At 38.0% G+C, this 138,496-nt stretch overlaps 1 protein-coding gene and 1 long non-coding RNA gene across 5 annotated transcripts; both read left to right on the forward strand.

Annotated features, from left to right (window-relative positions):
* The first annotated feature begins 55,198 nt into the window (after nucleotides 1–55,198).
* LOC149794135 (uncharacterized) lies at nucleotides 55,199–68,961 on the forward strand. The gene is made up of 2 exons (XR_016422962.1): nucleotides 55,199–55,466; nucleotides 68,610–68,961. It is a non-coding gene; the product is annotated as an uncharacterized LOC149794135 (long non-coding RNA).
* A 9,002-nt stretch (nucleotides 68,962–77,963) lies between these two features.
* LOC149794136 (acidic leucine-rich nuclear phosphoprotein 32 family member A-like) lies at nucleotides 77,964–121,637 on the forward strand. 4 transcript variants are annotated; one of them, XM_089968192.1, is made up of 9 exons: nucleotides 77,964–78,232; nucleotides 92,616–92,914; nucleotides 98,778–98,921; nucleotides 103,351–103,470; nucleotides 106,436–106,589; nucleotides 107,238–107,297; nucleotides 107,957–108,060; nucleotides 111,173–111,275; nucleotides 119,832–121,637. In XM_089968192.1, exons 2-9 carry the CDS (start codon nucleotides 92,861–92,863, stop codon nucleotides 119,900–119,902), a joined length of 810 nt encoding a protein of 269 aa, XP_089824318.1. In that variant the 5' UTR covers nucleotides 77,964–78,232; nucleotides 92,616–92,860; the 3' UTR covers nucleotides 119,903–121,637. The 4 variants fall into 4 exon arrangements, with proteins under 4 accessions (XP_089824318.1, XP_089824316.1, XP_089824317.1 ...); XM_089968190.1 differs by having other exon boundaries at nucleotides 77,971–78,232; nucleotides 107,957–108,099; XM_089968191.1 differs by having other exon boundaries at nucleotides 77,972–78,232; nucleotides 119,829–121,637.
* Nucleotides 121,638–138,496: the final 16,859 nt, after the last annotated feature.

The raw sequence follows: 138,496 nt of genomic DNA on the forward strand, positions 1-138,496 counted from the left end.
AATTCCTGATGTTGCTGACAACTTATGGTGTTGTAGAAATGGAAATTTGACCCTCGTCGTGGTCTTCGTATTGTGACTTAGGTTTTCATATGATGGACAAGTAAACAGATTGACTCATTCCTATTTTAAAATCAGTCTTTTGAGTCAATTTTAGTCCCGTTTCAGTTAATATTTGAGAGGATTTATTTATTTGAAGTATTCACTGGAATTACAATGTACTCATTAATACTTCTTGGACAAAATCACTATTTGTAGATTATTATGAATTCATTTATGGACATTTTGGATTATATTATTGTGATGCATCAAGACTGTTGACACATTAGCACATTCGAGGTTGTTGGCACATCAGACGTTCAGTATTGGAATTTATTCGGAACACCACTTGCATTTATTTTGGAACTCTGAACATTTGGAGATGTGATAGACCATTTAGGACTATTTGGGAATTAAGGAAATAAATAAGTTTTGAATTTTTCAAATATTGTTGGTTTTCGCTCTTTTCTGTTACTTATTTTCAGACCGTGGATTCATAACATTATCAACAAAGCTTGTCTTTGGCAAGTTACATTGTGGTTATTCATATGTATTAATATTTTATTTCACTGTAAATTTCATTATTTAACCTTGCATGTAAATATATTGAAGCCTGTTTGGAAGACAGGCTTATTGTCAAAGAAATCGGCTCGTTAAATATGGTGGAATGTATAAATAAATAAAACAATGAGTAGCAAAACAGATGGTCAAAATCATTTTTCCAACTGTGAACTACAATCAGAGACATCCAGATAACATTTACTCTGCCCGTACCGGCCATTGCAAGTCAACCAAGGCAACTTGATCCATTTTTATTTAACTTTAAATTGGCTCAGCATGCAACTCTTCAATCATTGACGACTTCTCTTTGTCAGAAAGGACTGTAATATCGACTTTCAGTTATTGTTTTTGGATACCAGCTAGACTGAAAACGTAAACCTTGAAAGTCATTGCCGAGTTCTAAATGGATTTAAGGTCTAATTAAATTATCGATTGCATACACAAAACACAGACAAACAATACACAGGCAAGGCGAAGAAGAAAATAAGCTAAAGCAAACGGAAAAGCCATCAACTTGTTCCTTGATTTGTAATATAAATGAGCACTGTAAAATATGTCTACTTATTACACAGGAGTGAAATGGTTCGTATTTCGTGAGAAGTACACAACGATGAGGAGGGTACTTTGCAGAATGGAAAATTGTTGATTTAATGTAGGCTTGACCAGATTTAGGGTTTCTGAGTCTGATTGTATTCCATATTTGAAAGCGAATGAGCTAATCAAACAGAGTACTTTTGAATGAACTAATGAAATAGATCAGTTTTCAAGGTATCACGTCTTTCAAGCGTCAACGAAAAATCAAACAAAATCAACGCATACCTAGAGTACAATTTAGTTGGCACGTCCGAAGCCAATGCTATAAAAACGACGAGGATTAAAGTCAAAATTCTTCTCCAGTTCGGTATACCACCAAACCACGACCTTGCATGCATTTGGTAGACTCACCCACTTAACTTTAAGTTTCGATACAGTTTTGTTGGAGGTTAGGCTATATACACACAATGACAGCATGTTAACGAAATGACAACAAGGTAACATATACGTTTCTGCGCAAACTGAGACTGGGGATTAGTGCTGCAACGTTAGAATTCAACATACAAACTGTATTTATTGCTAATAATACCTAAAGGAAAACTGAAGAACATAGAACCAGCCTGTAATTAAAAAGTTTTTTACGATATGTTGTTGTTGTTCTAGGGTTTAACGCCATTTTTCAGCACAAGATAGGCTATACATGGCGGCCAGTATAACATGTGGAGGAAGAACCCTGGAAAACCCAGGGAAGAACCACCGACCCACGAGAAGCTACTGGCAGGCTTTCCCACGTACCCACGCTAGCCGAGCCTTGGACTCGAACCCACGCAGACAGAGGTGAGATGGCAGTGATCCGGAACGGTGAGCGCTTTAGACCACTCGGCCACTCGATATGAAAGCAGTGTATATCGCTCGCAGAACAAGATTTATGTACGATACCGTAAATGTCAGTACAAATATTGTATTAGCCTGATATGACACTAGCGAAGTACAAGTCAACGTGTGCATAAAAAGTAGTACGATTAAGAGATATGTTTACCTTCAAATAATGCCTTCTAACGATGGTTCTGTATCTTGATAAACTTACTGTACTTTAATATTCATCTATGGCATTTTGTTATTTCGTCCCGTAACAAAGTCTTCTGTTACTCCAAGGGGTACCCATCTATGAAGTATTTATGTTTCTTTACAAAATTTCTGCACGCCGATATATAATCTACGTTATTTCGCGCTCGTGTACTGGGAAACTCAGGAATCACTCCGATAGCATCACGTGACCAGGCGGTCAAGAGACTATTCAGTAGTACTGCTATCGCGAGCCTTTAACAGGCAAATAAGAACAATTAGGAACGGAATGATGTTTTAGGTACACAAACTGTGTTCGGAAGGATTTCCGGGTAAAACAATGAAATTTAAATTAGGTACATCTAATACAATATTTTACTTTATATTTGAATTCAATCTCATCAAATGAAGAATATGTATGTGTTGTTCTTATAAATAGTTTTTATAAATATAATTTTAAGAACAAAGCAAATGAAGATATTGCCTGCACAACGTTCCCACACCCTCAGTGGTTTTTTTTTACTACTCCTTACAATGTCCTTGCTTGAGAAAGCTTCCCAAAATTGAAACGTGACCCATACAACCATGACGAACATTGAAGTGTGACCCATACAGCCACGACGAAAATTGAAACGTGACCCACACAGCCACAACGAAAATTGAAACGTGACCCATATAACCACGACGAAAACTGAAACGTCACCCATACAACCACGACGAAAACTAAAACGTGACCGAAAAATTCGCAGTATGTTATGTTAAATAACTCAAAACATCTTTAGGTACAATGTTAAAAAATGTTGACCTCAATCTAGAAAGAGACTCAGGAACAATGCATTTCATATTGCTCATAGAAATAAGCAGTCAAACGGTCCTATGTGCCATCGAAAACTATCCAGTCACTCAAACTGTCCCATATGTAATCGGAAACTATAATAAGCAATCGAATGGTCCTGTGTGCCATCGAAAACTACAAGAAGCAGTCAAACGGTCCCATGTGCCATCGAAACCTATGATAAGCAATCAAACGGTACCATGTGACATAGAAAACTATGATAAGCGGTCAAACTGCCCCATGTGCCATCGAAAAGCTATCGAGACCCAAATACGGAATACGTCCTAGATAAAACAACTCGAACAATTTTTGCCATTCATTGCTCCAGACTTATCGATCTTCGTTTGGAAAGACATACAACAACAGTACACTGGTCATAGAAACATGTTGTAAAACGATCACACATGTTGATGTGTGGTCATACGCAGGGGTTGTAAACGGTAGTCTACACTTGAAAGACTTATTTAACATTTCTTTACTCTGCTAAGCAATATTCTTAAATAATTATATTAAATATTGCAGAGTACATTTTGGATTTCAATTGTCACTTAATTTAATTGTTATACAAGTGTGATATATAGGCCCTACCTTGTGTTTCAACATATATTGCATTTGAGGATTAGTACATGACTTATATTACTGAGTTATTCTATGTGTTTAAAGAACACTCTAGGGAAATCACCTTGATGACTACATGTCGTTTATTAGCTGCTGGTTTTTTGTGACAACATGGAACGGCATTTCCTCTGCAAAGTATTGAAAGTGCCATTTAAAACCAGATAATAAATAAACACTGTTAAATGGTTTTGTATCAGCTTTACAATAATACTAGAACATTAACTTACTGAATTTAGGCTGAATGTGACTACAATGTACTTGAACATTAGACCGAGTAACTAGACACTAAGATTTTTATATGTTCACTGTTTAAACATTTCTCTTTGACTAAAACATTTTGGATTATAAAACATTTCTAAATCAAAAGATGTTTCTCTTTCAAGACTCTCCAAAATATATATGTCAGAAAAGATGATCATGTAGAAAACCACAAAATGAGTCAAATGAAACAAACCTGACTATATTCCTATACAATGGCATTTAAAGCCATTTCAATGTACAGAATACAAATTCTAACTTTACTTTGCTCACCTGCTTTGCTCCGTGGAAACAATAAAATGAGCATAAATTATTTTGTTTCCTTTCAAACCTTTATTTCTAAAGAATTCTAGAGCAATATATGTGAATGTTATACAAAGTAAACATATCCTATCACAGTATGAAAAACCCCAATAAATGCAAAGTATTAGAATCTTATTTTGTAACGAAAAAGTTTAACCATCAATTTGTGTGTTCCAATAAAATATCAAGGTAAGGGTAAGTATCCATGCTGCTGCTGACCAGTTTGTTATTCAAGTACAAATCCATTTTGCTGAACAAGGAATGCATGAAATTGTTGACGGGAGCTACCGTATCGTCTTCCTCTGGATTAGTATTGTCTGTCGTATCGATCATGCTGACTTTCAGGTACAAGTAACTGCTTTAATTTCAAACTCGATGGCAGCTGAGGCCGTCAAAGAGGAAACGGGATGAAATTCGACCCACTGATATTCTTTCATCATCATCATAGTGGGTGGCATGGCAAACAGATCTAGTTCCGACTTGGAACAGGCAAAAGACTCTCGGTGCATCATTTTGTCTCTGTATTTTGTTAATAATCAGACACGTCTAAGACTCGGACTGTTCTTCTTTTCTTAGTCTTCCTAGCTTTATGAGTATGAAGGCTTCTGAATGGGTGTTTTCTTCTTCGTCTCTTTCTGCCTTGTCCTTGCTGTGTCGTCAGGCAAGCAGGAATGCCTGATTCGGCAGCGTTCAGGGCATTTATAGGAGTTTCTCGTTGGCCCCAAATGTCTATGCCTGTTTGCAAAAAGAACTTTTTGCCTGCTCTCAAAAATGTTTCTTTAGGGTTTTGTTTATCGATGATGACATTTTGGAGAAATTCTTTGCCTTGCGTCAACGCGGCATCTTTCAAAGCGTGCAATCCTCGTGTCACCATCGGTTACAAAACTGGGGCCACCGAAAGAAAGGTTGATTTCAACATATCTCCTAAATCGAGATCTAATTGGATGGCCTGAGGTAATCTGGCCGTGTAACTGCATAAAGTGTTGTGGGGAAACACCTCCATGGAACTGTCAATGGGTAACGTCTAGTAAAATTGGTTATTATTGTTCATAATTCCAGAGTTTTACTGTCCAAGGGGTTTCTGGAAGTCAGAGGAGTGTCTCCGTCCAAAATGTGGTTGGTGTTGTTGTTGGAGTGGTGACTGACACTAGACGCAAGATTTCCATTGTTCCCGTTTGAGGAGTATTTCAGGGACGGATTGGGAAGAAGGTAACCGATGCAACTGCTCAATAAAATGGTCCACAATTGTTTGTCTTCTTGTTGCAAACTCAGATTGGCAATGGCCGCACCGCTGACACAATACACCACAACGATTTGGCAGAAAAAGACGATTTGCGTTTTAAGCACACGTTCTCCACACCACACCAACAATGGTTGCTTTTGTAGATCCTGCAGAGAAGAACTGGGTGAAGGAGTCTTCGCTGCAGTGGTAGCGGTAGCTGAGGTTGTGTGGAAGGGCATGATGGTCACTTCTTTTTATAGTCGATGACTTGCGAAGCGTCGATCCAAGAATCAAAACTGGATAGATATCCTTTCCAACGTACTTTGACTTCTTTGACACGTCGTGTTCCCACTTTACGGTTCTTCGTTCGAGAATGCTTTCGATATCGTATACGTCGTCTTCTTTTTTGGTGACATGTTGTAACTCGTCAAGTAAAACGTTCCTTTGACCACTTCCCCGTTCATTTTTTCCAATTTATAGACGACAAGATGACGCCCATGCACTCGTCCAGTGACACGAAACAATTCGTAGGTCCAGTTGGGTAAGTAAACAGGCGTTCAGAAACGGTCACTTCGTTGTCGAGTGTCACTTCTTGGGGAGGGCACGTCCGATGTTTCGATGGTAAGTTTGGTTGTACGCTTGAACCAGGTGCGGTAAGACGTCGATGTACTTGAGAGTGTGGTGATGCGTAAAATATTTTCACATTCGTTCTTTGAAGGTGCGTTGAAAACGTTCCACGATGCTGGCTTTGGTTTCGGGATTCTCGGTGGTGAAAAAATGAATGTCACATTTCTTTAATTCTTTTTGGAAAGCTTGGTTCAGAAATTCGGTACCTTTGTCAGTTTGTCATCGAAGTGAGTGACGACCGCTTTGTTTCAACGCCAGTTGGAGGGCTCGCACTAATTCACTGCTCGATTTGGAAGTCAATGGTACGACCCAGGCAAATTTGGAAATGACACAAAACAAATATTTGTAGCCACGATTGTAGGTGGCCAAATGAGAGACAGACATCGGCTAAGTCTGCTTGCCATTGATGATCTATGCCTCCACTCGAGTGCGACGTATGGAAAATTTCGTCGAATGGGTTTGTGTAAAGAGTAGGTGGAGTATTCTTGTAACCACAGTTGCACTTGAGGTAAACGAAAACTTTTCAGACTAGTTTTGGCAGCACGATACAATTTCTGAACTCCTCCGTAACCTGCAGGATGGGATGGATCGTAGTACATGCTGGCTAACACCTTCTCCATTTTTAATAAGTCACCCACTCTTCGCTGATGCTACTATGGATGGGGCGAAAGGGTGATTTGGAAACTGATTTACGTGTCCGATGGGCCAAGGGAGAAGAAGTCGAAGGTAATGGTGGAGGTAGGAATGGAATGACTTTGGTCTTCTTTTCTTTTTTCACTTCTGGTTTCCCTTCTTTCTTTTTCTGTCGAAGGAGGAGTGGACATCATCTTTTTAACCCAAGCTTTCATTTCTTCTCGTTGGGGTGTAGGGGAAGGGGTCAACAAGGACGCTGCAATCTTACTTGGCATGGGAGCTGCTGACGGTGTTTGAAAGACTTCTCATACATCTTCTTCCTCGGGCTTTCGTGGGGTTGCGTCTGTATTGACCGCTGGGGATAGTGGTGACAGTAATGGTGGTGGACTTTTCATCATGGTTTTGAATCTTTTAGAGTGGGTAGAGCTGTTTCGTCTAAAACTTTCTGGTGAACGAGTTGCAGTCGTTGCAAGAGTTGGCCATACTTTTGCAATTTTTCTGTTTCGGACAAATCGTGGCGATCCATCAACGACTGCAATTCGTGTTGTAACTGGGACATCTCGGTCAAATTTGGATTGGGGGGCAAATGTGGAGTGCGTTGTTCTTTCCAATGATGGTGTTCCATCTATCGTTTGAAAGGCACTAAAGCCAGTTTTCGTCCTTCCATTCGATTTCAAGGGCCACGTCTGAGATGTTTGGACTCCAGAGGTCCCTCTTATCTTGCTCCCACGAGTCCTCCCAGCATGGTTTCCAATACTCCTTTCAGCAAGGGTCCTAACAACAGAGGTAACATTCCTTCGCGTTGTACCAACATCTTCTTTTGACGAATGGGGATTTTCTTGTGAACCATTTGGCGAAGAACGTGACGATGTTTGGCTAAGCATTGTTTCTGGTGTTGAGACAAAGATATCGTGCTTTTCAAGACGTTCAAACAACATTCGCACACGGTATCAATGACATCTTTGGAGGCGGTTTGAATGAGTTATTTTCGCATGGGTGCAGAAGCTTTGGACAGGACAGACAACATGTCCCCATGTTTGATTAAACGAGGAGACAGTCTTGGACAAATCCAGTAAACTCTGTAACACGCCCGATCTCTTATGGACTTTGATTTTGAAAGCAGGTACTTTGTGAGCAGCTGACACTGTAGCTAAAGAGGAGGGTGTCACCGCTGGAGGTGAAGTTTTTTGGAGACTAGGGTTTCCATCGTTTCTGAGAAAGAATGGGTGTCAAATTGGGTTGGGCAGGCATCATCAGCAACCGTGAAGAGGAAGAACCTGAGTCTACTGGAGACGCGGTCACCGTCGTTGCAGGTCGTGGTTTGCGAATGTAAGGTTGCATTGTGGTTGAAGTGTCTCTCTTGCGGGTAAGAACTGTTTTCTGAGGGATGTTCTTTTTCTGATAACTTTTCTTTTTCTTTTTCTGTGGGCTTTTCTTTTTCTGGGGTTGTGACCTGGTCTTGACACCTTTGATCTTTTTCTTCTTTGGGCATCGATTTATTTTTTTGGGAATGGTTTGTTTTCTTTTTGGGGTAAACTTTGGGGGCATTAGGATCCCATTTTAAGAGGGAGCGAATGATAAAACCTCCTAGAGAACAGCTCCTTCCAGGTTTCTAAATGACTTGCTTTTTGGTTTGAGTGTCGATGCGGAGATTAGCCAGTTGTGACAAGGCTACTTTGTTTCTGTCAAAAAAAGCGTTTGGTTTCATGAGGAATCTGAATGATGCTTTGCTGTCACCGTAAACCATCGTAAGACTTCTTTGAGACTGGCTTCTAAGACACGAGCACGTATTTGTGGACTTTTTTCGCGACTGATACGTACAAGGCACGAATCAATTTGACGGGAATATGAGACTGAAGTGACGTCATGTTGACGATGTGTGAGACAGATCCAATGTGTCCGAGGTTTTTATAGAATGTTTGGTTAAGTCGACGACGGAGGCATCTACAGGACAGCCCCTCCGTCTTGACACCAGTGGTATAACAAATGGGTACGAAATAGCAAATAATCGGGAATGGTGGGTTTCAAATCGACGAGTAGATAGGCGTGTGGGGTTTGAGTGGCATCGTCGTAAGCATGAGTTAGGCAAGGCATTCCTAACTGTTTGGCTAAGACTTGCACTTGCGATTTATCTCTAGGGCTTTTAAACAAGACCAAGAGCATTGAGACTGATGGTACGATGGGCTTAACTTTGTTGAAACAAATTTTGAGTAATGCAAATGACACTGGCATTACGATGATGCCCTTTGCGCGTAAGCCACAGTTTAATTTTTTCTTAGTCTTCTCCTAACATGTTATTGAAAATGACCAAATGGGCTTGACTGGAGTCAGGCAAGATTCCTTCGTCTTCGCTAGGAATGCCTTCCACAAACACGATGGAATCGCCTTGACTTTCTCGCAAGAGGGAGTACGCCGATTGCCATTCTTTGTAACACACACGACTCGTTGAGGTGGACGATAGATCAAATGATGTTTATGTTCGATCAAATGTTTGACAAATTCGGGTTTGCCTGAACCACTAGCCCAGCAATTAACATGTTAAGGTGTGTAATGTTCGTACAGGGTCCACATGGGGTAATGTCACACAAGTGTCCTCCCGGAATGGTCTTTCGGGAATGTCCATAACAGTCCTGTCCTGAAGGAAGTGGTTGTCCTCGTTGACGGGTTCTTCTAGTATTGTCACTAATACAGGTTTAAAAGTGACTTTGTTGCCTGGACGTTTGAATGGAGGATCACAACTCTTGAGCAAAATGGGTCTCTTCATGTGTCCAATAAGGGTGTAAGTCACAAGCTACACACACATGATCATACACATCTTCGGTACCTAAAAGCTGACGAATCTTTTTTCCCCGTAGAGGTCGAGAAGTATCCAGATGAAAACGCAACGCTTTGAACAAAATGAGTCTCTCGTGGACATTTCAAGGGACCACTTTCAAGTTTTATTTGGTGGTAAGTACTGTTCGTAAAGAGTCCACAAGAAATCGGCTGGTAAATGAAATCCCAGAAAGCAAGTCACCAAGACACACACCACACGTCGACCCCAACTGAATGGACACAGTTCTTGTAATAAATGTTGGTAACCGTCCACTGTTTGAATACTCTCATTGACTTCCTTCCACGGAATCTGTTGAATCACTTCTGATAAAGGTTGTGGCATGGTAGCCTGTTTTTACCCTCTTTTGTCGGAGGTAATAAGTGTACTTTCTGCACAAAACTGATCGTACTCCAGTAGCCAAATCAAATTATTTACTCACTAATTCACACACTACACATCGCATAAAATTTTCCTCTAAAGACAAAATTTGATAACGTAAAGGATTTTGGTAATCCTTTGACTCTTCCTCTGAAACTTGTTGTAGTATGGCCAACATGTAACCAGTAGCATGAGTAGACACCAAAGTCTTCTGGTCCTCGTCCAATTGAACAACGTCTGACCACTGGAACAGTTTCATATGAATCAGTCCTCTTATAGCATTCAGGTACCAGTGGTTTAGACATCGATGACGTAACGGATGCAATTGTTCTTTGCGTTTCACTTTTATTTTGACTAGTTCTCGGTAAATGCGTTATCTCAACTCAATAGGCAAACCACGAATGTTCTCTTGCAAAGTATCCATGATCATGTCACTCAGTATTATTTTATTTAAAATCTTCTCCTAGAGCGAAAGTAATCAATATAGTGAGTAATTCTGACTACTGCCATTCAGGGTAACGGTCAAGAATATCAATAAAATCTTCTGATGTAAACGGTCTAAAGCGGAATAATAGGGTGAACGCACACTTGATCCAGAAATCTCTGATCCGTTTGTTGACTTCTTTTACTTTCCTCTTGTGAATTTCTCGACACAAAAGTTCTACAGTCACCCATTGAGATTTTGCTATGGCAAGTCCCTGCCAACTTCCTTGTAGATCTTCTCTTGCAGTTCGTTTGGTAATGATTGAATATTATTTTTTAAATGGGGTTTAAATACTGGTCTCAGTGGTGTCCAACGCTTGATTCTTAGCCAGTCTGGTTTCTTAAACGACATGGTATGTCACTTCAATGACTCGGTCCCACTAAAGGTAGGTAGTGACAATTAGGAGACCATCGGGCATGTTCCAGGTATGCTGAATCTTGTTGTTCCCACTTGTGTAGTGACACACCACAACAGAAGCACTTGACTTTATCCCTTTCACCCCACTAGAAAAATCCGGCACTGGCTAATTCTTCGGGGGTATGTCCTCTCAGATATTTAGGCCATTTTCCTTGGAAGGTTTAAAGACGATTTTTAAATTCGCAGTATTCAGGCAAACGGACAGGGGACGAATATTCATCTTTCGCAGGTTTGTTTCGATGAGGGCAGGGTGACATCGACAGGAGTTTACTCAGTTTTAGATGACATCCGTAGGGTGGTAGACGCATGGTCTCGCGTGAACGTTGACATTGACATTGAACACCAGTAAAGAGTCCACGATAACGAGTGGTATCACTTTTGCATCCGTCAGGTTTGACACGCACAGCATCACTTTTTATGGTAGGTGTAGTTGTAGTAGTAGTAGTGATAACAAAGTTCCCATGATGCTTTACTGCATCGCTCTCGTAGCAAGGCACAACATCGCACTCCACTTGAGTATCACCGAACTTAAATACGGGTACCCTGCAGGAAAGCGACAATATTTGCACACGTAAGGATACAGCGAACACACGTCCAAGTATTTGATTTCTTCTCCTTTCTCTTCGTCGGCTTGGTACAGCAAACAGGTGGCATTTCTCCTTCCTCCGTAAAAACTATCCCTTCGGTTCAGGGGGTCCATCAACCTGTAACTTTCTACGATGCGTTTAAATTCGGGATCGGTTTTCAAACGGTGATCGTACTCGTGTTCCCACATTTCCACCACTTGGTGTCCTTGCTGTTCTAACTTCAAGCGGCTCTGTTCTAACTTCAAGCGGCTATCGTACAAGTCTTCCATGGTCCGTTGTAAAAACTGATTTCTAGTGTTATATTCAAGGGTAGCAGATGGGACATCCGTGACATAAGCAACCGTTAAACTCGTACATGATCTTGGGTTCTTTTAAGTCCCAACCATCCACCGAATACTTTCCGATGATCTTTTCGCCTCTTCCGTTGCGGGCGTGCTGGATCCATTTGTCTTCCTTGTCGCACAAGTAATGTAGCCAGCGTAGAGCTTTGACCGAGTATTGACGTTTGACAAAGTTAGTTGTTTGAGAGCTGATAACAACCAGGGTGGTTTCGGGCATGAATCTTTGGCGGTACACTAATTAACATGCTTTGGCAATGGTGCATGCTTCTTTCAAAGCATTGACCCCTCCGTGTTCCATGAAAAGTTCTCAAAATTTTCCACAGCAACGTCATAAAATGTCTACGTCGGAATGAAAATACTTTAACATTTCTTCCTGAAAGTTGAAGGCGTCCGAGGCGTGAGCCTGGTACCAAGCGTAGAAAGCTTCTCATTGTTCGGTACGCATGTTGTCGGGCTCGTAGTCGTGAGCCTCTGGCAAATGGGGTAGAACGACGTGTTGATTGGCTTCGGTATTGAAAAAGTGTGGAAGTAGCCTTTGGCCATTTCTGTCATTCCAAACGTTTTAGGTATTCGACTCAAAGGCATGGCCAAGTAGCTCATCGAATCTGTAAACTGTACTTGTCCCACTTGCATGGAAATGATTTGGCTCCGTTCAAAGTAACTTTCGGACGTTTGGTGCCTTGTTCCGTATAGTATCTCAAAAGAAACTTTCCATAGTATCCCGAGAAATTGTGAGCCATTACCGCGGCATGGCAATGACAATCTCCGTAACGTTCGATGTACTCTTGGCGACACGTTTCGTCAATGGGGTCTAAGATCCATTGGGGGAAATCGGCTAGAGTGTTCGGTCCTCGAAATATTTTTTCACGTCCTCCAGAAATCTTTCTGCAGGCTCTTCGATAGACTTGTCGCGCGCTCGATGAGCCACACATAAATTAGGAATGTGAATGCCAGTCTCTTGCATGCATTCGAAATCGAAAAAGATGAAATTGCCTTTCTTCTGGTCATGATCCTCTTGTTGTGGTTGGTATTTTTGAATGTAGCATTTGTGTTCCAAGTCCACGATTTGGTGACAAATGTGACATCGTTTCTTTCCTGAACATACGTGTGCCTTGGCATTATTGGTGCGTACGCCTTGTTCAGAAGTAGCGCACAATCTCAGCAGGTGACAAGCAGTTTTCTGCTGTGAACCTTGCGTCTTCAAATGTTGTTGGTAACATGCACAGCTGACAAAAGTGCGCTGACAAGCAGGGCATTGCATTCGTTTTTGTCCTTCGTCCAGACAGGGTTGAGAGGCCAAACATCCTGAGGATTTCGATCCACAATGCTTGTGTTGCTCTCGATTGTTATAGCCACAGTCACATTTCTCACGGTAACCCAAGAATGGGGCGATACTGGTAATGGCATCGAAATGTTCATCGTGATAATAGACGTGAATATATTTTCCGTCTTTGAAATATTTGCCTCGAAACAATAGAGGTCCGCGCACTTCTTGAGGGTGTACTTTCAAGGTGTAGCGTGGAGCCAAGACGTCTTGCAATTTTTGCATTTCAGGAATGCTACAATGTGTGTCTTTTGATATCCTTAACAGAAGTTCTGCTTCACTTCGTTGTTTGGCTCGGTCCGATCGTTGAATAGTTTTCCAGGCTCTTTTTCATTCTACCGTATCGTTCTTGTTGGCATACGTTCGTCCCACCACGATGGCACGGGCTAAACACATCTGGTCTTGAGTGTTGTTAATTTGGACGAGGCTCTTTTTGGTGCTGTGAAGTTCGTCCACCAATAACACTTTTCTGCATTGTCCGGTCCCCTTGGGGAGAGGGACGTGGGTCAGGGACAGTGTGGCTTTTCCATCGGTGATGTGAAACTTGTCGTTGGATTGTTGTACGTGTTGAATCTTGTCGACGCCTTTGGAAGGTGTCAATTCTGTTGGTAGACTAAACTCGATCCAAACGGGGGATTGCAGACTGTCGTAATGAATGGAAAGCCTCAAGCGATCGTCTTCTTTGGCTTGAGAATGGCATTTCAGAGTGCTTAACAAAGAATCCCACACCTCGGTGATGAAGCCCCATGCTTTTTCCAGTGGTATGTTAGACTTGAAATCTTTAAATTTCACCGTGTAGGTGTAAGCTGTAGTTCTAAATTTTCTAGAGGAACGCTTTACCGTCTCTCGAATGTGATAGTAATTTTCAGGGTTTATTAATGGTGGTGAATTTTGGCTAGGTGTAGACTCTTTGGGTCTGGATTCTGACTCACTCATGTCATCTTCAAAATCACTGGCATGAATTTGTGCCAAGACTTGAGCTAGTGTACGAGAAGACAAATCACGTTTCTGCCTCTTACTTTCTTCTCCTTTCTCCACGAATTTATACGATCGTTTCCTCTTGACCGGGAAAAAGTCAAATGACTACATTTTAAATGTCATGGGTCATTTTATATCCATGGCAGACCAGCGTATATATAAATGGTGTGTGAATTCCCTTCCAATATTCATTTCACTCTCAAACTGAGAAGAACGATGGAAGAGCCTACACAGATCAAAGTTTTGATCGGAGCTTTGCGAGGTGTCATAATAATAATTTCTTAGACAAGCCGACGGACTACGCCCCCTCCTTTCGAGATAAAAGTCGAGATACTTGCTATATCTGTGAGAAGAAAGGGCATTGGTCTTCAGAGTGTTCAGAGTGCCCATACCGTCAAAAAAGCAAAACAGGTGCTAGAAGAGACAAAACTCAAGATACCTGTTATCATTTTCAAGAAAAAGGACATTGGTCTTCAGATTGCCTAAGAAACAACAGGAGGAAGAAGAAGAGAGGGGTTCCGAATAGGAAGAAGAAAAGGTACCCTCCCCAAAGGATGAGCCGAGACACGGTCAGAAAGAGACAAATGAGAAAAAAAGAAGACGAGAAGAGAGTGAGGACAAAGTGGAGGAAAACCCTGTGAAAGTGAAGAAATTTTTTAAAAAAAACAGAGAGTGAAAACAAACACAAAAGAAGGCTATGAACTTTTTAAAGTGCGGTGCTGTGAATTGTACTGCAACATTTGTACCAGAATAGACCAGGCATAAAACGTAACTGTCTCTTGGTTTTGATTTTTATAATAAGAACCTACACTCACGCATTCACACACGTACATTACGGGTAATTTGTGAGTTTTAATTGATTTTGGCAATTGCAATACTATCTCTTTTCGAGAGAAGTCGGTGACACTGAAAAGGACAGTTGGTTTTTTGTTTGTTTTAAAAAAATCTCAGGACTAGGACGTAATCATCTTTAACTGCCTTAAGTCTTTGCTACTTCTGGACTGGCTGTTGTCGATGATGATTTGGTAAAAATCACTAGGGGTGGTATCGCAGGCATAGTAATAGGGCTGGGTTGTTTGGCTCGGGAAGGTTTTTTTCTCTTGGGTCATAATAAAGAAGTCTGATACATTTGTTTCAGACTCCTTGACTCTGCTAAAATGTCTAAGAATACCGTTACCGTTTGACTTTCGCTATTCTCCTTCTCTCTTACACCTTATTTCTTCGCTGCTTCTTCTTCCTGCCGTTTCCTTCTTGCTTCTTCTTCTTCTCGTTGTTGTTGCAGGAGAAAAGCTTGTTCTGCTTCCTTCTGCTGCTGTAAAAATTTCTTCAATTTTTCGTTCTGTCTCTGTTTAAAATTCTCCACGTGTGGTAAAGAAGGAGAAGGTGGCGAAGGTACTGGTACCGGAACAAATTCTTGCGAAAAAGAAAGTAAATCGACTAAATCCCAATTAAAATCAGCCTCTTCTGGCAGCAGGCCTATGTTGACTTTGGTAGCCGCTGCTATACAAACGCTTGTCGTCTCCACAGCGGGTGCACCCCAATTCATTGTCTTCTTAGGTTCTTTCATGTTTGAAAACTGTGTCGCATGGATTGACTGCGCACAGACGTTAGCGCATCTATATAGGGAATGTGACGTCACACACCACTCTCTTCGGATTGGAAGCCAGACTCCGTGTTGTGACTGAATTTTGTAACGCGTGTTTGGATTGGTGAATAAACTCAATCCGTTTCGATCCGCCCTTCCCCTATAAATATAAGCAGTCCGCTGCATTCCCTTCACCTCTTCTCGTCACAAGATGTGGACCAACGTAGAATCATCTACCCTCGTTTCGTCAATGCTGTTCCGTACGGACTTACCCATGTATGTGAAGTCATCATGGACAATTATCAGGATCACGGATACAAGCGTTTGAGAAAGAAAAATTTATGTGGAGAGACAAGATTGTTTGAAAAGGGTCCTTATCATCAGAAGTCAGAAGAAGTTAGAGGAAGAGAAGCAGACCTATGCGATGCCCTCTATGTTAACGGAATGATGTTAACATAAACACAAAGGCCCTTTTCAGGGCCACACAAATGCCTCTAAAAGATTTGCTTTTGTGCCTATAATTTTTTAGTCAGTTGTATAAGTGTTTGTGACTGTATGTTGTATGTTGTATGCGTTATATAAATCTAAGTCCCACTCTTTATTCCTGACTGAGGTCAGCCCGGTGCACACCTGCACATTGTTATCAATCTTCAGTACTGTGACGTCACCTCACATGGTTGCAACATTGTTACCAATCTCCCATACCGTGACGTCAGACGCTATATAGACCCAACTTTCCCTTGTCCGTAAACAGGTCCAATATTCTCCATGTTAAATTCCCATTGTCCGTAAACAGCCCCAGGGGGTGTTGTAATGTATTCTCCCATTGTCCCTATCAATCTTGTCGCTATATCATCCCAGGGGGTCTTGTAATGTTAATTCCCATTGTCGCTATAAATCTTGTCGCTATATCGTCCCAGTGGGGTCTTGTAATGCTAATTCCCATTGTCGCTGATTCGTCCCACTATACTACTGACCTAGATTTTTTTGACGAGAACTAATACGAGAAGCTGTAATATAAGTATAAGCTTTTATAGTATTTTTTCATCATCTCGATGTGTCCGGCATCATCTATTAAGATTATCCCGTATTCTGAAAAATATATATATATCATGTTTTGTTTTGTGATCTTAAAAAATGATAGCAATTTTATTCATTGCTTTCATATAGCCCAAATAATAGGGAATTCATATTTTGCTTTAAAGAGCTATCCTTAGATTTCATAATAAAAATCTCAAATTTAAATTTGCTTCATTATTTTCATTGGTGAAAGTTGCCAACCAAAATCAACTTTTTCAAAATCAGAGTTCTGGATGCAGTGACTAATTGTGTGTCCGAACTTTATTGGTCCTTCTAAAATAAACATTACAAAGCGTATGCTGCTGTTTGTCTGCCCTGGAGTTAAAATGTACTACATTTATACTCTCTTTTCAGCGTGATCCTGAGAATAATTCCAATTATTTTCCCGGTGGTGATGCTGGAAATTATATCATGTATGCAAGAGCGACATCTGGTGATAAGCCAAGTAATACTAGGATGTCTAACTGCAGCATTTCTTCAATGGCGCCGGCTTGCAGAGCCAAAGGCAGCGGGGGATGTTTTATAGGTATGTTTCCTTGCTTATCAGTATTTCATCAATCCCTAGAGTTTCATAATTACTGCTGCTTACGCACCAATGACGAATACTGCTCATCAAGACAATTTAATATAAATGCATGAAATTATTTATTCAGGTGACGAGGATTTACTTGAGAAGAGTGATAATATGTGATTCAGGTTTTTGGTATTGATATAGGTTAATGTCTTCTATATCCCATAATTTTCTTATTTTTACCACGATCATCACACGCGAGTGCACGCGCTATGGACAATAAACAATGAAATATTTATGCCAACAACAAACCAATATCAACCATATCAACAACCTGCCAATTGCCTTGTAGCGAATTACGGATTGTTCTGTATTTGATATTGGTTTGTCGCGGGCTGAAGGTGAACTACAGTTATTTACATTAGTAATTTTTACCACTTTTATATTTCACAGCTTTCCAGTGAGACCAAGATGATGTAGATGACATCCTTAGTAATTTTACCTTGGCAACGATTTCACAGCTTACCAGTGGTTTATATTTTGGTATTTGAGATAAATCATTTCCTTCTAACTCATGACTTTACCCTAGAATTAAATGCAAGTGTATGATTCGAGCAAGTAGTGAGCCTATGCACAGTGCGTGTAACCACGTGAAGTCAGTGTACTATACTACAGGTGCCGTAATTAAGCTTATATTATTGATTGTAACTATACTGTTTCGGGAACAGGATAATTGATCTCCACAACACTGTGCACAATAATCTCCTGATATGATTTTTTGTGGCAAAGTTAATCAGAAAATAGTTTATACTGGCAGAGAACATTTTATATTAAATAATTACTACGGTATATATAAATAGCGATAATTCACAGACTGATTAGTATAGTATATGGTTTATAGATATATCCAATTCTGATATCATTATATCAGATCAGTGGAGTGTGCGCAACATTAGATCAAAGATTAAATCACTGTTTCGATTCCATGCATCAAACAGATTTGTTAACGAAGTACAAAAATGTTATATAACTTTTCAAGCACATACCGGAGCTTTTCATAAACTGAGATAGGAATTATCTTGGAGCACCAACAATTGAAATTTGACAAATATCATGAGAAAACATCCTTCGAAAGCCATTATTTTATACTGTGTAGGAAAAAAAGTCGCTGACATTGACTGGTCTACTTAGTACAGATAAGAAAACGAACGAATGCTACAATAATGCTCTTGAAAAAACAAGCGAATATAGCAGCAGCAGTGAAGATCACCAACGATAAATCAGTTAAAGACCTGTCTTAGTATAATATATATTAAAAAAACACTAATGTCACTCGAACACATGCAAAACAAAGTATTTTTCATGATAACGAATATGTAAAAGTGATAGAAGACATTAGGAAATGGTAGTATTTCTTTGAAAGAGTTATTTAAATGCATGTTTGAAGCTATTTCATGTGACAATACAATAGATGTAAATGTGCAGTGATTTCACAAAATACTCGCTTGAAGACAATTTTATTTGCGCAGGGGTAGATTTGATACAGTTTTGGAGACTGTCGCGTGATAAAATATCTTGCTTGTGAGACACTAAACTACTTTGTACCATTACTATTTATAATTAATGAATATTATCAACTATCACTCAATATAGTATAATGTGAAAAATTACCGGTTTTGTTAGCAACTTCCACGAATTCATAAATAGTTCCTATTAAAGAATATAAATCTGATATAACAGTTTCAATGACATCTGAACGTAATCAAAGCAGAGATACATGTTGTGAAAAACGTGAACAATGCGGCTGAACTTGCTAACACAAATACTGTAACTCACATTTGCACGCGCTACTTTTTGGTATAAGTGCCCAACCATGCCTCAGATACGGCATTGGAGTCAAATCACGTAATCAGCTTCCCCGACCATGCGGATCTATTGGAAGTTATTATCATGCGCGGGTAAAATGTTTTTATGCAGATGTTGCATTTGTTTAGCACCCAACAGTTACTTGACGAATGTTGTGCATATTTAATTTGCATTGTTTGCTAGGATTTGTATACAATATATGATATGGATAATTGTATTTTGGACTTGACCTTATCCAAAATCAAGTTAATTTCCTACCTGACATGCATCATTGAATTTGGTTTTGTAAACAACATGTTTATCTTAATCTGAGTCCAAAACGTTGGAAATTGCCCATGAAATGCATGAACTATTAGTTGTTTAACCCCATTTTATATTATAATTTTAGTAACAGACTTCTAATTATAACTACGAATTTATCTTGCTAACATTTGGAACCTTACAGAGCGAAATTTTTCTTTAGGTAATATTTTTGTTTATCTAGAAATTATTCATTCGTGTTTTAAAACTTTAGCAGATGAGTATTATTATATCCAGTATTCCAGCACGAGGCTGGGTATCAAATCGACTTCACAATCAGCAACACCTTGTGAACTTTGCTTGGATTTAACTCTCATATTCTACATCAGCAGAGAGTACATGATGGTGATTTTCCTGTTGACGTCAGCGAAGTAAACAACGTTCTGCATCTGAATGATCCTGTGACGCACGTAGAAGCCATACACATGTCATTTATAATGTGAGCACAAATGCGCCGCCAGGGTTATTGTTGACAGACAAACCTTCGCCGCTAATTTGCCATCAAGTAAATACTGTATTAAGCACGCCAGATTCTGCAATGTGGATCACAGACCAATCAGGAAACAGTGTGAACTTCAATAATGGGCGCGCAACAATTTACTTGCATCTGCAAGCACAACAAGAAACAATGTAATATACTTGAATAATGAAAACAATACGAATTAAGCGCACAAATGTTCCTGGACATTTTTATATACTTAGCAGAATAGCCACCGTGATGCCAGGCATAGCAAGAAAAATTGGCACTGCTCTTTCAAGTCATGCAAAGGGCGCCACATCAGCGGAGGAAAAAATATGTAGAGGAAATTTTAGACTACTTTAGTAAAAATCAAACGGGTTATCAGAAAATTTGAATTTATGAAAAACGTCGAGCGCGTAATGACTAGAACAGCCCAACAATATTGTCTAAGCGTGGCCAAGGAATTATGAATCAGCTCAATAACCCAATCTATGAAATATTGTGATGAATTCTTGTGTAAAGAGAATTTTTATGTAACATAGTCATGTAATTATCTTGTCAAAAAATAACCCCGAGTCTTTAAAGGTTTTTCACGAGGCTCTTATTGTGTGTGAAATATATTATAAGAGTACGTGGAGTACTTTGATAAGAGCTCGCATCCAATACATAGCGCTGGTACAATAGTTTTTGATAGGTTAGATAAGTACGTGTACTTGCTTCCTGAGATAGCTTTTCTTGAGGTCAGAGGATGTTTGCAAACGATTGCTGCTTAACCTGCTGATTTTCCAGTAAATGCAAAGATATCTTCTTAATAATCACAGCGTAGAGGGCATTAGCAACTATCGTCCTGCAGACAACTGTCAGGAATTTGATTTCTTTGACCGATGACCATATAAGCTCAGCAACAAAAATGTTTTAACAAGGATACTAGTAATGCAGCAGTTAAGTAAGTAACTGAAAAGAGCGCAAGCCAACAAGTTTAGTAAAATTCAAGATATAATTTATTTCCATATAAAAAATAGTGAATATTTAAAACATTAAAATGAACATACAATATTGTGAATTAAATTCCAAATAGTCCTAACAGGTCTATCAAAAGTCTAATTTTATAGAATAATCCGAATGAATTCCAATGGTGTTCTAACAACAACACACAGACTCGTCAGGGAGATGAAACAACGAGGAGTCAATTCTTGTACTTATCACGGATTTTTCAAATACAGCGGTGGCACATGGACTCCCGATCGAATGGGAGAGAAATATATTCCAAAGATCATCATTTGGGATGAAGTGTGCACAGTGTCGTTGGAAATATTAAAAACATTTCTCGATTGGTTGTTATTAAAAGATACAGCTGTGATAATGTACGGCGATCACGGTCAACCACCGCCGTTTGTTGGACCATCTCCACACGATTGGTTGAAGAATTTTGTAGACTACGTTGAAGAAATAACTGATGATCATAGATCTCTTGATGCAGAATTAAGAAAATTTAAAAACTTAATCAGATTACAACCGAATAAAATTCAGTGTGAAATAGCGCGTAAAATAATTTCAGAAACTTCAATGAACGACTTTTGGGATACGTGGAGACCAAACGATTTGATAGTGGCAAGTAGAAAAATAGAGACACACTTCAACAGCGGTTGTTTCAGTTACATAAAGAAAAATTTCCAACATTGCCAGTGCCGCTGTGTTATCGACCAGCTGATACGCGACGGCAGAATGTTGACCTTGATATACCAGGACAGACCGAGAAATAGAATCTCGTATTAAATGATATTGTCGCAGTTGATGTCAGTGTTGTTGAGGATGCTCTACACGCTGACCAATTTCCGTGGACGCTAGGATACGCAATGACGATTCACTCATCTCAGGGATTAACTATCACTGATACAATTGTTTGGATCGTTGATGATCGTATCGAATGGTCGAATTTAATTTATTTGGTAGTGCCTCGAGTCAGAAGAATAGCTCAGCTACGAAGGATTGTCTTGGAGAGTCCGTAATCAATGATGATATTGACAAGGATATAATAGAAAAAATTGGCTGGTTATAAACAAAGTGACAAAAAAAACCAAACGCGATTTTGATCTCGACGTTGAATTTATCAACGCGCTAAAGCATCAGCAGAATAATCACTGTGCGAGCTGTAATTGTATAATGTTATGGCAGTACTCGAGTAGTAATCCAAAACAATTTACCGTAGATAGAGAAGATAACAGCCGCGGTCATACACGAGAAAATACGATGTTGACCTGTCTTGAGTGTAATCGACGTCGGGGCGCTAGTTAAGTGATCGCAGTGGTAATTGTGTGTCTTCGGGAATTTCTTGTAATTGTTCACGTGTAAATCCACGTTGAGGAGCAGTTGAATCCAGTCTGTAGATTGCGGGTCTACCCGTGGATCTTGTTACATTAGATATCTTGTGTGTCGTGATGCTCCAAATAGATCAGTGGCTCATTTTTTACCACCTTCAAGTTCACCGGGTTCATATAAATATCTCACAGTGTCGTTACCCAGCACTGGCTGTGTTGAAAAATCACGTCGTTGTATTGTTATACGCGCGCGCTTGGTTGCATTAATTGATTTCAACGCAGTTGTTCGAGTAATTTCATTATTTAGCGCCGTTATCACACTTGGTAATCTTGCAACCCATTCACGAGATCTCTTGTCTTGAATGAATTCTTTCGCGTATTGATATCCAAATAACCGCTCAGCAAGTGTTCGATTAAATCGTTCAACAATTGCCTGATCACGATGAATTTCAGTATGCCCTTGTCTGATGGTGACGTTATGTTGCTTCATCAGCGATGATACTGCACCTTGAAATTCTTTGCCATGATCAACTTGTAACAGCTGTGGCCTTTGAAAGGGTCCTCGTTGATAAATTCGTTTAAACGCAGAAGCTACCCCAGTTGCTGTCTTTGTTGACAACGGTTCTGCTTCTTTGTATCTACTTGCAACATCAACTACAGTTAGTGCATACTTGTATGTTATTTGACATCTTTGGATTTTAACGGTATCATGTGGCAGAAATAATATATCAGCTTGATGAACTTCATTAGGAACACTAACATCAAAATGTGCAAAGTGAATTTGTTTAGGTGGCGGTAGATAAATTTGTCATATTGCCTGTCGGGATAACCATTTTTTAGCAGTAACACGTGTAACCTTTGCTGCTTCGGCGAGTTTACTAATCGCTGCGTTACCTTTCCAGTATCGTCTTGGGGAATAATAAATCGATTCCATTTATAATTAATTACCAGCACCTAGCGCTAATTTACCTTTCAACGCGGATCTTACTAAACATTTAGCCAATGATTCCTTGAAAGATTTATTCGTAATGGAATTTAGCGCGTGAATTAATTTCACATCTGCTATGTTTCTGTGCTGCAGATCTTTACTTTTATAAGCTACATCATGAGCATGACACGCTTTATCAATAGCGTTTATTGGATATTCACCTGGTTTTGGTTGGTCTTGGTTGTCAAGTCTGATATCAACCGCGTCAGACTGAGATTTTCGTGAAACTGCAGCACGATTAAATACCCAAATTCCACCAAGAGCAAGACCAGCTGAAATTGAATGCGTAGTCGAGGATGAATAAAACCGTTGTCGTGTTGCAGCCACTACTGTTGATCATGCTACTGAGTAATTTCGTGAACAAAATCACCGTAGCAGTATTACACACAACATTGCTATTGAGGTTGCCGCAAAAGCACAACAGTTACAAATACCCGAGTTTAAGTTTCACTAGGGTACTGATAAATTAACAAATTACGTGACAATCATCACATGCACATACAAACCAGTCGGAGACCCTAAAGTTTACAACGGTGCAATGGGTTTGGCTATAATGCTTAATAATGTAAACGTGCTAATTTTTCTTGCACCTCTTGGTATTTGTATATTACGCTCACTCGGAAAATTTGTTTCATTTGTTGTACTGTTGTTCTTACATTTGGTTAATCCGGGGAAACCAACGTAGTTGTTCTGGAGGAAGTTGTTGCACAATCAGGCTTGGTCCTAGTAGCACATGTATATCAGCTTTTAGCATACGGCATGGCATTTGTATAACACGTTCTCGCGTGAGTTGCCTAAGTTGAATTACAGCCGGCAGACTGGTATCTAAGGGGAAAAAAATATGTAATTTCAAATTTCATAAATAATGTTTTTATGCTTTTGTTTTTTGTTACTCTACGGGACCAGAAATTGTAATCCTGGCGAATTTTTCATTGCAATTATCAGGTGTTTCCTCAACGGTTTTTGTATAACAATTGCGTTAGCGAATCTCTGCCGGAGCTCACGATAATACTCGCAAACAGTTCCTAATGATGGCAAAGCTGATTACACAGTTTGACATTGATGCCACATTTAAAGTGCGGTAGAGCACCTAAACCAGCATGTAACGCCTGCATATGTGATTTACAGTATTTATAATGGCATGTTTTGACACAAAATGCAGGTTTTCCAAGCCATACACTTTTACGTTAATTACGCCCTAATGCCTTTGAATTTTATGTGTTTCCAGCTGATATTCTCTAAATAAGCATAGATGCATTCATACAAATCATCATTTAAGTTTTTGACAGTAAGTATACTTAACTTCAGGCGTATTTGATCCTCATCAGATATAAAGGTTGTAAGGAACTTGCGGGGGGGGGGGCAGTATTTCATTGTACGGCTATTTGCTGTAAAATAAAAAATGAAAATGTGACAGTCAACAAACTTTTTCACCAGTCACCCCAACCGAGGAATCAACATCAAATATATTTCCCGCTGAAAAAACCCATATATTATCAGCCTACTAGGTCACTGGAAAAATAGAAAAAGTATCCTACCTTTTATTATTATGTAGTCTGGCCCCTAGAACATTACAAAGGAAAAATGTGTCGTCTGCATCCAATATTTGCAATATTAATATTTCTAAAAATATTTGAACTTCATAAAAGGGACAAGCTGTGTAACTCTTATGTACGGGGGGTCATGGGGGATGTTATGCCCAAAATTACGGAAATAGTCGGCACTTATCGCAAGCAAGGAACAAAATCACTTGTTATTTGAATAAAATTGACTCGTCTACGCAAATATAGTGGTTATGTTAGTTAGAAGAATCCCGTTTGTTCTGAAGCACGCAAATGTAAAGTATCTTCAATGAAATTATTTCTTTAATTAGTCCCTTCCACAACATCCATAACTTGAGATAATACAATGTCTTCGCCATTCTCGGGCTATCCTTCAAAAAGATCTAAAGCTTGAGACAACATGAGGTTTTCGTTTTCCTAGAAAACGTCTGCATTGTCAACTTTATATGAACAAAAAAAAAATGTGCTTGAGTTCGGTGACCAACGATTATGATCATGTGAGTAATTTAAATTGAGTTGATTCTCTTCCCTTTTGTCATTTGAATGATGCACCTATTTTCACACCAGAAAACCCGCCAAACAACAAAAAACAAGGAAGCAACAGAAGGTACCAGAGGGGCAGCACGGACATACGTGTGACAATTGGAGAAACGAAATCTAATTATTATATATAAAAAACTGGAAATCAACCTGTTGTTATATAATAGTAATGTAGATTATGTAATACTTTGAAGACTGCTTACTGTAAAAAAAATATGGGCTAATAATCAGGTATAATATATAATGTATTACAGATTCAGTACAGTACGAAATATGAACTAATAGTCAGATATAATATATAATGTAGTACAGATTCAATACCGTACGAAATATGGGCTAATAATCAGGTATAATATATAATGTAGTACAGATTCAATACCGTACGAAATATGGACTAATAGTCAAGTATAATATACAATGTAGTACAGATTCAATACCGTACGAAATATGGGCTAATAATCAGGTATAATATATAATGTAGTACAGATTCAGTACAGTACGAAATATGGACTAATAGTCAGGTAATAATATATAATGTAGTACAGATTCAGTACAGTACGAAATATGAACTAATAGTCAGGTAATAATATATAATGTAGTACAGATTCAGTACAGTACGAAATATGAACTAATAGTCAGGTAATAATATATAATGTAGTACAGATTCAATACCGTACGAAATATGGGCTAATAATCAGGTATAATATATAATGTAGTACAGATTCAGTACCGTACGAAATATGGACTAATAGTCAAGTATAATATACAATGTAGTACAGATTCAGTACCGTACGAAATATGGACTAATAGTCAAGTATAATATACAATGTAGTACAGATTCAGTACAGTACGAAATATGAACTAATAGTCAGGTAATAATATATAATGTAGTACAGATTCAATACCGTACGAAATATGGGCTAATAATCAGGTATAATATATAATGTAGTACAGATTCAGTACCGTACGAAATATGGACTAATAGTCAAGTATAATATACAATGTAGTACAGATTCAGTACCGTACGAAATATGGACTAATAGTCAGGTATAATATATAATGTAGTACAGATTCAATACAGTACGAAATATGGACTAATAGTCAGGTATAATATATAATGTATTACACATTCAGTACAGTACGAAATATGGACTAATAGTCAAGTATAATATATAATGTAATACAGATTCAAGACGGTACGAAATATGGACTAATAGTCAGGTAATAATATATAATGTAGTACAGATTCAAGACGGTACGAAATATGGACAACTAGTCAGGTAATAATATATAATGTAGTACAGATTCAGTACGGTACGAAATATGGACTAATAGTCAAGTATAATATATAATGTAATACAGATTCAAGACGGTACGAAATATGGACTAATAGTCAGGTATAATATATAATGTAGTACAGATTCAGTACCGTACGAAATATGGACTAATAGTCAGGTGTAATATATAATGTAGTACAGATTCAGTACCGTACGAAATATGGGCTAATAGTCAGGTATAATTTATAATGTAGTACAGATTCAGTACCGTACGAAATATGGACTAATACTCAAGTATAATATATAATGTAGTACAGATTCAAGACGGTACGAAATATGGACTAATAGTCAGGTATAATATATAATGTAGTACAGATTCAAGACGGTACGAAATATGGACTAATAATGAGGTAGATTATGTAATACGCTACAGACGCACACACAATTTTGAAACTCAGCTTGTTTCAGAAAACTGAAAATGCTAGTTTAACTGCACGATTCCTTAAAATAAAACATGAATGCATGTATTTCATCAACAATGCAGCATTATTTTTTCTTCTTATTTCTTTTTTACATTTTCTTTGAAGTTTATGTTTCATTTTAATATTAAATCTATTTAACTTACTAAGGTAAACTTCTGATTAGAAAACAAAATTTAACAAAGTAGGCAATTCAACTTATAATCGTGTAAATAATACTTAGGAACATTTATTTAAATAATTACCTTATACAAATTAAATCTACTTGCGAAAAAGAAGAACGACATAAGTATTTTTTTTATTTTTTTTATTTTACTATGACTAATAATATTTCTCGCTATCGTTAGTACTTAAGTAGTAAGGTGGGGCACTAGAGCTTCAATGGGAATTAGCATTACAGAGACCCCTGGGCAAATATAGCCTCAATGGAAATTTAACATGGAGAAAAATCGTGGGCAAATATAGCCTCTAGGGGAATTTAACATGGGAAATAGTCTTGGGCCACTATAGCCTCAAGGGGAATTGAATATGGGAAAAAAGTCTTGGGCCACTATAGCCTCAAGGGAATTGAACATGGGATTTTTTAAAAAAATTTTTTTTAAATTTTTTTAAATTTAAATTTAAATTTAAAAAAGGGGTAGGCAATGGAAAGGCTATCTCTTTTCGAGAAATATGGCTGGCCCTGAAAAGGGCCTTTGGGTTTTCTTCTTCTTCTTCTGCTTCTAATTTCTTCTTTTTCTCCACCAAGTTCTTATTTTATCTCCTACACTCTTTCTCTTCTTCTCTTTCTTTTTTTTCTCCTGCTCTTCTTTCTTCTTCTCTTCCTCCTCTTCTTTCTTCCTCTTCTCATTTTCTTCTTCTTTTTCAATTTTTTCGTTCCATTTGCTTATTCTTATTCTTTCCTCTTCATCCTCCTTCTCCTCCTTTATCTCTTTCATGACACCACTAATCTTGTCCTTTACCTTTTTTAAGTTATTAATTTTCCATCTTTACACGATGGGGACTATAGGAATAATGGTCTTCAACGAGTCTTATTAACATCTGTTCCATCATTCCTAAGTTGTCTAAAACGTCTTGCAATGTTTGTATTTTGTCCATTTGGTTAGAAGCCATCTTCTTTGTAGAATGGTTTGAACGACGAATACTGTGGTTTCTTATAGTGAAAGCGCGGACGTGAAGGAAAATATCCCCCTAAAACATAAAATTGATCTTACCTAGATCATGACCAAAGAAACAGCAACGCGCGGACGTGAAGGAAAACATCCCTACTTTACTCATTTCATATAATAAAACCCAAACTATACTCTCCACCTACTCTAAGAAACCCATAATCTACTATTCACACAAACTTACGTGAACAGTTACTAACACAAACACACAAACACATACACTCCCACTATTAATAAAGAGTTAGTGTTTATATTCACACTACTCTACCTACACACATTGGCAAATCGATCGTTATTTCTTTTCTAGAGTATTGGGTAGCCCTGAAAAGGGCTGGTTTTTTTTGGAACTTCATGGACACCTGGTTAATGGTGACACCTTCCAGGCCTAGCGCCACATACACATCTTGTCCCCCAGTTACTTTTTACCTTTTTGGGGGAGAGAGCAGAGGCAGGATATGTGGCTTCAGAATCCCAATTTTCGGTTTCTGGGATTCTGAAATTTTTTCTTCTTCTCTCCTTTTCCTCCTCCTCCTCTTTGTATCTTCTCTCCTCCTCTTTGTATCTTCTTTCCTCTTCTTCTTTATATCTTCTCTCCTCTTCTTTATTTCTTCTTTCCTCCTCCTCTCTCATCCTTCCGTCTTCCACAATGGCTTCCGCGGCCAGTTCATTCAACAGGCGCCTGGAATATTCCAGATGCACATGAAGTTCCAACAGTTTAGACAGTCTCGTGTTCATTTTTGGTGTTGATCAATCAACAAGGGTAGCTAGACTGCCCAGCGAGTTTCAATTTATAGTGAAAGCGCGGACGTGAAGGAAAACATCCCCCTAAGAAACATAAAATTGATCTTACCTAGATCATGACCAAAAGAAACAACGCGCGGACCTAAAAGAAACACTCACTTACTTTTTTTATGCTACCCATCACTATTTTAAAATTTTTTATAAATCACTTCAATAGACTATTTACATACGCAAAGCAATCCAATCTAACCCCAAATCTACACCTCAAACACCAAAAAAAAGACATCATTTTAATCTACTATCCATACCAACTTACTTAAGCACTTACAAACACAAACACACAAACACATACCCTCACATTTTTAAAAAAAAGAGTTAGTGTTTATTTTCACACTACTCTACCTACACACATTGGCAAATCGATCGTTATTTCTTTTCTAGAGTATTGGGGTAGCCCTGAAAAGGGTTGGTTTTTTTTTGTTTGCTATGGCATTCTTTTTTTAGTTTCTAAGAATGCGATGTCCTCTGAGGATAGACTTTCTGGCGATAGGTCTGCTTCTTCGGAAAGAGAAGAAGAACTCTTTGGTGTCGATACGACAATCGACAAAGCCTCTGTCAGCTTCAGGTTGCTGCTGCTGTTGTTGTTGTTGTTGCTGCTGCTGTTGCTGCTGTCTCTGAAGTCTGTACTTCTCTGTCCATTCTTCTTTTTCCCTGTTCATTTCTTCTCTGAAGAGCTCTTCTATCAGGTCTTCAGTGATTTTTAACATTCTCACATTCTCTATTTCTTCTGGCTTCGGTATCAGACTGTGTCTGACCCTATGCAAATTCACGTAGGCTTCGTTGAGCTTAGCTAGTTTGGAGCACATCTTCGTAGGAGGATGAGTCGACAAGGGATGGTTAGACTGGAAACAACCCCGGTTCTTAAAGTCAAAGCGCGGACGTGAAGGAAAACATCCCACACACGGTTTTCGAGCCGCAACGTTCAGTTAGTGTCATGCGAGGGATAGTAAGAAATGAAAGAGCATCAATCCAACATTCTTATAGCTAAACAAACCACAAAGGCATTTTTTTCAAAACACAACATTTTGTATTCAAAAATCACTTAACACTAAACAACAACTCTAACATTTTTAACAATAATCCAACATGATAACATCAAACAATTTTTTTCAAAACACAACATTTTTTCCACAGTCTCCTCACATTCCATCTTTAAAGTTTCTCCACTAGGTAAAGAGGGATAACAGTCTTCCATGGTGTCTAGTAATCTAGGATGACTTCTCTCAAACTGTTGATTTCTATGGTATTATCGAATTCTGCATACAGGATGACGTTCACCGTTTTATCAGGGTCTCGGTCTTTAAACTGAATTTCCACACGAATCTGGCCGGATTTTATAGGGTGGAAATGTCCCTCGTCGCTGCCTTGGTCTGGAGTGAAATCAAAAGCCCACAAAGCGTAGCCTCCTGCATAATCCTCGTACGTAATACCGTGACTGGTATTGGTTCCTAACTGTCCGGTGGCTTCGTACAGGGACAAGTACGATCTCAAGTAATTCTTCTTGGTAAAGTCAGGTTAAAGGTTTTTCACGAGGCTCTTATTGTGTGTGAAATATATTATAAGAGTACGTGGAGTACTTTGATAAGAGCTCGCATCCAATACATAGCGCTGGTACAATAGTTTTTGATAGGTTAGATAAGTACGTGTACTTGCTTCCTGAGATAGCTTTTCTTGAGGTCAGAGGATGTTTGCAAACGATTGCTGCTTAACCTGCTGATTTTCCAGTAAATGCAAAGATATCTTCTTAATAATCACAGCGTAGAGGGCATTAGCAACTATCGTCCTGCAGACAACTGTCAGGAATTTGATTTCTTTGACCGATGACCATATAAGCTCAGCAACAAAAATGTTTTAACAAGGATACTAGTAATGCAGCAGTTAAGTAAGTAACTGAAAAGAGCGCAAGCCAACAAGTTTAGTAAAATTCAAGATATAATTTATTTCCATATAAAAAATAGTGAATATTTAAAACATTAAAATGAACATACAATATTGTGAATTAAATTCCAAATAGTCCTAACAGGTCTATCAAAAGTCTAATTTTATAGAATAATCCGAATGAATTCCAATGGTGTTCTAACAACAACACACAGACTCGTCAGGGAGATGAAACAACGAGGAGTCAATTCTTGTACTTATCACGGATTTTTCAAATACAGCGGTGGCACATGGACTCCCGATCGAATGGGAGAGAAATATATTCCAAAGATCATCATTTGGGATGAAGTGTGCACAGTGTCGTTGGAAATATTAAAAACATTTCTCGATTGGTTGTTATTAAAAGATACAGCTGTGATAATGTACGGCGATCACGGTCAACCACCGCCGTTTGTTGGACCATCTCCACACGATTGGTTGAAGAATTTTGTAGACTACGTTGAAGAAATAACTGATGATCATAGATCTCTTGATGCAGAATTAAGAAAATTTAAAAACTTAATCAGATTACAACCGAATAAAATTCAGTGTGAAATAGCGCGTAAAATAATTTCAGAAACTTCAATGAACGACTTTTGGGATACGTGGAGACCAAACGATTTGATAGTGGCAAGTAGAAAAATAGAGACACACTTCAACAGCGGTTGTTTCAGTTACATAAAGAAAAATTTCCAACATTGCCAGTGCCGCTGTGTTATCGACCAGCTGATACGCGACGGCAGAATGTTGACCTTGATATACCAGGACAGACCGAGAAATAGAATCTCGTATTAAATGATATTGTCGCAGTTGATGTCAGTGTTGTTGAGGATGCTCTACACGCTGACCAATTTCCGTGGACGCTAGGATACGCAATGACGATTCACTCATCTCAGGGATTAACTATCACTGATACAATTGTTTGGATCGTTGATGATCGTATCGAATGGTCGAATTTAATTTATTTGGTAGTGCCTCGAGTCAGAAGAATAGCTCAGCTACGAAGGATTGTCTTGGAGAGTCCGTAATCAATGATGATATTGACAAGGATATAATAGAAAAAATTGGCTGGTTATAAACAAAGTGACAAAAAAAACCAAACGCGATTTTGATCTCGACGTTGAATTTATCAACGCGCTAAAGCATCAGCAGAATAATCACTGTGCGAGCTGTAATTGTATAATGTTATGGCAGTACTCGAGTAGTAATCCAAAACAATTTACCGTAGATAGAGAAGATAACAGCCGCGGTCATACACGAGAAAATACGATGTTGACCTGTCTTGAGTGTAATCGACGTCGGGGCGCTAGTTAAGTGATCGCAGTGGTAATTGTGTGTCTTCGGGAATTTCTTGTAATTGTTCACGTGTAAATCCACGTTGAGGAGCAGTTGAATCCAGTCTGTAGATTGCGGGTCTACCCGTGGATCTTGTTACATTAGATATCTTGTGTGTCGTGATGCTCCAAATAGATCAGTGGCTCATTTTTTACCACCTTCAAGTTCACCGGGTTCATATAAATATCTCACAGTGTCGTTACCCAGCACTGGCTGTGTTGAAAAATCACGTCGTTGTATTGTTATACGCGCGCGCTTGGTTGCATTAATTGATTTCAACGCAGTTGTTCGAGTAATTTCATTATTTAGCGCCGTTATCACACTTGGTAATCTTGCAACCCATTCACGAGATCTCTTGTCTTGAATGAATTCTTTCGCGTATTGATATCCAAATAACCGCTCAGCAAGTGTTCGATTAAATCGTTCAACAATTGCCTGATCACGATGAATTTCAGTATGCCCTTGTCTGATGGTGACGTTATGTTGCTTCATCAGCGATGATACTGCACCTTGAAATTCTTTGCCATGATCAACTTGTAACAGCTGTGGCCTTTGAAAGGGTCCTCGTTGATAAATTCGTTTAAACGCAGAAGCTACCCCAGTTGCTGTCTTTGTTGACAACGGTTCTGCTTCTTTGTATCTACTTGCAACATCAACTACAGTTAGTGCATACTTGTATGTTATTTGACATCTTTGGATTTTAACGGTATCATGTGGCAGAAATAATATATCAGCTTGATGAACTTCATTAGGAACACTAACATCAAAATGTGCAAAGTGAATTTGTTTAGGTGGCGGTAGATAAATTTGTCATATTGCCTGTCGGGATAACCATTTTTTAGCAGTAACACGTGTAACCTTTGCTGCTTCGGCGAGTTTACTAATCGCTGCGTTACCTTTCCAGTATCGTCTTGGGGAATAATAAATCGATTCCATTTATAATTAATTACCAGCACCTAGCGCTAATTTACCTTTCAACGCGGATCTTACTAAACATTTAGCCAATGATTCCTTGAAAGATTTATTCGTAATGGAATTTAGCGCGTGAATTAATTTCACATCTGCTATGTTTCTGTGCTGCAGATCTTTACTTTTATAAGCTACATCATGAGCATGACACGCTTTATCAATAGCGTTTATTGGATATTCACCTGGTTTTGGTTGGTCTTGGTTGTCAAGTCTGATATCAACCGCGTCAGACTGAGATTTTCGTGAAACTGCAGCACGATTAAATACCCAAATTCCACCAAGAGCAAGACCAGCTGAAATTGAATGCGTAGTCGAGGATGAATAAAACCGTTGTCGTGTTGCAGCCACTACTGTTGATCATGCTACTGAGTAATTTCGTGAACAAAATCACCGTAGCAGTATTACACACAACATTGCTATTGAGGTTGCCGCAAAAGCACAACAGTTACAAATACCCGAGTTTAAGTTTCACTAGGGTACTGATAAATTAACAAATTACGTGACAATCATCACATGCACATACAAACCAGTCGGAGACCCTAAAGTTTACAACGGTGCAATGGGTTTGGCTATAATGCTTAATAATGTAAACGTGCTAATTTTTCTTGCACCTCTTGGTATTTGTATATTACGCTCACTCGGAAAATTTGTTTCATTTGTTGTACTGTTGTTCTTACATTTGGTTAATCCGGGGAAACCAACGTAGTTGTTCTGGAGGAAGTTGTTGCACAATCAGGCTTGGTCCTAGTAGCACATGTATATCAGCTTTTAGCATACGGCATGGCATTTGTATAACACGTTCTCGCGTGAGTTGCCTAAGTTGAATTACAGCCGGCAGACTGGTATCTAAGGGGAAAAAAATATGTAATTTCAAATTTCATAAATAATGTTTTTATGCTTTTGTTTTTTGTTACTCTACGGGACCAGAAATTGTAATCCTGGCGAATTTTTCATTGCAATTATCAGGTGTTTCCTCAACGGTTTTTGTATAACAATTGCGTTAGCGAATCTCTGCCGGAGCTCACGATAATACTCGCAAACAGTTCCTAATGATGGCAAAGCTGATTACACAGTTTGACATTGATGCCACATTTAAAGTGCGGTAGAGCACCTAAACCAGCATGTAACGCCTGCATATGTGATTTACAGTATTTATAATGGCATGTTTTGACACAAAATGCAGGTTTTCCAAGCCATACACTTTTACGTTAATTACGCCCTAATGCCTTTGAATTTTATGTGTTTCCAGCTGATATTCTCTAAATAAGCATAGATGCATTCATACAAATCATCATTTAAGTTTTTGACAGTAAGTATACTTAACTTCAGGCGTATTTGATCCTCATCAGATATAAAGGTTGTAAGGAACTTGCGGGGGGGGGGCAGTATTTCATTGTACGGCTATTTGCTGTAAAATAAAAAATGAAAATGTGACAGTCAACAAACTTTTTCACCAGTCACCCCAACCGAGGAATCAACATCAAATATATTTCCCGCTGAAAAAACCCATATATTATCAGCCTACTAGGTCACTGGAAAAATAGAAAAAGTATCCTACCTTTTATTATTATGTAGTCTGGCCCCTAGAACATTACAAAGGAAAAATGTGTCGTCTGCATCCAATATTTGCAATATTAATATTTCTAAAAATATTTGAACTTCATAAAAGGGACAAGCTGTGTAACTCTTATGTACGGGGGGTCATGGGGGATGTTATGCCCAAAATTACGGAAATAGTCGGCACTTATCGCAAGCAAGGAACAAAATCACTTGTTATTTGAATAAAATTGACTCGTCTACGCAAATATAGTGGTTATGTTAGTTAGAAGAATCCCGTTTGTTCTGAAGCACGCAAATGTAAAGTATCTTCAATGAAATTATTTCTTTAATTAGTCCCTTCCACAACATCCATAACTTGAGATAATACAATGTCTTCGCCATTCTCGGGCTATCCTTCAAAAAGATCTAAAGCTTGAGACAACATGAGGTTTTCGTTTTCCTAGAAAACGTCTGCATTGTCAACTTTATATGAACAAAAAAAAAATGTGCTTGAGTTCGGTGACCAACGATTATGATCATGTGAGTAATTTAAATTGAGTTGATTCTCTTCCCTTTTGTCATTTGAATGATGCACCTATTTTCACACCAGAAAACCCGCCAAACAACAAAAAACAAGGAAGCAACAGAAGGTACCAGAGGGGCAGCACGGACATACGTGTGACAATTGGAGAAACGAAATCTAATTATTATATATAAAAAACTGGAAATCAACCTGTTGTTATATAATAGTAATGTAGATTATGTAATACTTTGAAGACTGCTTACTGTAAAAAAAATATGGGCTAATAATCAGGTATAATATATAATGTATTACAGATTCAGTACAGTACGAAATATGAACTAATAGTCAGATATAATATATAATGTAGTACAGATTCAATACCGTACGAAATATGGGCTAATAATCAGGTATAATATATAATGTAGTACAGATTCAATACCGTACGAAATATGGACTAATAGTCAAGTATAATATACAATGTAGTACAGATTCAATACCGTACGAAATATGGGCTAATAATCAGGTATAATATATAATGTAGTACAGATTCAGTACAGTACGAAATATGGACTAATAGTCAGGTAATAATATATAATGTAGTACAGATTCAGTACAGTACGAAATATGAACTAATAGTCAGGTAATAATATATAATGTAGTACAGATTCAGTACAGTACGAAATATGAACTAATAGTCAGGTAATAATATATAATGTAGTACAGATTCAATACCGTACGAAATATGGGCTAATAATCAGGTATAATATATAATGTAGTACAGATTCAGTACCGTACGAAATATGGACTAATAGTCAAGTATAATATACAATGTAGTACAGATTCAGTACCGTACGAAATATGGACTAATAGTCAAGTATAATATACAATGTAGTACAGATTCAGTACAGTACGAAATATGAACTAATAGTCAGGTAATAATATATAATGTAGTACAGATTCAATACCGTACGAAATATGGGCTAATAATCAGGTATAATATATAATGTAGTACAGATTCAGTACCGTACGAAATATGGACTAATAGTCAAGTATAATATACAATGTAGTACAGATTCAGTACCGTACGAAATATGGACTAATAGTCAGGTATAATATATAATGTAGTACAGATTCAATACAGTACGAAATATGGACTAATAGTCAGGTATAATATATAATGTATTACACATTCAGTACAGTACGAAATATGGACTAATAGTCAAGTATAATATATAATGTAATACAGATTCAAGACGGTACGAAATATGGACTAATAGTCAGGTAATAATATATAATGTAGTACAGATTCAAGACGGTACGAAATATGGACAACTAGTCAGGTAATAATATATAATGTAGTACAGATTCAGTACGGTACGAAATATGGACTAATAGTCAAGTATAATATATAATGTAATACAGATTCAAGACGGTACGAAATATGGACTAATAGTCAGGTATAATATATAATGTAGTACAGATTCAGTACCGTACGAAATATGGACTAATAGTCAGGTGTAATATATAATGTAGTACAGATTCAGTACCGTACGAAATATGGGCTAATAGTCAGGTATAATTTATAATGTAGTACAGATTCAGTACCGTACGAAATATGGACTAATACTCAAGTATAATATATAATGTAGTACAGATTCAAGACGGTACGAAATATGGACTAATAGTCAGGTATAATATATAATGTAGTACAGATTCAAGACGGTACGAAATATGGACTAATAATGAGGTAGATTATGTAATACGCTACAGACGCACACACAATTTTGAAACTCAGCTTGTTTCAGAAAACTGAAAATGCTAGTTTAACTGCACGATTCCTTAAAATAAAACATGAATGCATGTATTTCATCAACAATGCAGCATTATTTTTTCTTCTTATTTCTTTTTTACATTTTCTTTGAAGTTTATGTTTCATTTTAATATTAAATCTATTTAACTTACTAAGGTAAACTTCTGATTAGAAAACAAAATTTAACAAAGTAGGCAATTCAACTTATAATCGTGTAAATAATACTTAGGAACATTTATTTAAATAATTACCTTATACAAATTAAATCTACTTGCGAAAAAGAAGAACGACATAAGTATTTTTTTTATTTTTTTATTTTACTATGACTAATAATATTTCTCGCTATCGTTAGTACTTAAGTAGTAAGGTGGGGCACTAGAGCTTCAATGGGAATTAGCATTACAGAGACCCCTGGGCAAATATAGCCTCAATGGAAATTTAACATGGAGAAAAATCGTGGGCAAATATAGCCTCAAGGGGAATTTAACATGGGAAATAGTCTTGGGCCACTATAGCCTCAAGGGGAATTGAATATGGGAAAAAAGTCTTGGGCCACTATAGCCTCAAGGGAATTGAACATGGGATTTTTAAAAAAAATTTTTTTTAAATTTTTTTAAATTTAAATTTAAATTTAAAAAAGGGGTAGGCAATGGAAAGGCTATCTCTTTTCGAGAAATATGGCTGGCCCTGAAAAGGGCCTTTGGGTTTTCTTCTTCTTCTTCTGCTTCTAATTTCTTCTTTTTCTCCACCAAGTTCTTATTTTATCTCCTACACTCTTTCTCTTCTTCTCTTTCTTTTTTTTCTCCTGCTCTTCTTTCTTCTTCTCTTCCTCCTCTTCTTTCTTCCTCTTCTCATTTTCTTCTTCTTTTTCAATTTTTTCGTTCCATTTGCTTATTCTTATTCTTTCCTCTTCATCCTCCTTCTCCTCCTTTATCTCTTTCATGACACCACTAATCTTGTCCTTTACCTTTTTTAAGTTATTAATTTTCCATCTTTACACGATGGGGACTATAGGAATAATGGTCTTCAACGAGTCTTATTAACATCTGTTCCATCATTCCTAAGTTGTCTAAAACGTCTTGCAATGTTTGTATTTTGTCCATTTGGTTAGAAGCCATCTTCTTTGTAGAATGGTTTGAACGACGAATACTGTGGTTTCTTATAGTGAAAGCGCGGACGTGAAGGAAAATATCCCCCTAAAACATAAAATTGATCTTACCTAGATCATGACCAAAGAAACAGCAACGCGCGGACGTGAAGGAAAACATCCCTACTTTACTCATTTCATATAATAAAACCCAAACTATACTCTCCACCTACTCTAAGAAACCCATAATCTACTATTCACACAAACTTACGTGAACAGTTACTAACACAAACACACAAACACATACACTCCCACTATTAATAAAGAGTTAGTGTTTATATTCACACTACTCTACCTACACACATTGGCAAATCGATCGTTATTTCTTTTCTAGAGTATTGGGTAGCCCTGAAAAGGGCTGGTTTTTTTTGGAACTTCATGGACACCTGGTTAATGGTGACACCTTCCAGGCCTAGCGCCACATACACATCTTGTCCCCCAGTTACTTTTTACCTTTTTGGGGGAGAGAGCAGAGGCAGGATATGTGGCTTCAGAATCCCAATTTTCGGTTTCTGGGATTCTGAAATTTTTTCTTCTTCTCTCCTTTTCCTCCTCCTCCTCTTTGTATCTTCTCTCCTCCTCTTTGTATCTTCTTTCCTCTTCTTCTTTATATCTTCTCTCCTCTTCTTTATTTCTTCTTTCCTCCTCCTCTCTCATCCTTCCGTCTTCCACAATGGCTTCCGCGGCCAGTTCATTCAACAGGCGCCTGGAATATTCCAGATGCACATGAAGTTCCAACAGTTTAGACAGTCTCGTGTTCATTTTTGGTGTTGATCAATCAACAAGGGTAGCTAGACTGCCCAGCGAGTTTCAATTTATAGTGAAAGCGCGGACGTGAAGGAAAACATCCCCCTAAGAAACATAAAATTGATCTTACCTAGATCATGACCAAAAGAAACAACGCGCGGACCTAAAAGAAACACTCACTTACTTTTTTTATGCTACCCATCACTATTTTAAAATTTTTTATAAATCACTTCAATAGACTATTTACATACGCAAAGCAATCCAATCTAACCCCAAATCTACACCTCAAACACCAAAAAAAAAGACATCATTTTAATCTACTATCCATACCAACTTACTTAAGCACTTACAAACACAAACACACAAACACATACCCTCACATTTTTAAAAAAAAGAGTTAGTGTTTATTTTCACACTACTCTACCTACACACATTGGCAAATCGATCGTTATTTCTTTTCTAGAGTATTGGGGTAGCCCTGAAAAGGGTTGGTTTTTTTTTGTTTGCTATGGCATTCTTTTTTTAGTTTCTAAGAATGCGATGTCCTCTGAGGATAGACTTTCTGGCGATAGGTCTGCTTCTTCGGAAAGAGAAGAAGAACTCTTTGGTGTCGATACGACAATCGACAAAGCCTCTGTCAGCTTCAGGTTGCTGCTGCTGTTGTTGTTGTTGTTGCTGCTGCTGTTGCTGCTGTCTCTGAAGTCTGTACTTCTCTGTCCATTCTTCTTTTTCCCTGTTCATTTCTTCTCTGAAGAGCTCTTCTATCAGGTCTTCAGTGATTTTTAACATTCTCACATTCTCTATTTCTTCTGGCTTCGGTATCAGACTGTGTCTGACCCTATGCAAATTCACGTAGGCTTCGTTGAGCTTAGCTAGTTTGGAGCACATCTTCGTAGGAGGATGAGTCGACAAGGGATGGTTAGACTGGAAACAACCCCGGTTCTTAAAGTCAAAGCGCGGACGTGAAGGAAAACATCCCACACACGGTTTTCGAGCCGCAACGTTCAGTTAGTGTCATGCGAGGGATAGTAAGAAATGAAAGAGCATCAATCCAACATTCTTATAGCTAAACAAACCACAAAGGCATTTTTTTCAAAACACAACATTTTGTATTCAAAAATCACTTAACACTAAACAACAACTCTAACATTTTTAACAATAATCCAACATGATAACATCAAACAATTTTTTTCAAAACACAACATTTTTTCCACAGTCTCCTCACATTCCATCTTTAAAGTTTCTCCACTAGGTAAAGAGGGATAACAGTCTTCCATGGTGTCTAGTAATCTAGGATGACTTCTCTCAAACTGTTGATTTCTATGGTATTATCGAATTCTGCATACAGGATGACGTTCACCGTTTCATCAGGGTCTCGGTCTTTAAACTGAATTTCCACACGAATCTGGCCGGATTTTATAGGGTGGAAATGTCCCTCGTCGCTGCCTTGGTCTGGAGTGAAATCAAAAGCCCACAAAGCGTAGCCTCCTGCATAATCCTCGTACGTAATACCGTGACTGGTATTGGTTCCTAACTGTCCGGTGGCTTCGTACAGGGACAAGTACGATCTCAAGTAATTCTTCTTGGTAAAGTCAGGTTCGAAAGGTCGGGTACACAAGGTCTCGCCATCGCGACTGACTTCAATTTTGGACACGCCAAAGTGTTGAAAGTAGAAAGGATTTTTTTCGGCAGCTCCGTTGAAGGCTGTATTCTCGACGATACCAACGATCAAACGTTTGGGTAACTGTCCTTGGAACAGATGATCTTCGATCATGGATCGCTGTCCCTTGGGAATGGTGAAGGTTTTCACTTCCACGCGTCATATGGGATACTTGGCGGTCGTTCTACTCAACGTCTGACTGATGTCGTTTCCCACTTTAGGTAACACTTCCACACGGCGTACGTAGAGTCTGGCTTCTTGGATTTTGGTTTTGTAACCGTCACTATCAGCCAATAAATGGAAAGCGGTACTGCTACGATTCAGTCTCAGGCGGACATCCACCCCGTTCAGCAAATACTTTTCTTGCAACCATATGTCCAAATGCAAACGATCCATCAGTTCTAAACTTGTGTCGACTCCCGTGATTCTCTTTCTTCGTTCTAGAAATCCATCATTGTTGTCTTTCTTTTCATCAGTTTCCAATATTTCAAACTTGGTAGGTTCGTCAGCTTCCCATACCACACAGGCATTGAGATGAGTGTTCTTGGCATCTATTCCGTACGTCAAGAGATTTTCCAGGTAGGCATGATAAGGGTAAGTATCCATGCTGCTACTGACCAGTTTGTTATTCAAGTACAAGTCCACTCCACTGAACAAGGAATGCGTGAAATTGTTGACGGGAGCTACTGCTTCATCGTCTATAGCACCTCCAGTCTTATCTAGAATTTTGACTTTCAGGTACAAGTAACTGCTATTCAGATCGATGTAATCTTCGGGCTGTCCTTTGATTTCAAACTCGATGAGAGCGGAATCCGTTAGTGAGGAGACGGGGTGAAATTCCACCCACTGGGATTCTTGCATGGTCATCATGGTAGGGGGCATGGCAAACAGATCCAGTTCCGACTTGGAACAAGCGCAAGACTCTCGGTGCATCATTTTTTTGTTCTTTCTCAATAATCGAAAACGTCTAAGTCTCGAACGGTTCTTCTTTTCTTGGCCTTTCTCGCTTGAAGTCTGGTGAAAGGGTGTTTTCTTCGTCGTCTCTTTCTGCCTTGTCCTTGCTGAATGCCTGACTCGGTAGCGTGCAGGGCATTTATAGGTGTGTCTTGTCGGCCCAAAATGTCTTTGCCCGTTTGCAGCAAGACATTTTTGCCTGCCCTCATGAAGGCTTCTTTAGGGTTTTGTTTGTCGATGATGACATTTTGGAGAAATTCTTTGCCTTGCGTCAGTGCCGCATCTTTCAAGGCGTGCAATCCGCGTGTCACCATCGGTTTCAACACTGGGGCCACCGAACGAAAGGCCGATTTTAACATGTCTCCTAAACCGTGTCCTCGCTGTCGAGCAACCCCTCGGTACACTGGATACATGACTTACTTACGAGTCGTGAGAGAACCGTTTTCGAAAATGGAGTTTCACCGTGACTTTTCCTTTGGTGAATGGAATATTTTGTCCCAAATCTCCTTTTATAGCAATGTTGACCTTGTCCAAATACGACTTGCTGACCGGCAAATAGTGAGGATGGACAAATTCGCGGTAGACGTGGTAAGTGTTTCCACCTTCCTCGTCAGCGTTCGTGACAGAATCTACTTTGAAAGGAATGACACGCAGTAACGGTACGGAGGTGTGTCCCACCACGTTGTACTCCACCACATCAGAATACACAAACATCAAATTCAGTCCTTGGTTCAGTTCTACCGTGGCACGAAATAACTTGCTAAAAGACTCGTTGTCGTAAACGATGGGTAATTCGTTTTTCTTGATCATGGTCTTTCTCATGTCCATGTCTCCGCCCAACATGTCATACAATTCAGGACAAAATAAAATGGACATGATTTTACTCCGTTCAAATTTCATCAAGAAGCGACGAGCTGCTTTGTGGTACTCCATGGTGACATTTTTGTTGACATGCTCCAAAGCTTTCAGAAACACGACATTAAACCTGGAGGTTATGGTGCTGACCAAATGTTGACCACTAAAATAATAGCCTGGGGGAATGAACAAGTGATAGGTGGTGTACTTTTGATTTTGTGTACGGGTTTTCTTGTCATATTTGACATTGCTATCCATCTACTGTTGCATTTGCTCGTCATGAACTTCCACATCAAAAAAATTTTGATTGGGAAGGACATTGAGGACTTGGATCGGGTGAATGATTTCTACTAAAGCCACTTCCCAATGGGCTTCGTGATCTAACTGGATGGCTTGAGGTAATTTGGCCGTGTAACAGCACAACGTGTTCTTGGGAAACACCTCCATGGAACTGTCACTGGGTAAGGTTAAGTAAAATTGGTTTTGGTGACTCATAATTCCAGAGTTCTGTGGCTGTCCGAGGGGTTACTGGACGTCAGAGGCGTGTCTCCGCCCAAAATGGGGTTCTGGTTGTGGTTGGAGTGGTGACTGGCACTGGCACTGGACACAAGGTTCCCGTGGTTCCCGTTCGAGGTGAATTTCAGGGAGGGATTAGGAAGCAGGTAACCGATGCAACTGCTCAATAAAATGGTCCACAATTGTTTGTCTCCTTGTTGCAAACTCAAATTGGCGATGGCTGCCCCGATGACACAATACACCACGAAGATTTGGCAGAAAAAGACGATTTGCGTTTTAGGCACACGTTCTCCACACCACACCCACAAGGGTTGTTTTTGTAAATCTTGCACAGAAGAACTGGGTGAAGGAGGAGTGGTCGACGTAGCTGCGTCTGATGTGTGAAAGGGCATGATGGTCACTTCTTTTTATAGTCGATGACTTGCGAAGCGTCGATCCAAGAATCAAAACTGGGCGGATATCCTTTCCAACGTACTTTGACTTCTTTGACACGTCGTTTGCCCACTTTACGGGTTCTGCGTTCGAGAATGCTTTCGATGTCGTACACGTCGTCTTCTTTTTTGGTGACACGTTGTAACTCGGGCAAATAAAACGTTCCTTTGAGCACTTCTCCGTTCATGTCTTCCAATTTATAGACGGCAGGATGACGGCATGCACTCGTCCAGTGACGCGAAACAGTTCGGTCGTCCAGTTAGGTAAGTAACCTTTGTCAAAAGTGCGTTTGGTTTTGCCAATGCGCACCCAATCTCCTACGGCCAACTCTCCACTTTTCTTGGGGACAGCCCTCGTCGGGGACGTACCAAACAGACGCTCGAACACCAGCACTTCGTTGTCGGGAGTCACGTCTTGCGGGGCACGTCCGATGCTTCGATGGTAAGATTGGTTGTACGCTTGCACCAGGTGAGGTAAGATGTCGATGTACTTCAGAGTGTGGTGATGCGTAAAATATTTCCACATGCGTTCTTTCAAAGTGCGTTGAAAACGTTCCACGATGCTGGCTTTGGTTTCAGGATTCTCGGTGGTAAAAAAATGAATGTCACGTTTCTTTAATTCTTTTTGGAAAGCTTGGTTCAGAAATTCGGTGCCTTTGTCCGTTTGCCATTGAAGAGGGTGACGACCGCTTTGTTTCAACACTCGTTGCAGGGCTCGCACTAACTCGCTGCTGGATTTGGAAGTCAAGGGCACGACCCAGGCAAATTTGGAAAAGACGTCGATGACACAAAACAAATATTTGTAGCCACGATTGTAGCTGGCCAAATGAGAGACATCGGCTAAATCAGCTTGCCATTGATGATCGATGCCTTCCACTCGGGTGCGACTTCTGGCAAACTTGCGTCGAATGGGTTTGTGTAAAGTGTAGGTAGCTTGTTCTTGCAACCATCGTTGCACTTGAGGTAAACGGAGACTTTTCAGTCGCGTTTTGGCAGCACGATACAATTTTTGAACTCCTGCGTAACCTGCAGGATGCGAGGGATCGTAGTAAATGCTGGCTAAGACTTTTTCCATTTTTTGTGTTGATTGGTGTGTTAATAAGGCACCCAATCTTGGAAGAGGCTACTCTTTTTCTCTTGGGGTATTTTTTTGGATTGCAATGCTTTGCGTGTGCGACCGGCAATAGGTGTTGAAGAGGAGGAGGATGTCTGAGCGGGGGATATCGGTTCTTGTTTCACTTCTGTCTTCACTTCTGTCTTCACTTTCTTTTTCTCTTGTGAGGAAGAAGGGGTGGCCATCATCTTTTTAATCCATCCAATTCTGGAGGTAGGTGGTGTTGTTAACTTGCGTACTTTTTCGGGTGGAGTTTGAAACCCTTCTTCTTCTTCTTCTTTTTCTGTCTTGGTCACGGGTACTGGTGGTACTGGTACTGGTGATGGTGCTGGACTTTTCATCAAGCTCTTAAAATCTTTCAGAGTGGGTAGAGCTGTTTCGTCTAAAGCTTTCTGGTGAAAGAGTTGCAGTCGTTGCAAGAGTTGACCGTACTTTTGCGATTTTTCTGTTTCGGACAAATCTTGGCGATCCATTAAGGACTGCAATTCGTGTTGTAACTGGGACATCTCGCTCAAATGGGGATTAGGAGGTAATTGCGGGGTGCGTTGTTCTTGCCACCGATGGTATTCCATCCATCGTTTGTAAGGCACTAAAGCTAGTTTTCGTCCTTCCATGGGGTTGTCAGGGGTCGATTCTGAGATCTTGGGACTTCCGAAGGCCTTTTTATCTTGCTCCCACCAGTCCTCCCAACATGGTTCCCAAGACTCCTTTCAGTAAGGGGCCTAACAAGAGAGGCAAAGTGCCTCCACGTTGGACCAACATCTTCTTCTTTTGACGAATGGGAATTTTCTTTTGAACCATTTGGCGAAGAACGTGACGATGTTTGCCTAAGCATTGTTTCTGGTGTTTGGACAAAGGGATCGTGCCTTTCAAAACCTTCAAACAACATTCGCACACGGTATCGATGACTTCTTTGGAGGCCGTTTGAATGAGTTTTTTTCGTAGGGGTGGAGAAGCTTTGGACAGGACAGATAACATGTCCCCATGTTTGACTAAACGAGGAGGCAGTCCTTTCCTTTTCTTTCCTTGGGGTTTTCTGGAGGGTGACATCTTTGAGTCTTCAGGAGCACCAAAACACTGATACCCCGACTTGGTCACAGGCCTTTTTTATACTGGAACGCGTCGCCACTAATTGTCTTTACGTCGTATCAACTTCATGACAGGCATGACACGTCGTGCAGGGGTACGCAACGGACTAAATCGAGCCAGTTCTTGCTTGGACAAATCCAGTAAACTTTGTAACATGCCCGATCTTTCTTGGACTTTGATTTTGGGAGAAGGTACTTTGTGAGCAGCAGCCACTGCCACTAAATTGGAGGGTCCTGCCACTGGGGAAGTTCTTTTGGGGGTCATCAACGGAGATGTTCTTGGTGTAATCAACGTCTCCAAGTACTCTTCAGTTCTGGGTGTCATTAACGGAGAAGTGGATGAACGTGAGGATGCCGGAGACGCAGTCACTGCCGTGGCAGATCGTGGTTTGCGAGTGTAAGGTTGCGTCCTGGCCGAAGTGCCTCTCTTGCGACTAGTTTTCTTCTGTGGACTTTTCTTTTTCTGGGGACTTTTTCTCTGTTTCTTTTTCTGGGGGCTTCTTTTCTTTTTCCGGGGTGGTGGTGTCTGGTCAGAGGAGGGTCCTGCCACTGGGGAAGTTCTTCTCTTTGGGGACCTGGTCTTTTTCTTCTTCTTGGGACTTCGTTGGACTTTTGTCTTGGGGATAACTTTGGGGGCATTAGGATCCCATCTTAAAAGTGAGCGAATGATGACCCCTCCTAGAGTACCGCTCCCTCCAGGTTTCAAAATGATTTGTTTTTTGGTTTGAGTGTCGATGCGGGGATCGGCCAGTTGGACCAAAGCGACTTTGTTTCGATCGAAAAAGCGTTTGGTTTGATGAGGAATCTGAATGATTCCTTGGAGTAATTGACGTGCCGTCACCGTGAACCATCGTAAGACTTCTTTGAGACTAGCTTCTAAGACACGAGCTCGTGTTTGTGGATTTTTTTCTCGACTGATGCCATACAAGGCACGAATCAATTTGACGGGAAGATGCTACTGAAGGGACGTCATGTTCACACTGTGTGAGACAGACGAAAAAGGGTCTGAGGTTTTTATAAATTTTTTTATGGGGAGTGAAGTGAAGTCGAGGACGGAGACGTGTACAGGACAGGCCCTCCGTCTTGGCACCAGTGGTGAAACAAGTGGGTACGAAATCGCAAATCCTCGGGAGTCGTAGGTTTCAAATCGACGAGTAAATAGGCGTGTGGCGTTTGAGTGGCATCGTCGTACGCCTGAGTCAGCCAAGGCGTTCCTAACTGTTTGGCTAAGACTTGCACTTGCGATTTATCTCGAGGGCTTTTAAACAAGACCACGTAATGCGCATTGAGACTGATGGTGCGATGGGCTTTACTTTGTTGAAACAAATTTTGGGTGATGTAAACGACACTGGCATTACGGTGATGCCCTTTGCGCGTGAACCACAGTTTAATTTCTTCTTCGTCTTCTCCTAACATGTCGTCGAAAATGACCAAATGGGTTTGACGGGAGTCAGAGACGATGCTGTCGTCTTCTTTAGGAATGCCTTCCACAAACACGATGGAATCGCCTTGACTTTCTCGCAAGAGGCTGTACGCCGATTGCCACTCTTTGTAACACCACACGATCCGTTGAGGTGGCCGATCGATCAAATGATGTTTATGTTCGATCAAACGTTTGACGAATTCGGTTTTGCCTGAACCGCTAGGTCCAGCAATGAGCATGGTAAAGGGATGGCGAAGATACAAAGCCTCCCAACTGGCACGATCTAAGTGTTCGTCGATGACTTTGACAGTAGAGGAAGAGGGAGCAGAGACAGCAGAGGTAGCCATTGTGTGAGAAATGTCACTTGTGACACGAAAAAACAAACAAGACAAGAGTTTATATACTTTTTCAGAACACGTTTATTGAATGTTTTTTTTCAAACATGAATATGAAAGACAAAAATACATAAAAGCCACAGGCTTAAGTACAAGAATAAAAGGCACATGATAACCATGAACGTGGAATAAACACAAGTGTCTGTACAACATGTTTTGGGTAAAGTTCTAACCAGTTCTATAGTAGGGGGTAAGGTCACACAAGTGTCCTCCCGAAAGGGTCTTTCAGGCCTGTCCACGACAGTCCCGTCCTGGGTGACGGGTTCTTCTGGCACCGTCACTAACACGGGTTGAAAAGTAACTTTTTTCCTTGAATAACTCTCGTGCATACTGGGCCACCTCTTGGGTCCAAGCCAAACCAATCTGGTTTCTTCTTCGTCAACGACATGGTAAGTTACTTTAATGAACAATGAACTATCGATCTTGCCTAGGGTTCCTTTTTATATACAGACCAATACCGACGTGACCGTACGGCAACGTAAAGTGATTGGGAAGTCGCACTCGCTTCTGGTATACAATTTGATAGACTTTTTCCAAGGGTCGACTGACGATGTGGTGAGTGGGTAAACGTACGATCTTGTTCGGTTGATAGGTGGTCACTTTAAAGTTTTCATCCTCTCCCGATTGCAAGGCTTCTTTCAATACCCCAAAGTTGACCACTCGACTGGTACGATGATTCAGAGTCAGTCCGTTCACTTTGCACGTCGTGTGCACTTCTCCTTGTTTGTCCCGGTATTCGTAGCCGTAATTTTTGGGGCCGCCACTGAAGAAACTTAGAATCTTGTCGTCGGGATGCTCGTCTGTCCAGGCTCCTAAACGGTCTCCTTCGATGTCAGGGTGATGTTGAATCGGGTGATGGATGTAAATGCAACTGTCCGTGTCAAAGTACAGGACGCGTTCCCCTAACAGTTCTAAAGCTTCGTACAATTTTAAGCGAGCATGGGCTGTCACGTAAGCCGCAATGATGACATTTCCAAAAGGGTCGTCTTGTACAAAGTCCAGATCTTCTTCGTAATTGACCAAGATCAAATCCTCTCGAACGACGTCCACGTGTTTCATGTATTTGGTTTTGTCGTGAATCATCTGGAAGTAGCGGGAAGGTTCTGTCAAATATTCCGTCTTGGGTAAACACGGTCGTTGTGCCATTTTACCCCACAAGCAATTTAACATCACTTTGGCAAACGATCGCCTGCCTTCGTTTTTTTCGATGTGGTCTAAAGAGATGCGTTCTTGTTCGTAGTATTTCTCTTTGAATTGTATTTGGTCTTCGGGAGTGTGACACCAGGAAGGATAGCCGCTGGCTTCTTGTTTCAGTTTCAAAAAGGCATCCACGTAGTCGGCGAAAATGCCTTTCTGAGTAGGGTCACCCTTGTGGTACTGTTGTGTCTTGGGAAAGTGGCAAATTTCGTACACTTCTAACAGTTGGTATCCCATGTCCAGAGCTTTGAACAATTCCACGCTGACCCAGGTTCCCGTCAAGGCACGTTCTTCCTGGCTGTGATGGCCAGGTTGGTCCTGGTTGCACGTTTCGGCACAAGTACGGCACAAGGGAAACATCAGTTTGCCTTGACAATGGTGAGGTAAGACGGGATGGTATAGGTTCGTGGGAGGCAAAACTTTACACTTGATCAAGTCTTCGTATTGTCGAATGTTTTTCAGGTCGATGTGTTCCGTCAGCAATTGCGGGTGCCCTACGGGAAAGCGACAATATTTGCACACGTAGGGATACAGCGAACACACGTCCAAGTATTTGATTCCTTCTCCTTTCTCTTCGTCGGCTTGGTACAGCAAACAGGTGGCATTGGTCCTTCCTCCGTACAAACTATCCCTCGGGTTCAACGGGTCCATGAACTGGTAACTTTCCACGAGGCGTTTAAACTCGGGATCGGTTTTCATACGGTGATCGTACTCGTGTTCCCACATTTCCACCACTTGGTATCCTTCCTGTTCTAACTTTAGGCGCCGCTGACAAGTGTCCTGGTACAAGTCTTCCATGGTTCCTTGTAAAAACTGATTTTTAGTGCTACGGTCAGGGTAACAGACGGGACATCCGTGAAATAAGCAGCCGTTAAACTCGTACACGATCTTGGGGTTTTCTAAGTCCCAGCCATCGACCGAATACGTTCCGATGGTCTTTTCACCCCCTCCGTTGCGGGCATGCTGAATCCATTTGTCTTCCTTGTCGCACAAGTAATGTAACCAGCGTAGGGCTTTGACCGAGTATTGACGCTTGACATAGTGGGTCGTTTGAGGGCTGATGCCAGTTACGGTGTTTTCAGGCATGAATCGTTGTCGGTACACTAAGGAACACGCTTTGGCAATGGTGCAAGCTTCTTTCAAAGGATCGACCCCTCCGTGTTCCATGAACAGTTCTCGAAATTTTCCACAGCAACGTCGTAAAATGTCCACGTCGGAACGACAATACTTTAGCATTTCTTCCTGAAAGTCGAAAGGGTCCGAGGCGTGAGCCTGGTACCAAGCGTAGAAAGCTTCTCGTTGTTCGGTACGCATGTTATCGGGGTCGTAATAGTGAGCCTCAGGCAAATGGGGTGGAACGGCGTGTTGATTGGCTTCCGTATTGAAAAAGTGTGGAAAGTACCCTTTAGCCATTTGTGTCATTCCAAACGTTTTAGGCATTCGACTCAAAGGCATGGCCAAATAGCTCATCGAATCTTTAAACTGCACTTGTCCCACTTGCATGAAAATGATTTTGGCTCCGTTCAAAGTCACTTTAGGACGTTCGGTGCCTTGTTCCGTATAGTATCTGAGAAGAAACTGTCCATCGTATCCGGAGAAATTGTGAGCCATCACCGTGGCATGACGATGACAATCTCCGTAACGTTCGATGTCCTCTTGGCTCCACGTCTTGTCGATGGGGTCTAAGACCCATTGGGCAAAATCGGCTAACGTGTTCGGTCCCCGAAAGATTTTTTCACGTCCTCCAGGAATCTTGCTGCAGTGAGGGCAATGACTGAAGATAGGTTCTTGAATGCACTTCTCGCACGCTCGATGAGCCACGCAGAAATTACGAATGTGAATGCCAGTCTCTTGCATGCATTCGAAATCGAAAAAGATGAAATTGCCTTTCTTCTTGTGACCGTCCTCTTTCTCTGGTGGTGGTTGGTATTTTTGCACGTAGCATTCGTGTTCCAAGTCCACGATGTGGTGACAAATGTGACATTTTTTCTTTCCTCGACATACGTGTGCCTTGGCATTATTGGTAAGTATGCCTTGTCCACAGGTAGGGCACAATCTCAGCAGTTGACAAGCACATTTCTTCTGTGAACCTTGTGTTTTCAAATGTTGTTGGTAACAGGTAGGGCTGACAAACGTGCGCAGACAAGTCGAACAAGGCACTGGTCCTTCGCTCAGACAGGGTGGAGAGGCCAAACATCCTTGGCATTTCCATCCACAATGCTTGTGTTGCTCTCGATTATTATGGCCATAGTCACATTTCTCACAGTAATAACTGTATCCCAGGAATCCGGTGATACTGGTAATGGTATCGAAATGGTCATCGTGATAATAGACATGAATGTATTTTCCGTCCTTAAAGTCTTGGCCTCGAAACAACAGAGGTCCGCGCACTTCTTGAGGGTGCACTTTCAAGGTGTATCGTGGAGCTAGGGCATCTTGCAATTTTTGCATCTCAGGAATGCCACAGGGTGTGTCTTTTGACAGTCCGGCTTGTTGCAACAGGAGTTCTGCTTCGTTTCGTTGTTTGGCTCGGTCCGATTGTCGAATAGTTTTCCAGGCTCTTTTCCATTCTGCCGTGTCGTTCTTGTTGGTATAGGTTCGTCCCACCACGATGGCTCGAGCTAAATACATCTGGTCTTGAGGATTGTGAATTTGGACAAGGCTACGCTTAATGCTGCGAAGCTCGTTCACCAATAACATCTTTTTGCGTCCAGTCCCTTGAGGAAGAGAGACGTGAGCCATTTTCAGTGTGGCTTTACCATCGGTGATGTCAAACTGGTCATTAGATTGTTGTACGTGTTGAATCTTGTCCATGATTTTGAAAGGGGTTAGTTCTGCGGGTCTGCTAAACTCGATCCAAACAGGGGATTTCAAACCGTCGTGATATATGGATAGTGTCAAGCGATCGTCTTCTTTGGGTTGACATTGTCGCTTGAGTGCGGTGAGCAAAGAATCCCACATCTCGGTGATAAACCGTTCTGCTTTCTCCAATGGTACGTCGGCCTTGAAATCTTTAAACTTCACCGTGTAGGTGTAAGCCGTGGTTCTAAATTTTCTAGAGGAGCGCTTTTCCATCTCTCGAATGGAATAGTATTTTTCAGGGTTGACTAAGGGTGACGAACTTGGTTTAGAGGTTTCAAATTCTGGTTCACTCATGTCCTCTTCAAAATCACTGGCATGAATTTGTGCCAAGATTTCAGCTCTGGTACGAGGCGATAGATCACGTTTCTGCCTCTTACTTTCTTCTTCTTCTTTCTTCTCGAATGAATGGGATCGTTTCATCTTGAGTGCAAAACGTCAAATGACTCAAGTGTAAACACCATAGACTAATTTATAGTCATGGCAGACCAGCGTATATAAAAGGGTGTGTGTCTTGTTCTTTCACTATTCATTTCACTCTCAAGCCGAGCACAACGATGGAAGAGACTACCCAGATGGAACGTTTCGTCAGAGCTTTACGACGGGTCATTAGAAAATTCTCTTCAGACCAGCCGACGGACTACTCTCCTTCCTTCCGAGATAAAAGTCAAGATACTTGCTATATCTGTCAGAAGAAAGGGCATTGGTCTTCAGAGTGTCCAGACCGTCAAAAAAGAAAAAAAAACAGGGGCTAAAAAAGACAAAAGTCAAGATACCTGTTATTATTGTAAAGAAAAAGGACATTGGTCTCCAGATTGCCCAAAAAAGAAACAAGAGGAGTCAGAAGAAAAGAAGGATTCTTCAGAAGAAGAGAGGGATTCTTCGGAAGAAAAGAGGGATTCTTCGAAAGAAGAGAGGGATTCTTCAGAGGAAGAAGAGGAAGAAGAAGACAATTCTATTTAAAAGAAGCAAAGAAACAGGAGAAGAAAAGAAGAAGGGAAGAAAATGAGGAAAAAACGGTGAAGAAATTCAAACAACAGAGAGTCTAAACAAGGAGAAAGAAGAAGTCAATGAACTTTTAATTAAAGTGTTCTGTGGTGAATTGTGAATTGGATTGTAAAAAATGGATAAAAGAATACATGAATGATATAAGGTAAGTGTCTTTGAGTTTTGATTTTAAAATAAGAAGCTACACTCACGCATTCATACACAGACATGTACTATAAGGGTAAAATGGTTTGTTTTTTTTTTTGTTGATTTTTGAGTTATTGGCAAATTGAAAGGCTATCTCTTTTCGAGAGAAGTGGGTGGCCCTGAAAAGGGCCTTTTTATTTTGGTGTAGGGGTGAGTTTAACCAATCAACTTTAACTGCCTTAAGCCTTTGCCACGGCCGAGGCCTACTTCTGATGATTGGGTTGAAATCACTAAGGGTGGTACGATAGGCTTAGTCACAGGGTTGGCGTGTTTAGCTCGGGAAGGTCGTATTCTCTTCGGTCGTGATAAAGAAGTCTGATACATTTGTTTCAGACTTCTTAACTCCGCTAAAATGTCCAACAGTACCGTAGCCGTTTGATTTTCACCCTCTTGTTTCTTTGCTGCTACTTCTTCTTGCTGTTGTTGCTGTTGTTTTTTTCTTACCTCTTCTTGTTGCTGTTGCTGTTGCTGTAGGAGAAAAGCTTGTTCCGCTTCCTTTTGTCGTTGCATAAATTTCTCCAATTCTTCTTTCTGTCTCTGTCTAAAATTCTCCACTTGCGGTAATGAAGAAGGTAATGAAGGTTCCGGAACAAATTCTTGCGAGTAAGAAAATCCACAAAATCCCAATGTACCTCTTCTGAAAGTAAGTCCGGGTTCCCTTGGGCAGTCTCCCCTGCTGGTGCACCCCAATGGATCGTTTTCTGAGTTTCTGTCATGTTGAATCACTGTCGCATAGATTGACTGCACACAAGCGCTAACGAATCTATATAGACCACGTGACGTCACAGACTGCTCTCTTCGGATTGGATGCGAGCTGACTGAATTTTGTAACGCGTGTTCGGATTGGTGAATGAATTCAATCCGTTTCAATCCTTCCTGTACCTATAAATAAGCGCAGTTCACTGCATTGATTCACCTATTCTCGTCGCTTCAAGATGTGGACCGGGGCCCCGAGTGGCCGAGTGGTCTAAAGCGCTTTCCGTTACAGATCACTGCCATCTCACCTCTGCCTGCGTGGGTTCGAGTCTCGGATTCAGCCAATGTCGGTATGTGAGAAAGCTTGCCAGTAGCTTCTCGTGGGTCGGTGGTTCTTTCCGGGTTTTCCCGGGTTCTTCCTCCACCATTAATACTGGCCGCCATGTATAGCCTATCGTGTGCTGAAAAATGGCGTTAAACACTACAACAACAACAACAATCAAGATGTGGACCACAGTTGAGTCATCCACCCTTGTGTCTTCCATGATGTTTAGGACGGACATGCTCATGTATGTCAGGTCCAAGTGGACTGTTGTTGATAGGACAGATACTAGTCAATGGATGAGGAGAGTTTACATAGAAAGACAAGGATGTCTCAAGAGGGTACTTGTGTATGGACCGGCAGTTAGAAGGAGTTTAAGAAGAAGAAGAAGAAGATGTGACAGATGCCATCTATGTTAATATTAATATTAACATAAACCCAAAGGCCCTTTTCAGGGCCAGCCATATTTCTCGAAAAGAGATAGCCTTTCCATTGCCTACCCCTTTTTTAAATTTAAATTTAAATTTAAAAAAATTTTTAAAAAAAAAAATCCCATGTTCAATTCCCTTGAGGCTATAGTGGCCCAAGACTTTTTTCCCATATTCAATTCCCCTTGAGGCTATAGTGTCCCAAGACTATTTCCCATGTTAAATTCCCCTTGAGGCTATATTTGCCCACGATTTTTCTCCATGTTAAATTTCCATTGAGGCTATATTTGCCCAGGGGTCTCTGTAATGCTAATTCCCATTGAGGCTCTAGTGCCCCACCTTACTACTTACTTAACATCGCTTTCCAATCCAATACATCCACATACGACACTTTTCGAAACTTGTAAGGCATATATTTTTTGGTATATAATTAAAGACAAGAAAAAGTGATAATCTAGGATCATGTACTCGTACTTTGTTGTATTTGTTTCAGGCCTCCCACTTGCTAATCGAGTAAATATCGGTTACAATTGCTCGTTCTTTAAATGTTTGATGTTTGAAAATACTACGAAAGATAAACAATAGTGTGATGGGTGTATTACTATTTAATAATATGAAGATTTATCTTTTTGAACAAGCATCAAATAAATGCACCCAAGACGAATTTTCAACAGCCCTGCTTATAATATGACTCGCCATTGTGACGACCGGAGTTACACATAAACCTCTTGTTGCAACTTCGCCCAGTATCATTTTGTCAACTCAGATAACTCTAACTCTAATTCAAGGACAGTGTATCCTCTAGGACACACACACACACACACGCACACACACACACACACACACACACACACAGAGTACCATTTACCCATATTCCTGTAATGCACCTGCCGTGTATACTCCTACTGCAGTACATTAATATTGACAGTCAAGTCCCTCTGGATAAATTTGGGGAAGTATATATACGTGTTAGCTCCATGTCCGACCAGTTATTGTAATAGTAGCGACATCAGCATGTTTACACCACTGGAGTTAGCAAATTATACAAACTGCAGGAGAGAGAGAGAGAGAGGAGTAAAGCCCTGAATCATGTCATGTGACCACCATAGACTATACATGTACTCTTTGTAGTCATATGATGTAGTTGTGCTCATGCGTATATTGTTTCTATTTTACTCGTATATAACAGACATTAGATATTTATATATCCATCACTTCCTGTTCATTCAGTCATGAAACACCATTATGTATTAAAAAGAATAGGTACCTTTCGGACAAAGTGAATCCTGAAAAGGGGTCGTCTCTTCGTGAATTTACCAGAAGTCAAGTAACACAACCGGCTCGCTTATTAATTGCGAATTTCTGACAGAGAGCAAGAGAGCCTTCGACAAAAAGGTATTATTTTCGTTTTGTATGCAAATTTGTTAGATCTTGTTAACATGTGTCCAGGAGAACGGTACTCTCTCTCTCTCTCTCATGCACACACGCACGCACACACACACACATAGACAAACACACACACACACACACACACACACACACACATTAAAATCTGAAGTGCGCGGTAGTAACAGTACCATGTATATTTTTAGTTTGTTTTTCTGCGCACTCGTACGAAAACTATTGCTTTATTTGGAGGGTGAAAGTGCAATCCAGTACATTAACTGGTAGTCCAGTTACTTCTAACGTAAGTATCGAGGACTCATGAATGCCGCCTTTACGTAGTCCGCGTTAGTGTGGTTTTCCATAGACTAAAGTACACGCATCTCACTCATTGTTTCGCTGCCTCTTATATAAATAGTATAGCTAGTAAAGTGTAGGCTTCGGTGTCAGCACTTAGATTTAATCAACAAGTTCACTAATGTCTTTTTACAGGGTGTCAGCTACAGTATAACCAACTCACTTTAGTTAAAGTTTATAGTTTGCAACTTACAACAATTAACATACACCTAGAAAAAGCATCAAATATGATACTAACCATTTGATTTTTGGCGGTGGGGGCTACGATTTACATTTCAACTGAGATATGGAAGGTTTTTTACGTCTTAAAATAGTGTCAGGCCCTTGTCTCAGAACATTACATTTAATTGCAGTATACCTCGGTATATGTCACGGTATGTTCGGAAATATCGCGGTGCACAATTTTTCTTGGTATCCAACTCTAATTAAAATACAGACAAATTAAAAGACAACTCAAAGATCTGTGTGTGCATTTATCCCCTCTCTGAGACAGAAACACATATACACGCATTTAGACGCCTTATCAGTTACATCATATTCGTAAATCGTCAAGCAATCGGATTTTAAAAGCTACTCTTATAGTGCATCTGCTCTACATACTTATGCAAAAACAGAGAGAGAGAGAGAGAGAGAGAGAGAGAGAGAACCAAGGAAGTTTCTTCCTAACGCTTTTGGGGTAAATTGTGATAAAGAAAAGACATGGAAATTATTTGCCGAATTCAAGTACTCTACTCTTATATCATGTCTATTGCAGTGGTCAAGTCCAATTTGAAATAGATTTATATTAAAGCATGTTTATAAATAATGAGAAAACACAATGTTTCACTAAGACAGGATATATGGTTGAGAAGATATTGGTGTTCACACTTTGACAAACCTGCACTGTTAAGGGTGGACGGGACTGTTTTTATGCACAAAATTTAATGTTACATACACATGCCTAATATAAACATTCATTAAAAAAAAATACACGAGATCATAAAGGTCCATATTTTTGGATAGGTGTCATAAGTAAAATATAAGAATATCATTCACTTGACCTGATAAGCCAGTGGAAATTCATAGAATAACAGTTCATTCACTCCACCCCCAAATTTATATATGTATTTTTCATATCTGAAAGCCATTTTTTTGAGAACACGAATTTTCAGGACTCACGGTACTAATTCATTTCCCATAGTAAACCTATGCAAGCACCATGATATTAAAACTTCAATAGCTTAAAATTTTTGAGTGTTCATGATCAAACCTATATGTATCAGATAGATGAAACCTGGATGTCAGCTTCTGTGTAGAGGAAAGGATATGAGCCGCGGCATTTTCTGGACCTGCATGTGTTTGAAACATGTGCTTTCAATTCCGCACCAAAGAGTCAGGTGATAATTTTAGTAATGAATGTTCCAAACTCAATACTGTTAAAGGACTCAGATTCCATAAATAAAACAATGTCTCTATTTTTTTTTTCACTTAAACTAGGATAAGCTCTCAAACGATTCTTTTTCCTACAACATAACTTACATTATTAACCATTCCTGGTCAGCCTAACCCATATATACTCTTTTGTATGTTCACCCTTTTCCATACTGTTAGTACCGTGTGTCCTTCCATCGTAGCGATATGACTGGAAAATTGTTAAAGCTACGTTAAAAATCCAAATCACATCACATCACATCCGTGTGTCCTTCACAGCGCAAACACAAGCCATTTCCCTGAGTGATCATGCTGGAAAAACACTGTATACTTAATAGCTTGATGCAATTCAAAATAGTTGTCATGCAGCGTGTCTAATGATATACAGTGTAAGTGGCTAGCTCTGCTTCCTAACGGACTATTAGTATTTCACTGGTTTCATACTGTACATTGACTACATGAGGTGTACATGCCTCACATCAATTTCAAGTACAACAAAAAAAAGGACAGACCAAATTCACAAATATATCCATATCTTTAATTATTACACAATAATAGCTCAAAAAGTCACATCGTAGTCTGAAGTTAAGAAATCTGTCAGGGGCCAATTTACGAAACTGTTCCCTGCCAGCTAATTTTCCTCCCGGAAATCCGCCTGACAGACGCTAGATTTGTGTGAAACAACACCCTAGGCTGCTTCACCATTTAGTCCGCCGTGCTAGGCCTTCCAGCAGTGTTGTGATCTAACCGTTGTGCTCCAAGGGCGGGCCATTTATTCCATCCCGGGTGGTCCCTTCCTCCCCTCCCCCCCCCAACGGGTGTGTCTGACCTGCCCGGGTCCCATGTAGGTCTCGTGTGGAAATAAAATGCAAAAACAATTGGACAAGTAATCGATTTAGAGTCATACTTTTCGCCCATTATAGTATACAGTATGTACCCCAACCCGGCCACACACATACCCCAAGCGTCCGCTGAAATCAGAGAACATTTTGACCCTCATATTTGGTGCCTCGAGTGGTCTAAATCACTCACCGTTACGGATCATTACCATCTCACCTCTTGTCTGCGTGGGTCTGAGTCTCGAGTTTGGCCAATGTGGGTATGTGAGAAATCTTGCCAGTAGCTTCTCGTGGGTCGGTAGTTCTTACCGGGGTTTTCCGGGGGTTTTCTTTCACCATTTATACTGGCCGTCTTGTATAGCATGTCTTGTGCTGAAAAACGGCGTTAAACACTACAACAACAACCCTTACAATTGTATGACTGCGGAGCAAATTTACCATTTTACTGAAATAGTTCCATGCCCTGACAACATCACCAAGCATTCTTTTGGATTTTATCTTGACGGATAAAACAAGATTATGAAGCAATTGCATAGTTCTGGGCCGAGAAGGAATTTTTAGCGTGAGGTAACTCTCTAGGTCGGACATGTGACCCACCGACCCCAAATGTGTAACGCATCCTTGTCTAGCATGATCATTTTTGGAGAAGACACGCAGTCAAGACACTGGATGCTGGTATTGATAAGATTTTTAACGAGAATGCGTATCCGGTAACTGCACTCGTGTGCGGTATGTATATACTGAACCATCCTGACACCAATAAACTGATGTCAACGTGTATGTGGACAGTAAACTGCGTTGCATATTGTGTTTTCGAGCATTTATCCAACGCGCGTCGCGGCCATGGATTAACTGAACACAAGCGTGAAAAGATAGCACAGTGGGAATATTAAGTCCACGCCGGTGGTGCTAAACTCTGTAATGTATTAGCACTCTAACGTGTCATCAATTGCCCGATTGCCTTCGAGACGATACCTGGATATGTTATAAACGATTCTGGTAAATATCAACATGTTAGCATCATTGAACGTACTGAGCACAACGCACACGTATGATCGCACATTTCCCACACATATATTTTGCTAACTATGCCTATGCACTGCTTACGTATAAATCTAAGTTTAATTTTAAAGAAAGAACAATAAGGATAAAAATTACAGGTCACTACTTGACTGGATACGTTTAGCACATAAAACTAAACTTTGATTTTCTTTGTCTAATCATATGTGTATTTTGTCCAAAATAAAATGAAATAAAGTATATCCAATGCCTCGTTGTCACAAATGCCCATGCTTTTCATGTAATGCATTTTTGTTTCCTGCTTATTGCATGAAAACGGAAGGTATTAAATTGAGCATTTCATTCAGCGTCCACGTTCACGGACTTCTCGAACATAAAAGAAGGGAGTAGGTGGAGCAGGGGTGGTGGTGAGGTACAGTAGGTCTTTCCTTATACATGTTCAGGAATTTGGGGTGTTGTTCTTGGTGGCTTTTTCTACATAGTGACCTCTAAATGGATGTTTTTACGTGAGCATTGATGAATTGTTGCATTCAAGGCTGGGATATATGCAGACAAACATGACTATTAATTGCTTGGATATTTTTATTTGTGCTTAAAAGTATGAAAGAAAGATCACAAATATTTATTTATGCAATGGACTTTGAGCATTCCTAGTGGAAATAATAGAAAACACCGCCCAAATATGATGACGACTTATGTTGTTAAATCAAAGTCCGATGATAACTAGCTAGGATGGAAAAGAACACAGTTTCTCAGCCTGGTAAGGCAAACATGCTTAAACAATTTATTAACGAGATTTGCAATTAAAAAATGATTTGCCTTTTATGCTAGTATGCCTACCGTCCATCAGTTGAAGCAAATAGCTTGAGAGTTGAGAGAGAGAGACGTGAATGCCAAGCATGATGCGAAAAGCTGCCCTTCTTGAATTGCTAGGACTAGTAAATCAAGCTCGACCATTCCTCACGGATGAAATACGGTCGGTTGTAATGGCAACGTTGACATTAAACAAATCCTCGTGATAATGTAATACACAAATACTATAAGGCGCAAAAAAAAGATTGCTAGGCTTGCTCTCTAATATGGTACAGTTGAACTGCGTCCGACTAAGAGAGCTTCGTGTAACAGCAGCAAGATTAAATATCAAAAATCCTCGACGAGTCAAGCGGGTGGAAATTGCACTTATAGTTTGTGGATAAACAAAACCGTCGACAATAGCACAAACACCCCCAAAACATATACGGATACGACCCAGATGTCCCGAACAGTCACATCATTTATTTGGATAATAATTTGTTTGAAAGGGCATTGATGTGGTCCATGCCTGTTGATTAATTGGAACGGATTGATCTCGAGCACAGAGACACTCACACACAGCAGCAGGGAGGGTGAGCAGACCAGTTTGAAGCAAGTCTTCCTTGAAAATAAAGCTTCATACGAACAAACTGAAATACAAGGTCAATAACGTCAAACCGAAGCCTCTAATCGACCGAGATTTTCTCTAATCGGATTAGCTCATTTTGTTACTTCATCTTTGTCGTTCGTGTTTTCGATCTTGTATGTGTGTTAGTTTACCCGTCGGACACTCATTTTTGGTCGCACCCACCCTGCTGCTGTTTTTTTCACCAAAAATTATACCAAGACCTACACGATATCGTGACCTAGGATCATGCAATATATTGCTATAAATCATTGTGGGGTAGATTGTGCTGTTGAAATTCTTTCTAAACTTCCTCATGTCCATATCCCCTGAACTCCATTAAACACAACTAAAATATTGCAGTTATCTCTGATCACTTTAGGTAGTTGTGTATATCGCTGAGTAACATTAATCACGTCTGTGTTTTTGTTTCCGCCTCGAGAAAATACCCGAGCTGGATTTGATTGTTTGTCCAGTATACTTCGAGATTATGAATAAATAAATCGAGGTCATCTACAGATGGAGCTTCATCAATATCGATGATAAAATAAATAATATCATTACCATCCTCGTCCAACAATTTTGCGTTTTCATTAAGATCTTTAAGCACATCGTAGCTTCGCTGATCACAGATGGTGCCACAAAATATAACGTATTTCACTTGAGCCATCTCATTATTTTATTAAGCAATAATTGCGTCTCACCAAACCCAGATGGACCTATGCTAACTGCTCTGATATAATTTGGTAGCGCTGGTTGATGTTTTACTGGCTCTAGCTTTAGTGTCGCTGAGAAATCAATGGTATCCATGTTGTACAAATATGATAAATAATATGGATTTATACTGTGTTCGATACAAAGCATTCACCCCCACCAATGGATTAACAAAAATGATAATAACAATAATAAAAATAAAAAGCGTGCACATACAGGCAAGTGTGTGAAATGTGGTACAAAAAATGCACATTTGTTTCGTCTCGTATGAAGACAGGTGGTGATATCGCTGCATCGTTAGGAAAATTACCAGGAGCTCTATGGGCTAAGTATCCAGGAGAAAAACATCTTCCTGGATATAATTATTGTGGTCCTGGAACCCGACTTGATATCCGAATTGACGAAAAAGATCAACCAATACCTGGAGAGCATTCAATAAATGGGATTAATCAAGCATGTCATGATCATGGTGTACGTATATAAATAAAGATTTACAACAAAGACATATTGCAGATGTGAAGATCACTCACTCGTTAAATTCTCAGAGAAAAACTTGCTAGCTTGCTAGTAAGATCTGCAATGAAGGGTAAACTAGTATTAGGGGAAGGTAATTAATCAACCCATTATTAATATAATGGAATCGATTTATTATAGCCCAAGTGGATATTGGAAAGGTAGATCAGCAATTAGTAAACCTGCTGATGCAGCAAATATCACAAATTCTGTTGCTGAAAATTGGCACGACAGGCAATATGGCAAATCTATATACCATGACCTAAACGAATTCAGTATCCACATTTTAATGTCAGCACTCCTAATGAAGATCATCAAGGAGATAACCTTTTTTTTACTACACAAAACTATTAAAATTGGTAGACGTCAATCGCACATATACAGATGCGCGTTGTCTGTCGTTGGCGTTGCAAGTAAATATAAAGAAGCAGAATCACTATCAACTAAAACAGCAACTGAATTTGCATCTGCTTTTAAACGAATTAATCAGCGAGGATCCGGACCAAAAGCTGGACTACGATGGCCACAATTCATTGCAATCTGGCCATTGTTGAACGATTTAATCGAACACTTGCTGAGCGACTGTTTGGATATAAATATGCAAAGGAAATAATTCAGAAAGATATGAGATCTCGCGAATGGGTTGCAAGACTACCAAGTGTAATAGCTGCGTTAAATAATGAAATTACTCGTGCGATTACTACGAAACCTGCCAATGCAATCACAAAAAGATCCATGGGTAGACCTGCAGTTAAGATCCATGGGTAGACCTGCAGTCTATTGATTAGATTCAACTGCTCCTCAACGTGGATTTGTACGCGAACAATTGCAAGTAATTCCTAAAAACACAAAATTATCATCGCATTCATTTTTGTGAACTAGTGACTCGACGTTGAGTACTTTCAAGACAGATCAGCATCACATTTTTGTGTGTATGACCAAGACTACTATTAATTCTATCTACGGTAAACTGTCTTCGATTGTTTTTGGAATATTGCCACAACATTACTATGTTACAGCTCGCACAATGATTATTTTGTTATTGTTTCAGCGTCATGATAAATTCAGCATCAAAGACGCGTTTTCTGTCACATGTTTTATAACTAATTTGTTTCTTACTACATCATATATAATGATTCAGACAAAAAAGAACTGTAAATGGTTAGTGATAGGTTCTACAACTCCCTTTAACAAAGCTTGTGTAAATGAATTATGTGGACTTTACCTACAAAGTGTACGAAGAGGGACCAAACCGTGTTTGAAGTGTTGTGTTGGGGTTAGAGAAGAAATGCAGTTGTGTGTGCAATGTTGTGGTAAAAATACAAAGATATGAAACTATATTATGATATGAGAAAACGCTGCCAATAATGACAAAGTCATATTTAAAAAAAGCTGAAGACTGTCTCGCCAGATTTTCAAACTAATTATTTAGACAAATAATATTATTATATAAAAATGGAGCAAAATGAATTTATAAAACATTCCATTATCAAAAAGTATGCAGCATCTCGTGACGTTATCCTCAGGCACTGTCGATTAAAAAAAAACAGTCGGTTGTGTCATTAATACTGGGTATCTCATATTCAGTACCGGAAGGAATAAAGTCTATCTCTGTCATACATTTGTGAACGCGTGTTTTCACGGATTAATCAAAATTGGACTTGTTATTAATCATATCAACGGCAGGAAACTCGATAATTCCTTGGGTAAGAGCTATTGTACGGAGTCAAAAGAGCAAACTTGGTGGTGTACGGTAAACACTGTAAATTTGCAAGGAGGGCAATTAAATCTCTGAATGTAGAGACTGATGAAGAAATATTTCAATCAATGAATGCAGCTGGAAAATATTTGATATTTCAATATGTTCTGTGCAATATGTCGCAAATTTTATTACCAGATCTGCGTTTTCGAAGAAATATTTATTTAATAAAACATTTCAGTGTCTCTCGTTGTGTTAGATACAAACACTCCTGATGAAGGGAGATAAGTCTGTCGGGTAAAAGATAGAGCATTAAAAAAATATCTCGCCTTATTTTACGATAGTATTCGCTTATAAATATTATTTTTTGGTTAATTTTTATCCTATTGCGTTGCAAATAATATAACCAAATCGGTATTTTCAAAGAAATACAAACAAAGGTATCTTATTTCATAGTATAACTCTATTATAAGACAGAGAAATGCAACGTCAATGACTTTGTCATGCGACAAAGTCAAGGGACATAAGTCTGTCAGGTAAAGGTAGAGCCTGTATCCTATAATTTTTATTTACTGATGAATATTGATTTTTGGTTCGTTTTTTCAAAGAATGTTATCCTTATTTACCTGACTCTGTCAGGTTTCTTGCTTCCTCTAGATTTTATCAGCGATACTAATTAGGAAAAAAAGAAAATTACCAACCGCGAATAAGCCACGCTTATTGCGTGAGTTATTTTTGGGTTTCTAAGTAATGCTTGGGTTATACAGCATATGACTCATCTTTTTATTGGGGTTCGCTCCAAACTCGACCTTCAACAAAAATAAGTACACCCTTCTTCAATGACATCACGTGGTGGGTGCTCTTTTGTACTCCTGGTGTTGTTTATGGGGGAAGGTGTACAGAAATCTGTTGAACGTAGATAAGGCCCCACATATGTAATGTGACGTCCATAGAGTTAAGTTATAGAATAAGTGTTGTACAGTTCTTAGAATTAAGTTAGATAAGATTATACGTTGTGCCGTCAATAAAACTAAGATTGCATATACAGTAAATATGTTACAATATGTAATGTGCCGTCTTAGAACTAAGATTGTCTACACTTTAAATATTTCGTATTGAATTTGCAAATGTCATTTGGCAATCTAGGATTTAACATGGAGGTTGTGCTGTCTATATAATTAAGTTAGTGTTGTGTAAATACGTTTTAAATTTTATACATACATATTTATTATATAATGAATTTTGAAAATAATAATGATATTATTTCTGCAGTTAAAATATTACAAAATGACGGTATAAAAATATCCAATGAACTGAATCCTGAAAAAATTACTTGTGATTTTGAATCATTACGACAATGAAAATTTGAAAATAGATACACTCTACCAGCAGAATACCGATTCAACAGTCTATGTTCCGGTCCTTGGCGACAGTCAAATATACAGAAGTTGAAAAGTTCGTATCACTCTCACGCACAATTGAAAAAATTATACCAGAATTATCTCATGAATACGAAACAAAACAAAAAAGTATTAATACACGTGTAAGACAATTGAAAAGAAACGGATTGTGAAAATGAAATTCTTAACACCGACTAATAACGCGTGTAATATTTATATATTCTGATTCAGATTTATTTTTGTTCTGATAATAATATTTATTTTTATTCAGAAATATTTCTTTTATTCTGTAAAATTATTATTATCATTATTATTATTATTATTATTATTATTGTTGTTGTTGTTATTATGTAATATTCTGTTTTCAGTAGGATTTTCACAATTTGAAAACACAAGCGACAAAGATGAAGTAACAAAATGAGCTAACCCAATTAGAGAAAATCTCTGTCGGTTAGATGCTTCGGTTCGACGTTACTGACCTTGTATTTTCATTTTTTTCCTTCTCCATGTCAAGCTTAATTTTAAAGGAAGACATGCTCCAAACGTTGTCTGTTCATCATCCCTGCTGTTCAAACACGTATCTTCACGAAGAATACGTTACTATGTATTAAAATTCATTCATCTCATCGCCGACAATAGTAGACAGTCTTTTATTATCATATAAAGTAATGTTACAGGAACTTAGATCTCTCACGCCGTTTGCACCTTAGAGTACCCATTTTGATTTGTCACGTGACCATATTACGCGTCAAGTTCTATTTTAGACGAGGAAAGTCATATGTACGTCACGGTTTGAACATCTTTTAACGCGATTTTCCGCTTTTGTAGATAAAACAGAAGCTTAATTTAAATTTTTCAGCATTTTCGATTTAACAGAAAAAAAGAAAAGTAAAATAAACAGTTTTAAAATTCATACAGTAGTGCTCCATTAAGTTGGTCACCCATCTGTGGTCAGCCAGTAAGTAGTCAATGCATGTTTAAGATGAGATTTACTCATTAGGTATTCCTATAGACCGAAAAATCATTCCTTCGCCCGTGATAATATTGATTTTCGGGTGAGGGGCAGATATCACCTATTCATTAAAAGCTTAAATTATCCGCATTCAAATTTGGCTGCACACATCGCTGTATACTTTATACACTTACCATTATTTATCTTGGCTGTGCAGCTACCGTCGGCTGAAGGGTTCTTTTGGTTATATGTGGATTATATTTCCTTAGCAAATCTTATGTTATGTGACTTGTAAATCTACAACGAATCGTATAACCATCTGTCATGTGGCCCTTTTGAATTTCGCGCGTGATATGGCTGTTGCCAATTACCCATATATATCTAAGTTGTACGCTGGTTTGTTCCGGAACGATTTGCATGCAGCAAAATTTAATATTTTAAGGAACAGGTGACATCAGCATCAACATAGATTTGTGGGGTTGATTTATCGGACTAGTATTCCTATAGCTGATTGGACTTAAGTAATAAATACAAACCAGGAAATGGGTTGTTTTTTTGCTTTGGGCAAATTGGTGCCATGAAAGGAAGAATAACAGTTTATTTCCGAACATTCTTTTCAAGAAGTTGGAAAATTGATGATATTAATAATTTATCATAGAAATTTGGATGATATCAGTATAATCTACTGCTTTCACCAATAAGAAACATTGATTCAGCCCAGAGAAAGCTGTGAATGAGACCTAGCTATGGAACTCAGTGATACACCAGGAAAGATTAAATACGACTTTCAGCATTGTGCAGAGTTATTACTTCATTTGATATAAATACGAAAGAAAGGAAATATTTTCTTTTTAGAATAATGAAATTTTATTTATTTTACTGGCTTCAAAGAATCGAGGATATAACATAAATATTAGGCAACATGTAGATTGTTTGAGAGTACCAAAAATGAACAAAACAAACAAACCTGTCTCAGACATTGCTAAATTTGTGCATCTTGCAATAATGGGCCACATTATGTTGAAGTTCAGGCTATAACGTAAAAAGTGCATGTAGGCCAGATTGGTCTATTGTACATGTTATGTCTACCTGATGCAATGATACATGCACATCTACATCAAGGTAAAAATCAACTTATTGGAACTGAACTACCCAGTCCTGTACAACTCTAAACTAAAACTGGGATTGATCCAAGTATATATCATTATCACGATATTTAAACATCCATGCATATGACTGCCGTGGCTTTAAAAACAATCAGCTCTTACATTTGTAAAATATAAAGCCACATTTTTTAAAAGGAAACAAATGTACGATTATTTTTCAAATCTTGTTTGTTAATTTAAGTATTGGATCCTGCTTACGGCAGAGAAATGAGTTAAATCTCAGTCGTAAAAGGCGTATTTCACAAGTAACTCAATAAATCATTAGACTGATACTATCCCTTACTTACCTAACACTTCACATTTTCATGTTGTTGGTTTTTCTTGTTGTTGTTTTTCGTGCTATTCATCTATAGCATTTATTTTGACACAAAAGTGCACAAAAAGTTGTTAGCTTCTACTTATTGCAAGAAACAGTTGCATGTATTTTAATGGACATATACTTATCCCGCTTTTAACAAGTTCCGATATTTAACCAAAAAAAGTTCAATGGGACTATCTATAGAAAGCATCTACCAGGACGCCTCAGAAAGTTTCTTTTTCGTGAAAATAGCAATATTATTTATTTCTCCAGATGTATATTTTTAATCAAAGACCAAGTTTTTGTTAGTTTTTTTTTCTAATGCAAATGATTCATCCTCATCGTCGACGTCGTTTTCTTCTTCTGCTACTACAATTTTGACAAATGCACAGTCACAAAATACGTTTATACCGAGAAATGATATAAATATTAAGCGTAGCTGTCTTCCAATGGAATGTATTGTTTTGTTTCCTAATTAAACACAAATGCATTATATAATTGTGTATAAAGACAGAAAATTCTAAGTTAATATTTAAAAATAACTTACGGTATTAGGAATTAAATCCTGATTATTCCTAAAAGGTTCTATCACAAGTCCAGATATATAGAGATATATGTAACAAATTACAGTTGAGTTCTGAATAAATTATAATACTAATCGTGATGATGTGCCAACTGTCTCATGTATGCTAATGTGACAATAGTCTTGATGTATCACATGGATAGCATCCAAAATGAATTGACAATATGTCTATAAAAAAGCAGTGATTTATTCTGAGAATACTGAGCACTATGTAATGCCGGTGAATAACTGAAATAAATAAATCCTATCTAATATTAACTGAAACACAGCTTAAATTAATTCCCCTAAGCCTGATGTTAACAGATAGAATGAATAATTTTGAAGTAAACCATGATGATATAAAAAGCTAAGACACAATAACAGAGCCAGGATAAGGGTAAGTTTCACATTAAATTAGTAATAAACAGCTTGCTTCTGGAACATTCTTAATGTCTTGAAAAAAAGACCTGAAACTCAGCACCTGTGAACATGTTTACCTCCAATTAATAACTATCTTAAAATATATATATATATATATATACAATCATTGTTGAATATTAGCTATATACTATATTGTTTACAAACTAGCAAGACATAAGGCAGGTAGGCCCTAAACTCTCTCTCTCTCTCTCTCTCTCTCTCTCTCTCTCTCTCTCTCTCTATATATATATATATATATATATATATATATATATATATATATATATATATATATATATATAGTTTATCAAAGTAGTTTATCAAATATATCCTTTTGAAACCGTACAATATTTTTAATAGATCAATAATATATCGCCTTCTTTTTCAGAGAACTATGGGTCAGGGTGAAGGTCGAGGAGAAGGCAAAGGTCAAGGTGCAGGTGTCATTTGGGGAATACTATGGTTTTTCGCAATTTGGTTTATTGGATGGCCATTGGCATTCTTCTTTGCCTCGTTTTACGTCTTTCTTCTTCCCTTCAGTGTCTGTTGTGACCCATTAAAAGATGCCTGTCAGCTTTTGTTGAGAATTGTGCAACTTCCACTGACATTCGCAGAGAACATGGTCGCCATGAAGCCAATGTGTAGATAAACGTTGGCTCTCAAAAATAACATATTCATACATTTTTACTGCAATTTATCATAACTGTTTCAAATAAAATATTCATGGATATGGAAAGAAATATCATTGTTTCTTATTGAAAGATAAAAGCTATAGTATCGTCTCTGAGAGAGAGAGAGAGAGAGAGAGAGAGAGAGAGAAAGTTTCTATTTCATTGTGAAATATAAAGATCCTTCTTTTCAACGATCGTGTAATCTATAGACATGTTGAAAGAGAGATATAAAATAAAGAATTCTGCGTATTTAATTTGATATTATTAAAATCAAAATATATTGTTTTTATTTTGTTAGGTTTTCACTTTAATAAAGCATTGGTTATATTGGCTATAGCATGCCTAGCTATTGGAGATAATGCCCTTCCCAACGACACACTGAAGCGATCCACCCGGACTCACCTGCCAGGTGTCGAACATGCGTCCTATTCTTTACAAGTCTAAATCTCCACTAACTGGATAACCGTGGATCCCTAAAATCAGAAACATTACTGCACACACACAGACATAATTAAATAGCTTATTAACTTGTGCATCATATAAATAAACATTGTCTCAGTCACACCAAGAATTCAGTCTGCTAATATGTATGCTTATCTACACCGAATTCTCTCTCTCTCTCTCTCTCGCCGCGCGCGCACTTTTCTTCTTGCCTATACGTGTAAATGACTGAGAGAGCAGACGTGCATAAATAGTTTGTGACTAATGTTTCACTTGTTTGTTTGTCTGTTTGCTTGGGGTTTTTAAGGAATATCTCTAAAATGCTTTTTGGGAAGGATGGGGTGGTGTCTGATTAAGTTACTCATACAGTTTGCATGTTACAGCAGTCTTTTATTTCTAATTATCTTACTTGTTTTTGTTTCTTTTTTAAACTTAATTCAGTGGGTATCTTTAACTTTAGTTCTCAAATGTCTGATTCTCAATATAGGCTCATCATAGATCGCCTCGAGTGTATTGCCGTTCTTATTTACTTCATAATCAACATATACGCATTTACAGTACAAACGAAGGACGCTGTTGTTGGAAGGAACTTCAAGGAATGCCCACTTAAAACTGCAATTCAGTTCTTCTTAAAGCTAGCTTCCTTTGCAAAATAGCCTGCTTACCCAAGAACGTTGCGCTTTTTCATAAAATATTTTTGAACTTCATAATTTTGTACACTTAAGCTAATCTTCTCCACACCAATGAAATGTTACCAGCTGAAACAAATTTGGCACAGAAAATGGACGGGAAATATCTTACAAAACGCAACACAACATTTTCGACAAATTTCGAAGAAAAGATTAAATGCAGCCTGCTATGCGCCACTTTCTAAAGCACAAATTTTTAGTTTTGGGGTGTGATACATTATTTTAACTGTTGCTGTTTTATTTAAATATTTGTATGTGTCTTCTTTTATCATCCAAAGCTGCAAAAACAACAAACATAACAAAGCTTTCACCTACACAAATATACCGTTCTCTGTAGGAGAAAAACAAAATAGGTTTTTTTATGGAGCGCATCTATTTATATAGCAATTTATCTAAATTTAAAAAGTATATGTGTGTTTTGCAAATAAAATAACATCAACATAATTACACAACTGAAACCAAGAAAAGAGTGTGTATATGGATGATACATGTCTATTAAGAACAAACATGTTTTGTTCCAGTATTTTCTTTTTTTAACGTTAATAATATATAATTGTACGTCATTTTAAATCATTTCTTTCAGAAAGTTTTAACTTATTTATAAACAGGCCGTTATCTGTAAAAGTTAAAAGCCCGCTGAAATATGGGAAGACTACACTTGTGAGCATAACTTTCATGTAGTTACGTCCCTTACTACTTAAAGCTCTGAAGAGGCTCCGCAAGGAATTAATCAAGCTGGTCCAAACCAGACAATACCAGTTAAAACTTCATTTTACACCGTGTTGACTCAGCCTTTCACGATTGTCATTGTCATTAAGCTAAATAAACTCTTGCAAAGTTGTCAGATTAAATTTGACAAATTTTATAATGATTTTGTTTCTAAATTACAACGACTGTGAAAATATAATGAATATGAGCAAATTCTATCGAGTATTATGTTTATACAAATGACCCAGTCACCAACTTTACTTCACTTTAACCCAGATTACAAGGTCGTGATACGTAAGAAATATTATCAGAGTAAATCGACTGTCTTCACCAAGAGAAAGTATGCATCAACTATATATATATATATATATATATATATATATATATATAATACTATCACACAGTGTAGAGACTTTAATTCGTATGGCGTTTGTACCGAAATCTAAAAATAGACTATGCTGTCACTGTGCCCGGATGGCGCCATATTGTTTTCGGACAGAGTACCGAGAGGCGCTTAATAACACGTAGTAATTCACGATATATATTCAAAAATAAAGTTGTTTTTATTTGCACTTACCTCACTATGTAATTTTTTTTATATAAACAACTATTAATATATGATTGTGTACAGTAAAACTTTTGTACATTTTATTTCTTTGTCATCCTATTGTATTGTTTTCAAATCAAAACGCTTGTATGCGCACATTAAAGGTGCGTGCGTGTGTGTGTGTGTGTGTGTGTGTGTGTGTGTCCCAAATAAATATTTTGAAACCTATAATATTCATTTATATATAATTTACTTCCTTTTCATTTAGTTCTTGTGTGTAAAATCTATATTTTAAGGGTGGCTTTTGTCATTAGAAACAGCGGTATTTGTATTGCTGCTTCCCGACAAAATGTAATTGTATATATCTTTTAAATAAGGAAATGTAATATCCACGTAGTATAAATATAGTCAGTCAGTGCTGCTCTTTTCAACACCATAATTCTAATGAACATAATGCGTTCTTAAATGTTCTAAACTGTGCTTCAGAATTTTGATTTGTTTGTGAAACTGACACTGAAATAAACATAAATTTTCTCTCCTTTTCTCTTAACTTTGTTACCGATTAACACATCATAATCAGAAAAGGACAATACAATCACTAATGCATAATACAAAACAAACAAGCAAACAAACAAACAAAAAGCATTGATACATTGTTTTTAAAGATATGGAATTATATGCAACATTTCTAGATTGTACATGAAAAACAACATCAACTTTGAGTTAAGCAAAATATAAGAAATAGTCACTTTTAAATAATCTCTCTATTTATATGTTAAAACATGAGTCATATTTAAGAATACTTCATCGATAATTGGGGGTGGGTGTAGTTCCCCTGGAATTTTCATCTCAAAATATTTATGGTAAATGTATCGGTGATGAAATGCAAGCAATGTGTATTATCCTGTTCTAGATAGATTAGTCAGATTTTATTATATTACTTATACAGTCTGCAGGTTTAACCAAAATGGCAACTAAATATTGGAACGCTCATATATATTCATATGACCAAATTTAGCGTCTAGTACATGGTTTTTAGTAAGAATAATAACGCGGAACTGAACGCCAATACGCCAGTTCACATAATACGAATGGCTATTTTTTGAAACGGATATCAGTGCGTGTGACGTTAGACAGAGGTCAAATGTACCAGCGCCATTCTACGGAGATTCGAATCCAGGTTCGCGGGTAAACGGCACCCATCGCCTTACTGCATGTACCAGTCCATATTCCATCACGACTAAGCACACATCACCAGAATATGAAGCACCTGAGTCGGTGTTATATGCACTCGTGTGCATTAGACACACCCGCATAACAACCTAGTAATTACTTCTGATCTATCTACATAGTCATTCCGGATTCCTATGAAAGAAATCAAGGTATGTAGGATTAATTATAAAGAATTATAAATATACACCAGATAGAACGGAAAGTGCTATCCTTGGATTCTGTGGGAGCATGCTTGATAATAGTAGGCAGAATTAATATTTAATAGAAATAATAATATCATACAAGTTAGAGAATGTTTAATTCGTACTATGCGGAGATTCGAACCCAGGTCCGAAGTTAAACGGCAGCCAGGACACGCCAACCCAATTTAATTTATAAAATTAGACCTGGCTTTGCAAGAAATATTCGTATTTGGACAAAATCAGTAACATACCCCCATAGAATAATAATAATGAGGACTTTGTATAGCGCCTAGTCTTTAGAAGCTCTAAGCGCTTTACAACATTTGACAACACCTATAAGATAAAAAAACATATAATGCTATGATTACAGAAACAAACACCATGAAATAAGAAAACATTTTTTAAAAAAAACCAAAAAAAAACCATGCTGAGAATATTTAAGGTACGAAACATTATTCAGTCTTTAAGTTTGTTCGGGCAGTCGAAATAAGTGAGTTTTGAGAGCCCTCTTGAATGTGATCACTGTGTCTTTGTGTCTAACTTCAGTGGGCAATTCATTCCAGGTTGATGGGCCCTGGTATGCAAAAGAACGCTGTCCATATGACTTTGTTTACATAGTGGGAATAATGAGTATACGATTGTCAGAAGAGGAGCGTAAGTCAGTGGCGTTGCTAGGAGGGTGCGGACCGCACCGGGTGACACCATCTCAGAGGGGTGACACCAAAATGAAAAATTGCAAATTTTACAGAGCGCACACTGCTCGGATTTCATAAGCGGATAACCGATCATAGTTAAATACATGACTAGCAGGCACAGCAGTGGCGTCGCTAGGGGGGTGCAGACTGCACCGGGTGACACCATCAGAGGGGTCGGGGGTGACACCAAAATGACATTACTAAGGATTCTGTATGGTCTGTTACGGAAGGAGGACCATGGGGGTGACACCATGAGCTACCGCACTGGGTGACGCCAACCCGAGTGACGCCACTGGCGTAAGTATCCTGCTGGTGTGTATACACAGGTGAGGTCGGATAGGTATGTTGGACTAGAGTCCGACAGTGAAACGTAGCACAGAGAACAAATTTTGTGTTCGATTTAGGATCGAATGGATAGCCAGTGTAGGGTACAGAGCAGCGCGGAGGTGTGCTCTGCTCATGGTACTCTAAGTATGATCCGAGCAGCTGTGTTTTTAACTTTTCGAAGTTTCTGGAGCAGATATTGAGGATGAACCAGATATAACTGAGTTACAATGGTCCAGTCTTGAAAGTACTAATGAACACACATGTGTTTTAGTGGCATCAACTGGAAGATATTTGCGAAATGAGCTGATGCGTCTCAGCTCATGACATGCAGCCTTGCATATGTTCATGACATGTTGGTGTAATGTGAGAGTACTGTCCAGAGTAACACCTAGGTTTCGTATTGATTGTGTGAATTTAATGTTGGTGTTGCTGATATTTATTGTTTGAGGTAAAGGATGTGAATGAGAAAGTCTTTGTGTTGTGATCAGAATGACCTCAGTTTTATCATCATTCATCTGCAGCTTGTTACATGTCATCCATGATTTTACATCAGAAATGCACCTCTCCACACCTTGGATGGTTGCTAGATTTGTATATTTGGGTGTCATCAGCGTACAATTGGTGAGACACTGGATGATGATCTATGACACTTGAGAGCGACTGAGTATAAAGAATGAAGAGAACAGGTCCTAGAACAGACCCCTGTGACCACCACAACATAGATCAATTGGGTTGGAGTGTATTCCATTTGCAGATACAATTTGTGTCCTGTTGACCAAGTAGGACTTGAACCACAGTACGGCTGTATCATGAATGCCAAATACATGCTGGAAACAGTATAGTGATATATCATGGTCTATTGTGTCAAATGCTGCAGATAAGTCAAGGAGGGTGAGGACTGTAATCTTTCCGCTATACAACGCAGAGAGAATGTTACTACCTAGAAGGGTAGTTTCAGTACTATGGTAAGGGCGATATGCAGATTCTACATTGCTGAAAAGACTGTTTGAATTTAAATGAGATACGAGCTGGGATAGAACAACCTTTTCTAAGATTTTTTTTTATATGAATGGGAGATTAGAAACTGGGCGGTAGTTCTTTAAATCGTTATGGTCTAGTGTTGGTTTCTTCAGCAGAGGCTTTACAATGACAGTTTTGAAAAATGATGGGAATTCCCCGGATTAGAGAGAGAGGTATTAATAACATCAGTTAGTGAAGGCAATACTGGATACTTCCAACAGATATGTATAATTGCTTAGAAACATTCTCATCCGAAATTACTATACTCAACATCGTTTACTAAATTTGTCCATTTTCTCAAAATATTCTACTACTTTAAACGTTTTCGTCAATTGTAAATTCCATCTAATTAAGTTTAAGCTCCAAATTGTATTAATTTGCTCTAGAAAAACGAAATGAAGTGTTCTATAAATAACTGTACGCATGTTATATTCTAGTGTTTTACAAATACTTGTATCACCTGGTTAGCATTCTTATTTGGATGGGGAATAGCTGTTATTCTCGTGTCCATATCAAGTTTGCATTCCATGCTTTCCTATCCTGTGAAGATCAGACCATGAAAAACTGATTACATTGCATGAGCTATTCTTACTGTGATGAATGCCGTTGATATGCACAGATCTTGTTCATAATAAAAATAATTGGATGATATAAGTCTATTCATCAAGTTTTCTAGCAATCGGAGTTTTAAAAAAAATAGACTCCATAATGTTGAGCCAATCTGATGCAAGACCCAGTCTAATTAAAATCAGTGGAGCTTAACTTTCAATCCGTGAGAGTTCTTGATCACATAATCCTCTATTTCACAATCTGATCATAAAAATGGGCCTCCACAGCAATCGGAACATCACTCGGCCATTTCCGTCAGGGAGAGAAAGATACCTCATATGTAATTTGTCTGAGAATTCTAATCTGCTCTAATTTCATTCACATGGAAGAATGTGGCGGAGGAAAGAGACAAAATCACAACTGGAGAGGGATCGGTCTTGCTGTTGTAAGATATGAGGTGCACACCGCTAGAGGTGAATCACACTTATGTGCATTCATACAACGACTTCTGAGCTTATTTTACAGTCGGAAGGGAATGGCCAAGTATTGTTCCGATCGGACTTTAAATTGGTTAAAATCCAAACCAATCAGATGCAAGATCACCTCATTAGTATTCGTAGATCGTTGCAAGCAATATTCCAGTCTGATTAAAATCGATTAGAAATATAGCTTTAAGAAAGGAGACAATATCAGCCAGTCAGATGCAAGATCACCTCAATAACATGGCCAGATAAAATCAAATGTTGGGGTGGGTCCAAATTTCATAATGACCCTGACCTTCCTCGAAAGAGCATTAAAGCAAACGCCTGTGTCTGTTTACTTAAAGGGTGCATACTACCCAATACACTTATGCAAAAATAAAACGATGGTCAAATTTCAAATGAAGAGTGACTATACGACTGTGTCTACGCCTTCTTTTTGATAGCAGGAAGGGGTGTTTCCAGAAACCCCGGAACCCTCTTCCCTGATGCGGCCCTGAATAATATATGCAACGCACTCCTTACCGAACTTATCTGGTATCCAGTGACAGCGTGGGGGATTGGGTTGGGTCGTGAGCTTGTCAAAGTGTTTCACCTCACCTTAATGGAACGGGGTCGATTCTTGATTATAAAACTGTTCTCTGTTGCAAAACAATGGCGCCATTAAAGTACCTTGTGTTCGGTGTCTGGTGGGGGCCCTAAAAAAAAAAAATTGATAAAGGACCATGAAACCCCATACATTGGGGCAAGGGAACACTTGCCTATCCTTCATTTCACCTCTAAACATGTTTTGGCCTACATCTGAAAAATGTAATAGCTGACGCCCCACAATTCTGCGGGCGCCCCTGTTGATCCAATCACGATATAACAAAAATCGGATCAGAGATAAGACTTCAAGTTTGATCAGTCCGATTGAAGATCTCAAAAATATGCGTGGACCTCTCATTGTTAAACTTGTCCAAGATAATGATGTTATAAAGGGCCGACCATATAATTATCGGGTCGGACTTAATATTTTATTTTAGCCAGTATATAAGTTTTCCTTTTCCTCAAGATAATTTACTTTGTTTTAAAGTAATATAATAGATATAAATCAACAAAAATATATCTCCCTCATCCAATCACCGGAAAATGATATAGTCAATCCCTAAGCATATATTCCAAGCTGTAACAAACTCTGATTGATCATAACTATGACCTGTTGAGTGGTAAATAAATCAGCCATGCAGATGCAAGATCACCTCGTTAGTATGCACATATCTCGTTCATTATCAAAAATTGTCCGAGATCTTGATGATAGAATCATCCACAATGGATAGCACCGGCCTTAGCAAACGTGGGGTCCGACTTTGATCATTTTGGCGGGGCCACGTGGATTTACACGAAAGCATCCGGTGAGCACGGCATTTGAAAATAAACTTTTAAACAAGTTTTATATGATATTGAACTTAAAATTTAATTTCCAATGAGCGCGAAAAATCGGTCAAATCGGCCTAATGGTAACATGCAAACATTGATGGACACGCCGTCATACCAAAGCTAGCTCGACCTCAAGGCCAGGTGAGCTAAAATTAACTAGTGTGGTTGTTGGTCCGCAATGGACTTGATGGCATATCACACACATAAGCCTGTCCCTCCCATTCCCAAACTCCTTGCCTCCGTAACTACAATAAGGTCCTCACCACCAAGTCACATCAAAATTAGGCACATACAGAACAACATGTGTACAAGTATATAGGAATAAAGCATGGCTATAATTAACAAATGGATAAAAAAAATTGAGACGCACACTACAAGAGTAAACAAGCAAATTCACCCCTTAACGAGCCTCTTATTCGTATAGCACTAGTCACGCTCCACATTATATTTCCCCAATCGTTATTATCACACACACACAACTAAATTCTGATCTAGGAGTAAACCTGTGCCTAACAATTTATGGTGATTCCTGCATTAGTGGCATGTATACTTGCTAGATTATAAACATTTGCTTTAAAAACAAAGAAATTATAAATAAATTACAGACACGTCTTTTCTTGATATAATAACATCTGTCACTGCTCTTTGTATGCCTTAAATGACCGTACGTCTGGGGTCCATGTATTGTAGCGATATAGTCAGGCCTTCAATACCATACACAAAGCTTGTGGTTTGAGGCAGATGGTAGGTAGCATAACGTGTTGCAATGGCGAGGCAAGGTGCGGGCGCCATATTGGATTTTCATAACGTGAACGCTTGTTTTGTATCCCCTACACACGATATTATACAATATCATCACGGAGTTTTGAGAAAAAAATCTCACTTTGCAGAATACTGCGTTATTATTTGAACCAAAACTACAAAAAGGATCAGTTTTGCCACATTCTGCAAGCAGCAGCTTTCAGGTGAATTCAGCGCCGCGTGAACAGAAATTAGTCGGCATCAGCATTGTTGGAGGTTATAATATGTAGAACAAGGAAGTAAACTTAAGGTAAATCAAAATATTAGTTTAAATTTAAACATGTACATATTCTCAACAAAGATGGAGATCGACCGCATTGTTGGAGGTTCAACAAGGGTAATGAGATCACGTGACCTAGTTGGGCCTAGGAATACGCGGGAAATTCAAGTTGATGGCATAGTGTAGTATTTGCCTAATATTGGACCAAAAGACGCGTGTACTGATTATTTTTTAACAAAAATCTTTGTCCCAAGTGCTAATCATATAAAAGAAAGTGCTATACGAATAAGAGGCTCGTTAGGGGATATAATCGTCTGTTTAGAAATAGTGATATAATAGTCTGTTTAGAAATATAACCTTTTATTTATGAACCAGTTTAACTTTATATTTGGGAAACTGACCATATCATTCTGGGGGGTGGGAGTGTGGGTGGACTAGATTTTCTTTCAGTTCTTTTCAACTTAGATTTATATATTGCAAGATAATATTCCTTTAACTATATTAGATATGTGTTTTCCACAATAAATAATAAAACATTACCAGGATTTTTCTGCCAATACTTAAATTAAGTTTTCAAAATTTGACTTGGGGAAAATATAAAGTGTTAATTATTGGAAAAGCCATTTTTATTATTTTTATTGAGTGACCCTTCCTTACTCCCTGGCATATTTATTCAGCGTTAATACAGGATAGATAAACCTGACATACATTTTGACACAAATTCTTTAAGAGTTCAAATTATTGGAAAAGCCATTTTTATAATTTTTATAGAATCTTCTTTAATCCATGGCATTGTTAATAGGATAGATAAACTTGTCATACATTTTGACACAAATTTTGTAATAGTGTAAATGGCATGGGATTATTAATGTAATCACTGTCTTTGAGAGATAGAGGACTTAATCTGAACATGAATTTCTGTAAAATATCATTGTAGCATCTTTAAATTATTATCAGATTCCATAAGTTCAGCATAATTAGTTAAATTAATCTTTTCACATAATGCAAATATTTATTTTAATTACTTGAGTACCACTGTATTTTAATTCACTAGATGCACAAACAACAGAATTTAAACCACTGAAATATCAATGCTGATTCTATAACCCATGTTCACATATAAAAATATAAGAATGCAGTTTTATATATACATGTGTAATACCATGTACGCCTTTTATGTGATTTGCTCACTGGCACTAGAGATATTATGTACATTTTTCAATTAACATGAATAAACTGGCATTTTTGAATGAAAATACCTGACATGAAGAAAAAAAAGTTATACTCATCAGGGCTGAAAAATAAAAAAGATATTGGTACTAACCCACAATCAAGAATTTCATAAATCTTGGTAAAATGAAGATGTTTCTTTCTGATTCTATATAAAATACTGGGTAAGTTATTAAAAGTTAACTTTCCAGTCAAAATATTCAGCTTGTGCTGGGCAGTATATTTTTGCACTACTGTTTATGTGGATTTTGGGATGTACAGTTTATGAGAGTTCCAGAATGCATTTCTTGTAGATGTGGTTGCTAGGTAGGTATATAGATGGAGAAGTGTCACTTCAGCTCTTTGTGATGCTTTTTCAAAGGTTTTTGATTCATTTTGGAAAGGGTACATGTTATCCATAGATTTGGCAAGTTTTATTGGTAAAAGGTCAGATTGGGAACTGTATGTTTTTTTTTACATGCTGTCTGTTACCAAAAATACACAATGAATCTTAACATTTAAATAATTCAAAATCCTAGGTACATATATACATTTTTTAAAGCCCTGTTACACTCATTATGGTCATTTCTCTCTAAAAGTCAGGGACAATGAAGAACAGATTTGTTTTATTAATTCTAATTGGAATGTTTTTACACTCAATATGGGGGACATGAGCATGTTTTATATGCCTGCCATAAAGTGAGCATATTTATTATATTATGTCTGTTGTCAATTTGGTTTCTGAATGTTAACTTGAGTTATCCACCATCTAGTGTTACCAGACTTAGTGGACAGCTGGCACCATGTTAATTTCAGGTTAATTAGAAAGCTCCACGATAAAGGTCACTATGACTGAAATAAGAAAAATGGTTCTTGTACAATAACTTAAGTTCTCAACAATCTATAGCTACCAAAACTTTTGGGAATGGCTTGAACTTGGGGTAAGGAAGAAACTTATAAATGTTAAGTTAAAAAGATCAAGGTCACAGTAACTAAATGAAGAAAAATGTTTTTTTCCACAAAAACTCAGTCTTCCACCATCTATAGTTTCCTGTCTTTGTGAATGGAAATCTTTCTAGACAGCTTGCACATGGTGTAATGAAGAGACCTGCACATTTTAAGACCAAAGTTTTGAAAGTAAAAGTCTGTGTGAGTGAAATAATAAAAAATGGTTTCCACACAAGGGCATTAGTTCTACAGACATATGTGGACCAAACCTTGTGGATGGGTTAAGGTAGAAGCCTATAGATGTTTTGGCTCAATGCTCTGACTGAGAGGAAATAGTTTCAACATTAGTTCTTCAGACCAAAATTTGTGGATGTTTAGCATATTTGGTATGGAAGAAGCCTATCAATTTTGAGGTCAAAAAGTGTCAAATTAACTGTGGATAAAAGAAGAAACATTGTTTCTGCACATATAATTCCATTATCTTCATCGAGGAATGTGGAACATTGATTGAGTATTGATACATATATATGTTTTTTAAAAAAAAACAAAACACTACTTCCAACCCTAATTTTAAAACCTGTTCAATAGGATTTTTTTGGTGCCTTATGTGAGAAGAGAGAGAACCATTTTTGTACAAACAAACAGAGGATTCGGCCAATGTGGGTATGTGAGAAAGCTTGCCAGTAACTTCTCTTGGGTTGGTGGTTCTTCCTGGGATTTTCCTGGGTTCTTCCTCCACCATTAATACTGGCCACCATGCATAGCCTATCGTGTGCTGAAAAATGGTGTTAAACCCAACAACAACAACAACAACAAACATAGAATTAATCATGATTAGATAACAAAGAGCTGAGTATACAATAAACAGAAAAACAATGTCTTTCTTAGTATGTTTTCTACAAACATTTTGTTTTTAATAATTTACCTTAAAACACCAACCTTTCTTTAAGGTGCAAAGACTTTGGTCAAGCCATGTTGTGAATCTAAGTCTGTATTGAGTATTTTTTAACTAGCATGCCCTTGTGACATTTCCAGATTACTGACTTGTCAAGAAGACTACATAGTGACAAGTAGATATTGACATCAGATTGTAGTATTGCCTAGTGGTCCATTGGTAATTTCATAACTTGCATGTTTATTTACATGTGGCAATTTACTAAATTCATTAACAAGTTTGACCTATGGGTAAGATTTTCATTCTTGAGTTTTGGGAAAGCCACTTGACTTTCCTCTGTATGATCTGTCAAATAAGGTTTAGAATGTGCTGTTAAAAAACAACCATCCAGCAGCCAACAACTCTGGGCTAGTTTTCAATTATTTTGTAATTTTTTGAATCTTTGCAGGTTACTTGTCACAGTGTTTTGTGATAATGCATGAACATTTTTGTTGAAGAGGTATCATTTAGTGCAAAATTTACATGTAAATATGAGATAAAAATTGATAAGGAATATTTGCAGTTGTACTTCATTTTTTGCAATGGATATTACTTTGCTATATCCCAATAGTTTTTTTAAAATAGTTTTTAAAAAATGTACTGTTTTACAATCAATGTATATCTGTTCCCTTCTCTTCCTGCCAGGGGCCCCGAGTGGCCGAGTGGTCTAAAGCGCTCTTCGTTACGGATCACTGCCATCTCACCTCTGTCTGCGGCGGTTCGAGTCTAAGATTCAGCCAATGTGGGTATGTGAGAAAGCCTGCCAGTAGCTTCTCGTGGGTCGGTGGTTCTTTCCGGGGTTTTCTCTGGTTCTTCCTCCACCATTAATACTGGCCGCCATGTATAGCCTATCATGTGCTGCAAAATGGCGTCAAACCCCACAACAACAACAACAACTCTTCCTACCAGTCTTTTGCAAAACTAAGAGTTTATGTCAAACATCTAAAATGGAAACGTCTTCCAGTAGTTTTCATTTTCACTGCATTGGTAATACTAGGACCAAAGGTATTATTAGAACATATGACAAAAGGGATTTTAGGGTAGTAGTATTAATATCAGGTTTCTAACTAGTAATATGTGGGATGTGTGAATATGGGAATTTCAGAGACAGATGTGAGGGAAGCAATGACAAATCTGGGTAACTAGGTCAGCATCATAGAAACTAATATAAGTTGGGTGTGAGAACACATCAATAGTAAGTTAAGTTTTGGGGTTCAGGAAGAATTTTTGATACATCTGGTTAAACAGGTCAGGATCATGACATATCTGGATAACTGGGTCACATTCCTCCTGTTTCAGCACATTTTAGTTGTGGTATGATCTGGGTGGAAGATGGCTGTCATTCATCTAGTAATGGTTAGCCAATCATATTCTGTATGTGAGGAAAGGGTGCTGGATTATGATATGTGTAGATAGATAGATAAGATGTAGTTGGAAATAAGAATCAGACAGAGATATACAAGATGGAGAGTTATGAGAAAGGATACCTAATAGACATAATGGAGTGATAGATATTCTGAGTGGAAATAGTGAGAAACAGTGGACAGAACTAGAGTATATTTTGGATATAAACAGTAGATTATAATATGACTTAGTGCTTTAATTAGTATACCACTGGTCCCCACCTCATCCCTATTTAGTGAACAGAAAGACCTAATAGGTCAGACAGATGGCACCTAATGGGTCAGACGTGGTGAAGAATAGTCAGGGTAGCTGACTTTTTAGCTCAGCTGGAGCCAAGAAAAAAAAAGAAGAAAAAACATGGCTTCGGGGAGAGATTTCATCACCATACCAGCCTTCTCTGGGGACCAGGACAGTGCAAAAGTGTGGCATTCAAAATTTGAAAAGCTTGGCAAAATCAAAAGACTACACCACACCTGGGATTAAGTCTATCCGGGGAAGCAGAAATCCCAGAAGATGTGCAGGCTGATTATACAGCACTGTCACAATAGTTTAAAGAAATCTTCTTCCCATCAGAAGTCTCACAATATAGCAGAGTGAGAGATCTTTATTCTGTGGTCCAAGGAAGTGACTCTGTGCTCTGTTATCTTGAGAAAGTAAAATCATTGGGGATAGACCTGAGGAAATAAATTTTGGAAATCCTTGACATAGCCTTAAATGGAATGGATCCAAGTGTTTGTTCATTCATCTTGGCAAAGGAGGCAATCATGGCTTATTCGGTGGTGGCACTGAATTCCCCAAAAACTGGAGAGAAAGATTTTGAACTTAAGAGCTGAAATTCAACAACTGAAGCTTAAAAATAACTCTCTTAACACACTGCAGAGGAAAAGGAAGCAGCAAAAAGGTGGAAACCATTGGGGAATCGAGGGAAACAACACGCCCATGTTACCGATGTGGTGAGTACTGCCATAAAGCATCCGACTGTAGATTTCAATATGCAAGGTGCTTTAAATGCAACAACTTGGGGCTGCAGGTCAGTCTGCACCATGCACACCACCAAAAGTAAAATAAATAACATCCACTGGTTACTCCATCAAGTCGTTCCCCCGTAATTCTTGCGGAGGTGAAATTGCTCTCATCACAAAGAACTCCATGATAAAATGTCTTAACCGCACCACAACATTCAATTTCGACCACACATCGTTTGAACTAGTCCAAACCACACTCACACTGGAGCAAAGGTCAGTCCATTTTTTCTGCCGATACTGCACTCCTCCTAGTAGAAAAAAAAGCTGGCTGACTATCTTTTTGGAGCAGTTTCCGAATCTCCTGGACTATGGAAATTCAATAGGTGGCAACCTGATTATTCTTGGAGATTTCAACTTTCACTTTGACTGTCCTGGAAACCCAAATACATAAAAACTCATAGATTCCATTAATGTTTTCAACCTCAAACAGTCAGTTAACCAACCCACCCATAAACATGGTCACATTTTAGACTGGATTCTTCATAGACCTGATGATAACATTCTATGGTCCTCCCTGGTATCCCATGACCTTGCATCAGATCACCTCTGCATTATATGCCATCTTGACGTATCAGTCTCTAACCCTCCACCTTTATCTGCTACTAAGAGAAACCTCCGTATGATAAATAGAACCAAACTAATGCATGACATCCAAGCTAATCTAACAACTTGCTAACTGCCTACGTTCATTGCTTGACAAACATGCCCCAGCTACCAAGTGCAGAGTATCAATTCAAAAGTGTTCTCCATGGTATAGCAGTGTTAGGGACCAGCTTCACACTTCTAAAAGAGACCGCCGTAAAGCTGAGAGGCTCTCGCTTTCCACCAGACTCACTATTCAGGGCTGGCGCTTTCATATAGGCAAACTAGGCAGCCGCCTAGGGTGCTGATTTCAGGGGGTGCATTTCTCCAAATCAACAACAGTTTTGAAAAATAGATAAATAAATTTCAGTTTTATTGAGGGTCGTTTTTTACAGGGACAAATAATCGGGTAGATTCAGTCTGACCGAAACACCAGGCTGACCGGAACAAGCAAAATGAGTGAATGAAAATTGCGCGTATATGAAACTTTCAGGATGTAATTACGTTCGCGTGTTTTTATAGGCCACGAGTTTTTCTGTGGAATCACGAGTATACGAAACCTTCAGTTTGCCACGGAAACCAAATTGAGGGGGGTAACTCCTTATTTTAATGGTATAAACAAGGAAAGAAATGGCCTGTGTGGGGTATTAAACTGTCCGTCTTTATGTTTGTTTATTCTTGTCTTAATTTTACAAATAAAATAGTATCAAGTACAGTAATACCTCGTGCATTCACGTTTCTGGATTTGCGAATTCATGGATTTGCAAAATTTTGATTGGTACCCTCTACGTACATGTTTTCTTTATTTTATTGAATTGTACCTTCGTTATATGACTTCTGTGACTTATGAAGTTTACCTAGTTTACCTTCCTGACAATGACAAAGAAAACGTCAGTCATTAAGTTTACAGTCCCATTCGTTACTTGGTTTTACCTTACTGAGAGTGCAAAAGAAAACGGCAGCCAATGAATTAGTATAGGGGTAATATTAGTATACATGTACCGTACTGTAAATGCGCTAGTGTGGTAAATACCCATTAGGCGATACTGTACTCTATTTTTACGTCAACCATTTATTTCTCTTTTTAAGGGTAATGTATTAAGCTAACTTTTAAATGAAATTAAAGTGCTTTGGGAGCATGATTTGGGTCATATCTAGGGTTTAAACCCTAGAAATAAGCATTTATTAGCATTTTTAGTGACTTGTACGAAACATTCGCGATTCCTCCTGATCCGCGACTGGTTCTGGAACCTAACCTCGCGAATGTTCGAGGTATTACTGTAGTGCTTTTTGGGGGGTGTCCGGACATTTGAGCACAGAGGGGCAATTTTTTTTTTAAATTACCCTTGGTCTGTGCTCAAATGTTGATTCTTTTAAAAAAATATATTGTTTATAAATTCTGAAATTGATATTTTCTGGGAGCAGGGGGGTGTGCCAGAGTCTAACCTTGCCTAGGGCGCCAGATAGTCTGACGCCGGCCCTGTCACTATTCATGTGCAACTCTATGAAGCCGCTAAGAAGAATGTCACAAATATAGTCCATGCAGCGAAATCAGCCCACTACACTACTAAGATCATGGAAAGTTCCAGCTGCACAGAGCTCTTCGAGATTACTAACAAGCTAATGTCAAGGAACAAATCTGCACCACTTCCAACTACCTTCTCTCCAGTCGACCTTCCGGACATGTTTGCAAATTTCTTCCGTGACAAAGTACAAACTATTAGAGATAAGCTTGACACCAGGTGGGATACAGAATTTAAGCGGCAACCATTAGCAGCTCTTGAACCTGTCTCTATGGATTTCGTACGTACAATCCTGATGAAGAGTGCACCAAAGTCATGTGAACTTGATCCAATTCCAACATCACTGCTGCTTGAGTGCTTAGATCCAGTATTGCCTTCACTAACTGATGTTACTAGTACCTCTCTCTCATCCGGGGAATTCCCATCATTTTTCAAAACTGCCATTGTAAAGCCTCTGCTAAAGAAGCCAACACTAGACCATAATGATTTAAAGAACTACCGCCCAGTTTCTAATCTCCCATTCATATCAAAAATCGTAGAAGAGGTTGTTCAATCTCAGCTTGTATCTCACCTAAATTCAAATAGTCTTTTTAGCAATATACAACCTGCATATCGCCCTTGCCACAGTACTGAAACTACTCTTCTAAAGGTAGTTAATGACATTCTCTCTGCATTGGATAGCGGAAAGATTACAGTCCTCACCCACCTTGATTTGTCTGCAGCATTTGACACAACAGACCATGATATATTACTTCACCGTCTCCAGCATGTGTTTGGCATTCATGAAAAAGCCTTACTGTGGTTCAAGTCCTACTTGGTCAACAGGACACAAATTGTATCTGCAAATGGAATACAGTCCAGCCCAGTTGATCTATGTTGTGGTGTTCCACAGGGGTCTGTTCTTGGACCTGTTCTCATCGTTCTGTACACTCAGTCGCTCTCAAGTGTCATAGATCATCATCCAGTGTCTCACCAACTGTGCGCTGATGACACCTAAATATATACAAATCTAGCCAACCAACTGAAGTTGATGCTACCATCCAAGGTGTAGAGAGGTGCATATCTGATGTAAAATCATGGATGACATGTAACAAGCTGCAGATGAATGGTGATAAAACCGAGGCCAATCTGATCACAACATAAAGACTTTCTCGTTCAAATCCTTTACCTCAAACAATAAATATCAGCAACACCAACATTAAATTCACACAATCAATACGAAACCTAGGTGTTACTCTGGACAGTACTCTCACATTGCACCAACATGTCATGAACATATGCAAGGCTGCATATCATGAGCTGAGACGCATCAGCTCAGTTCACAAATATCTTTCAGCTGATGCCACTAAAACACTTGTGTTCAAGACTGGACTATTGTAACTCAATTCTGTCTGGTTCATCTCAATATCTGCTCCAGAAACTTCAAAAAGCTCAAAACAGAGCTGCTCGGATAATGCTTAGAGTACCACGATCAGAGCACATTTCCCCGCTGCTCTGTACCCTACACTGGCTATCCATTCGATCCAGAATCAAACACAAAATTTGTTTTCTGTGCTACGTTTCACTGTCAGACTCTAGTCCAACATACCTATCCATCTTCACCCATGTGTACACACCAGCAAGATACTTATGCTCCTCTTCTGACAATCGTATACTCATTATTCCCACTATGAAAACAAACTCATATGGGCAGTGTTCTTTTGCATACCAGGGCACAGCAACATGGAATGAATTGCCCACTGAACTTAGACACAAAGACACAGTGATCCCATTCAAGAGGGCTCTCAAAACTCACTTATTTTGACTGCAAGAACAAACTTAAAGACCTAATAATGTTTTCTACCTTAAATATTCTCAGCATGTTTTTTTAAATGTTTTCTAATTTCATGGTGTTTGTTTTTGTAATTATATCATTATATGTTTTTTATCTTATAGGTGTTGTCCAATGTTGTAAAGCGACTAGAGCTTCTAAAGATTAGGTGCTATACAAAGTCCTCATTATTATTATTATTATTATATGAGCTTATCCCAGGGTCAGTTTACAAAAATCCCCAGAGATACAAAGTTTAACTTAAACTTTTCTAAGGATGGGGAAAATCTAAGGCAGGAAGGTAAAGGAAATACTGTATATAGTTGTAACTTAGTCAGAAGCATGATTAGTGTTAGAATAGGTACAGACTTTAATAGATATATGTACTACTAAAGGACAAGTGCTACTACATATACTGGTAGGTCACTCAGAGTTGATATAAAAATTTAAAGTATTTGTAAATCCTAATTACTCATTTATATCAGGCATATATTTCTTACACCCCACCCCACCCAGAAAAAAAGCAAAGATAGATTATGTAAATAACTGCATAGAGATGCAGGGTGGTATGCCTGGGGTATCCATACCACAGTGAGTGGAGGAAATTGTCCACTGAGGCAGTATTTAGTGAACTCCCTGACAAAATGAATACTGGAGAACAAGTTATTCTCCACAGTAAGATAGAAATAGAATCCTGGCAGTGTTATCAGGGGTTTAAATCAGCTCTCTGTTGCTAAAATCAACAACCTGACAAATGGCACCCTCCAAGCATCAGGCATCAGTAAGTGTTTGTCAATGTCACTGACCTGAAATAAGTCACTACAACTAAGAACCTAGGATTTAATCTATCCACTTCTGATCAAACTTGTGGTAAAATAATGAAAATTACATATCTTTTGTGTAGAATAGAGATGTTTGTGTCCAAGACTTATCTAATTAGAGCATTTCATGTACATAAAACTCTCAAGGGAAAAAGAAAACTCAAGGGCAAACCACATAATTAGTAAAATAATGAAACACCACATAATTACATGAATGGGATGAGACACAGACACAAATAAAAAACAAAAGAAAGTGACCACACAATTGTCTATTTGGCTTTCTAAGTCTTTGTTCTTATAATTGTAAGGCCAGATTAATGCAAGCCAAGAGACAATTCTTGTCAAAATTTAAGCCAGTTCTTAGGACATTTGGTCTTTAAGTTGTTTTTTTCCATTACAAGGTTGATTTAGGTTTGGAATGTTCAGTTTGCACTCTTATATGATAATTGACAGTTAGGCCTTTGAACATGCAGTGTTTGGCACTAGCTGAATTAGCAGAATTTTAAATAATTTCTGACCCAGGTTAGAAGGAAAAGGGTGAAGCAGTACTTTAAAACTGCATAAAAGGAAGTAGGTACTAGAAAAAAATGTGTATACCCATTCTGGGAGAAGGTGTTCATTTTTGCTATGTTCATGGTAAAATAGCCAATTAGGATGGAGTAGATTGTTATACATTGATAATCTAAGAATTCAGATGTTTAACAAAAATAAAGGTGTGGTATATGTGTGCAGATGTAACACATAAAGCATTCATTTGACCAGATGAGACAAAATTGTTCATAAGGGTCCTTGTTATTTCAAATTGCAATATTTTTAGAAATATTTATGATCATATTGTCTCTGTCATGTAAAGTCTACCTTGCTTGCTTTTTAGTGCACACGGGAATCTACAGTCATGCATGTCCAAATGGTGGCACTCAACTAAACAGTTCAGAAAGAAAAAATGGACACTTTTTAAACACAATTAACATGATGCTTTTGCTGTATTGATGTAAATTTATTTGTCCTGTCGACCTCCATCTTGTCATTATTTTCATGTTTGGAAACTGAGATTATATTTTGTTGTACAAATGGCAGTAGTATAAGTGATTAGCAAAATGCTTTACTGTTAACTAGTTAGTCTAGGATGCATGCATATAGTACTTCCAAGAAAGAAGGCTTATATTTTGTTTATATTGTTTTAGCTTACATTTAAGCATTTCTGTCACATATATAATACTATAGGATATATGTCTGTACTGTTGCTTGATTAATAACAATTTAGCAGAGCAAAATCAAAATAAAAGTGGGGGCACATATGATCAAATGAATTCTTAGTACATATGACAAAAGGGATTGTAGGGTGGGAGAAAGTAAAATATATAGCAGTACAAATATCATGTTTCTAACTAGTAATATGTGGGGTGTTTGAATATGGGAATTTCAGAGACAAGTGTGAGGGAAGCAATTATAAATCTGGGTAACCAAGTCAGCATCATAGAAACTAATGTAAGTTGGGTGTGAGAACATGTAAAGTTATTGGGTATCAGGAAGGCATTGACAAATCTGGGTAAACAGGTCAGCATCATGACATCTGGATAACTGGGTCATATTCCTGCTGTTTCATCACCATTTAGTTATGATATGATCTGGAGGAAGGGAGTTGTCATTCATCTAGTTATGGTTAGCCAATCATAGTCTGTATGTGGGGAAAGGGTGTGGAATTATGTGTATATAGATCGATACAAGGTATAGTGTGGGGTAGAAAGCAGACGGCTAAAGGACACAAAGCAGAAAGAGGACAGAGAAAGAATAAGAATCAGACACAGACATACAAGATGGGGAGTTAAGAGAAAGGATACCTAATAGACATAATGGAGTGATCAGAGGCGTAGCGGGGGGGGGGGGCAGGGGGGTACATATGTCCCCGGGCGCCAAGGTACGGGGCGCCAAAATGAGGCTTACAACGTTACATTATAATAAGTAAACAAGGGTAATATTCAAAAATGTGATTAAACGGGGAGGGGGCTGGGGCGCCAATTTTATAGTTCGTCCCCAGGCGCAAAATATCATAGCTACGCCTCTGGGAGTGATATATATTCTGAGTGGAAATAGTGAGAAACAATGTTGATAAATATTCAAGTAGAATTTGAAGAGGTGGACAGAACTAGTCTGTATATTGGATATAAACAGTAGTTTACAATATGACTTAGTTGTTTTAATTAGTATACCACTGGTCCCCACCTCAACCCTAAGTCAACAGAAAGACTCAGTAAGTCAGACAGATCGTGTCTAATGGGTCAGACTACCAAGAGTGACAGCTTTTATCACCAATTTGAGACATAATAAATTGAAGTTATTTCCAATATTTTCAATTATAACTGTCTAAACATACATTGGTAAAGAAAATGTTTTACACATTTACTTTTAGTAAATAAAGCCATTTTCATTCTTTTACTTCCATACAATTTAAAGTTAAAGATAATAATAAGGTAAATCATAACAGATAATATCAGATTGAAATTAAATCAGTCAGAGAGATAATATAAAGAAACACACATTCTCTTATGATACATATTTACTTGTACTGCTTCCACCATGCATGTATTCTTTTTATATTTAGATGTAAATATAATTTTTACAAAGTTTGAGAATACTATCTCTCTAAACTTTCATGTCAAAGAAACTAATATCCACAAATATGTGGAATATTTTTCTTATAATCCCACTGGCCCAGCTCGGGTAAAAACGACATACCTTGTAGACAGGCCAAAAGATTGACTCATATTTTAAAAAAAGACAATCGTCAGTTTTATTTGAATGAATTAAATACATATTTCCTAAATATAAATTATCCTTTACATAGCATTGATTCTGCATTAAACAAAGCCTGTAATCTTATTTAGCATGAGGCTTTAAACACATCAAAAGGTACGATATATTTAAAAAAAAGTTCCTTTCATAATAATATATAATCATTCATTACCAAATATAGGCCTTGTAATTAATAGATATTGGAGTCTCCTCAATTTATCAAATAAAAACAGTGTAACAGCACTTTACAATTCTTGCTTACAGATGACTCAAGAATTTTTAAGATTTTTTTTATTAGAACTAAACTGACAGAAAATATAATGCTGTTTTTCATCATGAACAGGAAAAGAAATCTGTGTTCTCAATGAATAATATTTGAAAAAGTACCTATTGTATTAGCTCCAGTACAGAAGGAGTGTTTCTCCTATGTTATAACACTGACTTTATATCAACTGATGTGATTTATTTGATAACTTGCAAAAAATGTAACATACCATATGATGGACAAGCACTTCAAAAAGTTTTGAAGAGAGGGAATAATCATCGCTTTCATATTAACAATTTTTATGGATCCTCTAATGTTTTAATACATTCTAATACAAATAATCATACTATATGTGATTTTTCTTTCATGACAATTGATATTGTGCATGGAGAGGTAAACACACTGATTGAAGAAAGTTACTGGATTCATAGGTTATACTTTGTATCCCAATGGGCTCAGTATAAGGCATTTAATAAAATTCTGTAAAATGGTAATAAATGAATGTATATGTTGTATATATTTATATCCTTTATAAATATATAAATGTATGACTGTCTCTACATTAATATTTCATGGATTCAGATTTCATTAAAGACTTGTGGATCTTTTTGATTCAGTTACACATCTACAACTGTTATAATGATGCATATCATTGTGATGTTATGTTAATGACATAATTGTTATTATAAAATACAAAGATGTCATGTTTCTTTCAAAACATTTGTATGAAGAGGCATACAGTAAATGTGAAACTAGTCGCACAGATTTACCAGTATTTGAGTTGTTTTTATTTCAGTTCTATCTATAAATATTCAAGTCAAATTTTGTAAGAAAATATAAGATTTATTTTTAAAAATGTCATTATCAAATGGTGTACCTCTGCTAAGGTTATCACATTATTGTTAAGGCACAAAAAAATTTAAAAATTATATTTATCATTTTATTGTACCTCTTTTCATTTTTTGCATTTTTTTAAAAATACTGCCTTTAAATTTATTTCAACGCAAATAAAGTGCACGCAGACCCGACTAACTTCATTGCGTACCTTTCATTCATAAACACAACCACGTGTTAGTAGTATTTACAATCCAATTTACAGGTACAAACTTGGATGACATCACTGTGATGGCGATCATTGATTGGCTGATGTTTCCCAGTAATAATGAATATTCAAGATTTATCTCACGTGCTGGGGATTCGCTGATTGGTCTATCTTGCAACCCCGTTCAAGGCGGCTATCAACCCGCGCGGTGTGGAGGTACTATATTCCATATTACGCTGTATATTGTGTAGGAAGAAGGGAGTTCAACAGGAATAAAACGACCCAAATACAAACGTATCGGGATGGATATGGCAAAGAGAATAGAGCTGGAGAAGAGGGCAAGGAAGCCCGCAGAGGTAATTATTTTTTCCTTTTTATGACAATGCTAGAAAGTTGTTTACATTATATTTGAATGTTACCTGTGCATTATCATAGCGGAGCATGATTTCATGCACATGTGCCGAAAATGTTATTTTTGTGTTGGCCTTTGACATTAGGCCTCATGAGCTAAACTGAGTCATCTCCATCACTTACCTCTGTTGAGATGATTTTTTTTGTTTTTGAAATCATTGTTCTTAAACCATTTTGCTAACGTATCGGCCAGTACCAAAGAGCACATTGCGAATTCTCAACAGCTCAAATATGGCGCCCTTTTCTGCCACCTTCAATCAATAGCCAAATATAAGACGTTACGTTTGCGAGAATATCTGGTTTTTTACAGTTAAAAGTTAAAAACGATGGAATTAATTTAACATAAGCAACCAACTTTTAAAAAATTCTGGATCGTAGATCATGTTGATTGGTTAGTAATGCACAAGCGTTGAGACAAAAGTTTGACTTGCACAACTTCATTGCTCAGGTCTAAGGCTGACCTGTTTAGTATTGATGATGACCTATTATAATAACATCGGAAAGATTAGGTCTGCTTAAGGCATGGTAGATATGTAATCAAAGAAATGACATGCAATAAGATGGACGAACTTTATGTCAAACCAATGATTGCAGTGTGTAATGATGGGATGTAATGTAAATTGTGAATATATTGTCGCCATTTTGTCGTGGTTTCTTTATTGATTAAAATATATAATTCGTCTAGTTATATTGTAAAATGGCTGCTCAGAGAGAATGATGAAGGCCTGGTTTGCAAAGTGGTGTTTCATGTCCTCATCACATGGGCTCCGAACGCAGGTTTACTGGTCCATTCAATGATAGTAAAGGCGCCATGCGAAGCCATTTTGAAACGTGCGCCTTGTCGACATTTGTGCCACAATCCCCAGATGTCCTTTTTACAAACTTTATTTAGTTGCGTAAAATGAAGATGGGATATTATTTATTTTACATTTAACAATTTTTAATAAAACGATTCGATAAGCGAAGAGTGGGACACGTTTTTCAGTTTAGTAGCATACGTCACTTGACCCAGTTTTAAGTAGTATACATTTCGACCATAGCAACAAGCAGTTATTTGGTAATTAAAGGTCTTTATTTAAATCAAGTCGAACATTACTTAGAAATTTTAATGTTTTTGATACAATTTCCTTTTTAATATGATGCATATTTGTTTTCATCAATCTAACTATATTGGCTCGCTTTTGTGAAAGTAAACTTAGCCGCCATCTTGGTTTTTCTGTATGCTTTCTTTGCGGCGGGCTTTAGTTCCGAATTTGCGAAATATTCGTCTGTTCTAGTAAGCATTTTCTTTTACTAAACATTAAATAGTCGATGCAATAATATTGATAGTCGAAAGCGTCTACATTTGTTTTTGATAGACAACAGACAACTAACGTACCAGTAACGCCTGCGTTGAGCCCCTTGGAACACTACATTACACAAAACGGTGCACTTGTTTAAGTACGTTCTTTAACGCGGAGTAATACATAGATATGGAAATATATTTTACACAAACATTGTTAATGGGGTGGCCATTTTTCCAGTTATCTTTTTGTATTAGTATTTTACTTTTGTTTTGTAGTTACCACTGTATTAGCATAATAAAGTTTTTGAAATGGCACTAATTTGTTGGAGGTGAACCAGTTTCACCTTCGCGAGTGTCTGGAGGTGTACGAGTATAGTTATTGTTTGGGGGTGGGATTACAAACAAAATGTTGTACACATATTTTCGAATACATATTTTTGGCAGATTTATTTTCCAAATCAGAAAATAGACATGATGGATGGAAATGTGATATATATATGTTTTTAATTATGACTAACAATATGCTCTTCAGCCATTCCTGTGGGACAAATGCCCCAAATTTGTGATGCTTCATTTTCACATCAGATGTGTTATGGCTCAGTGATCTAGTATCCTATCTGTTTAAAAAAAATAACATTTGGAAGATAACTGAGTTTTCATTATCAAATATTGCTTGTCATTAAGTTTTAATTCACATAACAGGATGAAAAAATTAATGATTTGATATATTATCAGGGTAATAATTAAAATAGATCTGTTACAATTGCATAATAACTAAAAGCCACATCTGTACATTTATCATGTAATCATAATCCACCAAATGACTTGAAACATTACTTTAAGAATCGGCATATATTCTTATGTGAAACATCTTGCTTTTGTAGTTTTGTAAGCTGTTAGTGACCTTTGCAATTAGCACAAAATAACAAAAGGTTATTGTTTCATGTTCTATTAAATTGGTGTTTACATTTTATTAAGGAGAAAATGTAACTTGTGTAACAAACTTTTATTTCTCTATTTAAAATTAATAAAATGTGGGAGCCAGCAATCTACGTGTGGTGCTGGAATAGCTGCAACACATCTATTGATAATATTTCTTAAATCAGCCTCATCGTTTTCCCTTAATTTTCCAACGATGTTGACCAATTTAAAATTGATTCATGATGCATCTCTTGACTTTTGTGTCCTGTGGGTGCCATGCCAACTTGCTTTGGATGTTTTCTCAACTAAGCACTTGGAAACAGATGCTGCCATTGCTATAATGTCTCTTGACAGTACTCAAATCTGATTTTAAGCAAAGCAGTGCTCATACATGCCAACCATTATGCTTTTGGTATAATCATTATGCCTTTTTTTTCTCACTAAATTACGCATTAAGCTTAAACATTTTCAGATTATTTGGTTTTTGGTATGCCCCCACACCAAAAAATAGTTTTTATTAACATCCCATTAATCTTTCAGACCATATTCTAGAAATGTTGTGTACATATCTATGACATAAGAATATGCTTCTCCAATGCCTTGGATGCTCTTTATTAACAGTTATGTTCTATTTATTGCAGCTGTCCTATTTCCAAGAAACTTGCTGGTTTTACATTGGTTTTTTTTTTTTTTTTACCTGTTTCTATTTGTAGCAGCTGTATAGCTTAGGAGAGAACAGACTGGTTTTCTAATGTTTAATCTTTGCAGATTCTTTGTTCAGATATGGAATCTGATATAGAACCCATCTGGAGGCATAGCTGCCAACCCTCACGAATTTGGTGTGAATTTCGCGACTTTTTCGCGGATTCACGTCGCAAGCTAAAAATTCATGAATTCTCCAGTTCGCAGTTATTTTTAAATCTTTAAAGATAAAAAAACGATTTTCCATTAAGCACTAGCCGTGATATTGGCAGTTGCTGAAACGGTTTGGCACTGCTGGTCCTAATTTTAATAAAACTACAGCCGATTTGTACAGTTGGACTGGTAGCAATCATTTTAGCCTATTTTAATCTATGTTTAAGAGTAGTTTTACAAATGCTTTTGAGAGAAACTGAGGCAAACCGGAATTTTGCTCTGCGCATAAGTTACCAACACTGAATTACCATTCGGCATTGCATGTAAGATCTTGAAAATGGCTTCACCACCAAGGAAAAGAAATCCATTGCTCAAAAAATGAGGTTTAATTTGTAATACATCAAAATTGGCAGTGCATTGTGCCATTAAACATTGATATACATCACGCTTTTTGCACACAGTGTGCCACAAATTTTACTATTGGACATGGTTGCAAAAAAACATGTAGGACTTGTGAAAATTAAGAATTCACATATTTCAGCTCTGGAATATTTTAAGCCATTGGTGGAAACCCTACAGGCTACTGTCGCTGAAGCATTATTTGTGAGTTTTCTTGTTGAACACAATCTAACGTTATCAGCTGGAGACCATGCTAAACATTTGTTCAGACAAATGTTCCCGGACTCGAAGGTTGCTTCCAAATGTTCTGCAGCTCCTGTTCATTCTCACAGCAACAGTGACAGTGCAAGAGTATTTTCTGTAGTGAGGAAAAATAAGACAGACTTTAGGTCCTCCTTATGTGCAGAACATTTGTCAGCAGTTTTAGTCACCAAGATCAACTGTTTTGATAACCAATTTACGATCCTGCAGTTAAGGAAGTTCAAGTCTGCCACTGTATCATGTCTTGATAAATAACCACAAGATCAAGTGAAGTTTATGAATACCATAATAAATAGAAATGTAGTGTTTTAGTTTTATATTGTGATCTTGATATAGTGTAATATTGACAATCAGAGTGGATGGAGTTATTGTCCTGGTATTTTTCACTAATTGTGAGCTTGGAAGGTTTGCAGCTGTGCTGTAATTTTGGAAATTAAGATTTTCAAATATAAATGTACACTGGAAGCAAGAGAATGACTCAACCAAATCGACACATGTAACATTAGCATAAATACAGACTTTTTATAGCCTTTATTTATTTATGTAAGTTTATGATTTTTGACAGAGAATGAAATTGTATTTGTGAAAAAGTGAGAAATTCTGGTTTGTTAAAACCAGTTTTGCAGAAATTGTGCCATGTGACAAGTTTGTTCAGAGAAAACAGTACCTGCATTTTATTACTGACACAAGTAAATGATTGACTAGTCAAAATCTACTGTCTTGGACTTGACACCTTTAAAAAAAAAACTGTTACCCACATGTGGAAAACGGTTTATCATATGTAATTCGATGGTATAATTTTTATTGGAGCTGCAGAAAATCAATCGGGCGGGAATTCTCCGTACACATACAATATGTGGGCAGCAAAATTCAATGGCTTGCTAGTCAAGCTTGAGACACATTCTGGGTAGGAAAGTGTTGATCACTTAGCTGTGCTGATAATTACGACATAATTTAGTGGCGGAACCTCACCCCCATGTACATTTCGCCATTATAACAGTACATAAAAGAACATGCTGCAATAGCTCAGCGGCAAGATCAAATGCTTTGACTAGCAGCTGGGTGCGAAAATGTACTGATAATTACAAATTACAGTGCTTGAAGTCAGTTGCAGAAACCAGAGATTACATGTGGTCATTGAATAACAGTACATCAGATAAACAACTTTAGCTTTCATTACTGTGTTCATTTCTCTGAGTTTAGCGGAATAAGCAGTGCACATGATCTGGAAAGTGTGTGATGCCTAGCTTAGTGCTTTGAATAAGACCTTCCTTGGATTGACAAAATTCAGACTCACAGTGACTAACAATCAAGCATTGTGTCAATGTTGTACATAATGTAGAAATTAAACAGCAACTTTTGATGGTGGCAGTCCTGGACTTTCAGTTTTAAAATCCTAGCGAGACTTCTGTGGCTTTCCCTGAAATGTGACAATGTTGCAGATATTCCAGCTATGATTTGTAGTAACATGATATTGGATCAAAAAGAGACAACATATTACTCTTTCATTTACCTGTATAATCACCTGTTTGTTCTTAGTAATCTATTATAATCAATTATCAATTGGTTAAATGTAACCACTTAGCAATTATGAAATTGTGACAGATCCTCATCATGAGCTCTATGTCTGTGGCATGATGCCCCAGTGCTAGTTATCACTATAAACTGCCACACTGCAGGCATTGTAGCGATATGACTTGAAGCTACATTAAAAATCCAAACTTCACACATGCACACACACACATTACTGTGTATTGATCTGTAATCATCTGATTAGCTGTATTCTGTTGATGTTCACAGATTATCTCTTTGCTTAAATTAAAATGCAGTTCCAAAATAGGCGGTACAATGCCCCAAGTTATTAAATTATTATCTGAAGTTCAATCCTGCAGAAAAAAATATTTGTTTTTCAGCTGTTTATAGTATATGGACTTTGTATATCTTGTAATTTGAATAATTGACTTTTTCAGATAAAGGAGCTGAACTTGGACAACTGTCGAGCCAACCAGATTGATGGATTAACAAATGAATTCACAAGCCTTGAGTCTCTTAGTATATCTTGTAATTTGAATAATTGACTTTTTCAGATAAAGGAGCTAAACTTGGACAACTGTCGAGCCAACCAGATTGATGGATTAACAAATGAATTCACAAGCCTTGAGTCTCTTAGTTTGATAAATGTTGGTCTTACTTCACTGAAAGGCTTTCCTCGTCTCCCAAACTTAAAAAGGGTAAGGGTACAGTTTCTACGCTAATGAGCAGTATATAGTTTTGCTGACGTTATGTCATTATTAATTCAGTGCTTTTTGCAAGAAAATTGTTAAACTGTATTTAAATAGCTTTATTTTTAAAATATATGCAGGTACAAAAAGGACACTGCATTATATTGTCACGTTATTTGCATTTTCTTTCCACAGGTCAGTATTCATCGTAAAGCCAGAAACATGCTTGTGTTTTTTTTAAAACTGTATATTGCCCTAGGTTGATACAAAAATATAAGAATACTGGACTTCGTGGAAACAAAAATTAAATGACTTTAATGAGGTCAAACTTTACTGGAAGTTTCTTGCATGTTAAATTGTTGCGTGCCCCCTACAGAATTATCACTAACCCTGGAGAAGGACGAACAATTAAAAAGGTAAAATAGCTCTGAGGAAAGCAGACAGTCTAGGTGAACAGTATAACAATTAAGAAAAGTTTCAGGACAATTTTTCAATGCAATCCATACAAGAGCTGTTCAAATTGCCAGTTATTTCATCACACAAAAATAAATGAGATAACTTTTCCTTCCCATGTCTCTTCTATGTTATCTGTAAGTTCAGCCTTCTATCCATTTGTTGATACTTCCGTTATCCTTTTTTACCTTCTCCTGGGGGGCCCCGAGTGGCCGAGTGGTCTAAAGCGCTCTTCGTTACGGATCACTGCCATCTCACCTCTGTCTGCGGCGGTTCGAGTCTAAGATTCAGCCAATGTGGGCATGTGAGAAAGCCTGCCAGTAGCTTCTCGTGCGTCGGTGGTTCTTTCGGGGGTTTTCCGGGTTCTTCCTCCACCATTAATACTGGCCGCCATGTATAGCCTATCGTGCTGAAAAATGGCGTTAAACCCCACAACAACAACAACAACCTTCTCCTGGCCCTCCTTGTCAGTATTTCTTGTACCCTTGTTTCTGTCTTCATCCCTGCGACTTTGTATTGCTTATTTTCCCAGCCCTCCATGTCTTCTCTCTCTCTCTCTCTCTCTCTAATCGTTGGGTGGCGTCAGAAAGCTTCCTGTGGATTAAAAGGAATGTACAGTTTTGCCTCCTTGTTCGAACACAGGAGAATTGACCCACTCTCAGAGACCTTTCATCAGCATAATGATAAGTAAATCATTAGGTCAGCTCGTACACTCACATCATAAATATTCCACATATGCTTGTTCTATAATAAAGATTATTGCAACAACAATAGTATCATGACTTCTGATACATACATATATATTCCTAATTATCTATTTTATTAACCCTTTACCTCATACAAGCATCTTTAGACGCCTCTACTCCATTCGCATGGAAGCGCCTTTTGACGCCTCTGCAAGATTCGCATAGAAGCGCCTTTTGACGCCTGCTGTAAACATCAGCCATTTTGAGCTAGTTTTCGTAGCGCCACCTTCGAGGAAAACCCCCCTATTACATACTACATTCATTTCTGCGAATGACAATTACGTCAGATCACGTGGTCGCTATTCATGCACTGGTCGATATCTGCTATTTAAAGTAACTGGGTCGTAATATCCACTCTCCAAAATGGCAGCCGCGGATTTCATTCAGTACGTACGAAGTTTTCACGATTAGAATAACAACCACGAAAGATTCAATAAATTAGGTAAAGGCTCTGATATTAATGTAGGCAGCAATTAGTTTTTATAAATTATCAAATTCAGATGACTTAGTGAAATAGACGCACACGAAAACCTTGTAAATTTCGAGTATCGGAAATGGCAGCTACGGTTGGTCACGCGGCCTCACGGACATGACGGTGAACGAGTTCTCTCAAGATTTTGAAGCACATAAAAAAATTCTTCTGTGGAAAATAATTACACAGCTATAACAATCAGACATTACTCTTAAATTTGTCCACATATAATATATGTGTACCAAAAATGTAAAATGGTTAAAATTGTTGTTAAACGTAACATACACTAAATTGCTTAACAGTTCACAGGCAGGATTTCATTCAGTACTTACAAAGTTTTCACGAGTAGAATCACAACCACGAAAGATTCAGTAACTAAGGTAAAGGCTCTGATATTTATGTAAGCAGCAATTAGTTTTTATTGATTATCAAATTCAGATGACTTAGTGATGTAGACGCAGACGAAAAACATGTAAATTTCGAGTATGGGAAATGGCAGCTACGATCGGTCACGCGGCCTCACGGACATGACGGTGAACGAGTTCTCTCATGATTTTGAAGCACATAGAATATTCTTCCGTGAAAAATAAGTACACAGCTATAACAATCGGACTTTACTCTTCAATTTTTCCATATATAATAGATGTCTACCTAAAACGTAAAATGGTTAAAACTGCTGTTAAACGTTAACACCACTACATTGCTTAACAATTCACAGGCATGCCTATGCGGATGCGGTCTGCTAGGTAACAGGTGTTCTATTTATAGCGTGCTGCACTTTGTCACTATGCTCTATGAGGTAAAGGGTTAAACTCTCAACATCAACAATATTCTGACTCATTTCCTACCTGCAAATTAATAAATGCCTAATTATATGTGCACATGCCACCAAAGCCTAACTGCACAATCCAGAAATATATATTCAAATACAAGTCCTAACACTACCCGCTATTAAATTCATTTATGCACACAATACAGCATCATATCAGATTATACCATCCACTGCAATTTTATCCTTAAAGCGATATTTTACCTCAGAAGCCTTTGTTCCAAATCTTGTCCAAAGTTCCCTAGAACACCATTCCTGCTCTTTTATGAGTGCCTACTTTGTTCTACTCTTTCCATGTCCAAACGTGCACCGATTCTTTCACAATGAATGTAACATAATAATGTCTGACTGTATGAGAAACCTGGCTATAATACCAGTGGTTTCTTTGAAAATTGTCTAGGGTAGTAGAACTGATATGTTTTAATGTCCGGTTTTCAGTCTCTACATCTGTGCTCAGTGACATCAATGGTGGATGGCAAAACATAGTTTCTGACCCACAGCAAGGTTCTCATTGAAGTAACATGAATTTTACCCTAGTGCAATGGCTAAGTCAGAGATAGATAGTTTCTTTGTTTCAAAATGGGTCTAAATTCACAATGTTATTTAACACATATTGTCATTACCCAGAGTATTTTGAATTCCGAATTTTGTCAGAAGACATGTATAACATGAGGTAGGAATTGTTAGTAAATTTTCCCACACAATGTGTGTTACATCATACAAAGTTGTTTTAGCTCACTCTGCCTAAACAAGACATGGCATATTTAAAAGTGTTAAGTAGTCTATTTTTCAATATGTTTTTGAGCAAGATTATCTGACTGGTCAAGATTCTGCCACTCTTGAGGCCAAGGTCTAGTCAGATTTTTGCGCTATTGTCGTAAATAGGTGTTATAAATTTTGCATCTGACAAACTTAGGTTGTTATCTCTTTTCATCTACGAGTTTTCTTTTGTTGGTCTTATTTTGGATTCCCAGTGCTAGAAACGGATCTTGGTGAGTTGAAGTAATATTGGCCAATAATTCAAGGTCTGTGTTGTACTTCTAATAAAAGGGAGTGTAGAAAGGAAAAATTGTAATACAGCAATGGTTTTATATTAGAACTTTCAATTTTGCATCATTATATTGTTTCCTTTCAACGTTGGAACAATTTCCGTAGTAGTCCTCAGTTTAAAGATATTTATCTCATGGGAGTCTGATGCATCAACTAAGTGGCAATTTGCTTGTGATTGGGTTTTAAAAGTAGTTTTACTACAGTATTTTTATGTATCTCTGGCAAATTTGAATTTCTTCTTCATTGAAGTAAAATTCCTGGTCTTTGATAGTTTGGGAAAAATTACGTAGCATTTTCATGGTCTTGAAAGTTTTGGAAAATTGAGCAGAGTACCCTGAGGTCTTCAAAAATTGAAATAAACCCAAATTTTGTACTTTCTTTCCACAATTGCAAAATAAAATTGTCCAAGGTTGTTAGATTTGGATGTAATAGTTTTTTCCTGGTTTCTTTATTTTGATGACCCATTCAGTTGAATTTGTTCTTTTCTCATATAACATTACTTGTATACTAAGTGTTAGTAAAAATAGGTCTTGGAAATCTGTTTGTGGTCTTTCAGAGTTGGGGAAAAGTCTTTGAATTTATCATTCAGATTTCTGTATGAACCCTGCCTTTTAATTAGAAGGGATCACTGCCATGTAAGCATGTGTTTCATTGGGTTATTAGTGCATTGTTTTTAAACAAGAGGTTTTTGGATATAGTCTTGAAATCATTTGTGGTCTTGCAGTGCTACATAAGCTTCTGAGGCAAAAATAGGCAGTTCTAAGTCGGTCAGAGCAGGTGTGCGAGGTCATGCTGTCTAGTGCATCTTGTTTTTAAGTTATGTAAAATTGACTTTGAATATAAGTTATATTTTGATGTGAATCTAATTTAATCTTGGTTATCTTGCAGTTGGAATTGAGCGACAACAGAATTTCATCTGGATTGACAAATTTGACAGGCTGTCCAAATTTGACACAATTAAGTTTGAGTGGAAATAAGATCAAAGACATAAGCACATTAGAATCATTGGTAAGTAGTACATTTTCTTTAACTTATTAATTTCTCATTGTACATCATTAAGTGCGATTGGTAAAGGCTTTTAGATAGATAATCAGTAAATGTTACTCATTTAACTGATGTTTACGTGATGACTTGATCCAGCGATCTATTGCTGTGATCAGATTGAGTTTTATTAATAAACATTTTCAGATTTCATTGTAAATCATGTGATTTTCACATGTTTGCACTCTTTAAAGATTGGATACTTTGCACAAAATCTCGGATTCTGGAGAAAACACCTTTTTTGTGGAGTATTCTAGCTTCTGATGCATGTATGCAAAGCCAACTTAACTTATAATGCAAGGGCCATACTTAGGTCGGTTTTATTTTCCCACAATTTCTGGTTCTAGTCGCTTATCTTTGTCATATTCGTGATTGCAGTCTCATCATCATCTGATTTCTGCTGTTGCAGCTTGCAAGTACATCCACATGTTTACAGTTACTGCACAGTGTATTGCATTGCTATTAGCAGATATTAATATTCAAACACATTGTTTAGTATGATTTAGTTCAGCTGTTAATATGGTGAAACATTTCATTTATAAATCGGTGCAATGATACTTTTGCTTACATGATACTTACCATATAAAAGTTACTTTAATTTTCATCAGTTATGAATAATTATTATTAGTTTGCCTTATTATTTAAATTTTGAATTCATCTGGAACAGCATTTGCAGTCCTGGTCATTTTTATAGTGGTCGCAGCAGTCTTTTGCAACAGAAGGATTTTGTTGGTATTCATACCTATTCCCATGCCCAGATTTGTTCTGGATCAGATTTTCTTTGCATGATGAAATTACATTGTTTCTTCTATTTTGAAAATAACATAGTGTCTTTCAAGTTTAAGTGAGGCATGAAATTGTTAATAAGAGACGTTTTTGAAGCATTTTCATTAAATGGCATAAAACACTGAATAAAACTTGTTAACAGCTACTCCATTTGAAAGTATCTTTGTTATCTTTTCATTCATGAGAGTTGCATATAAATGTATAACTAAGTCTGGAATACAACCATTATGTCAACATTCATTAAAGGGCACCACCTACCCACCAAAGATGTCAAGTTCATATGTGTATTGATGTGCATAATATCAAAGGCTGTGTATCATGAATCATATTGAACACAAGTAACATTGCTTTATGTCAGTTAAACACTAATGTGCCATTGGACACCACCAATGTGATTGCTGGCAAAGGTGTGAATATAGTATGATTTACAGTCACACTGGCTGCTTGATGGACATTTGTCTAATGTACATTGTGACCCAAGGGGCTATAGTGTTACAACTCTATGCTCATAAACTAGGTAACAGACAGAAGCAAAACCAGAAAAGTTACTGTCATTCCGCAGACAATTTATTACACTTGAGTAGCAGGTGAAAATTTAAAAGGAACTTGAAAGTATTGTGAATAAGAACCCAAATACTCGTGCATGTGCTGATGTACCAATGGTTATTATGGATCTCAATTAAATCGTCCAGAACTCCTTTGAACAAGTCCTCAGTAATACAAAAGCAGTGTTTTTGTCCAAAAGTCAAAGAGCACTTTGAGATTCCAATGAATAATTTTTAAATGATTCTCTCGTATTATATCTGAATACAAAAGTAACTAATATTATGGACAGAACTTGAAAAAATGGATAATCTTGTTGATCTTGACTGTATAAAGCAACACTTGACATGGTTTTTTTGAAGAAAAAACTACAGAATAGATAATCAAAATTACAGTACCCTTTAAACAAGTTTGCTTCTAGAACCTTCTGTACGTTCATATATCAGTACTTTGTACTTCAGATTTATAACAACTGTTTTATATTAAAGTGACATGATAGAATATAGTTGAAGCTCTTTTCCAGAATTTGTAGTACATTTTGTACTGTTTAATTTTCCTCTCATGAAGAATAGTTGGAATATGTGCATCACATTTTCAGTGGTGGTATACATGTTAGCACAGAATTTTTGCATTTAACATTTCACTGACACTAATGCATGCACAACTTTCATTGAGATACTTTTTTACCAAAACACAATTGGTAATCAGTGTTTCTTGTTCCTGTGACTTTGCAAGGTTTGTGGATTCTTAGTGTAAACTGTACATTTAAATGTTCTATTTGCTTTATGTTGTATTGCTAAAAGCCTGGTGTTTATATTGATTTTGTATTTTTTGTTGGCTTTTCTTGATGATTGTTGGTTTTTTGTATTTTTCATACTTGTCCAAAATCAAGTTATTGGTGTACCTGATCCATTAGGTTTATTTTGTAAACAACATAATACATAGCCAATATTTCTCTCACATTGTGGATTATTATTGAGGTCATAATTATTAGTATGCATGTTTACGTCAATTTGAGTGATAGGTAATCTTGATTATGAATTTTGATACTTCATGGAAATTTCCTGTTGACAATATTTTCAGAATGTTCATTTCAACATTTGTCAAGGAGAGCAGTATATAATCTTGTTTACATTGGGATTATTCATTCTTATCTTAACATTTGAAGCAGAATTAGTCTTATTGTTGTGTTCAGTTTTTAGTTTGGGTGGATTTATTTATTCTGATTATTTATTGGAATTACAAAGTGCTCAACAACAATTTTGCTATTGTGATACATCACAAGACTTGATACATTGCCACCATCCAGTTCATTGGCACATTAGTATATTCAAGACTGGAAGCACCTTAACAAATGGCAATATTGTAATTTATTTGGACTTGTAATAGAACTTTTAGGACTATTTTGTATTTAAATCATAATACTGTATTGTCTTTTTAAGTTTCATGCATTGTAGAGATAGAAATTATTTGTTGAATTTAGCAAAAGTTTTTGTTACATTTTGCTCTTTTCTGTTACTTAGTGCAAGACCATAGAGTCGTAGGTTATGTGGGGGTCATTCAGACTACCTGCATTCTGAAAAAATTATTGTCTCATTTACAGGTAGAATTAAAAAATCTCAAAAGTTTAGATTTATTCAACTGCGAGGTAACAAATTTAGAGGACTACCGTGAGAAAGTGTTTGAACTGCTGCCAGACTTGAAATGGTTAGATGGCTATGATAAAAATGACCAAGAAGCAGATGAAGATGAAGATGGTAAGTTAAGATGTGCTTCTTTTTAGATTCTAAAGGTTGCATTTAGTGTTCCCCATTCCATCTCTCTTGTACATCACAAATGTCATTTCATATTCATAACATTCAAATGACGTGACATCTGTCATTGAATCAGTGTCAGGGCTAAAATATTGTTAAAAGGTTCAGATGTTTATATACATGCTGTAGACTTAACACTAGGACAGCTTGGTCATAGATTGACAAAAGTGTCTGGGGGATGCGAACAACTACTGTAAAATGTAGCGGTTTGTAATTGTGGCCTAGTATATATTTCATTAACATAACTTGTATTTTATTTTAATCACCTTTTTCTTGAGATGTAATAATTTGTTATATTTTGTGGGAAGCTCTAATCTTGTAAGAGCAGATTGGATTTTTTTAATGTACCGTGTGCAAGCCCTGTTCACCACAGCAGCTACTTAGAAAATCGTGCTATTGCTGAAGAATACAATTTTGAGGGTTGATTTAGCAGCATTTAATTCTTGTTGTGGCTGTAGGCAATGACGGTGGAGTTCAAGAGACCATAGATTCTCCTAGTAGCAAAAATATCTAAGCTGATTTCACTATCCTTGTAGATGTGTTACTTGAATAGCTCTAAAACATTTGTTAGTTTTTTTTATGTTTTTGCAGGAAGTGAACTAGATGGAGAGGATGGTGAGGAGGAAGATGAAGTTGATGAAGATGATGAGGGTAAGTCACATAATTTGAGCACTTGTTATCCTTGCATCTAGGATATGTTGTTTTCTGAACCAGAACTTTCTAAGTGGTATTCTTTCATGTCTTGAGATGTTGTGATATATAGGAATGTATGTCTTTACTCCTATAGCTTTTTTTTGTCTTATTATAAAACTTTGTAAATATTAATGCTCTTTGACTAAATGCACTTATAGTAAAATCTCTTTACGCATGCATTTTTCGGTTTAAAGTTACTTCACTTCCATATCAACAGCAGGGTCCATTTGATGCTCTTTTTGTCTTGCAGCTGTAGTATATGACTGAATCTGTTGAATGGGCTTGATGGTTTTGATGGATTGTTCTAAAATTTGGTTTGATGGAATTGTAAAAACATTTCAGTGGATTGTTTTAAAACTTGTTACAAATTATTGTCATTGTTATCTTAATATGTGCCTGTTTATCAATGAGATGAGATCTTAAAGTGGTTAATTACTTTTCCGTCATGAACATGAAAGAATACTTTAAGCATTTATGAGTCCATGGTAGTCATTATATTGGAGGGGCCCAAATAATTTATTCTTAACTTAATTTGATTACGACTGCATACTTCCAGTATTCATTCAGGATGCTTAGCTTTGACTTGGATGATATACTGGCATCTGTCTCTTTATTAGATGAGGAGGGGGAGGATGAGGATGAGGAAGATGACTTAGGAGATGATGATGAGGAGGAAGAGGAAGAGGATGAAGATGGAGAAGTGGGCGAGGAGGAAGAGGAGGTTGGTCTTGAGTACTTGGAGCAGGAAAATATTTCTGATGTTAGTGTTAAATGTCTGAAATTTTTTTTCTTTCTTATGTGTGTAGAACAGGTCTCATCTTTTCCTCAAGTTTTGTATGACACTGAAAATCAGGTTCTTTGCCAAGAAAAATGCTATTATTTTCCCTACCTATCATAGACTAGAAGAGCTTACGAGATTTTCTATTGTCATTAGTCTGTCATCCATCCATTGTCACAACTGCTGTCTCTACTCTTAAACTGGTTACCTTGAAACTTTACATGCACACATTTATTCCATGGTGTTGTTGGTTCTAAATGAAAATGGCACACTTGGATGACCGATAAAGCTGATAATTTTTTATCATTATTCCTCCTGAATGGATGATCATATCATCAGGTGTTTACAAGATGTTATTATATTTGTCCTAAATGAGATGGTGCTGATGTGATGCCCAATATAGCTGCCTCATCAGCTATTGCTACTTCTCATCTACTTAAGAGTCAGATTGACATTGGGTTATCACCAGATGACTTACTATGATGTCTTGTTCCTGCTTTTTAAAAAAATGGTGTTGATGGCCCTCATGAAAATCTTGTCACTACTCTTTCTGGATGGATGATTGTTGCCTGGGTTTTTCACTCTGATAATTGCGATGTTTTATTTGTACTAAATGAAAATTGTGCCAAACTGATTGTCATTATGGCAGCTGCAGTGTCAACTTGAAAATCTTGTTACTGCTACTTCATCGAAACTGAAAGTTTACACCAGAAGACTTCTTGTGATATCTATTTGGTCGCTAGTGAAAATGGTGCCAATTTTTTTGCCCAGTATGGCTGCCACCGTTGCCATATTGACAGTGCTAATCCTCCTAAATAAAAAGTAATATTTTTATGGGTTTTTTACCAGACGACTTATGGCGTGTAGGTGGCTCAGAATGAATGTGGTATACATTGGATATCTGATATGGGCACAGCAGTAGCCAGCTTGAAAATATTATCACTACATGTGGTTTCCATTAAACAACTTGTCAGGTTGGTCCTAATGGTGCCATTCAGACATTCAGTGAAGCATGTGAAAAGTTGCCATTAGCTTTTTGTTGGGGCGTGGTTCTTTTCGGTGTTTTCTCTGGTTCTTCCTCCACCATTTATACTGGCTGTCATGTATAGCCTATTTTGTGCTGAGATCTTACCATTTCTCTTAAATGAATGGTCTTGTGAGCATGGGGTTTTTATGGAAAGACTTTTTATTTATGATGTCTGGTTCATCGTAAATAAAAATGGTGCCTTTATAACTTATATTATGGTGGCCCTAATAAGAATCATGGGTGATCCCCGGCCAATTCATACCAAAGACTTACAAAAATGGTACTAACAGCTGCCTCGCTTGACGCTCATCATTAAGAGGTTTAGTGTTATGGCTGGTCGGCCTTGTGTCAGGATAATGTGACTGGCTGGGACATCATCATGCTACCTCAGTGCTAGACACCACTGTAAACTGCTTCACCGAATAACTTAGTATCGATGTGATTGAAAAATAGTTCAAGCTACATTAAAAATCTAAATCACACTCTCACACAGAATCTTGTTACGATTACTAGATGGCTAGTCATATCATTGTGTATCTATCCTGAAAAATGCAATTAAATCCACAAAACAACTAAATTGAAATAGTGCCGGTCTGGTATCAAATATGGTCTCCAAGGCATCCGTCTTGAAAATCTTTAATCTTGTTGCTTGACCAAAACAGAAGGGGGTTTGCACCAGAAGATTGATTATGACATGTTGCTCCTGAATGATGCCAAGTTGACATTGACTATTCCATCATAGCAGTTAATTTGGAAACCTTGTTGTCGTTAAGAGAAGAAATTGTCTTATCATGAATTACTGGATGCTCTTTTGAGCCGGTAGAGCATTGGTTGCTTGAAGGGACTCTTGGTTGTATGGACTAATTTAGTATTCTGCATGTCGTGTCAAGTCTTTATTTATCCATTAGTACATTATCGCATGACCTTAGTTGCTGGGTGGAATGTTGAGGAAGCTTTTTAGTTACCTCTCTTAAGTATGACCTTAAATTCAACATAGTCGCTTGGGTTATAATTCATGGATCCTTCCCAGGGGTATCTAGGAATATTGAATTTGTAAGTATCATTTTCACATCTTTTGGCTCGGAGTTTTCTCGGGAAGTAATAGAGAATCTTATCAGTAGAAGATGCTTATAATTGATAATAACTGAAATGTTTTTCTTAAATATTGTATCAATGTTTTTGTGTTGTTTTTTTCTCTCGTTAGTTTCATCTATCTTGTCTTCATCCATGTCTTTTTCCCCCACATACTAACTAGTTGTTTGCCGTCTACAGTTACCAGACTTTAAGGATGGCTTGCACTTTGGCCTAGAAAAGAACCCCAAAACTTCATGGACTGCTTGCACTCTGCATTAAAACTTGTTACTAAATGCTTCTAATCAACTTTTTGTGCTTTGGATGGATTAAAAAACGTTATTTTTGCATTTCATAAACAGCAGCTAATTAGATAAGTGTTACATAGTAAGACGCCTCTTTTGATATTTGTGTTTTGTTTAGGTCCCTGTTGTACTGCCTTATAGCAGTACCGTGTACCAAGCTCAACTAAAATCTGAACAAGAACACAGATTTCAGGAATATCTCGAACTTGGCAGCCCATTCTGACACCTTTCTATGGCCTAAAGTGTTTTTTTAGATTCCTTTGAGCTTCAGTTAAGTGAAAATTGGCTAGGAGGATGATAAATATCTTGAATGAAACGAATCCATCTAAATACTTGATTCAGTATTTGTATGTCTTACATACTTTAACTTAATCCTGTTTTGGACATCTTGTTCCAATGATAGTCGACCTTGAAACACGCATCACCTTGCCTTTGTTTAGGCAAAATGATGGCAACATAATAAACATAAATATCAGGGGAGGTGTCTTACATTATAGGACTATCAAAGTTGGCTTTTATATGGACATTTAATATCGAGTGTATAGTTAAGTCTTGAGTTGGTTTTAGCAAGTTGGATTGCATAGAAAAATACAAAATACTCAGTAAAGTGTGTTAAACAAATATGATTTCTGCTTTAAAATGTTTTTTTCAGGATGAGGAAGACTTTGACCCAGAGAATGATGATGAGGAAGGGGAAGATGATTTAGGAGAGGAAGAAGAGGAGGGAGAAGAGGAAGAGGAGGGTGAGGAAGAAGGTAATATTGTTTTTTGATGTGGAGTTTTATTCAGGTTGGCTTTTATCTCATTTGGTCTTTGACTAGGATTCTTGTTCATACATGCCAGCCTTTTGCTTCTTTAATCTAATTATGTTTTTTGTTTTCCTGTTTTTGGTTCACTAAATGTTTAAAAGAAAATACATTTTAAAACATAAAATTTTTATTATGGTATCTTTAACTCCACTTGTGTAAATTTCATTAACTTATTCCTGTAGGGTGTTTTAAAGTATTGTCTGGTTATTACTCAGTTGACGGGTAAAAGAACAAGTGCAGTTAAAACAAACAGTAGTAACACGAATTTATATTCTTGGATTCATCTGGTCTGTATTTTCTTTTGGAGTAAATCAATGCAAGGTGAATTGTAATGTACAGTTAGGGACAATTTGCTACCAATTTATCATAGGAAGAACATGGGAACATGTTTTCACTTAATTCGCTTGAAGAAATGAAGGGGTGTCAAATTTATTTAATTTAGGGTGCAATAATGAGTGTTTATATTTGTGACCTGTTTACAAATTCCCATATGATTACATGCTGTTTTTAAATTTAATGTCGTTAAATCAGCCTTTGGCATAATATCTTAAACATAAATATAAGTTCTAACCAGAATATTTGGTGGGTGCAGTATAGATCATTTTGGTGCTTGCAATAAACATATATGCTGAGTTAGTCCAAACGTTCAATGGATTAGATTTGTCTAGTAGATTTATATTTTCAAATTCGGCTCGATATCCGTATCTTTCGTTACATAGAAGGTAGGAAAACCAGTATGTCCAGTCTGGTTGGTCCCATTCTGCAACAAACCTTGTAATGTATTCACTCTCCATATATTAGCCCACGACTCTTGTAAAGAGTATTTTGATTGGTCAGAAGTTTAAATTCTTCCAATGAATCTTTGTGTAAATAAAACTGATGGCAATGGAAAGAAGATACATGCTTACAAAAAATGGCGTCCCAAGTTGTTGAGAGAGACCATGACACAGGAAGTTTAAATAAAGGTTTAAAAAATGCATGGGAATGGCTGGAGCAAAAAGACAATGGAAATTTAGTTGGTCAGTTTATAAGAAAACGGAATGTTCGATGACTGGCATTTTGTGACCTATGCAATAAAGATATAAATTACGGAAGTCATGGTTGGAAGAATCTGGAACAGCATGAGAACAGAAGTAGCCCTCTGTCAGAATATGTGCACTGCATGTCGCCAATACAAGCTGGAGCTTGAAAGTAAAAAGGCTGTCGTTGAGAAGGAAAAGAAATGATTGCACATTGAGCCAACAACATAGCTGCCAACCCTCACAAATTTGGCTGAATATCACGACTTTGTCAGCGATTCACTTATTCCCACCTCAAGCCAAAAATTCACGAATTCTCCAGTTCTCAATTATTTTAAATCTTTAATAAAATAACTGATTTCCCGTTAAGCACTAGTCGTGATATTCGCAGTTGCCAAAACGGTTTGGTACTGCAGGTTATGATATTAGTAGATCTACCACCTGGTAATACAGTTGGCTCAGGAGCAAGCATTTTAGCCTATTTTAATCTATATTTATAAGAGTAATTTTACAAATGCTTTTGAGAGAAACTGGGGCCTGACTGGAATTTTGCTCTGCACATGCATCACCAACACTGATTTGAGTTACTGTTCAGCATCACATGTAAGATCTTGAAAATGTCTTCACAACCAGGGAAAAAGAAAAGTATTGCTAAAAAAGTGCAGTTTAATTTGGATTATTTCAAAAATTGTCCATGCATTCTGCCATTAAACATTGATATTCATCATGCTTTTTGCACTCAGTGTGCCATTGCAGAGACGATGTGAGGAAGCACGTCAGTTGTAAAAAAAAAAACACGTAGAAGTTTGGAAAATTTAGAATTCACAGATTTTAGCTCTGGAATATTGTAAGCCATCGGTGGAAGACATGCAAGCTACCACCGCTGAAGCATTATTTGTGAGTTTTCTTGTCGAACACAATCTACCTTTATCAGCTGGGGACCATGCTAAACATTAGTTCTGACAAATGTTCCCGGACTCAAAAATCGCTTCCAAATTTTGCTGTGGAAGTACCAAAAGTGCTTCAGCTCCTATGCGTTCCTAACAGTGACAGCGTAAGAGTATTTTCTCGCGTGAGGAAAAATAAGACAGACTTTAGGGCCTCCTTATCTGCTGAAAATTTGTCAGCAATTTTAGTCACCAAGATCAACCAGCAGGCAAGAAGTCTGAAATGTTTAGAAAACAAATTTACGATCAAGCAGTTGAGGAAGTTAAAGTCTGCCACAGTATCATGTCTTGATAAATAAATATTTCTGCATATATGTAGTGTTTTAGTTTTATTTTGCGATCTTGATATAGTGTAGTATTGATGGACAGAGTGGATGGAGTTATTGTCGTGGTATTTTTCACTAATTCATGTCCAGATTCACTACTTTTTATCCCTATTTTCAATAATTGTGAGCCTGGAGGTTGGCACTTATGCAACAAAATCATTGGTGACAAAAAGGAACACTAAACAAATCTTTGATCAAGCCGCAAAAGGTTGAAAATTTTTGGCAAGTTTGCTACTTTTTCAAAATGATTATTTTGTTATAAATTAAGATCATAAGTTGCATCAGGAGCTGACCCTCGAAACCTCGTTGGGGGTGGACCCCCCCCCTTTTTTCAGATTTTCAAGTTTTTTTTATTATTATGGAAGACCAAAATCATGTCTGCTGGTTGTAATAAAAATACAATAATGAATGAACAGAAATTTCTCCATATTTTTATATTCTGAGAATAACTTCTGGAGTTTTGTTGGTGTTTTTTTTTTTAAAAGTATCTGAATTTCATTTAATATAATTGAATTTCTGTACAAGAACATTAAAAAGGACGTTGTCGATATCATATGACTATTGGATTTCCAATGTCATCGTTTGAGATTTGTGACGTCATGTGACTAGTAATGCAAATGGTGAGTGCAGGGTCAGGTTTCATCTATGCCATAGTTTCGTCTAGTCTGTCAGAGATTAAAGACAAAACATTTCTAATACTTGCCATTTCTGAGAAAATAAATAATTTTCTGTTTGATGTAGGTACGAGTCGATATAGCGTAAGTTAAAATTTGCTAGGCCCACTGGTAAGTGACTACCATATGTTGCTATGAACTGTGGCAGCAGAACCAAATTTTTGATGTGCAATTGCAATGACCCCACACCCAAACCTAAATGTCCAAATATAAAACATGGAATGGGAATATTTGGAAGAAACCCAGATTAGAGAACACACTGCTATTCATTTTAAGCCAAACTTGTTGTCCAAATTTTTTAATCTCAGGGTTGAAATGAAAGTGGTTATCCCTTGTATTTATAAATTTTTTTTAAAAAAAAGCGATACAAGCCCCTGTATTGATACAGGCTTGGGAACTGGTTGAGCATTGTACAAGAAGACTAATTGATTTTACAGAAAATTCAGTCCTTTATGGAACAGTATATAATTCTAAAGATTTTTTGTCAAAATTTAAATTGTCCCATTTGAAAATGTGTTTTAAGTGGTGGATTTTTAACCAGCTCATCTTAAGAGTATGTTGTTTGAAAAATCTAGTTCGAGATTTTATTGGCACATATAAATTTAGGGTTAACCTCTTTGCGTTACAAGACAAGATTTTAATTGCCTGCATTCCTTTATCTGTCTATATATGTATGTATGTGTGTGTGTGTATATATATATATATATATATATATATATATATATATATATATATATATAATATAACTAATTTGTTCAATATGTTGTTCCCACTTGGCAACATTATGCAGGTCAGCAAAATAATGTTGGAATTTGTATTCTGTACATTGAAATTTATAGGAATATAAACTTGTTTTCTGTGATGCATTTTGTGGTTTTGTACATGATCCTCTTTTCTAACCTAGATGTTTTGGAGAGTCTTGAAAGGATATTTTAATACGTGTGTGTATGTATATACAGTCAAACCCACTTATCTCGACCTCGGTTATCTCGACAACCCGCTTATGTCGAGCATTTTGGTCCGGTCCCGAAAAAATTCTTCTTTGTTATGCTATTTTTTACCCGCTTATCTCGACCTCTGTTAAGTCGATAACCCGGTTATGTCGGGCATAAGTTTCGGTCCGAAGTAACATGTGGACCCGCTTAATTCGACGAAATGCAACTTTTTAACGTCAATCTCACAGAAATTGTACAAGAAATAGTCAGCAAAAGCGATCGATTTTCAGACACAATTTTGGTCCGTTACGGCAGTAGTCACTCGCATTGATGCCTGCGGGGTAAGTAGTCTACTCAACATTAACTTGCTTTAATAAATACTCTTTGTAACCCATGCTAGCGAAAGGAGTGTCATTTGCACTCACAGTCAATGTACATGTACATGTATTTTCAAAAACATTTATTGATCTTTATCTGCGAGATACTGTCATATATTAACCTGGATATAATACAATCTTGGTTATTTTGCACCTAACACCGCGTTATGCGTGAATGGCGGGTGCCTGAAAGCAATCGGTGGATGTTTCTCTCTCACTCTCTCGTTTGTGATTTTCTTTGATCCATTTTTCAATCTGATAACATATTCAAACCTCTGAGTACAACCAAACATGATTTGTTTTTCAATATTCACATCAATTATAAAAATGCGTCATGTGTTATCTGACATAAGTGATGCACACTACAGTAATGGATGCATACGCTACATGTGATATAAGGAGTTCATAGATATATTTTTTCTTTAATAAATTACTTATGATGATAAAAAAGGAATAAATGATAACAACACCAGGTTAGTTCATTTCATTTTATTATCAATTAAGCGTTTTGTTTATTTTATTGTAACATGCAGTGGGAGGGGATTCCAGTAAACACCAGCAAGAGACAGGAGTAATGCTCAAGGACATTTTTAAAATTACCGGTTTTTATGAACCCGGATATCTCGGGACCCGGTTATGTCGACGATTTTTTTACACCCCCGACGTAATCGAGATAACCGGGTTTGACTGTATGTATGTATATGTATGTGTGTGTGTGTGTGTGTGTATATATATATATATATATATATATAAAGTAGTTTTACAAATGCTTTTGAAAGAAACCCTGGCATAACTAGAATTTTTCTTCACATATCTGCCACCAACATTTATCATTGGGTATTTCATCTTGAAAACGTCTTCACCACCAAGGAAAAAGAAATGTACAAAAAGTGTAGCTTGGAATTTACCAAAAATTGCCTTGTATTCATCCATCATATACTGATATACATCATGCTTTTTACACAGTATGCCACAAATTTTAGTACTGGGCATGGTTTCAGAGATGAAGCACATTGGTAGCAAAGAGCACATAGAGTTTGGGAAACTACATGAGTGTTGGAAATTTTGCGACTGAAAGATTAGCATATATCATAATTAGCTTGAGTTCAGTTTTCCGTGCATGTGCCTACACAAATCATTCACTGTTTGATGTTTCATCTTCTGGATTAATACCATTTTGTAATTAAGCTACACTGCAGTTAAAATGTTTTCATCTCCAAGGAAAATGATTTGTATTCCACAAAAAAGTGAATGTATGGATTCAGTTATCAAACATCGATGTTCATTATACTTTTCACACAGCGTTGTGCCACAAATTTTACAGTTGGAATGTGCACAAGGGCTGGTATTGTTGCTTATAATTTACCTGTCATACATGTAGTAATATCATGATATATTACGTGTGTGACAGATAAAATGTAAGCAGCAATACAAAACCTTGTGGCATGTGGCAGAACAAAAAAGCACACTGTTATAGCACCCCCAGCAGGTTTCACTTTTGGAGTACTTTAAGATACCTAGTGGAGTTCTGCATGCTACCAGTGCTGAAGCATTTTTGTTGAACATATTTGAGTGAAATTTACACATGTAGACCAGTTGAAGTGAGTGTGGAATATAAACAATTTTTCAGTATATTTTGTATTTGTAATCTGGTTCTAAACCATATGAATTTTGCCCTTTGTGACAAGAATTATTACCAACTATTGAACCAGGTTATTAGTAAAAAAATATCTTTTTGATATCTGCTGTAAATATGGCACGTAATATACAGATTACACTCAAATTATACTTGACACTTGTATTAGCAATAATTATGCATGTACCTCTCAAGGGGCTTGGCATTTCAAATTTCAGAACAGAACTAGGTTAGTACAGGGTTCCTTCGCGGGTCTGGAATTCTGGAAGAAGTATAAAATTCAAAAATGGCTTTTCCAAGCCTTGAAAAAAAATGACTAAAATGTCTGGATAAAGACGTTTTTCACTTTCACATGATGCCATTAACACGCTTTCTCTTCGCAAAGTTTAATTGTCATGTTGGGTCCTGGACAAGACATTCTGTCATAGTTTGAACCATGCATCAAGGAAGTTTTACAAATGCATGTTTAAAATACGGGTTACATAACAGTCCTAAAGGCTGAATCCTAGTGCGGTTCAATATAGATGGTTCAGTTCAGCAAATTGTAACCTACTGGCTGGTGATAGTGAAGGCAGTTTATTTTAAAGCTACAAATTACATCAGATTATAAGAACTAGATGAGTGTTTTAGCTGATGGAGTTTTACTGAAATTGAGCTTTGAACTGAGTGGGTCATGCATATAATCAGAACCGGAACTGACATCATTTTGAAAGCTCAAAAACCTGTTACATTGAGTATGTATGTCAACTTTTTGACCAAAATGGGCACATCATATAAAAAGTTCATAACCTTTCAAACACTAGATATTTAATTTTAATAGGTCTGATCACCAGTTTAAGAGGTGTAAACTTTTGGACTATTCATTTGGCAACTGTTGGCAAAAATCTCTAGATTTATAAACATGGATTAACTCCTCATTTTTGTGGAGTGTTTTAAAGTATTGCTTGGATATTTTATTTATTACCGAGAAACAAAAACAAAATCAAATGGACATCTGGCCAGTTTAATTAAATTTTGATGGAGTGAAATGCCCACAAAAGACATCACAAGTTCATGCTAAGCCACAAGAATTTCACATTTGGATGTCATAAATATTTGCTTTAACTGAAATTCTTACAAGAGTAAGTAGAAGTACATGGCCATATATATGAAGTGATTTTGTGGTTTCTGTAAACTAGTATAATATATTTACGGGCTAGTTTGGAGTAGACCTTTTGGTTTCATGGGTAAAAGGGGATTCCCAACAAACAGTTCACTGATTTTCAATAATGTATTGAAAAGAAAAAGTGAAATAATCCCAGCAAAAGAAAATAGTTCTAGGTTATCTCAAGACCCATGTCATTAATTTCTATGCCCTACTATAGAACTGCCAAGCTGTGTGATTGTGGGCTTTGAACCAAATGGAGCATAGGTTATGTGGTTCCTATGATTTTTTTGTACCCAATGCAAGATTTAAAAAGTTTCAAATATATTTATGAGATTGTATTTTATGCCTTTTCTCCATGGTCTTGTTTAATCATATCTTTGGGGAATAATGGTTGAATACATGAACTTTTATTATTGAGATCTGTTTAAGTATTGCGGAGTTTTGGAGGTATTGCAGTTTAATTGTTTCCTGGAGGGTTATAATAATTTGATCCCTCAAATTAGCCATTAGAGACATGTCTAAAGTGCAACCGCTGTATATCATCATGAAACAAAAGATAATATCTTTAGGGAAGGTAGCTAGAGACAGAAAGTAGAGATGCCCATCATCCCAAATTGGGCATGAATGTCTTGAACAACCAAGCCAGTTCATGAATCGAGGCACTGTAGAAATAAAATTCCTCTCCCTGAAAAGAAAAAAATTGAGCTGAAGCGATATGAGATATTTTCAGTTATTTCTGCTAATTTGTGAGTATGATCAGTTTTCAGCAGATGACATGCTATTCAGAACAGTTTATTCATTTGGTCGTTTCCAGTCATTTCTGGTAATTTGTATCATATGATTAGTTTCATGGAAAATTATAAGTCAGTGACATATGTGTTTATTTGTGGACTGTGATTGGTAGTATTGCTATAAACCTTTTCATTCTTGACATTAAAATGCCAGACATTGATTAAAATACAGAATTGTAAATAGTGTTTAAAAATTGTTCAGAGGCACGTTTTTTTAATGATTTTGTCATTCTTATGGTGTCCACATGGATTTTGTTTCTTCTGCAGTATGTGTCAATACCTTGTCCAAAATTTTCTTGGTTGGCAATGTGCATCTCTGCCTAAAGACCAAAAGATAATCACTTGAGGACAAGACTAGGTAGGCTGAAATATCTAATGGTTTCTGCAAATTAAACATGGCACAGAAGTTTGTGATTCAGAAATAACCAACTTAATGTCATTTGCAATGGTTTAGGTGTCTGTGGGCACTTGAGATTCAAGAGACTGGCAATTCAAAACTGATTCTATTTCAAATCCGACAAGTCCTTTGAAATCTGTAATAGCTGGGTATTTGATATTCTGGGTGTTCACATTTGATGCTCTCGTACTATTTCACCTGCACACCATGTTGAAAATGGTCTGTTTAACCTTTTTTCTTCTTATTTAAGAAGAGGAGGCAAGCCCAAAGAGAGGAAAGAAGAGGAAACTCGAGCCTGAAGAGGGAGAGGAGGAGAATGAGTGAAAGTGATAAACAGAAATTTGTAATAAAATCTTCAAACGTACAAAGAAACAATCTGCAGTTATATCATCGTGGTCGCTGTGGTCACAACTAACTCGTTATCTTGTCTGAGGGAAGTGGGGCTCATTCTCAATATGTTAATTTAGAAATATTCCATCATGATCACATAGTGCGTTGTAGACCAGCAACCTTGATGTTTACGGAAAGAAGCCTTTGTGTTGAATTGCATCCACACAGATTAAGTCTAATGATGAATACTTCAGTCCATAAGTGTTAATGAAAATTGCATCTACTTTTGTATCTATCAACATGACTTGGAAATGCCCGTGTACTTGGAGTAAATAAAATGCGTTATGACTTATTAATACCTGGAAAGCAGTTTTAACACTTGTTTGAATTACTGTTCTGTATTTTTAACCAGAAAACTTTGAATTTAAATGTTCTATTCAAGGTTATTAATTTCTTTTCATTTTATAGAAGAGCTAGTTGTGACAAAGATGGGGCAGCAAAATTGCGATGGGTAGAAGGAGACTGCATAGCGAAGCTATCAATTGCATATCAGTTCCTTAGTAGTCTAATATTTTGGTATAGACAGACGCCAATTATTCATTCAGTTATTTTTGGTTCTGTTTTGTCTGTATATAAAAAAATTTCCCATACTTTTTGTACAAATACTTGTGTTGAGTAGGGCATCCATTGTATAGAAGATATTCATAGGAATCTATGCAGTCACTTTGAAGTGTATCAATCTTGCTCTTTTTGAGGCATGGTGGAAATATTTTGCTTTTTTTTCATCCAGATCTTAAATTAGAATTTGTGTAAAACTCACGATTTAAAAAGATAGAAAACTAGAAAATATTTTAGAAAGAACAGGACCTGAAACTTGAGAACCTGGAAATAGAGATTTTCGCTAAAGAGAGCTTAGCTTAGTAATGTCTTCCGTGTTACTGACAAAAGAAGTCATGATAGTGCACAAATGATAAATACATTGAGGTTTTTTTAAATGCCATAAATACTTAGCAATGGACAGTACTGCATTTATCAGGGTCCATTAGCAAAGTTTTGATGTTACAATGGAAAAGTACAACTGCTTTTGTTTATTTAATGAGGGTATGGAAGAATTTTGACTGCCTAAATATGGTAAACAATAGGACTAGTTGTCTTGATAATGAATAGGGTGGGAGTGATCATTCAGATTGTTTGAACTGTTCTGCGGTATTAACAATTAGGATCGAGAGTACCAATACTTTATGGGCATTATTTTGAGGCCATGGTAATTCTCCAGTGGTTGGCAGTCTTGTTTCTTAATAAAATCTGTGCAAAGCATTTTGAATCAAAGTGGAGTAATTCAACTAAACTTCTGTGTTTAGGCTTTGCGGGGACTTTATACAACAGAAGGAAGCACAGATGCTAATCAATTGAAGTTAAGAACATGGATCAAAGCTTTTGCAGTCTTACACTCATTTTATAGCAATGCATGCATCTTCATGGCACATAAACAGATACTTTCCACACTAGTAAGAAATGAATATATTCGTACAATACAAAGCACACTAGGAAGACTGTGTACATATATTGTGAATAATTTTCATTTAGAGATTGCTAAGGAACTGAAGAACTGTATATACTGTATAGTTTCACAAGAAGTTGTTATCCATTTATGTCGCTCCATAAAGAATCAATTTACCATCTGCTGCTCATTAAATCATGTTTAGTATTAAATCCATATTTCATTTGATGGCTTTTGTTATTAGTGTTTTGTGCCATCATTTTTGTTTAGCCTTCCTTGGTGTAAGCACAGCATAGCAATCACTTTTGTGTCTGTTTATATATATGCTCACACCCCAGATTAAGGTCAGTGTTAAAGATCTTTAGAACATTAAATCTTAGTTTTAAAATGGTTTTAATTTTTTTTTCTTCTTTCTTTCTTGCTAAATAAAAGGCAGGCATGGCAATAAGGAAGTCTTGTTTCATTCATTGGAAACAGCGTGACAGAAGCAAACCTCATTGGCCTGAAAATTAGGGCCTTTGAAGATGAGGAATCAACATTCATCTTTGATTTTAAACACCCCTTTAGCTTTCTGGAAGCAGCACATAGTATTATCACTGTCTGCTGACACACTAGTATTATCAATGTCTACTGGCACATTCCTATACTGTTACCAGTGTAGTATGATACATGTTTTACTGTATGCATAAAACAGACAAGGTGGTCCAGAAATCTAATATGGCTCACATTTGTTCTCTAATCAGCACAACAATAAAATCTGCATGTTCTGTTAATTCCAATAGTTTTGAGTATCCAAGTGAATTCCAAAGTATTTGTAATGAGAGTAACATAATGTGTCAACCATACAGAAAAAATCGCTATAATCCCAAAATGTCTTGAAAGTAAGTCACGATTGTTCCCTATGCCTATTATTCCAATTTCTGAAGTATTTCAAGGACTGTAATTCTAGCAAATGATTATATTAAATAAAATTCCATTCATTATAACTCTCAAGACATGTAACATTCTTAAGAATGTCTAAATCCATGTAATAATTCCCTTGCACTAGAATCTTGCAGCACAGAGGAAGAATTCATTGACACTTTTGCATATTTGATCACAACATGTCTATAAGAAACTGCACTCTTCGTGAATTTATCAATGTTCGTTAGGATAGATGAGAGCACTGACATGTCTGTCGACAAAAATAACTTCCGTCAGCTAAAGTGATTAATGATGATTTAAGTATGCAAACACTTGGAAACTTGCATGTGAATGAAGTACATGTAACAGCTAATGTTGTCTTTAGTGAGCAGGAGAATTGCGATCTTGGAACATAAATATCTTAGGGTCAACATGGAGTTATGGAAAATTATGTTCCAATATCATGAAGACTGAGTTTCCTAATTTGTTTAAACTGGCCAAATTGCAGTGGTTCTTTCGTTACAAACAGCAGATTGTGAGAGGGGATTCAATTCACAAAACTAAATTTACTGCTCCAAGGAATAGCTTAACATCAGAAACTGAATAAACTGATTATTTGGAATCAAGTGGGTCATATAGACAATTTCCTGTTTGAGTGAGAAGAGAATATTTACCAGCTCAGCAACCTCAATTAGGTATGCAAATACCGTGTATACTTGTTGTGAAAGAAGTGATACAAAATCATTAAATTCTTGTCTGAAATTAGGTATACATATTATTTATAATACTGTTGTTACCCATCAGCTAACATTCAGCAATGTCCCCCACCCCTCCGGAAGTAGGTATGGAGTTCCCCCCCCCCCCAAAAAAAAAATCCTGACAGTATCTGTGCTTATAGTTAAAAAGCTATTGCAAGTCTATGAGGAAAAAAAAAACAATCCATGGCTGTATGAACTATAAAATGAGTTGATTTTGCATCTAATTGGCCACTTTGGAGGCCACATTTCTAATCCTGTTTTAATCAGCCATGGAATATAAGCTTGTATCACATGGGGGCAGGGGCTAGTTTTTATGTACAAAATTTAATGACGTATATAAAAAAAATCTTAAAGAATCAGCAGCAGAGGGGGCGAATCGGACATTTTGTCCAAACGTCATTTGGTTTAATTGATACTTTTCTGCACTCAGCGGATCCAGCGTCGTCAGCGCCTGGTAAAAAAAACGACGTCGTCGTCGGGGGGGGGGGGGGGGGGGGCAAATCGAACGTCATTTAGTTTAATATACTTTTTGCATTTTTGATCCAGCGTTGTCAGCGTCCGGTAAAAAAGCGCGACGACCGCGTTGATGTCATCGCCCCCTCTGCTGCTAAGAGGCTACAATAAAAGTCTTTATGATCTTAAAATTTAACCGAATATTTGGTCAAGTCCGATACGATATCGTGTCCGAGGGTCATGTAAATTTATCGTTACAAATCCATGTGGGGTCGACTGAGCATGACTGAAAAAGTTTCGAAAAACATTAAAGTCCATGTCACCGCCGCACCATGTCTGCCAAATATTTCGTAGCGTGTGTGTATCAACACCGTTGAATACAGCAAGAATGTTACAGTTGTCTCTGATTACTTTTGGAATCTGAGTGTATCGTTGAGTGACATATATCACGTCGGTGTTTTTATGCCTGCCTCTGGAAAATATCCTAGCTGGGTTTTTTTGATTGTCTAACATAACATCATCGTACACGACTAGATTGTTAACGTCGCCATCAATATCATCGATACCTGGTGCATCATTGATATCTGTAATAAACTCAATAACATTTTTTTCAGCGATTGCTGATGCATTCTCGTTAAAATCTTTCAACACCTCGTAGCATCGTTGATCATCTACGCTAGGGGCGATTAAATACAACTTATCCCACTTCATCCATCTCATTATTAAATTAAGTAACAATTGCGTCTTGCTGGATCCAGATGGTCCGATGATAATCATCCGGATCGAGTTTGGTAACGCTGCAACATGCTTAACTGGTTCTCTTGTTTTAGTCGCCGAAAAATCAATTATATTCATATCTCTATACATAAATTATGGATCTATATTGTGTGAAGTGTAGAGTGCGTACTGGCACAAATGATATGACAACCGTTACAACAAGAAATAACAGATCGGCACTTACTGGTAAGTGTGTACAATGCGGTATAAAGAAATTTAGATTTATTTCTGTTAGACCCGGGGATGTTTTAAAAAAAAGCGAGGAGGTGATATTGCAGCCAAGTTATCAAAACACCGTGGGCAAAGTATCCAGGAGAAAAGCACCTCCCAGGATATAGCTACTGTGGCCCCGGAACACGATTAGATATCAGACTCGATGATCAAAATCAGACCAAACTTGGTGAGTATCCAATAAACGCTATCGATAAGGCGTGTCATGCTCATAATGTTGCTTACAACAAAAGTAGCGATCTACAACAGCGTCATATCGCGGATGTAAAATTAATTCACGCGTTAAATACCATTCCTGATAAATCCTTCAAAGAAAAATTGGCTTCATGGTTGGTAAAATCGGCTATGAAAGGTAAATTAATGATGGGCGCTGGTAATTAATAACAACATGGAATCCATCTATTATTCTCCGAGAGGATACTGGAAGGGGAAGGCCGCAATTGATAAACTCGCAAGCGCTGCAAAAGTAACGAGGGCCGCTGCGGCTAATTGGTTATCCAAACAGGCTATATGGCAAATCTATCTACCACCGCCTAAACAAATCTACTTTTCGCGCTTTGATGTCAGCGTACCTAATGAAGTTCATCAGGCTGATATACTATTTCTGCCGCATGACAACGGTTACAAATACGCGCTAACCGTAGTTGATGTTGCGAGTCGATACAAACAAGCGGAGCCGTTGAAAACAAAGTCAGCAACTGAAGTGGCCGATGCGTTTGGGCGGATTTATCGAAGAGGCCCTCTGCGCTGGCCAAATCTATTACAAGTTGATCCTGGTAGTGAATTTCGCGGCGCTGTTCTATCAACGCTGAAACACCATAGCGTCGCGGTACGACGAGGTCATACTGCGCTACATCGTGATCAGGCAATTGTTGAACGATTCAATCGGACTCTTGCTGAACGGTTATTTGGATATCAGTACGCAAAAGAATTCATCCAAGAAAAACGATCTCGTGAATGGGTCAAAAGGTTGCCAGGCGTAATTGCAGCGTTAAATAACGAGATTACCCGAGCAATCAACATGAAGCCCAGCGACGCGATTAAAAAAAAGTATATACCCGGAAGATCAAAAATAGATAGCGTTTCCAAGCCGATTCTCGGCGATGTCACTGTTAGATATCTATATGAACCAGGAGAGCTTGAAGGCGGTAAAAAAAGAGCTACTGATCCTATTTGGAGTGTTACCACACATAACATATCAACGATAACACGATCAACTGGTAGACCACCGATCTATAGACTGGATTCAACTGTCCCACAGCGGGGGTTTACACGCGAGCAACTACAAGTGATACCTGACGATACTCAATTACCCCCGCGTGGTCTTAACTAGCGCCGTTGCGTCTATTGCACTCAAGACAGGTCAACCTCACATTGTTTTTAACATGACCGAGACTGTTATCGATCCTGTCCACGGTAAATTGGCGAGCGTCTTTATCCGAATAACGCCACCGCATTATACAATTACAACTCGCGCAGTGATTATTCTGTTGTTGTCGTAACGCAATTATTAATTCGGCATCAATATCAAAACGCCGCGGTTTTTTTTTTTATCCTGTTGGCGGTAACCCGAGAGTTTTCTATCAATGACGCTTGCATCGATGATGTCGTTGGTGACTTTGTCGGTGACTCCGTCACTGGCTTCGTCAATAACAATTCTTCGAAGCTGATTTATCCTCCGTACTCGGGACACTGCAAGATAGACTAGATTTGACCATTCGATGCGATTATCAACTATCCAAACAATTGTGTCCGTGATGGTTAGTCCCTGCGAGGAATGTATTGTCGTTGCGTATCCTAGCGTCCACGGGGACTTATTAGCACGTAGCGCGTCCTCGACGACGCTGATATCAACGAGCACGATATCATTCAGCACGAGAATTTGTTTTTTTGTCCCTGACGCTGTCGGGCCTGGAATTTCAACTTCGATGTTTTGCCGCCGTGTATCCGCGGGTCTATAACATAACGGCACTGGGCGCGTTGGAAACTTTTCCTTATGCAACGTAAACAACTTTTGCTGAAGTGTGTCTCTGACTATCTTTCTACTCGCTACAATCAAATCATTTGGTCTCCATGTTTCCCAGAATTCATTTAACGGCGTTTCCGGAATCACCTCGCGGATTATTTCACATTGAACTCTATCCGGCTGTAATCTGATTAATTTCTTAACCTCGCGCAGTTGTTCATCAAGTGCTCGGTAATCAGTATCGGTTTCTTCATAATAGTCCACAAAACCCTTTAACCAATCATGTGGACCCTCGCCGACAAATGGTGGTGGTTGACCATGATCCCCGCACATTATCACCGCTGTATTCGCGCGCAGCAACCAATCAAGAAATGTTTGTGAAACATCTAACGAAACAGTACATATCTCATCCCAGATGATAACCTCAGGAATAAATTTTTCACCCATTCGATCAGGAGTCCACTCACCGCCGCTGTATCGAAAAAAGCTGTGATAAGTAACGGCGTCAACATTTCGTTGTTTTATCTCTCGCGCTAGTCTATGGGTCGGTGTAAGCACGATTATACTTGCCCGCGTTCGAAATAATTCAATTGCCCGAGTCGTCTTTCCTGACCCGCCACAGCCGCTTAAATAAACTGTTTTGTATCTACAAATTGGATCAGAACACGGTGGTGCATTAGACCATTCTGACAATTTATCACCGCGTAAGTAATTGTTCTCAACGGTGACGTCTGCTGACGGGGAATAATCGCGTCGTATTTCATTTTTAATTCTCCATGTACCCCAACTCTCGTCCGGACAAGTAAACTCGGCTATGTTTTCCTTATACTTTACGTTAATATAAAATGAATCAATCGCAACTCTAACTGCGGTGTCGGGAAATCTATTTGACACTGAAAATAAATTTATGCAAGCATAACCCAGCATAGACGCCCTCAAATGCGGGTATGCTGGGCTGTCTCCGTCGCTGTAAGTAACAACTGTACCCAACCTTGTTCCATTGGACAAGAAAGCTGTTTTGCAGCTCACGTATCTATTTTTCGCCACTGCGTCCTTGATTACGAAATCATATTCTGCGTCATCTATAATCAGCCGTGAGCAATATCGTTTGTAATCGCAGTTTTTTCCACCTTGTGTGAACTTACCAATTATTCTTCTACCGAGATCTTTTGCCTCGCGGTTTCGTTGGTTGAATATCTTTTTGGACCATTCGATGATATATTCCTCGTCGGCATCAATGTGTTTTCTGGACTCGTCAATTATGCTATCTAGACGCTCCGGTTCTGGTAACCAGACTTCAGTCTGCGCCCGGTATGATATAATCGCGTCACTGACAATCAACGAAACTAGCATTTTACAATCAATCATATACCGTAGCAGCGCTATTGGCAACCACTTCTTTTCAGTCATGTGTCTACCGATCCAAATATAGCAACAGCGATGAAGTCCTGCCGCGAATTCAAATGATACTATGCGAGCGAATCCGGTTAAATCAAAATCAGGCAGTGGTCCATTAATAGCAACACGAGTCATTTCATGTCTGGGGTGTCCAAATCGTTTAAAGTACTCAGCGGCGGATCCATACCCGAGAAAACTCGCTGGATAACAGGCAACCATATCAACGGAAATCATAGCGTCGCGGTTGTATCTAGTGTTCCATAGTCCACCGTGATAGTATTCCAAACAACTGGATTGTACATCCGGTAGAAATTCCTTGCGCGTTGGTCTCCACGCATTTTTCCTTGCTGCAACATGAGCCGCAACCGATGAAATTGTAAAACAATTTGTTAGCAGTTGTTCATCATGCTCTTCAAATTCCATGGCGGTTTTTTTCATCTTGTTGTGAAACGCTTCAGTGCGATATAATTCACCGTTTGGTCTTACAAACTGATCAAAGGTATCCGCATCGTTTTCAGCGCTGCGAAGTAACCACACTGATACAGGGTCGTTTTTACACAAGTAGGCAATAGCATCAAATTGTTTCCTCTCCGCGAGAAAACCATCCTTGGAGAATTGTTCTCCCAGGAATTTCCCCGGGATATACTTTACTGTTCTATCCCGTGGAAATACTGTGATCGCGGACGTCCATGCGTGTTCGTTATGATCAATAATTTTGATTGGGGCTCCCTTTGATTTGTACTTTGATTCGTATAATACTTCACCGGTTATCGTTGTAACGGTTATTGGAAATCTCAACGATGTTTCTAATCTCGCTATGTCGCTAATGGTTGCTCCTCGCTCCTTTACGGTTAGTTCCCATTGGTTTATTTTGCTACGCCGTAGATCAGTCAATTTGTTTCCTCGACACGCATTTGTAAAATGCTCTTTTACTCGTTCTGCTACACAATTTATCCCCGTTGACTGTTTCATCGGCGCTAGTTTTCCGATATCAGGTTTCTTATTTAACGGGTATATTCCATAAACAACTGCTGTTTCAGGATACGCTCGTTCATAGTATGGTTTGTCAATTCCGGTTAACAGCCCCGGCTTGGAGTCGCGGCTAACAATGACTGTTTTCTTGTCGCTGAGAACTGGTTCAAATTTATCACGTGTGATCCAATTACCTGATTCCACCCGGACAATGAATTTTACTCTGAAAAAATACTTTTTACCGTCAAGGTGTGATATTATCGTTGATGCGCGCTTGTCGTTCATGGTAGCATCAACAACGCCATCAATTCGAAATGTTGACCAACTATGAGATGCACCATCACGCTTGAATTCATTGATACAATCACGGATTTTATTTAACAGGGTTTTATCGTTTATTAACGCTTTTGGTGCGTCCTTGAGGGCTCTATCGAGATTAAACTTAATATTTTTCCAGGGCTTAATTGCTGCTAATTTCTTGAACTCCTCCTCCATATAATTAAAACAAGTATTTAAATAAAAGAATATAGTATAATGAATAAATGCAAATGGTTGATGATTGGGTCGACAACCCCGTGCAATAAATCATGTAGAGGTGAATTCTGCGGGTATCATTTACAAAGCGTTCGTAATGGTTCTCTTGGCCCCCTCCCGTGCTTGGTTTGCCACGTTGGTGTAAGAGGAAAATCGCAGTTGTGTATCAATTGTGGCGGAAAGCGATACGGAGAGTTAAAACGTTATTACGATAAACGAATAAAAAACTCCACCGTTGACCCCACCGCTGACTCCGTCAAGGACAAAATCATCAAAACTCCTCAAGACTACATTGAAAGGTTTATAATTAAACCAAATAATGAATTAGACAAGTAGTATTATTATACAAATGGACCAAGAGTTCAGACCTCACCCTGTGCTTGTTAATTACGAGGCATCTCGCGACGGCGTTGTTCGAAACCGTAGACTAAAAAAACCAGTTGGATGGAAAAATAATCACGGATACTTGATGTTTGGTGCTGAGAAAAAAATCTATCTTATTCACAGGATGGTATATGAAGCGTTTAACGGACTGATCAACGACGGTCTCGTTATTGATCACATTGATGGATGTCCTCAAAATAACAGACTGTGTAATCTAAGAGCTGTTACACCGAGTCAAAATTCCAAATTTGGAAAAACAGGAGGGGTGAGAAAGGCAAAACTCGTAAAGTCATTTGATACAATAACGCACGAAGAAAAGATATTTCACTCTATGAATGCGGCTGGTAGGTACTTCGATATTTGTAGAACCTCAGTTCGAGATGTTGCAGAGAATATAACTAAAACAGCGATCTCAAAAAAGACCGGGCACATAATTCGATTTTCATATATAACATCAAAGGGGAATAACTCGTGATGGTATATCACCAAGTGACGAAGTTACCGACGGTGTGAACGCTACAGTCTATTACAATTAATAAATTGTCTGTTCCGGAAGAAAACTGATGGAATAAATTGTTTTTACAAACAACTGTAATATTCTGTTTTATGTTTCATCGAAGTATTTAGTGTTGTTTAAGCGCTATTGATAGCGTTTTTTAAGTAATTTAACGAAATACAATAACACACCTTGTGACTGACGCGGTTGTACTAGTCACCTTATATATAAGCCGACTCGTTATAAGCCTGGGGCTTTCGAAAGCCAATTCAACCAATCAAAACTAACCCATGCTCTTGACCCGGGCGTGTGGTTGTCTTTTGTTCACAATCATGCAACCGGGTTAATTTAATTGGGTTGCTTTTGATTGATTGAATTGACCGTAGAGTTCCGCCCCGCCGTTTTATGTTTGTGCCGTCTTGTGCCGTCCCATCATTAATTAAGTACATGTAGTGATGTCCCCCCCAAGCATATCTTCTGGGCGGTCTACGATGACGTTTGTCACCCTAGGCCTCCCTCCCGGAGATGTTTGTTTCGGGGTCCCCTTGGGCTCAGATGGATGCGAAGGCACCCAAGGGGTTCCAAGATGTGTTGTCCTTAATTAAGTTAATTAAGTAGCCTCTGGGTCTCTCTGACGTCATAGGGCGCCAGCGAGATTGCCAAATGGGTTATAATTCTCTAGGCAGTAAAGATGTTAACAGCACCTTTATGTGCCTAGAGATCATTTTGTAAAAATATTTTTTTTTATATTAGAAATAAGATGTTTATAAGAATACGAATATCGAAGACATCAATAATATATTAACCGAGATTTCAAAATTAAAAAATCAAGGAATTGAATTATCTGATAGTCTCAACAGCGAAAGAATATTATCCGATTATGAAATTATTAACGAACAATCGAAACGGGGGCGTTTTACCCTGGCCCGCGAGTACGCTTTTATAAAACGATTACAACATACGATTAATGAAAACCTGTACCTCAATGACGTAAATGCATTCATTGGGCTATTCACCGCCGTTGAAACAGTACGAAAAAAACTTGGACGTGCCTATGAACGAAAGCGGGAAATTTCTAGTAAGATTAAAAACATTAGAAAGATTATAGACGAAAACTCCGTGGAGCCCCCAATTTAATGGTAGCGTACGGAAGTGACACATCGTTGTATACATTTTTTTTCCCCCCGATAGGTCGTGGTAACGTTTTAATTGTAATACTAAAATAGTAAGACGATTGCGTCTGACGCGACAGGTGTTCGGGTATATTCCTGCCACAGGATGACTCGGCGGGAAATTAAAAATTGCGGAGCAATTTGCAATAATGATAGGTGAATCACTTACTACTCGGCTAGCCAGAGAGCGGCTAGCAGCGCTTAAAAAGTTCATACCGTTACGAGACAGGGTCCGAAAACAACTTCAAACGCGGCAACAACTACAAACTGATTTTGCTGTTGGAAGCGAACAACTCTTTGCCCCGGTAAAGCACGCAACTGTGCCCGTCCTCGGTGCGCTTGAAAAGATAGCGGCTCAGACCGAACAAACAAAAAGTCTTTAGAAACACTTCCTGCGAAAATAGCGGTTGCTACAACACACCAGCGGCAAAGACCACCACCACTCGCTATAATGGACCCACAAGAACCTTATGTTACAATGGCCGATGAAGAAGAACTAGGTGCTACTGCAAGAGAACCAGAAGAAGAAATACCGGAAGAAATACCGGAAGAAATACCACAAAAACAAAAAGAGAGAGGGGAGAATATACCCCGTAATGTACTTAAAAATGACACAATAGATAAAATTAGAGGCTTCAACAGCGATGAAGAATTGATTAATTTTACTGTTACAAATTTTGCTAAGGGCATACGAGATGAGAAGCATATCAATAGCGGTTACGAGAAAAATATAGGGAGGTTAAAGGATTGGACAAAAATGGTGTATTTAGCAAGTAGATATAAAGATGCATTACCACATCGTGGTGATCCCAATTACGACGCATTCCACGAGGAAGTTGAAAGTAAAAAAACAAAAAAAGGAAAAGGATACTCTGTTGGAAACTCTTCTGGTAAAAAATCCTACGGTTTTGTTACTTGTCCTGGTAATATTCTCAGTGATATATCACGGCTGGAAGTACTAATCGGAGGAAAACGAGCCGGAAATAACTCTCCGGAAATAATCAATGAGGCCGCTGATATTTGCAGGCGGTTATTTGCAGGCGGTATCATGGACATAAATGTATATCGAACGCTCATAGACGAAATCGTGGATGATTGACCAATCAATCACTGGTGATCAATCACTAATTGGAAAACACTGGTGTTTTTATAATAAAGATGATTATACACTACAACCATGATAAACCAGTCAGCGTCTACGTGGTAAACTCACGATTGCCTGTATACCGCGCGTGGTACGGAGACGGTCTCGGTAGCACCATTGCGGGGTTATTTACAAGAATGGCTCCAAAAGTGGCGCCGTTAGCTAAACAATTATCTATGAAAGCCATTGATGTTATTCGTGATAAGGGAATCAGCGCTATTGGAGATGTTGCCGGAAAGGCGTTTTCAGCCGCGCGGGACAAACTAATGTCGTTGGTGAGAAGAAAAAAACAAACGCCGTTGCGTTCTACAACAGTGATGCCAGCAAATGTCAGCAGGGTAATAAATAACGCGGTGAAAAAAAAACTAGCGTCGATGACCGAGTCGATGGCTTCGCCGCTGGCGACTCCGATGGCTTCGCCAACGACCCCGTCGTCGTCGATGGCGGAGCCGTCCACTGATGCAACAACCAACGCGATCATGAACGCGATAGCGGGAAGTGGTCTTAAACCGAAACGAAGACGACGCTGATGAATTGCAAAGCAATTTCAATTGAAAACATCAACATGATAAATAATAAAATGTTTGCGCGAACCGCTGATCCCGCGTTTGATATGGACGTCCCAGTGCGCAGGGATGATTCTGTCCGTGATTATCAATTTTATTCCTATCAATCACCACAGCCCAACCTACGAACGCGAATTGAACTTCAAGTCCAAGATACCAGTAGATACTTTTTGCCGTGTGAAGCGTTTATCGAAATCGAGGGAGAACTCGTGACAAATGTTGCCGCTAATACACCATACGCAGATGACCATCGTGTTCGAGTTGGCTTCGTCAACAACGGTATCATGGCGTTATTTGAGAGTGCCAGATATCTTATTGACGGGCGAGAAATTGAATCAATAGAACGCGAGGTTGATGTTGCAACGACGATAATTGGGCTAGCAAGATACTCAGATGATTATACAAGATCGGCGGGCCCATCTATGATGTTCGCAAAGGATACCACTAATAACGCTGATCATCTCCAGTACATTAACGTGCTGGCGGAAAGAGAGACCGCAGCTGACCCACAGGCTGAAGCAGCCAACCCAGACCGCAGAGCAAGACCAGGCGCTGATTTCACTATTATAAAAAGTACTAACGATAATTTTTAATCTAGGATTTGCAACACGAGTAGCAACATTGCAAGGACAACGCCGACAGTTTTCATGCGCGATTCCACTCCATCACATATTCGGATTTTGTAGAAATGTCAGAAAAGTTATCTATGGGGCTAAGCATACAATCGCGCTAACGCGAAGGGGCGATGATAACGATGCAATATGGCGTGCTGCTGGCGTCGATAACGGTAAAGTCGTTTTAACTAAAATAGCATTGTGGATGCCGGTGTTGACTCCATCAGTTACCACGGAAGCACGATTGTTATCATTTATGGAACAGGGGGGAAAATCGTTGTTGAGTTGGCTAGCGGTAACAACTGATGCTAAAGAGGATAATGTCGCTGATACATTTACATGGCACTTGGCATCAAAACAAGGTGTTTCAGCCCCGCGTCATATATTTATAGCGCTACAGAATAGGGATCGATTGGGCAATCAAGAACGCAGCCATATGATATTTGATCAATTAGGAGTCAAGGATGTTTCGCTGATAATAAACGGACAACAGGAACCATCCGAGGATATACAGCTTAATTACGGCGACAACCATATCGCACGTGTGTACCATCGATTGCTGTCATATATGGGTCGTGATCAAAACGTTGACACCGGTTTGCAAATATCACAACTTGATTTTAAAAACCTGTATCCGATTTATTATTTTTCGTTGGAACATCTTGATTTAACGAGACAGTCCGTCGTTGATATACACTTCCGAGCTCGTATAGCCCCGGGTGGTGTTAATTATAGAGCGGTTGCTGTCATTCTCAGCGATAAATCAATGCTGTTGGAAGGTGTTGGTGGACGAATGAGAATCGTTGATGCGCCAGTGGAAAACATGTAAATGTTTTTCGCAATTGGATCAATTAAAAACATAAACGCGTTTACAATAAAATGTCGTATAGTGTTGTCGGCGTTACACTAACTGATGGTCAAGTCAAGAAATTACGATCAAAGTCGGCTAAACAATGTGGAACCACAATAACGCTGAAGCCGTCGCAGATGGCAGGTGGTAATCATAAGATATCGTTGACGGCGCGTCAAATAAAACATTTCAATGATGCAATGAAGAATAAAAAGGGTATTCAAATAACTTTCTCAGCCGCAGCAATCAAAAACATGGAAAAGACCGGTGAGATATTTCCGCTGTTAGCTGCGATTCCGGCGTTGATTGCCGCGGCGGCCCCAGCAGTGGCGAAGGCGGCGGCGTTAGGAGCCGTTGGTACCGCGGCGGGAATGGCATTGAAGAAGGCGACCGGGAGAGGCTATAAAAAAAAGAAACGAGGACGATCCGTAGCCGGAAAGGGTCTAAGACTACCGGGAACCCCGTATTCATGGTACTCGGGGAAGGGTCTAAGACTACCGGGGACCGTTTATTAGCGCAAGAGTCTATGGTTCCGTTATCCAATTTTGATTTAATAGATGCCGCAGACGCGTTAGCGATAAAAAACTTCAGAGGTGTTTTTATGAGGGATCAATTACCAACAAAACCAAGGAATATTGAAACCGGTATAATTAACCTCGATAAATCCTCCGGAGCGGGAACTCATTGGGTTGCATACGCAATTGATCCGCGTGCGATCGTCTGTTTTGATTCATACCCGCCAAACGAGTTCATGCGGTATATCCGGGCGTGTTCAGCCCCGGTTTTTTATTCCACGCTGCCAACACAGCAATTAAGTGACCCACCGATATGTGGCCGTGAGGTATTGAACGTACTCGCGGCGATTTCATCATCGCGGAAACCACCTCATGTGGTTGTAAACGAATACACTAGTGGGGTCGTAGAGGCCCAGCGGGCTAATTAAAAACACTGTGTTTTTTTACAATAACAATGATTGATATCTGGGGACGACCGGTTTCGGCGCTGAAAAAATCCACGGAAACGCCCGCCACCGATGACATGAAAAAACTAATCGAGGATGAAATCGCTGAGACGTTAAATCTAACCAGTGTTGACCCGGGCGAAATAGTTGTATTTCAAGACCGCCAGGGTAAATTAAAATCCAGTAATGTGTCGCTGGATGACGTTTTAATACGACAGCGTGATGCCGCCGAGAACACTATCGCGTTGTATACCGGCGACGGACGACTCAAACCGGGTGAACATCTATCGACGATAACGGATAGGGTAACATTAATCCAAGACGGTTTTATAAGGTTAAATAGATTGGTGGCCGAACTTGACACGCAGGTGAATAAATTCGCCGAGGTGGAAAAGTCTGTCACCGATATGCAACTCACTACCGCTAGTTTTTTTGGGACCCCAACGGTGACCGAACCAAATCTTGCAGGGATAAAAAGTACTATTTTGGAGTTTACAACGCTGTCGGGCCAATTTTACACGTTACGAAAAAATGTTAACAGGATCGATGACAACTTTGATAAATTCTTTGGTAAAAAAAATACCAAGCTGGATGAAATTACAACAACTATAAATGATATCACTGCGTACGGACAGGAAATAAAAGAAATCAAAACTGATATTACAGCGATCAGGACTAGTATAGACGCGCATGGACGGGAAATAGGAGCAGTCAAAACTGATATTACAGCGAACAAAAATAATGTAAACGCGCATGGACGGAAAATAGAAACAATCGGCGTTAGTGTTGCATCGATCATAAATAATGTAGACGCGCATAGACGGAGAATAGAAACAATCGGCGTTAGTGTTGCATCGATCATAAATAATGTAGACGCGCATGAACGGAAAATAGAAACAATCGGCGTTAGTGTTGCATCGATCATAAATAATGTAGACGCGAATGAACAGGAAATAAAAGCAGTCAAAACTGATATTCCAGCGATCAGGACTAGTATAGACGCGAATGAACGGAAAATAAAAGCAGTCGACAATAATATTACAGCGATCAAGAATAGTGTAGACGTGCATGAACGGGAAATAAAAGCAGTCGACAATAATATTACAGCGATCAGGACTAATATAGACGTGCATGAACGGGAAATAAAAGCAGTCAAAGCTAATATTACAGAGATCAAGGACAAACTACCGAAAATGACAGAGCAACTTGAAAAAATAAAAATCCCTCATGAGAACGCCATCAACACAGTATACACAATTCGGCATGGATCATTCGATTGGACTTCTACGCATAATATAGTAAATATTACCGCAACTGTCAAGGGCATTTATCGATTGACATTGATTTCAACGATGCAGTTTAATATATCATCGTCGAGTTCATCCGGGTTTAACAATACAATATCAACAATCATCAACAAGGGTGAAACTGAACGGTTTACAATTTATGCCGTTGAACGCAGTCTAATTAGGACAAACATTACATGGTATGTGGAATTCGTGGGGATAATTTAAGTAAGTAATTGAAAACACTAGTTCTTTTAAAATAAAAATGACCACCAAGGTAATTGAATCAGAGGTATCACCGACGTCACATCAATATCGATTCGATACAGTAAAAGAATTCTCCGCCAAGTTGAAAACGCTTTCCGAACAATACCGTGTAAAAATAAAAAAATACCGCCGAAAAATAACCGCCATCGACGCGGCCGTGTACTCGGTGTCAGGTATAGTAGCTGGTACCGGTGTCATTTTATCCACGGTGACCATGATGGCCCCGATCGCTGTTCCAATCGCTATCTCCGCGGCGACAACAATTGCTGGAGTTGCCAACGCAATCACTAGAAAGATATCATCGTGTTCTCAAAAAAAACTCAACGAGTATACAGTAAAACATCAAATAGTATCCAACGCGTACTCGAAATTATCCGAGTTGATCTCGTTGTCAATTGATAACTCGTTTATATCCGATGTTGAATTCTCCACGATGGTCCAGTTGTATGACTCCGCGATGTCAAAAATCGAGGATTTTCAACTGGAAGCTGAAAACCACGTCGCTGAAACCACTTCAATGGGCTTAAAACATTCTTCTGAAAACAAGCAGGTTGTTAATATTCGGTGTTGAAATTGAACACTAAAAACAGCGAATAATAATAATGTCGCTGAACCCCGAAGGGTTTCAATTACTTCAACGGATCGCGGAGAACACCACTCCGGTACAAACAAGTATGATATCAATAACGTCAACGAAACCCGAATTCAGTGTGAACTTCCCATCATCGGTTCCAGTGAAGGAAATATCCCTGGCAAAATTGCGAGTATATCACAGTTGGCCTAATATCCGAGCGGACGCATTTAACGGACAACAACCTAATAACTCGCTGGTTTTTGCATGGACAAATAAACCCAATGGGACCCCAGACTGGAAGGAGGTTACAATACCAACTGGGTCATACCAAATAGAACAAATCAATAAAGAATTTCAACGCAGGATAAAATCAATCACAGGAAAAGAATCAAAAATCGCTATTACGGTTCATGAACCGACGTTATCGTCGACGATTGAAATAAGCACACCGGGGTATATGGTTGATATTTATAACAGTTCAATAAGAACCATACTAGGATGGCCCGAGAATCCACCTCATGAAATCTCCGCGGACTTGCACACGAATGCGCAATCGTATCACGAGATTAATCCCGGGTATCGAGATGATTTGTCTATTATAAAAAACACATTATTACCCAGCAGGTTTATATTTCAAGACAGGAATACCATGCAATGGTATTTTCCGTATAAGGAAACTCCTGAATCGTCCGCCGTGGTCACAGTTAATTTAAATGATATCACTGGTGCTTTTACCGAGATTAATCGTAATTACCAATCACAACTAGAACAGCTACGGAAA

Source organism: Sinohyriopsis cumingii, chromosome 8 (genome assembly GCF_028554795.1).
Source record: "Sinohyriopsis cumingii isolate HCF-2022 chromosome 8, ASM2855479v2, whole genome shotgun sequence".
NCBI classification, from domain to species: Eukaryota; Metazoa; Mollusca; class Bivalvia; order Unionida; family Unionidae; genus Sinohyriopsis; species Sinohyriopsis cumingii.

Bases quoted from the DNA above. Each gene is read 5' to 3' on its own strand.
- LOC149794136 (XM_089968189.1), top strand. From the start codon at position 92,861: ATGGATATGGCAAAGAGAATAGAGCTGGAGAAGAGGGCAAGGAAGCCC. The intron at 98,922-103,350 runs GTAAGGGTACAG...GTTATCTTGCAG, and splicing joins GTCTCCCAAACTTAAAAAGG to TTGGAATTGAGCGACAACAG. The intron at 106,590-107,237 runs GTAAGTTAAGAT...ATGTTTTTGCAG, and splicing joins AGCAGATGAAGATGAAGATG to GAAGTGAACTAGATGGAGAG.